The sequence below is a fragment of the Cygnus olor genome, chromosome 9 (assembly GCF_009769625.2).
Source record: "Cygnus olor isolate bCygOlo1 chromosome 9, bCygOlo1.pri.v2, whole genome shotgun sequence".
Lineage (NCBI taxonomy): Eukaryota > Metazoa > Chordata > Aves > Anseriformes > Anatidae > Cygnus > Cygnus olor.
The window spans coordinates 26006006-26146488 of record NC_049177.1 but is presented as its reverse complement, the minus strand read 5'-3'; the positions used below and the strand labels follow the sequence as shown (position 1 = coordinate 26146488).

The 140483-nt window shown below is 52.7% G+C and overlaps 2 protein-coding genes across 25 annotated transcripts; both read left to right on the top strand.

Moving 5' to 3' along the window:
* Positions 1-30169: 30169 nt before the first annotated feature.
* Positions 30170-111481, top strand: MBNL1 (muscleblind like splicing regulator 1). Of its 24 annotated transcripts, XM_040567498.1 has the most exons (10): positions 54506-54848; positions 83400-83570; positions 88047-88247; positions 94229-94486; positions 95375-95428; positions 96449-96602; positions 102180-102215; positions 102912-103006; positions 106415-106489; positions 108106-108130. In XM_040567498.1, exons 1-9 carry the CDS (start codon positions 54675-54677, stop codon positions 106469-106471), a joined length of 1200 nt encoding a protein of 399 aa, XP_040423432.1. In that variant the 5' UTR covers positions 54506-54674; the 3' UTR covers positions 106472-106489; positions 108106-108130. The 24 variants fall into 24 exon arrangements, with proteins under 24 accessions (XP_040423450.1, XP_040423455.1, XP_040423452.1 ...); XM_040567524.1 differs by lacking the exons at positions 54506-54848; positions 108106-108130 and adding an exon at positions 30484-30573 and having other exon boundaries at positions 106415-106484; XM_040567513.1 differs by lacking the exons at positions 54506-54848; positions 108106-108130 and adding an exon at positions 38795-38955 and having other exon boundaries at positions 106415-106484.
* On the top strand, positions 39149-54672 carry LOC121074893 (translation initiation factor IF-2-like). Its single transcript, XM_040567525.1, has 2 exons — positions 39149-39202; positions 54019-54672. Exons 1-2 carry the CDS (start codon positions 39194-39196, stop codon positions 54670-54672), a joined length of 663 nt encoding a protein of 220 aa, XP_040423459.1. The 5' UTR covers positions 39149-39193.
* Positions 111482-140483: the final 29002 nt, after the last annotated feature.

Sequence of the window (140483 nt, the reverse complement as noted above, 5' to 3'; positions counted from 1 at the left end):
CATGTGTGTTAGCAGCAGCAGATTGAAATTATTTATTTTAAATCATTGTCTAATTCAGCTGTGGAGAATTATTTTTTGTAAATGACACATGAATTTTAAAGACATGTGGTACACATGTGCAGCATTCATTCCCACAGCATAATGTGTTAAACTCTAACTGGCCCATAACCCAGGCTTTATAGAGTGCCAGGATTGACTATGGTGGGCTATAATACCTTTGAGGTGACAATATGCAGTATAAGGTTAAAATTCAGCTTCAGAATCCCTAATTCAGGAAGCAAGAGAAGAGCTATGATTGTGTCACGGAGAACTGGGGAACCCTGGGTGGATGATGGCCAGGAAATGCCAGTGGTGTCCCAGTGCAGCTGGGGCGGGTGGCTGAGGGTGAGGGGCAGGCTGGGGAGCGACACTGGTGGGCTTGGTGGGGTGGAAGGGGCGAAGGGGGGGGGTGTGCGTTTGGCTCAGCTCCTGGCTGTGTGGACAGGACTGCCTGCATGTCTCCTGCTGCAGCCACAGGCACGGCTTGGGCTTTGTCAGCATAGCAGAGAGCCGCTCTCCCTAAGGGGTTTCTGTTTGCAAGGTGAGAAGCAGCAGCGGGGTGTCCTAGGAACTGGGGCGATGCTGTGATGGGCACCATGCAGACTGCCTGGGAGCTCAGGCCGTTGTTCCCCTGGGTTTTGGTTGCTTTGAGGCCCCATAGTGGTGTAACACTATCATGCTGTCGATCATAACCGGGAAACACTCGAACTCCATGCTGGAAGGTACGTCTGAGCAGCATCACTGATTTGTTAGGGATTTCCTCTGGTTTCTTCTCCGTCTGATATTTTTTTTCCTCAATAGAATGAATATTAAAATGTAATCGGACTGTATCCAGCTTACAAGATTGCTACATATTCATGCTATGTATGATTAATAGCGATTTGCTGATACATTCAGAGGGATTCTGCAGGAGTGTGTGTTACAGAGCATGTAGCTGCATGCTAAGTATTAGCAAGCTATTAGAGGGTTTTTAGAGAAGTTTAGAACTTCTTGATAGAAAATTATATACTGTGTATCTTGCAGTGGAAAATACTGCTTTAATAAGCATCTCAATATTAAATTTAACATAAAATTAGAAATAGGAGTGCTTTGATATGCTATATTACTTCCTTCTGCTTTTTCAGCAACAGGTCCCTGAAGTATACTTCAGATATTTGTTCAAATCAATAAGCTTTTACAAGGTCTCCCTTTTCTAGTCATATAAATACTTGCAGATGCAGCAAATGTGATATAATGTCCAAAAATACTATACTATAAAGTTGGTTTACAAGCAAAAGTACTCAGAAATGTCCTGTGTAAATGAAAGTATGGAATCAAATGTAACCCAGACTACCAGCCAGGAGCAAGTCTGCAGTAGGCTACAAGAGGGGAATGCACGCGTGGGAGCTTGTGCTGTGTTGCACCTCAATCCTCTGCTTATAAGGCAAATGACTCAAATGTGTGAATCATTAAAATGTGCCATTTCCATGTGCGTTGTGGTAGCTGATGCAAGCTAGCTTTAGAAAAAAATTGACTCTCTTTTTTCCTTTAAGGAAAAAAAAAAAAAAGCCAAGAAAATAAATATGTCTTATTTCCTATAATCAGCTAATGGAAACTTTCAAACTGATGTTACTTTAAATGGGTGAACCTTGGGCTGCCTACATCTAATCTTTTTCTATGGAATAGCTCATACTGCCTTACGAGTTTACCATTCTTATAACCAAATAAAGCTATCGGAATGTGTGATTGTTTTTGTACTGGCAAGTTTACTAGAGGAAATCCTCCTCCTGAACGAGCACAATGGCTCCTGATTTCTGCAGGGCAAGTAGCAGCCAGTAAAAACAAACATTATCCTGTTATAGTACATTGCTACAAAGGCCTGAATTAAAAAGATTATGTATGTAGTTCAGATTACCATAACTTTAAATCTAATAATGTATTTTTTCTCCGCTCAAAAATATTTTATCTTTCTAAAATTTTTTCCTTCTTTATGGTACAGGGAGAAATTCTGGTTTGTGTTGTGTATTTCAAAATGTATTAGAGTGTTTGCTGGGAATAATTCATGAATCTGCTGCCCTAAGAAAGGTTGTTTTGTCTGAGGTTTCATGTATGTGGTTCTGTTGTGGGGAAATAACTTTTTCCTGATATGGGAAAGCAATTTATTTTCAGTGCCTATTGGATTCTCAGGTCGTTTTTTCTTATCTCATTTTCAATTAATTTTTGTGTGTTTTAGGGAGGTCTTCATGACACTACCACCCAATGCATTCGATCACCCTGTGGTAAGTTTCAGTCCCTCCTTAAGAGCTTGGCTGTACCTCCCTGGTGGCGCTGGGGCCGTGGCACTCCACAGCTGCCCTGGTGCCCGTGGGTCCCGGCGTGGGGCCTGGCCGCGGGGAAAGCCTGGGGCAGGCAGGCAGCGCTCCCGGCCCAGTGCTCCCGGCCCAGCGGTCCCTGCCCGAGCAACATGTCCGGGGCGCCTGCTGCCCCCCGGCCATGCGTGGACCCCTAGGTCCTGCGGGGGGAACGAGGGTCAGCTCCTCAAATGCCCATTCCTGTCACAGCGCCCGCAGTTCGTGCTTTGTGTGGCTGGAAGTGTGACTTTGTGCCTGTGATGACCTGAGGGTGCACCTGAGAAGCTGCAATAGCGTGTGTGGCACCATTGGGTGCTTAAGTGTTTAAGGAGTGATGTTGTGAGGTCAAAATGCAGATCTCGCAGGGATGCTTTGTTCATACATCAGCTCACTACTGCATATGATTTCCTTGTCATTGCCAAAGGTATTTTGGGTGGCTTTTCTGAAATTTGCATGAAGCAAGCAATGGTACCCACAGCTACAGGTGGCTTTGCAACAGGAATGTAAACAGGGTAGGAAATAATTCACTGCTAAATTGGGATTGAACGGCATGAAAACAACAACTCTTGATCTTACAAAGGCTCGGACATCAGCTTAGTATCACATTGCATACACACACAGAGGTTTTGGGAGGTGCTTTTCCTTCCCTGCTCAGGTTTGCAGGGTTGTGCAGTCAGCGTGAGGCCACGGCACAACTTGCCCAAGGGCAGGTGCTGCACCAGCCCATGGCACCAGCACGGTGCTGGCGAGTCACGGTGGAGCCTCCCTGCAAAGGAATTTTGGCCTTGGCAAATGCTGCTTGTTCTTGGCATGGATCAGCTGAGAGGGGAAACAAGAAGAGCACTTCTTTAGGGAGTTCTCCTGGAAAACTTCAGCGTCTTCTGTGCACGGAAAACAGAGGTGCATGGAAAGCCTGAAGGACGATTCCTTGCAAAAATACTGGCAGGCAGTGCTGAAACCTGATGCTGCCTTTGAGTGCCAAACACCTTTTTCCTAAGGTGTTTGAAAAATGGGCTGCCTCCTCCTCTGGTAGAGGCTGTGTCTGCTTGATGGGTCCTGTGGCGTGAGTGTCCCCGCCATAACTGGTCGCACACATGCTGAGCAGGGTGATGTGGTGGTCACCAACCTGAGCGTTGTAATGGGGTACTGAAGGCGATATTTTTTCTTTCCTCAGACCACCTGGGAAGTTTTTTCAGCTGAGCTGCTTGCTGGTGCTGTTAGCTTAAAATATGGGCTGTTTCAAGCCCAAGCCGCAGTCTGCATGACCGATCCCCAGCGATGGGTAATGGGGGCTGCTCCGCAGGTACCCCCGTCACGGCACAGCCCTGGCAGTGGGCACAGTTCCCCTGCCCCAGTGGGGCTGGCACTGGGGGGACTCCGCCTGGCCGCTCTCCATTCACATCCCCGGGTAGCGGATCACTGGAGTCATTCATGCTTTTACAAGGTGTCATTCTGACCACAGTGGCAGCACGGAAGCTACATTTGTATTTATCTGTCTGCAGCCGTGCTGTAGTTACTGGGAGGCAGCACGAAGCTGCCGGCACCCCTGACGTAGCTGCCACGATCTGAAGCCCATGGCTTCGCTGTGCGCCGTGGTTTTGTGTTTGTTTGTGTTTTCCCAGGGAGCCATCTGGTGTTTGCAGCTTCCCCCAAAAGCCTGCTCTGCCCGAGTGCCCCAGCAGACACTTCGTTTGTTCGCTTTCTCGCCTGCCACCAGCAACTCTGCAGAGTGAGGACAGGCAGCTGTGGGTCGCGGGGAGCCCGGCTGCTGCTGGTGGGGGCGCCGGCTGTGGCGGCCTGTGTCTGCGGATGGGCCCGGGTTTACTCTGCTCAGCACACGTCACTTGTATATTCCTGAGCCTGTCTGCGTGTTGATAAGGAAGCCTTTTCTTTCATTTCTCACTTAGGCAGAAGTTTGTGATTTTTACAAGTAAATCTGGCAATAAAGGAACCAAAATAGTCATGTTAGACTTCAGTAACTAGTAATACATGTTTTTTTTGGGAAAAAAAAAAAGTTATTCAGAATTCCAGGCTTCTGTTTTTTGCCTGAGCTGCTCAGCTGTCCCTCAGGGAGCAGTGCATTCATTACCTTGCAGAGAATCTGTACCTCTTACAGGTGTCAGATGGGGTTAAATACCTTGGAAAATAAGGAAAATGAGGCGTGTGGGTGTCACTTGGCCAGGGGCAGCAGGAGCACTGCTCTGCGCCAGGAAGCAGAGAGCCATGGTCTGGGCACGGCCTTGTGCCGCACGGGGTCTGTGTGCCTGGAGCAGAGGGGGAGGAAAACGAGGGCTTCCATGGGGGAAATGCCTGCGCAGTGTAGTGGTGCACTAAGGCTAAAAATGAGTGTTTCTGGGCTGGCCAGAGCAATGTGGTTTATCTGTCCCATCTGCTGCAGCGCTGTGGAAAAGGCCTTCCTTTCTCGGAGCAGGCCCTCTAACGTGGGGGAATGAGCGTGCTGTTGCGTTGTGTTCCCCGAGACTCTGCATGTTGGACAATACAGATGTGTAACAGCTCTTAGGGGTGCACAAGAAGCCTTGCTTGATGAAAATTTTTGGTCTTCAGTAAGCTGCATGGCGTACAACGAGCAGTGTGCATGAAGGGAACATGGCTCTCTGCAGGTCCCACGGTAGCAGGTGCCCGAATGAGCCTGCAGATCCCGTCCTGGCTGTACTTCCAGCCTGGGCTGCGGAGATGGCGGTCATCATGCCCGGCCACCAGCTGGGCCGAGCTCGGGCAGCAGTGGACGCGTCTCGCCAGCACCGCTGGTGCTGCCCTGACAGGGACAGGAGGCCGCGGGGCGACCCGGCTCTGGCTGCAGGATCGTCAGCACCCTGCTTCTCACCTTACGTTTTTCTTCACCTACCTGAGAATTGTGAGTCATTTTAGGTGGTTTAAGTTCCGTAAAAACACTTTTAAGTCACAGCTTTTGTTTGTGCACTGTAGGACAAGGGCTGTGTTTTAGGATAAGCTCCCTCACCCAGAACCAGCCACGCATCTTTCATTGTTAGTCCTGGTGTTGTGTGTGGAGCAGTTCTATGAGGCCCTCTCCTTTGTTTTAATTTCTGTTATTTCCCAGTGTGATTTCAGTGGTGTACTCAAAGAAGCCAGAAATTAATTTTCCAGTTACCATCAGAGGTTAATACATCCTTTGTTTTCTTCCTAACTGAGCTACAATACCTTTGGGCATAGTACTTGATACAACTTGGCAAGGGAAGAAATAATATCAGAATTGACCTTGGTACCAAAATAAATAGAGGGGAATTAATGTTTAGGTATAATTATCCTGTTCTCATTAACAGTTCCTCTGATTACTGTAAAATATATGAGGTTCCAAGGAGTTTTGTGTGACTCTTGTTATATTTATGAAAATGGCTTTTCAAGACCTACAGCCTGTGCAAGCAAGAAAGAACAAGCTTGCATGCTTCTTCAGATGGTTTTCAGACTGCCGTGTACACCTCGGTATTGCTGTACACAAGACAAGGATCAAAATAAACAGTCTTAAATGCTTCCTATTAGCCACTTTATTCTTAGTTAGAATAACATCAAAGAGAAATCAGATTTCTATTTATTTATTTATATTTTTTTTTTGCTGAGAGCTGCTGTATATCATTATAATGATTCAACTAGTTATATAATACACTTAAAACTTAAAGTAATCTTTTTCTGAAGCAGAATTTCTTAGCATGTGGTACTTTGATTTGATTCCTTGTGCTGGACTTACATCTTACATCTTATTTTAAAGGAGGTTTCTGGTTTATACAAGCAATCTGTATATCTGTTTTAATGGACTTGCTGTCTGGATGTGTACTTTATCTTTATCTTTCTGTCATTTCATTTTTCATATCTTTTATCTGCTTCTAAAACATACGGCACAAATTTTAAAAATGCCTACGTGCTTTGGTGTATCACATAGTGTATTTTGCATGTGGTTTTTATCTATAGAGAAACAGAGTTCGCCATGGACAAGACAAAACAGCCTAGAACAGCAAAAGGAAACTGGCTGAAAATGCAGAATTTGGAAGCTTGACTTATCTCGTGGGCAAGAAATGTAACGCGTCTGTGACAGACATACTTTTTGTATACTCCTCCATCATCCATCGGCTGTGTGCGGGTGGTTGAGAAGCTGGGCTCCTGCACCACTCTCTGTTCCATTGCAACAGGAGTGCGTGACGGTGATCCCTTAGCATGAGGATTTTGTGCTCATGCAACCAACTTCTGAGGGATTTAGCAGGCCTCGCTTTGTGCTGCTGCTGACCACACACCTCAAAGGCTGGACATTGCCTTACAAGATGTACCTTTGTTTTTCCCAAAATATCAAAATCTTTCAAGACAGAGTATTCAGAGAAAAAACAGAAGCCCAGCTCTGCTGTCCTCCTTCGCACCCTGTTGATGGCATTGGTACTGTTCTCGGTGATAGCCAGCATTTCTGCAGCCTCTGGGTCAGGGACAGACCAAGATGAGAACGTGCTCCAGACTTATATTCCAGATGTGAATTTATTTTCAGTTTGGAGAAGAGTTTTTGAGCCCAGCAAAAAATGCTGACCAATCTACTGGTCAGTTCATTTTCCAGCTTACACTGGTTTCTGGACATGCCTTTCCAGGGCAGAATGAGCCTGACAAATCGTTAGCAATTTCGCTCTCAATGGAATGAAGTAGCTCGATGTTCTTGAAATGGAAATTCACAGTTGGCAACAATAGCTCTGCTTTTAATATTACCTAATAATGTGAGGTTTTTGTGAAGGAAATCTAAAAGGAATTTATTTTTGTTTTTCTTCATTAAGTCGGTGTTTCTACCTTGCTGTCATTTCTGACCTTGGAAGCAGATAGGTAAATGCACTTCACATCCATCGCGGCTGCTGCCATGGGAAACAACCGAGTAGTAGCTTACAGTTAGGTGGAATAAAACCTGTACCGAGCCCAGAGGTCGAGCACGCCATCGTGATGCGGGCTGGAGACTGCAGCACTGCCCGCCCAGAGGGGGGCCGGAGCTGGGGTCGGGCAGTGCCTTTGGACAGGCGCTCACATTGCTGAAGACACTCGTGCCTGCCAGCCATCAGTCAGCCAGGCGGCGTCTTTTAAAGAATCGAATAGTCTGTGTTTATAGTTTCCTACAAATTAAGCTGTTCATAGCAAGTGCCTTTGCAAATCAGACATGGGATTAAAAATTGAATCATTCTCTAATTCATTAAGTAATTCATGGTGAAATGCTGTTTTTCCTTTTCTGGTCCTAAAAGTGATTCCAAATGATTGGTTCCTCTTTTCTGCACTGCTTTATTTCAGAGTCTGCGTGATTAGTGTAGCATTGTGTGCCTAGTGAATATTGACAGAAATCTATCTAAAGCCCATTCACTCAGATCTTGAACAGCTGCTTATTTCATGCTTATTTCTTTTACTTCTTGGGACCATCTTATGGACAGATTTTTTATTGGTTCAGATATTTGCAAGTGCTTGTCCTTCATGGATGAAATCCTGACCTGCTTCTTGCAATCAGTGGGAATTCTGCCACCGGCTAGGATTTCACCCTGTGTAAAAATTGTGTGCTGTCAGAAACCAACGCATGAGAAGCATTTTACACGGTAGCATTTCTTCCAATGTCCCTTGCTCTGTTGTCACATTTAAAACTCAGCTTTCCATGGGCAAAGGCTTCCTGTGGTCATTGCACAGAAATAAGCAAGCAGCAGGCAGTAGATTCTTTTTGAAGCAAAGGCCGTTTTGTTTGCTGAAAGCAGACTGTGTGCTTATGCACTTATAAATTGAATTATTCACTGTCTTCAGTATCAGCAAATCAGTCTTCAAATGAAAGTCTTTCCCCTTCAGGTGGACTGCTGGACTCCAACACATCCTGCACTGCTTTGGAGTAAGCTTGTTGGATGTTACCTCTCTATTTACTGCCCTCGGTGCTTTGCTGGTACAACCAGGCTACTGTGTCAGCCAGTCTTCTGCAAGGATTGCTGAAGAGGTTCTGGATTTTATCGCCATTTCTGTAGTTGTAAGTTCAGTTCATTCTGGAGTGAGTTACAAGCTGTGGGTAACTATAACACACCTGGGGGGCAGCTAGGGAGATGGTGAAAGGACTCTGCTGGAGACGGCTGCGGTGCTGTGCCGCAGGAGATGCAGAGGGGAACCAGCCCTGCTGGGAAGCTCTGACTGCTGCTCTGGAAGTGGTGCTGCCCCTGCTCCTGAGCTCTGAGCTCTCTCCAGGAGCATGGCAGCTGCACCACGAAACCCTGGAGTGGGGTTCTGCTCTTTGCAGCTCCTTTGGAGCTGCAGAAGCCACATTAAGCATCCTTTTGTCATCCTGAGGTTCTGTTTCCACTGTTGATCATCTCAGTTTCATATCAATATCCTGTTTCCCAAACCTTCTGTCACTCAGCTGAACCCAGATGTGGCATTTACCAAGTCCGACTTTTCAGTTAAAGCAATCTTTAAAAGTGCTGTTGAGTTTGACCTTCCTTTTTTTTTTTTACTTCTTCTTTCTTTATCAACGTCTGAAGTTACCTCCTCTGGTGCTGTGGGGCACACTGAGTAATCGCCCAGCTGGGAGCAGCCGGAGCTCGGCCTCAGCCCAGTCCCCAGTGGTGCTGCGTGGGGCCTTAGGTCGTGGGGGTCTGTGTGGGCATCCCCCAGCAGCCAGCTCCTTTTTCACTAGGAAAAAATACAAAAAGTCGTATTAAATTACCTGAAGTCTGATTTTTACGACATGCTTCTGTGCTTACTACGCAAGTATAAAGAGTACATCTTTAAATACTGAGTTAGAAATTCTAGCTTATGTTTAAGGAATAAGATAATCATTAACCCGAGGCTATGGAGATATTGCCCTATGCCCTATTATGTCCTTACTTTGTAATGATTGCATCAACTGAACTTTACTGAGGTGAGTGCTGCTCTTTTTTATTTAAATGGGATGGCATGTGGTGGAAAAGCTTGCGCTGTGAAGCGAGCGTTTCCAGAGTAGGGTCATTAGCCTGCACAATTTACGAACAGGCTGACTCTCTGCAAACAGTTGTGTCATAGGAAAGGATAATGGAATTTTTGGTTTGTGTAAAAAGAACGGTGTATTTTCTGTCTGCTGCGGTCTCTGTTTGTCACTACATTTTGACCAAGCGGCAGGTACGTGAGCCCATTTGAAGATCTCGTGCAATGTGCAGCTGCAAAAAAAAGCCTGGAAATTGTTTTTTTTGATGTGGTCGGAATCAGACCCCAAGCAAGAGGAAGGCAGAAATGACACTCGTGTCACCTCCCATTCTTTTACTTTGATAGCTTTTAATTTGGGCATGAAGGGATGCATCTGTATGTGTGAGCTCGGGCTGCGGGGCAGGAGTTTGCCTCAGGTTCCCCCGGCCGGGGGTGATGCGTGGGGGCACGGCAGCCGCTCGGCTCCCGGGGGCTCGTCCCGCCGGAGCTGCGTGGCCGCGGCAGCTGAGAGCGGCACCCCCTGCGGCGGGGCACGGCGGGTTTTGTGGGGCTCCTTGTCTGCCTCAGGCGTTGGTATTGAAATCAAGGAAGGCGACTATTCCATGGGTAGAGGTCTGCAAGCCGTGCTTTGGGAGGACCGACTGGGAATGCCAACAGGCCGGGGGAGCAGCGCTGAGCACGGGCTGGTGGCAGGAGGTGCACAGGGCCGGTGCAGCTGCTGGCATCGTGCAGGTTAGCGACCTGCCTTCCCCTGCCTCTGCTTCTGCCCATTGCTTCTTCCTCAAACAGTGCTGAACTGATCGTAGCGCAGCAGTGCAGCCTCGTGAGGTTTTGCACACCCAGCTCCAACCCAGAAATACTTGATCTGTGTTGCTTAATTCCTCAGACTGGGAAAACACGCACTCTAAAAATGCTTGTTTGGAGGGCATTTCATAGCAGATGATGTGTTGGAAAGTAGGTCTGAACCAGACCCAGGAGAATTAACAGCATCCTCCAAAGATACCAAGGACTATGGTTTATTTAAGAGACGGTTATTGAGGGACGAGGCAGTAGCGATCTCTGCGGGAAGGGGAGTGTGAGCTGGAATACATTGGGATTGGAATTTGCATTCAGAAATGACCGAGAAGTTTCCTACACGCAGCAGATTCTGATGTCACTTTTCCACTGGGAGCCACAGCTGACTCCTGGCATCCCTGGGAAGAGGAGCGTAGCTCCAGTCATAACACTGCGGAGCTTTTCTTCAAACCCATAATAGTATGCTTAAGTAACATCTAAATATTTGGTTTAAGCCACAATATCCCATTCTGTGCTGCGCGCCACACACCAGAGTGCTGCAGCACTGGGCCGCGGGGCGATGGCGCGGGGCGAGCGGCGGCCAGGCGTGGGTCAGCTGGGTCCTACCCCCGGTGCCGGTTTTTCTCATAGGCAGTTGCATTGTTTTATGGCAGCTGCGCGTTTCAAAAAGCCACTCACAGTCTAGAGGGCTGTCACGTTACCTTGTTACCTCCTTTGTTTAGATCTACCCTTGAATCACATTAGCAGCAAACGAGCTCCCGCTGTGTGCCCGGGGCAGAGTGCTGTCCCCCGGCGGCACCATCATTGGCAGGTGCTCTGCCTGCTCCTTTATGTGGACCAGAGCACCTGCTTGAATCTCCCCTGGGAGATGTCCCTGTGTTGCTGAGGGTATGCTCCTGCATTTCACGTACAGGGGCTTTGCCATGAGTTGCCCTACTAAAGCTGCCAGCGAGAGCCTGCTTTCACCCAGCTCCAGGCTCCCCGGTCCCCCTGGCAGAAAGGCCTCCTTCCCCGGCACCTCCTCGCCCTTCGGCTTCCCCGTCCGCCCTTGGGGCCCTTAAGGTGTGTTTCTGTGGACTCTGAAGTGTGATTTTTTTCTTTAGATGATTGTAAGTGAAAATGATGGAGTGGAGAACGTACTGTTTGCATTAATTTTGTTTATAAGAACATTCTTTTGCTATGGGCCAGAAAAGTATGCTTTTATGTCCATCTGCAGAGCTTCTACCTTACATGTAAATGGCCGGTTTGGACCCGGGCCACGAAGGATTCTTTTGTGAGCTGAGAAATGCACTTGTGAAAAATATCCAGTTCTAAGTCAGGTGGCCTTAGAGCTCACCACCCCAAAATGAAAATATGTACACAGCCTGCTCCAGAGCATGTGTAATCCATTGCTGCACTCTTTAGGTACAGAATTATCCTTTTTTCCTTTTTTCTGCCTTGTTCTCATCTTTTTAATGTGCCATAGCACATTCAGATGAGGGCTGTTGCTATCTACTACTGCTATAACAAAACCTTGGCTTTAGCATAGATTTATGTATGTATGTATGTATTTTAATTTGAAAGGTCCCAAAGGCAGGCTGCTAGTTCTTGCCACTCTTAGCACCTTTTGGGGGGGCAGGCTCTGTGGACAAGCCACCAAGAGCAGCGCCTACCCTGAGTATGTGCTTTGTCAGTGCAGAAGGGAACCTCTGACCTGTGGGAACAGCAACTGCACTGTTCTGAAACTCAGAAATTGGTGTCCAGAATGTATAGAGGTTTGACTGCTTGTCATTTAGGGACTTAATCGCTATGGTAATGTTGTGTAATTTCTAATTACAAATAATTGGAGAGTAATTCTGTTACTGTCTGAAGTAATGCAGTCAGCAAATTCCCCTGTATTCTTGTGCAGCCTTCTGTAGCCTATGCAGAAAATGTTTTTCAACAGGCAGATTTTTCATCGCGTTAGTAAGAATATTTGGTCGGAGGGTCTTATTTGCCACGGTGAATACACCTGCAGAGCGCAGCCCCTGCAGGCCGAGCTCGCGGTGCCGGCTCGGTGCTGCCCAGGGCCCGCGCGGTGCCCGTGGCCGCAGAGCGTGCGGTGGAGCTGCGGGCTGGCAGCAGACGTCCCACCAGTCGCACCCAGTGCCACGGCAGGGCAAAGCCCTCCTCCTCAATACCTTGTGTTCTAGGAGTTTTAATACAGATTTGTGGGTTGAAATGCCGTATGTACGGTGAGGTCAACTTTGTATTGATTGTTTTGTCAGCTGCTAGAAGAAAAAATAGCTTGAGCAAAATGGTCTGTGGTCTAGAGCACTACCCTTAAAACCTTAGCTATGAAAGGTCCTTAGCATTTAAGATAAGATGGTCACTTTTGTCACTTCATTTTGGTATTTGAGACCATTCTTTTTGTCTTAAAATCACAGAATGGCAGAATCATTAAGGTTGGAAAAGATCTCCAAGATCATCTGGTCCAACAGTCCCCCTACCACCAATGTCACCCACTAAACCATGTCCCCAAGCACCACGCCCAACCTTTCCTTGAACATCCCCAGGGACGGTGACTCCACCACCTCCCTGGACAACCCGTCCCAGTGCCTGACTGCTCTTTCTGAGAAGAAATATCTCCTCATTTCCAACCTGAACCTTCCCTGGTGCAACTTGAGGCCATTCCCTCTACTCCTATCACTGGTTCTCTATGAGAAGAGGCTCCCCACAGCTTCCTTTCAGGTAGTTGTAGAGAGCAAGAAGGTCTCCCCTGAGCCGCCTCTTCTCCAGACCAAACACCCCCAGTGCCCTCAGCCGCTCCTCACAGGACTTGTGTTCAGGCCCTGCACCAGCTTCGTAGCCCTTCTCTGGACGTGCTCCAGGGCCTCGATGTCCTTCTTGTGCTGAGGGGCCCAAAACTGAACACACTACTCGAGGTGCAGCCTCACCAGAGCAGAATACAAGGGGACAATCACCTCCCCGGCCCTGCTGGCTGCACTATTCCTGACACAAGCCAGGATGCTGCTGGCCTTCTCGGCCTCCTGGGCACACTGCCGGCTCACGTTCAGGTGAGCATCAATACTCCCAGTACTCCTAGTCAATATTAACAAACAAGAAAAAATGATTAAATGATGACAGAAATGTCTGTTTTCAAGAACTCTTGTTACTGAAGTAATTTTCAAAATGCAAGAAAGTGTCAGGCCTGAAAACTGGGAATGGCAGAATTCTTCTACTTGTTGATCAGCTACTGTGACCTTGCAGTTTGTTGTGTGTTCACGGCGTGCCTCAGGGAGATGCTGCCTCCCCTGTCTGCCAGGGTGGCAAGTCCCATTTAATGCCTTCCGTTTCTTACACTGATTCCCTGCACCCGAGTAGGAGGCCACAAAGAAGGCAGACAGGTATTCTGAAACCAAACGAGGCTGAAATGAAGTACGTAGTTCTGCGAAGATAGCTGAACCAATCTGCAGAGGCGATGTGTCCTTGATGGGTTGCAGTTCTGTTTCATTTTTCATGAAAGCTGCTATAATATTGAATGTATAGAAGCGTTTGGATCCCAGGGGTTCAGAGATGCTGCTGCTCAACCTGATATCATCTGCGGCTTCCTCTGCCTGGTTCTCAGGCTGGAGGGGGAAGTGCAGCGCAGGAGGTCCCCGCCACGTGAAGTACACGCACGGGGAGCAAAGCTGCTCCGCTGCTGCGGGCAGAACGTCCCTGCCGGGAGCTGGTCTCAGTTTTTGCACTGCTCTGGTGGTTGCTGTAGGTAGACTGCGCATTTGTGATTCATTCCACATCAGGGAGAACCATCAGGCTCATCCTTCCACGGTCCCCGTCTCCCCTGCGTGGGTGTGTGAGCCCCATGGTGCCTGGTGTCCTGACGCGTGGGGCCCGCTCGGTGTGCACAGTCCGGTGGGATGGGTGTCAGCCTTGTTCAGATTATTTCCTGTTAATAACATGATTGGAAAATTTAAAAGTTCCAGGGCCCCGAGGAGGTGCTGATGTGTATCTTCGAGGCCATGTTCCTCAGTTTTACTGCACTTATGTTAACAGAAAGGTAGGACTTCCCCCAGATTTTGTCAGCTCTTCATCTTAGTCATTTAGGGATGAGCGAACGTGCTATTGCATTTCCCCTAAACATGCAAAATAATCTTTTTTTTTTTCTGCACTGGATATAGATTGGTCTCATTTATATATAAAACTTTTTTTTGTGTTTTTGAAGCTTACAGTCTCACTGTATCTGAATGCCCATCCATTCAGCGAGCCTCTTCCTTCTCCTACTGCAACGCTGAAAACCGAGGGTTTTAAGAAGTAGGCCAAGTGACTAATAACTAAAATAGACAAACCACCATTAAATAACTGTCACGTACAGAAATAAAAGCAGGAAACAGTGTCTGACGCCATAAAACTGACCTTTCTTTGGCTATTTAAGCAACAAATGAAGTGAAACCGCTACTTGGAGCGGGATGGGCGGGTGGCTCGGGGCGGCGCAGGGCTGGCAGCGGGGAGCAGGGTGAGCGCACCCCGCAGGGGTTCTGCACCAGGAGCCCCGAGCGCCTTGTGCTCCTGTGCCAGGGCCTGAGCAGCCCCGATCAGTCCTTGTGACCATGGTCGTGCTTTTGTGGTGTTCCAGCTCCTGTCACAACCGCAACAACTCTGCATGGCTGGGAAACAATGAAATCTTGTTCTGCCTTTGCAGGAAGTAGTGGGAAAGTCCAATACCTTGTACAGCATCCCCTTCAGCTGCAGGGCCTGCAAGCAGGACGCAGCACTGGAAGCACTGACATCACCGTGCTAACGAAGTGCGTTCACCTGTCCCCAGTGATACTATCCCCAAATTACGGAATTGCTAAAAAGCAGATAGTGCACCTTGTGTGGTCTGTTCCGACACCCACCCATGTGATACTTGAGCTGGTTCTTAATTTTAAAAAATGGCATGTAAAGGAAGAAAAAAAATGGGATGGAGTGTGTGTAGTAGATATATTGATTTGAGTACTTAAATTTGCAGGGTAGGAGGAAAACTTTAAACACCAGTAAAGAACAAAAAGCGATGGGAAATAAAATATGTGCCAAGCCATCAAGAGAAGCAATATGAGATAAAATGAGGTAGTTGCAGCTGAAAATTAACAGATTGCACTGCTGAGGGTAGAGAACCATGCAAGATTAGCAAAATTCAGTTTCTGCCTGTTTATTCTGAAGGAGAGACCGCCAGACATCGCGTTTGTTCCACACAGACCCTCGGCTCCCCTGGCCACGAGGCGGGCGCAGCAACTCGCACCGTGCTGCTCCTTCCTGGGGATGTTTCCCGCCAGGAGCTCATCGGGAGCACCCCTGCCCGTGCGTGTGTCTCGTGGCTCTGCCACTTTGCTCCGGGTGTCTCACTGCGGGCTTCGCCTCGCCCCCTGCCCTGCAGCCCCCCAGCTGCCCTCTCCTCCTGAGGGCTGCCAGAGCTTGCGGCGCGTTTCATCCGGGGCGCTCGGCGGTCCTCCCCTGAAGACAAAGGAAATATGCAGAAGTTGAAATGTGGAAGTAATCTACTTGCCACATTTTTCCTTTCCCTGTAATAAATTGTGTCATTGGTCAAATGCATATCTAAAGACAAATGCCTTTTATGGAACTCGCCCTGCCTCGCACCACTCTTCCCCCATCCATTTCCTCTTTTTTAAAAAAAAAAAAAAAAAAGCAAACCCAGAACACCAATTAACATGCATTTCTTCTGTTTAAATGTGTATGGCTACACTTGGACAGCGGAGTTCCCCAAACTCTCTCATTTTGGCACAGCACAGACTGCATTTTGCTCTTTCGGTGAGCGCGAGCAGAGCAGCGGGGCTGTGCCCGTGCCCGGCTGGGATCAGCTGCGCGCGTGCCCGCGGAGCCCCCCGATCAGCAGATGCGGCGCAGATGGAGGGAGGGCAGGGCGTTTTCTGGCCCAAACTCGGCTATTTGTTGAAAGATTTATGAAATGACATCTACAGTAGCAGACAAAGAGACTTTGAAGTGTTTTTGGGAGCCCTTGTTTGTGCTGCGCCGTTGTTGTGCTGCTCTCTCGCTGCAAAGGCTTCTGTGCGGCACGCGGGTGTTTATGCAGCCCGGCGAAGCATGTGTTGCAGACAGGAGCTTCAGCTATTTCACATTAGCCTGCTGGAGATTCATCACAATCTACCAAAAGCCGCCTGTTCAAGCCAGGACTGAGCAGACAGCCATAAAAGGAAAGGAATATAATTTCCTTGTTGGCTCATAGTGCTGAAATTCTAAAACGGGAGTGAAACAGAATTTGTTTTTGCCAGAGCTGACAGAAGGGGTGTGAAACAAAATACCAGTATACAAAAATGTGTAAGGCACTGTGACGAGGCATCTAGCTGGAACCAGCTCGTTACTGTCACCAGAGTTTTGAACCCTCTTGCTAAAAAATTTAAAAAAACATCACTCTCTCTATTTGGCTAAAAATATGTAGGACACAAATTCATGTATGTTATGCCCATTAAAATGTAATTATTTAAGTGCATGTGTAGGCTAATCTTCAGTAACTTTCCATGTTCACATCAAAGTACAATCTGACTTTCAAACATTATTTTTACTCTCCCTCACTGGCAGGAGAGGAGCCGTGTGTCCTATCTCATCCTTCCTATCATATAGGAGCGTGTAAGTACCGATAGCCCGACTGCACGAAATGCTGTGTATTGTTCTGTAGCCATTCTGCTACTCGCAGTGTAAAAGCGATCCAAAAATATTAATAGGTATCTGTACTTAGGCAGTAAAAATCAGCTGACAGCGCTCCAGCAAGGTACTGTTTGTTAATCGGTTGATGTTTCTGTAACAAATGTTAGGAAAAAATGATGGCTATCCCTTGGATTCAGAGCTGTGATCCTTTTAAAAAACATCTCTGCTCCTGGAACTGCTGTATCCTTTGTGAAGGAATAGTTGCTACATACTTCCACTTGTGCAACTTGACAATTTTGCAACAAAATACTTTTAAAATGTGATTGCTTTGCACCACAGATATATCCATAACCCTCGTGTGAAGCAAAGGAAATACTTTGATAAAATGCCAAAATGCCAGAGCTTTCAAACAGATTAGCGCTTACTGCTTCTGTTAGCACAGCAGCATACGTACTTCTAGTTAAATATTAAAAGCAACTAGTAAGTAGTTGGCTACAGCATCTTTCCATGAAGTATTTGTTAGTTTCTAAATGTGGCTGTTCAAGTATTTAATGCCTCTGCTCTAGGTGCAATTCAAAATGCCATTTAATTGCTGAGGCATGCAGCAGTGTCTTGTTTATTTCGTAAACAGTGATGAGAGTTAGCAAAGGAAGTCAGAAAGTTATCCGCCAGAGGATTCTTGCTTTGCTCCTGGCAGTTGGTGGCCAGGCTCTGGGCTCGGTGCAGGCGGGAGGGCAGCGCGCAGCCCCCCCCGCGCGGCGCGGCACTGAGCGCCCGCTGCAGGCTCTCAGAACTCTCCGTGGCCAGTATTTGAATTTCTGCAAGGTCCCTGCTTAATTCAGCCTCCTTCGTTTCAAGCAAACAAGCTGGAGTCATTTAAAGTGTAATACTTAAGATATAAGAAATTGAAGCTGTCGCATTGTTATAATATTTTGGCGTAAATGGTATTTTTCCTGGAGGGGGCGGGGGGGGGGGGGGGGGGGGGGGAAGACAGGAAAATAACTGTTGCAGCAGGGGCAGCAAAGCACCTTCACCCTGTTCCAACGGGATCCCCTGAGCAAAGAGAAGTTAGCAGAGCACAAAGACAACCCCAGATTGTCTCGTGTGACTGTCACGCTCGTGAGGAGGGGTCTGGTGCAGGCTCTGGAGCGCAGTTAGTGCTGCGTGAGGAAGGCAAATCTCCCTTCACCGTGTCTGCTCTGCCACTTACTGACAGAAGAGTTTCGGAGTTTTGTTACCAGTACTAGTTCCTGAATCTTTTTTTTTTTTTTTTTTAAATAAAGTGGCTATAGGACATGCTTTGTTGTTACAATAAATGCTGTTCCTAATATATGGACTGAGCACTTGAGGTCTTTGGAGGGAGAGAAAGAAGGCTGAAAGGAATATTTCTGTGATAAAATACCATGGTTTTAGTTTAGGTTTAGGTGAAAGGCCTAACTTGTGCAAATCATGTAGGCCTTCAAATGCAAAATAGCATGCATGTTTAGTACTTTGCATTTAGTTAAAAATGAAAAAGAGCACCAGGACTTGGCCCACGAGGGCCAATTTACAGTGGTAGAGTGATGTCTGGCACAAAGTAACGAAGGCTGGTTGTGGGTAAATAGACGTTTGTGGTAGTTTGCTGGGCTTTTTCCTTTTTTAGTAGACACAAAAAAGCTGCTCAGTGGCTGTTGAATATGTTGTTTATATTAAGACTTGGGAATCTACATCTTGTCTGACAAAAGATGGTCATAAAATGTAAAGAGTCAGATTAACGGGCAACCCTATTAAAAAATCGAGAATAAGATTTTTTCTTTCTTTTTGAAGATATTTCTTTCTAAGATAAAGGTATCAGAGTTGTCTCTACTTCTGGTTAGCTTCCAATATCAGATATTCCTAACTCCAGTAATCATTTAAAACTGTTATGTGTTTGAACTGTATGGTCTTTAAGGTCCCCTCCAACCCAAACCATTCTGTTATTCTGTGATTTTGTGATACTCTGATTTTATGATTCTGTGAGTGCCTCTCATAAACACTGTAACTAGGGAGCTAAAATTTGAAGTAGTAGATCTAGTGTCTGAAGTTATGGCTATTCAAGCTCTGATCCGTGATGTGGCCTGTGTGGGCACGTTTAAGGGTCTGGCATACCTTGGTAGAAGAGCTGCATCAGCACTGACTTGGGGGCCATCACCCCAGAGTTCCCCCAGGCCCTGCTCCCTTCTGAGTGGTTTCAGCAGGATGCAGAGGTCCCACACGCCTGAGCAGCACAGCAGCTCCTCGCTGCCACAGTTTCGTCTGCTGTGAAATGCTGGTGTGCACAGGGGTTGGGACGCCTGGGGCCGACGGGGCCTCCCCGGCCTGGAGCATCCGAGGAGGTGCGCGGTGCCTCCGGTTGTGCACAGCGGGAGCAGGGGAGCAGGCAGGGGCGCGGTGGCTGGCTTGGCTTTCCTGAGGGGGCTGACCATGAATTGGCTTCTGTCGATGGTCTGCTTTGTGGCCTCATGGTAATTAAATGAAGTCTCAGGATGGTCTGCGCTGTGGTTTCGTGAAATCCAGAGCTCCCGGATGGCTCCCGAGGAGGAGAGCTGCTAAAATCCCGGTCACTGTATCCACGGCACGGTAGGGCGGTTAGCGGAGCGAGGGCTCTCCGCTTGCTTCAGTCGTAGGGACTGCTGTGAGGTGCTGCTGGTGTGAGGCTGACGTAGCAGGTGTTGACAAACAGGTCTGTAATGAATTAAGAGAATAAGGAAAGCTCTTATACATACAGCACATTGCTGACCCTCTGCTTTAGTCTTGTATTTAGTTGGAAAATCCATCCAGCACACACACAACCCTCCCAAAATAAGCTACCAATACTGAAAAAGCATGAGGGCAGGACGCCTGTGAAACTGAAACCCGTCAGAAAAATGCCAGAAAGGCTGGATGACGTATCTCAGTTTGTTAAGGATTAGTGACTTTTGTAAATGCTATAGCAGTGTTTTTGGTTGTTTTCAAAAGCCTTACTGAGGAATTTGTATACTACCACCTTGGATTAGAAGAATAATCTCCCTTTATAGTAAATTCAGTTCTAGTTCTCCTCCTAAAATCATGGAACAAATAATAGGAGAAAGAAAAAATGAAACTTTTGACAAGTTATAGCCAGCGAGGGTCTATGACGAATTTAGTTTTATACACTGATACAACATTTGACGGGGTGCCTTACAAACTGAATTGAAGACACAGTTGCATGTGGGTTTATAGGAAGGATGAAGGACTGTTAAAGGAGGTCAGTAATAGATATCTCATCATTATGATATCCAAGTAGTGAAGTTAAGTTAAATCTATTTTCGTATAATTAAGGATGTGGAAGGGGAAGATAATTGCATTGTCAGATGACACCAGCTGGGCAGGGATCACAGAACACAATGCCATCCTTGTGTCGGGGAAGAACTGATAGGTACAGGCCAGGAAGCAAGCTAAAAATCTTCTTAAAAAAATCATTTGTGCCCATTGGCAATTAACTGTTAACACAAGCAGTCCACGGAAAAGAGAAACCTGGAAAAAGTAACGTAAGGGTAAACAGCAGGTTAGATATTAATTTGTAATGCCGCACAGCAGCCAAGGCAGCTAAGGTATCTTTGGCTGCGTACACGCGTGTACATAACTCATACATCCGGGGGCAAGAGCCTTCCTCTGCAAAGCTACTGTGTGGCACCGGGAACGTGTTGTCGGCATCATAAACACCGCGATACTGGCAAATTGCAGAGCTTCGGAAGAGCCTTGTCCAAAAGATAAATGGGAGAGAGAAATGAGGAACACTTCCAGGAGTTAATATTTAATTTGGCTGGGTTGGCACAGACAGGAATGTGGTATTGCTCTGGAAGAATATGGAGGCTGTGAAAAGCAAGGAAGGCAAGGAGTTCTGTAGGCTGTTTGCCAGAGAGTGGGACTGATAACAGGTAGAATTGGGAAGAAATAAAAATAAAACAACACAAAAGTACTAGACTTTAAAATCTGCAGAAAGCTTCCTTGCAGTGTATTGTGCTGCAGAAGGATTGCCTGGAGAGATGATAATGAAACCATCGTCAGAGGCATGCTAATGTACAACTAAACGAAGCTCTAGAAAATGTACCAGAAAGCTATAGCTTCCCTTTAGCAAACAGAGACGAACTTTTTTCATTTCTAAAAGGCTGCAGCTCTGTGCTGTATTAGGCATCTGCATTTCTGTGCCGTGTGAGTGGGGCTTAAACCGCTAAATTGTCAAGAAGTCTGTCCTTCAAAAGTTCAGCAATAAGACAATTGTTGCAATAACAAAACCACACTCTCCAGGGAATAACAAACTCTTATGGTTGGTGATCCACTTGAGTAAAGTCCTTGGGATTTAGGAGAAATGAAATTAGCTGTGAATCTTTGGAAAAAGTTGGCATTTTGAAGGGTATATTCAGACTTGAGATCTTCATTTTTCCAGTGGCGTGGAATGAAATGGTGAAAGTAATGTCGAAGAGCATCATAGTGACAATTAATTATGTCATAGGTCTTGTACCAGAAAAGGTTTTTCAGGAAACAGAAGGTCAGGGTGGGGGGATGAGCAGGGACCTCAGCGTTAATGGAGCACCTTATAACTGCTCCTGATACAAACCGAAAATATTCCTGGTTTCAGATTCACAAATCAAGTCAGTCAGAAGGTGAAATAAAGGTATTCTCCTGTGTTACGGAGTGAAATGCACGGGAGCCTGGCTGGCCTGCCTATTTGAAGTGCCATGCTTACGCTGTCAGCTGTTCAAGGAGTGAAGTGAAAGTGAACCAGTTCTGAGTATGAACGGGCTGGAGGAATTAGTGCTTGCAGGACTTTTCAGCCTGCTCTCCAAAGCACTCCCTGGCTCAAAATTCATGTGCTCAAAAGATATTCTAGCCACCTCTGTAAAGTATTATGGTATGACTATGTACATTGATTAAGGGGAAAAAAATCCTCCCCGAAGTGTTTTAATAGCTATCAGCATGGTTTAAGATTTAACTTGTGAAAGGCACAATGGGAAAACACAGAAGCCAAGTAAGTATTGGTCATTTTACCTCGTGTATTTTTCATCTATATAGTTCCCATCTTACATATTCAGGAATTAGATATTTTACTTATTTGAGCAAACCTCCTCCTTCAGCACATGGAGTTCATGTATATTCAGTTGCTGCAGTTGTTGCCAGCCTATACCAAAACATCGGCAGTGTGTCCATAGCAAAACTCACAGCAAGCACAGGTACACGTGTATGAAGACGTGCATTTAAGCTACACAATTTCTAATGGAAAGCAGAAAAATTTCCTAAACAACAAAAGGAGGTACGAGAGAGTCTTTTGCAGCCTGCATTTATTATTGCAAATTACTTTTTTTTAAATATAAATATGTTTTATACTAGTTAGTTCCCGTATCAGGAAAGAGAACTTTGCTTCCAAGTCTGGATCTGTTAGGCATGATATACAGCAGGAAGACAAAGCTGTTATCTCCAAACACTGAGATGAAAATGAACAGAGAGGATACTTTATCTCCTAACTAGGGAGAAAAGAGATTGTCCATATGTTTCCCACATTTCCTCCGATTCAGATAACCATTTCCAAATTAATCAAAGTGTCCTTATTATTTTCAAACAAAACAAAATGCTCCTTGCCCCTGAAAACTTTTAGAATCACTATTTTTTCTGAATAGAACCAAAGACCTAAATAAAACTCAGAAAAATAATGAAAAGAAATAAATGTCAGCTTTGATAAGAAAGTATTAAAGCTATTGATATGTTCAGAACACAAAACCTTCAACACAGAAAGAGAAAATCGCATGGTAGAATCAGTTTTGCTCTGATGGAAGTGGGTTGAGTTTCTGCTTTTTCACTGGGAAAAAAGTCAAATTCAGGAAGTTCCAACTGTTTTCTTGGTTTTATATTTTACTAGATCAGCATATGAACTTGTAGCATCAGCTTAACATATTAACTTCCTTCCCCCCGCCCCCCCCTTGCCATTCATCATCATTCTTATCCCACAGACAAAAAAATCAGACTGAATTGTGAGGCTTTTGCCTGCGGCACAGGGCCGTGTACCCTCTTCTCCTTGTGCACAGTAGCTGGTGTGCCCTGTGATTGTGTGCTTTCCAGATGGCTTCTTATCTAATCAGATACGGCACTGGTGTCTCTCTGATCTGCAGTGGGGGCTAGCAATTTGTTTTCCTTACTTGAGCAAGTCTTGTCTTTCACCAGCATCTGCAGGCCGAGGTGTCGGCTGGCCGCGTGGGATGTCCACCATGTGCCCTGCGTGGGGCTGCCCCAGGCGCCAGGGCTGTGCGTGGCTGCGGGCAGGGGGCTGCGCATCGCCCGCAGCACAGCACCGCGCAGCTCGCCCCCCGCCCGCCGGCAGCGCCCTCTGGGACATGGGAACGGGAGAAATGAAAATGTAAATCGTTCTGCTGCAGCAATCGTATAAAACGGGAAAGAGGCTTGTCTTCAAAGGTCACTAGCAAGAATATAGTTAATATCAGGCGGTTAGGATCATGTAGTATATAAGCATTTTTGTACTGTGCTGTCTTAATTCTTTTAACTATGGATGGAAAATGATGGAAATGTGATGGAAATACCATTTGGTAAGCTGCACGCTGGTGGAGCTGTGTACTGGAATTTAGTTCAGAGAGCACTGTATTTTTTGTTTCTAATCAGACCCATACGTGCCATTATTGAAGTACAAGCGCAGTTTGTGCCTAGCTTGTTTATCAAAGAGCAACGCAGTTTTTGAAGATGTTGGCCAGTTTTATAAAATTCCAGTGTAAGACAGCACTGATATTTTTAGGGGGGTTATATATAGCATAAAGGTCTGCATTCCTTTCTAGCTCTTTTTAGCCAAGCAGTTTTCAGATCTTATACTGAATTTGGAAGCTTTATAAATGAGCTTTGTGACAGAAGTGGCTAGTGCCACTTTGTGAGATCGTAGGAACAAACTGGGTATAGAGAAATATCATCGTATAAGGTGCCTGTCCAGGTTTGCTGTGTATATGCAGCTTTCCACTTTTGGCACTTCTAATTATTTTTGATGCATTTTAGAAAGACGTTTGCTGTTTCAGTTGGCCTTCTGTGCAAACATGCTTGGTATTCCAGTGAACTGGATGAATCCCTATTGACTTTAGCACACAGTTTCCCTAGACAATTATTTAGTTTAAGCTCTTCTACTTCTTGGATATTCCATTCTATTTCTGGTCCTGTTCTGTTGAATATTGAACGTCCTAATTGGGAAATACATTTTTTTTTTCCTGGTTTAGAGAGGCACATATGCCAGTGATAGCCAGTTACATTGTTTGTAACATAGATTCACAGAAAGGTCCCTTCCAACGCAAACCATAAAGATCATCTAGTTATGAGATCATCACCCCCTTGTCATGGGCAGGGACACCTTCCACTGAACCATGTATGCTATGAAGTATATAGATGTACTTCCTAACATTTCTGTTTCTTGCTCAAATGTCTTTTAAGCGCAAAAAGGTATTGAGAGTTTTTACCCCCCAAAAAGCAGAAATTCCATCTAAAAAAAATACTGACAATAAACTTGAAGTCTTTCAGGTTTGTGGAAGATACTTGGTTTCAGAAGAACTCTTTGTTTTGTGAATTTTTTATCTATCCTGAAGCCACTATAAATGGCATAATTATGAAATCTTATTGATTCAAAAAATTAAGTAATGTAGGACTGTATACAAACTAAGTGCAATTGTATACCTTTCTTTTGTATACCTTGCTAATCAAATATATTCTCAGTATTCAAAATGTAAATCTTCAAGTCATAGTTCTCTAATTTTCAAACACCCTGATTCATTTATGAAGTGGCATCCCAAGCAGAATAATTGAAAATACAATGCTGGTCTATTACAGTAAACAATACCAGACCCCCTCTACGTGACACATGTTCAGGCCTGTATTAGCAATGTCGAGTTTATTCATCTCCACAGCCCTCCTGAGTGAAGCAATCCCCACCACGGAAATACTCCCACTGGACTGTCAGAGCTGCAGCTCGTGCATTCGTTGGCCTCCCCCTCCCTGTGCTGGTCGAGCAAAACCTGCATCACCACGTGCTCCTCTAACTCTGAGGCTTTCAAATGACTGTCATGCCGTCTGAGTTGCTCTTTAAGGCTTCATCAAATGAATTGTGAATCGAACATCTCAACGTGTTTACATTTTCAAAGTGGAAAAACCAAGTCACAGCAAATTCCTCGCATTTGTGGCACCGACGGCCGTGCCCGCGGCACAGAGCTCGCTCTGCGTCTGCAGCACTGCGCTGGCCACGTGTGTGCACAGCGTCTGCCTGCCACGCAGCTGCGGTCACGGTCACATGCACATGCACGGCCCTCAGCACGCGGTGCTAGCAAGAGAAAGATTCACAGTTCTCTCTAAAGATCTTTTCTCCCCAGGGTTATTAATTCTTAATGACATTTGTATGGAAAAAAAAAAAGGCATTTTGTTCAGCTTCTGCTTTTGCATATTGTTTTGCTCTCTGGAATCATATTCCTGTGTTGTGGTACAGTTATCTCCACAGCAACAAGTCACAAACAGAGGACTATGACTTCAGCTGAGGAACATGTAGAAAGCATTGATGAGCTGCCAAGCAACAAAGATTTGGTTTCAGTGTGGATGCAAAAGCCAGATAGTGACATTTTTGCTTGGTTTTAGTCTGTCCTCCTTCCGGTGAATTCCCTCTGAAGATAATTTAGGCTTAAGAGAGAAGAAAGCCCTTCCACAGGAACTCGTTATTTTAGTAACAGCTGAATAAGGCCTAAGGAGGTCTTCAAGCTTTGGACTACTCTTTGGAAGTAATAATAATAGAAAAGGAAAGAAGCTAGACAGAAAGTATTGTCATCTGACCTATTACCATAAATCTCTTTAAGCAGTGTGGTGCTGGTGACACTTCAGCTCGATACAAAAGCAACACAGCAAAGCAAACAACAATCTGAGTAAAAATGTGCCAACAAGTTCGTCTTTAGTTAGTAGTTAATGAATTGTTTCACTCGTTCATCAGAGCATGAACACTTCCATAGCTGTATATCTGGCACTGCAGGAAAAGCAGACTGGCCCTATTCTCAATATTTTATAAACCCATATATTAATATCACACCAAAATGAATTACCTGAAGAGATAAGAATGGACGATATTTACTAGCATGTTATGCCAAGCTATGCAAGAACTGTGTGATCAATGAGAAACATCTCTGTCGTTTTTGTCTTGATTTTTTTTCTGACTAGAACATGTCTGCTTTCCTGGGTTGCCTTAATTCTGATCGAGGTCTCAAGGATGTGCTGGGCCTCCTGCACAGACGGCTGGCACCCATGGAAAACTCTGAATGTGGTGTACTCCTGTGTTTGAAATTTCTGGGTATCTTGCACCCTCATCAGAGGTTGCGCTCTGTCCAGGCTGGTGAACACCTGCAAAACCCAGACAGATGGGCAGAGTGCCTGCGTTGTGTCCGAGAAAAGCTTTCCAATGGGAAAATGGAGATCTGTCACACGCGGTATCCACATCTTTGCCAAAATGCCCCAGTTTCCACATTAAGAATAGGTATTTCTTAGAAGACTGTTTCAAAAACCTTAGTATTGTGATATTTTGCAATATTCAAACTTCTCCATTAAAATTATTCTCTTCCGTACTCCATCTGCTAAATTAAGAAAGGCACGTTCTCTGAAGTGCTATTTGCATGTTCATCCTCAGCTACCAGTCCTTTGGCTAGTGAATGCAAGACCACAATTGCTTTTCTCAAGCTGTGCCATATTGCTGGCTTACAGTAAGCCTTTACCATTTAAACGGTGTTTCTCAACATTTAAAATCTGGTGTCCTTGTGGTTCTTCTGTCTCCCCATAGCCCTTCGAGCTCCCAGGTCCTCCTGGGCTGGGAGATCTAAGAGAGTCAGTCACTTCTGGCTGCAGGTATTTCTACTCACTCCTCCAGTCGTGAGGAATGACCCTTCAACAGCTTTGGGGGCTGCTTGAGTGTGTCCAGTAAAAGGCTTCCCGGTCCTGACCTGGCTGGGTGCTCCCCCATGGCCATGAAAGTTATCAGTCTGGGTGCCGAGCACTGGTCGCACCGCAGCTCTGGCTTTGTTATGTGGCTACCTGTGGTAATAATTTTCTCCCAGTCCTCTTGCAAAAGAGAATAATGCTTTAATTGAAGCATCCTTAGCCAGCGTATCTGCCTTGTGGAGGATGGTTTTGCAGTCTTTTAAAAATCAGTCATGAAATAATTGAATTAAGCTTTCATGAAATAGATCTTAATTTTATATTACAGATCTCACAGAACTGAAATTCTAAGATACTGATGACTGATGAACTTTTACATGGATGCTTTTGCTTAGAAATTGGATTATAGTGAAGCTGTTCAATGCTTGCAGTGTAATCCTGCAGCGGTATGGTTTTTGAATAAGAACAAACTGAAAGAGAGAATAAAGGGAATATAAAATGAAATTAACTCTGTCATAAACCCAAATAATAGTAAATCAAATCGCCCTATTTAAATTCTGTGATTTATGCTGATTTTATTATTTATCAGCAATCAAATTTGAGACACAAGATTTGGAATGTTTGCAATGTTCTAGACCTTTCTTTGCATTTGAACTCCCCATCTAGGAAGGATTGCTTGGTACCAAAGAAGAGTAATACTTTTTGCTGGAGAAGGTAACTACGTTTTTTCCTGATACTTTTACTATGCTAATGGCATAAGCAGATTAAAATAATAATGCAAACACTGGAACTGGAAGAGTTCACTTTTTAAAAATGACAGAAATAAATTTTACTGTATACCTCCCAGAACATCTAATAACAAAGAATATACCTTTATATTACATGAACCCGGTAGACTTGGGGTAACTGCAACACTTGCAAACAGAGAAGAGAAACAAGATTTTTGATGGGATCGGTCTTTTATTAAAAAGCCTCATGTTGGTGAAAAAATGCATAAAATCATTCAGGCACCCCAGGCCATTTTCAAATTTCTTGATTGCTTAACTAGTCTGGTGGCTCAAGCGAAGTTACTTAGTAATAATATTTATAAGACTTTTATCTTGTGAGGACTTTGCTGCTAAATGCATGTGCAGAGATGGCACATGCTGCTGTCTTGTGTTAACATCAAGCATCGTGGCATTCGTAGGTGCGTGTCCCAAGTGTGTCTGTACCCAGGCACACAGCATGTCCCCCTCCTCGTGCACCCTTGCACAAAGGTGCGGAGGGAGGTGTGCTCTGCACGGCACCTGTGAGCACCAGGTCGGAAGGTGTTGCATGAATTAAAAACCCTTGCCCTGTGGAGTGGTAATGTGAAGTAGATAACATTGTCTCGCTAAAAGCGGTGTGACAGCTGGCAGCACTCTGAAGGGCAAGAGACGGAGCACTCAGTCACATCTTTTTAATGCTGAGCTGCATGATTAGATGAGATTAGTGGGTCAGAATACAAGAGCTATTTACCTCCATCAGCTACAGGTTGTGGTACAGACAGCATTTCTCTCACCTGCCTCCTCAAGTGGTGCCTCTTCCCCTCAGCCCTGTTCCTGCAGTTGTGTTTAATGTCTTGCATTTTTACACCAGTAATTTTTAAAGGTAAGTTATAACCTATGCAGTGTACATTTCCATAACATTTTCAATCTGAAAACCTAGGAACGTGTGAATTTTGTGGGCCTGCACTGTCCTCCCAAATAAGTGAGCTGTATTAATACATCACCTAACAATTCACAGCTTATTTTACGCAATGTTGGATGTTAGGAGAAATTTCTTTACTGAAAGGATTGTGCAGCATTAGAATAGGCTACCCAGGGAAGTGGTTGAGTCACCATCCCTGGAAGTCTTCAAGAAACACGTGTGTGGATGTAGAACTCAGTAGCACGGTTTAGTGGTGGACTTGTCAGTACTAGGTTAAAGGTTGGACTAGATGATCTTAGAGGTCTTTTCCAAACCTATGAGTCTATGATACTATGACTCTATGTCTGTGGTAGGGATTTTCTTAAATAGTGTAAGTATTTTAATTTAATATATTAAAGTGCAATTAACACTTAAAGATTAAATGTGTCCTACACAGCAGTTGCTGTGGACTAAGAACTAGCCCATGAACAGTTAGTGAACTGTTGCAGCTAACAGCATCTGCATCTCACTCAGTTGTGTACCTCAGCTTAAGTAATCTTAGCACAATTTAATAGCATCCACGCAAAGGTTTTGGCAACTTCATTAAATCACTTTTTAACAGAAGTAGAGCTTGTTGGCCGAGGGGAGTGCCTGATAACACTCAGTGTAGCACAAGAGGGTATGTTTCCTGAAACGTGCCATTAAACTAAAGCTGCCCCACAAAATACCTCCTTGCAAATCACTAGGAAAACAATTCCTAAGATTGTCCACGTGAAGGTATATTTAATTAATAGGTTTTGCTTGTGTTTCTAATGTGGAAATTAGATGTTTTTAAATGTAATGAAATGACAGTATTTTGTAAATCATCCCCTAACTTCCAGGTATGAAGGTGGAACATGTTTGTTGTATACAGTGCTGAAGTATTGAACTTGGAACATCCTGCTCCCTAAAAAATGTTTTGTTTGTTTGTTTTTGTTTGTTTTGTTTTGCGTTTCATCCTGTAGGAATAGTGGTTAGGTCCCTCCACCTGTGAAACGGATGTAGCCACGGTCCAGTAAATGTGTTGTGCTAAGCAGGCTATTTATATCTGCTCTGAAAGCTGCACCTTATTTCCTGACAATGGATGCCTGAGAGATGCTGTCCGTGATGCACACTTTGGCAGAGCCTTCCCCGCTGCCCTCAGCCAGGCAGGCCGCGAGCACGGCCACGGCAGGGACGCAGCCGCCAGGGCAGGCAGTGTGGCGAGCCGAGGCCCTGCTCGCCATACCCCACGAGCACGCAGCCCTCTTGGCCTGCATGCAGAAAATGGCTTAAAAAAGCACAGCGGAAGCCACACAGCGTTTCCGCCACAGCCGTGCCCGCGCTGCTTCCCCTCAGACGCTGCCCCTGGCACCCTGTGCCCTGGCCCGGTGCCACCCTGGTGTGGGCGGCCATTCCTGGCCCCGCGGCCCTGCCCGGCGGTGTGACAGGGGCAGGTGCAGCTGCGAGCCGCGGGTAACGTCTGCCTTGGGGCTGAGCAACGAGCAGGTGCTTCCAGTAGGTTCTGTGGCCCTCGGCACGTTCTCCTTCCGCACCGGCTGCCGGCACAGCAGCCCGGGGCTGAGGTGCCTGCCGCAGAAACAACCGGGGTTCGCCGGCTGTGCTGAGGGCTGTGCAGCAGCAGAGCAGGCCGGTGCCGGCGTGGCAGCCGTTATCTGTGGCTCGCAGGGCCCGGCGCAGGAAGGGAGCGCGGCTGGTGTGGCGGGGCCACCGCCCGCAGCCATCGCCCACCCCCGGGTGCTGCCTTGTCGGTCGGCCAGCGCCTGTCCCCAGCACCAGGTGCCAGCGCCAGATTAGCAGGCCGGGCTGCGGCACTTGCCATTGGGGGTTTTAAAACACGCGGCCGTGCCCAGCAGGCAAGAGCCTTGCCCGTGGCGCGAGCCACGCACGCTGCAGCGGCCTCTGTCATCAGGGACGTGACTGCAATGCAAAAGCACTTCCCCTAACATTTTTTTTTATTAGCTGACAGTAATTTTTGCTTCTTTAAGAAAATATATATGCAAACCGCAGCCCGTCACCATGGTTACTGCTGAATGCTACCGAGAATAGCCTATTTCACGTTCTCAGACCCATAGGGTTCGGAAGGCACGATTATTTTGGCCTTTCACCGTTTCCCCTCTAGCTAGGCCACTGTCCCGCTGTTGCAAAGAGAGCATGTTGTAATTAGCCCAGCGCCGCCGGGCCCGGCGCGGAGGAGGCGGTGGCTGCGCCGCCGCAGCGCTGGAGCCGTGCTCAGACGAAAGCCACGCAGGAGGCAAGGCAGGTAAGAGCTGCGCTTTTTGTCCCGCTCTGTAGCCCTTGCAAACTCACGGCAGAATGATACACGATGGTTTAGGAGGTTATGGTAAGTCATTTAGAAAGCTAAAGAATTTTATTGTGCCTACATCTTATTGCACATACTTTACGAAATAAGTTGGGGAAGATTTAAACAGTGTGCTAAAAAAACCTCTAAACTTAAAAATTTTGCTCCTCAAAGTTTACCTAAAAAACTCTGCAGTTACTAGGATCACTGAAGCAGTGGCAGTCCCCTAGGGTCGGACTCCCAAGCTGCTTACCAAGCAGACCCTTCCTTGCGGGCTCTGCACGAGGCGGGATGTGTGGCGGGGACACGAGTGGCACGCCTGGCCCCACGCACACGGCCACGGCGCAGGGGGAGCCTCGCCATCTTTTCTCGCGTTCTGTTTGTTGATGTTTTGTCAGTTCGTCTCGTCCGAGGTTTGCTTCTCTGGAAAAGTTGAGACTGATTTTCGTGTGCTGTAGGGAGCCCGGTCAGTTTCTTCACAGCGGCTCATTCCGCACGGTTAGCAGAGCCGGGACGTGGTCAGGGGCTTGTGCCTGTAACAGCGCTGCCTCAGCCACGTAGCAGCAGCACCCGGCTGGTCCATGCAAGGTGCTGGCCCCCGGCACCCATCCTCCCCGGGCGGCCAGAACCGAGGACCTGCAGCTGCCGTGGCCTTGGTTGCAGCGGGTGGCTTGTGGAACCTGTTATAAACTAAAATGGCGCTAACCCCCCTCGTGGTATGAAATGCGTTGTTGCCGGCGCATGTCCCGCCAGTTCTCTGTGGTAAAACATTGTTGGATCCAGGCCAGAGCCCACCTGGGCCAAGTGCCTGCGCTTCTCATCTCAGAGGTCGCAGTAAATGGGAGGGGGCCCCTGTCACTGGTTAAAAGGCGTTGAAGAAATTATCTTCACAGAGAATGTGGAGGGCAGAGCATATATCATAATTATTTGCTGTGAAATTAGCAGGGTGGAGTTTGCTCACTTATACACTTGTAGACTTGTAGAGATTTGTCTAAATATTTTATTGCTTTTAATGAAATATTTTATTACTTTTAATAAAATATCACTTAATATTGGCACAAAGCTTGAAAAAAAAAAGTACCGTGCAGTGGAAGTGCCGAGTGTGAAATATGCATATTGTCTTTACTAAAATGTACATGCAGATAATATCACTAAAACAGAAGAAAAAACACAACCCTCTCTTAATACTGTAGTGTGAGATCGATTGCCTCCATGTTGCTGTAAAGCAGAAGCGGAAGTTCTTTACTAAAGAATTTGCACTCTGTTAAAAGAGATGTAAGAATTACGTTCTTTACTGGCAACACTGAAATTTAATGTCAGACCCTTTTGGAGAATGTAAGTTTTATGAGTGCTGAACAAACAACATAAGGAACTGAATAGCTTCTCGAGAGCCACAATCATGTTCAATCTACATTTGAAGTAACTTGTATATCTACCTTTTATAATGGCCAGCAAAGAACTGGAAAATTAGAGCCCGATGTTTATTTTGTAACTATTGTACTCCAGCCATTTGGTGCGATAAAGTGAAACCACAAGGCGTATTTCAAGCTTGATTGATTGGCACTGCGATTTTTGTTTTTGTAACAGAGAGAAGTGAGAGCACGCTGCAGTCCCCCAGGTGCGAGCCTGGCAGTAGCTCTGCAGCGAGCAGCAACCTGGTGCTGCCTGGGTACTGCCTGGACCCTGAGGAAGGCTCCTAAGGTGTTTTAATTTATTTGTCCTTTCAGTGATGCGTTATGATAAATATTAAGGAGAAAAGCCTTGCTTTCAGCTGTACAGCGGGAAGCGTCTGTGAGGTTGAACAAAACTTTCTGTGCTCATTGCTCATCCATTGGTGTTGCTGGCCTTGGTAAATGGACGAGGAGATGGACGTATCATTGCACACCTGCCTGAAATCCTGGGAGCTGTTCAGCTAGTTCTGAATCAAATCATGCTCTTAACTGCTGTTTTCTTTTTTGTAACTTCTTTGGCAAAAGATTCCTGTTGTTTCCCAGTCCTTCTCCGACAGGAGGTAGGGCTCGGTGCTCAGTGTGCTGTGAGCCTGCTGGCCGGCTCCGGCGCCTGGTGGCCGTGAGCTGCAGCTGGAGCGGGCTCGGACCCAGGTCCGGGCGCCCCCAGGGCCCTGCAGGGAGCCACGGGCTAAGATGGCTGCTCCGGCGGTGCAGGGACCAAAAAGCTGCTGCTGCGCGGGCGCTTCAACAGGCGCGCTTCGTGCATCGCTGGCTGCGTCTTCCTGCCTGTACAGGATGTCTTGAGAAACTGCTCTCTGCGGGATGGCTAGAAATGGTCTGTAAGGCTTCCTTCATCTGAGTTACTGTATTCTACGGGCTTAAATAATCCCTCAGAATAAGAAATTTGCAATTACAAAGAGAAAGTCTAAATATATTTTCATCCTATGTCCCTAGTGGCATGGCTGTTACAAGGTAAACTATCGCTCAAAAGTTTTCCCTTTAAACTTTTCCCTTTGGGTCATTCTGAAATAGGTCCTGGAAGTGGAAAGTGCTTATATTCTGCTGTAGGCATAGCTGTGAAGATGCCAATAACCATCCTCATTTATAACACCCAGGAAATGTGGGTGTTGCAATGCTGGACTTATAGTGCTTCTGCCAGTCTGAACTTAATTCTTAGCACTGCAGCCTTTCTTGCTTGGACAGCAGCAGCGCGGTTTCCAGAGGGAAGGGCAGGCAACCGTTTCGCAACTTTCAGAGGTCAGAATCTTACTTCGCTGCTGAGAGGTCTGTGTCAGCTCAGCCAGTAAGGGGTTCCTCTTTTTTGCTCCAGTTGTAATAACACATAGTGACTCTACAGCATAAAATGTTTTTCAGAATACTTTCTGTGTACACAATATACTTCTTTTTTTCCCTCGTCTCCTAATTTATAGTTTTTTCTTTGAATGACACATGAAGCTGGAGCATACAATGAAATATTTCTTTATCTCTGCTGGGAAGATAATTAGTCCATTGTTCTGTGTGGTATCCCAGATGATAATCTGGGAGACTGCTGAATCTGAGATTTCCTTATGATTTCCTCTTGACCGTGCCCTGCCTGGACATCTTGTTACTGCAGAGCTTGTGCTTGATATCTCAAGGTAGTACTCCACAGTTTAATCTGCTGAAACCTATGAAACCTATATAAAATAGAATACACGAGTTGTAGGATATAGCAAGAAACCACATCACACATGAATTAGGCACCAAACCAATGGTAAAGCAAACTAGACCTCTGTCTTGTTGAAGGAGGAGTGTTTTGAGGCTCAGCACAAGCCAGCACAGGGACACATCCAGCAGTGGCAGGTCCCCAGCGGGGCAGGACTGGCTCGGGTGGCTGCAGGTCATGGGCAGCCAGGTCAGCGCGTGCTTATGGGAAAATGGGAAAATGACAGGAAAATGAAATTAAGTAAATCTGAAGTGCCAATGCAACCAAATAACAGCTTTGGAGCAAGGACCTTTAAAGCTGCGGGGAGGAGGGGGCACTGGGTAGGGAAAGTGGGGGCTCTGCAGCAGCCGTGCCAGCTGCCGGGGCTGCGAGCATCTCGGTGGCCACGCACCCACTTTGCTACTGCTACTGGTCCTGCGCGAGGAGGCACGTTTTAGTCACTGGTCAATTTTTAAAGCTAGCTCTGTGTGCGGAAAAGATCATTCGTACAGATGCTGGTCTACTGCAGTTATTTGGGGGACATCTGGGCAACAAAGAGTTTGTGCAGAAAACTCTGTGACCGGAACAACTGCTTTGTAAATGCCGAGTGTACTGATGTAAGCATGTGAAGAGGAAACAGACTCACGTACTCCTTTGTGATAGAACAGAAACAGGAAGAGCAACAAATGATCCATTATAATATTCATTCCCAGACACTGCCAAGGCGTGTGCAGTCAATGCTGCAGTTATCTGGGCGGTGCATCTGTGCCCTTGCTTTTAAAATGTGAAAATAAGATGGGATACCAATTATCACAACATTTTTACCGATCTAGATTAAGGTTCTTTGAAACACAAATGTGAGTTCATGGCATACTTTCCTAAAAGGAAAAAGATATTTCTTTACGTGTTTTCAGTTTTTATAAGAAAAAGTAAAAGGTAAATAACAGAGATAGCAAAAAACTCTCCCTTCCAACAAAGTGCCTTTGCTTCCCTGTACATTCAGTACTCCGGGATGCTTCCCCAAAGCTGCTCTGTCCGGGCAGCTTCGAAGGAGGGACGTTGGAGTCATCCCATTTTTCACAGAGGGTTTAGTAGTGCTGCATGGTCTGTTGTGGGGTGTGATTAGAGCACACAAAATGAAAAGTTAATTATATTAATACCAGAGTATACAATAGAAGAGAAAGCTTTAAGGAAACAGCTGAGTTCAGATCTCTTGAGAAGTTACCGTTTCTCTCCCAAAGCGAAGGAATTATTCATTAAAGCTGAAAAGCACACTATCAGCTCATTTCACAAAACAACTTTGCTTAGTTCAGCCCTGAGTACCAATGGGGGGAAAAGGCAAATTCAGGTTCCTGTAGTCCCCAAGCCTGATAAATTTCGAAGCAAAGAGCAAAGTGATTTGGTTTATTCTGTTTAAGATTAAAGGATATGAAAGATGTAATTCTGAGCAATCACTTGAAATTTCAGAAGCCAACAGAAACTCAGCATCAATAAATGACCAAAAATAGCATTCAGTTGCAATAGATATGTTACTTTAGTACTTTTTTTTCATTCATAAGGTAAAAATAAACATATACTGGAACAACTGAGTATGGATAGCAAGTGACGCTCAGAATTATAAACACAAAGTGCACAATTTAGGGGGAAAAAGACAAGGATGAGAGGGAGAGCATAGAAAGACGAAGCTCTAGCAGACCTACAAACCCCGGTGTGTTTGGTAGGAAAAAAAAGTTGAAACAAGGTGTCTGCTGATGGAGATATTTGACAGGAGAAACCTCCATGCCTGACACCTGAGATACACCCTTTGTCTTTTTCACTGTTTTCTCTAATGTTGATTTCCCTTGTAGTTTCCGTGTAGTTTGCTATTCGTTTTGACTGCGAATGAACACCAGTCTCACGGCTTATAAGAAAGTAAGTTGGTCGGGAATCCCGGTCTGGGGAAACAAGGACAGGCTGAAGTTCAACCAGGTCTGAAAATGGGAGGCTGTCGGGGGGGGGGAGCGAGCACTCGTGCTTATTTTTTTGCAGCAGGCACCGCTGCAGCGTCGCTACTTGTGGCAGCACCCAGCCGCAGCGTGTTGCTCTGGCAACCGTTTGCTTCAAGTCAAAAGCATCCGGCATGGTGTAGTAACATTTAAAACAGTAGTAGAAGGGATCAGAATTCAGAATAAAGTCACCTAGGAGCACCTGGCATTCACTCTAACCGTTTTTTCCACGCCAAAAGAAGGCAGGCAGGAAGAGATGTGCGAACATGCAATCCCAACCCGCGCGTGCACGGCGGTGTCAGCACGGCCCCGCCGGGAAGCGCCCGCACTGGGATGGAGCAGCGACCGGAGGTGGTGGGGGGGTAGCAGCAGTTTCAGACCAAACCCAAAAACTTCGTGACACGAGGCCCTTCTATAGCTTTTGTGTTTTAGTTCCTGTAGCACGTGGAACCGAGCTCCTCGCGTGGCCCGTGGACGTGGCCAACTCCATCGCTGAGCACCTGCGGCGCCGCACTCCCCGTGGGCGAGGGACCGGTGTGTAGCAGTTAGGGCCGTGAGAAAGGCGTGCCTCCCCGTGGACATCGCCGTGGTTCTTGGCGTGGTCTGAATCACGCTGGCAGCAGAACGGGACTTCTTTACCACAAGTGTCCGTTTCTTTGATGAATTAATTTTCAGAAGAGAAAGCTCCATGGAAGCGGAGCGGTGACTATCTGCGACGCTTTCTAAATCTAAAGGCAGTCGCAGCCTCTGTGGAAACTTCCTGCTGTAACCCTGGTTTCTGCCGGGAGGCTGGGGCTGCGCTCGAAGCGGCCTGCGGCTACATCACCAGGGGCCTGGGAGGTACAGGAACTGCTGCAGCACTAGCCGTAAGGTGACACGGTCTGAATTCTTCGCCGTGGAAGAAACCAGAAAGTCTGAGGGAGGAAACAATAACTGAAAGCGAGGTTTTTGAGAATGCGTGTTTGTATCCATTCAAATATACTCGGTCTCATCAATGTTCCAGTGTTTCACAGAGTACAGTATTTTAAAACACGAAGCTAAGCAAACCGTCTGCTGGAATCAGTGCAAACGCTCATAGGGTTTTGGCATAAGTTCGGCTCAGACGTGATTGGTGCTTTGATATCAAAAGACAAAGAGAATTCTGCCATTGATTTGATTAATATAGCAAACTATACAGTAGAGAACTTAAAAAAACATGTTTTTCAAAGGCATGGGAATATTTAATGGAAACCGTCAAAAAAAAAAAAGTGAAATAAAAACATAAAAGGTAAACAGTAAGCCTTGGGGATGGAACAGACTGCACGTTGTAGGAGAAGTGGGGATCCAAAGGAGGAAGCCTCAGTGAGGTTACAGGCAGAAAGGGCTGGGAGAGGGACCACAAAAGGTCACTTAATCCACTCCCTTGCCCCAAGGCAGGATGCAGGTACCCAAGTCACTCATCCAGATGAGCGTCTAGCCTTGATTTAGTATCCTTGGCAATCGTCTTTTTTATCCAGGTCCAGCCTGAATCTCTCTCCCTGCAGTTTAGGCCCATCTTCTTGTCCTCCCCGCCATAAATGCACAGACAAGATTACGCCCTGCTCTTTATACCCTCCTTAAATCTTGGAAGATCGTTGCCATGTTTCCTTTCAGTCCTGGCTCTGCCAGAACATTTCCGGTTCTTCCCACCGTCCTGCTCTCTGCGTGCCCACGGGCTGTAGTTGGAGGGGCCGGCCCCGCGCGTCCCCCCAGCTCAGTGCGACCTGCTGCCGTTGAGCTCCCTCTGTGCACGGGCATCTGCACCCTGGGAAGGGGCCCATTTATGCCTGACTAATCTAATCTACGTTATTGCAGCTCACCTTTCTGTTAAATAGCGCTGCCATGCCTCTGCTGCAGAAACATGACGAGCTTTTAGAGATGAGGCGCAGCTGCTGCGTCCTCTGCGGGCGGGCGGGCGCCAGGGCGCAGGCCAGCGGGGTTGTGGCTCCGGCCGAAGGACCCCGGGCGAGGCCGGTGGCCTGCAGGCCCTGGTGTCAGGCCGGGCGCATCAGCTGAATAGTGCTGCTGCAGCGGCTCCTGTCAGAGCACAACCACGCTGCTGACAGCGTCCTCCTGCCCCTCCGTCCGACGTGTGCCCGGGCAGGACGGGCTCCTGGCCGAGCTCCTGGAGGGAAGGGGGCTGCTCGGTGTGGAGGCTCAGCGCGGGACCCTGCGGGTGCTGGCCACCTGCTCTCGGCACAGCACGAGCCGGGCCACCAGCTCGTCCTGGTGGGTGCCGGGGTTCCTCTAGTGAACGCTCTGTGCAATTTCAGGCAATGTTTTAATTAGAGCTGTAAATGAGCCGACCGGATCGCCTGCTCCTTGCTGAGCTGCAGCCCCTGTGCGGGGTGCTGGATATAGGGTGCTGGATACAGGGCGCTGGATATAGGGTGCTGGCTGTAGGGTGCTGGCTGTAGGGCGCTGTCCGGGGGGGTGCTGGCTGTAGGGCGCTGGCTGTAGGGTGCTGTCCGTGGGGGTGCTGGCTGGGGGGTGCTGTCTGGGGGGTGCTGGCTGTAGGGTGCTGTCCGGGGGGGTGCTGTCTGGGGGGTGCTGGCTGTAGGGTGCTGGCTGTAGGGTGCTGTCCGTGGGGGTGCTGTCTGTGGGGGTGCTGTCCGTGGGGGTGCTGTCTGGGGGGTGCTGTCCGGGGGGTGCTGGCTGTAGGGTGCTGGCTGTAGGGCGCTGTCCGGGGGGTGCTGGCTGTAGGGTGCTGGCTGTAGGGTGCTGTCCGGGGGGTGCTGGCTGTAGGGCGCTGGCTGTAGGGCGCTGTCCGGGGGCTGCGCTCGGCCCCGCAGCGGCTGCCCCGTGCAGGCCGCGGCCCCCGGGCCGGCGGGGCAGGGCCCGGCCGCGTGCCGGGCGCGGTACTGGCGCGGAGGGGGCCGAGGGGAGGCGGGTGAGCGCGGGGGGAGCCCCGAGAGGCCGGGCGGCGGTGCCGCAGCGGCCCGGAGGAGCGCGGAGGCCTCGCGGCGGGGCCGTTTCCCGGCCCCCCCCCCCCGCTTCCTCCCCTCCCGAAGCCGGGGGCGGCCGCGCGGGGCCGCGCACGTGTGCTCGGCGGCTCCGCACCGTGACTCATGAGCCGCCGGGGCGCTCCGGCGCGGGGAGGATGAGGCAGGCCGCTCCCCGCACAGGGGGGGCCCGCGCCGCCGCCGCCGGTTACCTCGTCCGCGCCGTCGCCTCGCCCGGCTCCCGGGGGCCGCGGGCGGCTTAGGTGAGGGGCCGGGGCCGGGGCGGGCTGCGGAGGGGCCCGGGGACCCCGCGGGGCCGGGGCCGGGGCCGGGGCCGCGCTTCCGGGCGGGCGGGGGGGCGGCGGCGGAAGCCGGGCGCTGGGGCCGGGGCCGGGGCCGGCGCGGGGAGCCCGGGCCGCCGCCGCCGCCGCCGCCGCCACCATGCTGCCGTGACTCGGCCGCGCCGCCGCCCAACGCGCCGCGCCGCGCCGGGCCGCCGGCATGACAGAGGTGAGCGCGGCGCGGGGCGGGCACGGGCACGGCCACGGCTCGGCTCGGCTCGGCTCGGCTCGGCCAGGCCCGCAGCGGCGGCCCGCCAGGGGAGGCGGCGGCCCGGGACGGGCCCGCGCTGCTGGGCGGGGGCGCGGGGCCGGGGCAGGAGCCCCCGGGGGCCGGGGGGGGCTGAAGGCGGCCCCGGGGTGCGGGTGGCGGCGGGCTGGGGCTGGGGCTGGGGCTGGGGCTGGGGCTGGGCGGGCCGGGGCAGCGGGGCGCCGCGGCCGCCCTTCCCTGGCGGCCTCCTCCTCCTCGTCGGCCTGTGGTTGTTATTATTACCGTTATTCCTTTGGGGCGGAAAGTTCAGGAATGCCGAACTTCACGCAGCGCCCGGTGGCCGCCCGCGGCTCAGCCTGTCACGGTGCCCGCCTGGTGCGGGAGGGGAGCGCGGGGACGTGGTCGGTGTGAAACGCTGGGTCAGGAGAGCTGCGAGCCCTGCCCGCCTTCCCTCGGGGGGGTGTTTTTAGTGTGCCACAGGACGCAGGGCAGCGGCAGAAGGGCACGGGTGGCAAACAGAGCAGTGCGGAAAGCGAAGCTGCGGGAGCAGGCGGAGAGAGGAGAGGTGACAGGAGAGAGGCACGGAAACGAGGAGCAGCGACACGGTGAGGAACTGGGCTCTGTCTTCTCTAGTGCTACGGGGAAGAGCAGCCCAGTGAAATTACAGTGCCTTCCAGAGCGACAAGGAGCTGAGTTGCATAACGCGTAATTACCCGCGGAGGGGTTAACGAGAGGAGCAGGCAGAGGCGGGAGCGCTGGGCCTCCCCAGCCCGGCCCCGCGGCCATGCGGGCAGCGCCCGGCAGATAGGAGAGGAGCTGCGCTCCTGGCGTCGCCAAGATCGGCGTCGAACCCCCGGCGCTTGGAGGTTGGAACGCGGTGCTGAACCCGGCGGCACCGAGCTGCCCTCCTGGCAGGGAGGCGCGGGTCCAGCTGCAGGCGCTGCCGCCAGCCTGCTGCAGGCTGGGACCGCTGGTCCGGGGGGTGCTGAGCGCCGAGCTGAGCGCCCCGCCTGGAGCGCGTGCTCCTGCAGCTTGCGCTTCCTGAGGCCTCTGTCGCAGCTTTCCTCAGCTCGTGTCAGGTCAGGTGTCGGCTAGACGCTGTAAAACGAAGTGGGGCTTTCCTGGGCTTGAAGGGCAGGCTTTGGAGCTGCAGAACTGCCTCGTTAGGCTGAGTGTGAATAAAAGGTGTTTAAATAAAAAACGCGATGGCGATTGAGCAGTCAAGCTTTATAGGCAGTTAGTCTCTAGACTCGATGTTGAAAACATACTATCCTGTTATGTTGTATGTATGAATTTATGGTAGTTGTGGAGTCTGCCTAGCTTACATGACAACCGAAAGCACAGGATCGTGCAATTGTTATTTACTTGGGTACTGAGAGAAGATGCACAGGCAACAGATTTCTTAGTCCGATACGTGAGAGAAAGTCACAGGGCTTATTTGTTGTCTCATTCGCTTTGTTTTGATTGGCAGGAGAGGATCTGAGTCCAAGGATGCTTAGTTGTACTATGAGGCAGATGAATGAATGGGTAAAACTGAGTAATTTGTAATTCACTCGAGTCGCAAAACAGTGCAGAAGCCGTCCTGTAAAAGCTCCCGTCAGCTGCCACCGAGGATACCGCTTCCATACATCCACTTCACAACGCTGGCGTTTCCCTGCGGTGCTTAGTAATTTCTTTTCATTTACCCAGCAAATCCTCCTTTAAGTTCATTTTCTTAGAAGAGGTGTGAAGTGCAGCTGAGCCACGTGCTGGATAGGCACAAGCTTTGTGTTTCTTTTTCCCGGTTTGAAATCTCTATTGCGAACATGAGAAAAGGGGAGTTCAGGTGCGCCTGCTGACACGCTGCGCTTCGTAGCCTGCTAGGCAGATCGACCACCCTGCTTCACCCTCGTGGCAGAAAGAGTCTGGTTGTTCAGTCTGGTAAATTAACGGAGGTACTAACAGGTAGTATCTCCCTTAAGGAGTATCAGCAAGTCAGCTCGGTTGGTGGAAGCAGGGACTTTTACCTTTACGTTTCCCTGGCATGTGATTGCCTGGCTGCGGAACAGGCCGCGTGCTCCGCTTCTCCTGCGGGCAGACGTGGCCAAGGGGCGCCCTCCTCCCGAGTCGCGGTGTGCGGTGCCGGGATGGGGGCCTTCAGCCCAGCGCCTGGCGGTCAGACGCAGGAGGTCCCAAAAACCTAGTTCTGAGCACGGTGCTGGAACGGGAAGGCGGCAGGGCGCCGTGGCCGGGCGGTCGTGCCAAGGCACCTCTACGGGCTGGCCCGGGGCGAGGAGCAGCGCCGGGTCACGCCGCCTCTTTGGGGCTGCGCGGGGGTGGCGTGTCCATGCCTGCGGGCTTGGGACTCCATGGAAAAATCTCAGGGGGATTTGCTGACTTTCTTTAAACTGGAGCTGATGTTGATTCATCCCGCTTTGGAGAGTTTAAACAAATAGTCAAGAGTAAGCGTGAAAGGAGCCGCTTCAACCCGAGGTGTGGGCTTTCGTTTTCAGTTTTGGAGAAAGGTTAGCTTCCCTCGCGTTGTTCCGCCTCGTGGATTCTAGTCCTCGGTCACTTCATGAAGTCGGAGATGCTGTTTATCATTTACTAGTAATACTTAGTAATAATTACTGAGTTTAACTTTATTCTGCTTCCTGTGGTGAGCCAAGGACTGAATAAGCCAACGTTTTTTAGCCCCTCCGTGACAAATGTCCCACGTTGACTCACGTTTGAAAGCAGCCTGTACCCTTGTTGCTTTCTTATAAAACCCGTCTTGTATGGAGGGTTCTGGGGCCTGGCCCGTTGGCGTGTGAGAGGAGCGCTGGAAGTGCTGCCTGCCTGATTTCACAAGCAGGGGGCTGCTGTTGAAGAGTCGGTAACGCGGTTCACTGCAGCCCGTCCTGCGAGGAATGTTAGAGGGCCGATAGCCGTACCGCCCTGTGGCCTTTGTATAGCGGCCAAGCTGCGCCGCGCTACCTCACTGCATCCTCTCTATTTTTATTTCCTTCGAGGACTTGTTTCATTCTGCTTCCTCAGAGCGAGTGCAGAGGTGGCAGCAGCACAGGGATGCCTGTAATTAGGAGGGTGAGCCTTAGCACCTCCTGATGCCCAGAACGGTGGGTGGTTGCTGCTTGGGAACTGTGCGTATAAACTGTGGCCGTCGTTTTTCTACCAGAGCCCACACCGAGGAAGTGGCACACGTCGGGTTATGTCAGACACCTTCAAGTAACAATTCGTTACCTTCAAAGGCATAATAGGTGTTTTCCTTTGCGTTATGCACATTTTAAATGCAAATGCCATGAAAAGGTAATTTTGCTGTTAACAAAGATCAGCTCATTAAGATAAAGCTGCATACAAAGTTGTTCCCTTTTGTTGTCAGGTTTGTTTATTTTTTTTTACCCACGCTGAGGATGACTTCTGTAATTATGAGCATTTATCAACAAAATCTTGCCACTGCTGTCAAGAAGAAGTTTTACTGTGGCTGTGTTTTGTATATTTTTATGAGGGTTTTCCAGTGTGAGCGTGGAAGGACGCTCATGTCGGTGGCCAGCTGTTGGCGATGGTGTGGGTCTGGAGCACCTCGCGGCACAGCCACGCCGCGCACAGGCACCGCACGAGGGCCCGGATCCCTGCAGCGTGTGGGTCCGGGGCTTCGATGAGTGGGTTTGTACGCCAGCGGCCGCAGGGGAGAGGTCTGGCAGGGACGCCTGCCCCAGGTTTGGTGGCTCCTCGCTGCGCAGCGTCCCCCGTCGGCTCCGCGGCTGTTCCCTGCCGGCGGACACGGCAGCCTCCACTGCTTGTGCTTCTTGGGGCTCAGAGCAGTTGCCCCAGATTTTTTATGAACAATTACATGTTGTAAACTCAGTTTCCCAAGTAACGCAGCAAAGTAAACAACATTTCCTTCCTATGAGCCCGTAATTATTTACCAAAAGGATAAACATGTGAGTGCTTTTTTGTTGCTGTCCTCGGTGACATTTGGAGCCTGCTCTGCCGCGAGTGTGTGCGATTGCAATTCCCATCCTGTCAGCGAAAGTTTGGAGCGATTTGCAAGGAAAGAGAAAAGGACCATTAAAACTGTACCACAGTTGTGGTGAAACTTGAGTACATCCCAAGACAACGAAATGCACCTTCAATACAAAAAGTTGGAAGGAGACGGGTGTGCATATGGTGGTTCGTGATGGGGCTTAGTTCCTGGCCGGGCGTTGAAGTGAGTGAGCAGCGTTGCCCCATCCCATCCCATCCCATCCCATCCTACCTGCGGCGGTCGGTGCCGTGTGCTCGCCTCTGTCCCGGCTTCCCCTGGAGAGCAAAGCCAGCGGCAGCTCCCGTTACCCAGGAGTAACTCCTGTTGCACGTTGCCGTGCTCCGCTCGGAGGCAGCAGTAACTGCTCTGCCTCGGAGGCTGACCTGAAACTTCTTCCTCAGCCCCCGGTGGCCACCGCCGGAGCTGGTACAGGTCAGCGAACGTGAGGTTGGCCGTGCCCGTCGGGCTGTTCGATGACTGCGTGGGGCTTGGTGTGTGCTGACCTCAGAGTGAAGTCCAGCTCTGGATCAGGAGAATCGCTTTTCCTCGGGTATCAATTATTTTTGAAAATGTCTGCGTGCCGTCAGCTCTACCCAGCGAAGCTGCCCATGTTTCAAATGAAGTGTGTATGTTACTGAAGTCTATTATCTCCTGAAATGCCTGTTTTTAGGTATCTGGGAGAGCTCTCTTCTTAACGTAGTCTAAAGGAGAAAAAGGCTGCGGTAGATCTAACCCCTTAGCTCTTGCTAAGGCCTAACCGTGTATTCACTAAATGCAGCTTGGGTTTTCAATGGGACGATTGCTGTCTGCTATTAATTAGAAGCAACGGCAGCAGCTTATGAGCTAAAGACATACTTACGTCACTAGGACGCGAAGGAGTGCGCTCCGAGTTAATTTGCGTTTGAATCTACAGATTACACAGAAAGTCTGAGGAAGCCAGGACAGAGTAAACCAGACCCACGTGAGCTTTCCGCAGCCGTGCTCTCCTTTCGGTGGGCCAGGTGTACGCCAGCGCCAGGCGTGGCGCGGCGCGGTGCGGGGCCAGCCGGAGCCGCTGCTGCCGCGGGGAAGAGCCGGAGGCGGACGGGCGCCAGCCGGCCCCGGGCAGCCCGCGGGCACCGCGGAAAGCGCGCCGCTGCACCCAGCGTGGCGCCGTGGCGTGTACGCCAAGCGCTGTTGTCACTTCGGGGCGTAAACGTGCACGCTGTACGCATTGGTGGCTGCGTCAGAGCGAACTTGAGGACAGCAAAAAGAAATAAGCACTGGACGGCTTAAAGTCTGAATTGCGTGTCACTTGGCGTTTTGAGAAGTGAGATTTCACGCAGCCAGCCCAGCTGGGTTTGCCTCGCTTTATCGGCTCTTTGAATTTACAGGTGGCAGATGAAATTTCAGAATATAGTCTGGGTTTTTCTGCTGGAAGCACACCTTACTGCCTGCCTCCGAGAGAGGCTTTTGTTGTAAAAGGAAGTTTTTTTTCAGTTACATACTTGTCATAAAAGGAATTTTTTTTTCCACTTAAACAGTTGTCATTAATATTACATTCGGGGCTGGTTCTTACAGAAAGTGCCTCCGTCTTGCTTGCAGTTGCGTAAAAAAAAGAAGAGCGCACACTGAATTTTCCCTTATCTCACTGTGCCACATTTTATGTATCTCGTAGTAAGATGTTTTGTTTCTACGGTTTCAGACTTGGTGTTTTAGAAGATTAACAGACTTAGCAGCGCTGTTTATTAAGCTTAGTGATGATAACAATGTAATAAGTCATGAGACAGTCACGGATCATCTGGCAAAGCAAAACAGGCCTTGAGGTTGAACTTAGAGCAGGTATTTTTTGGAAGGAGAAATAAAATGTTGCAGGCACTGTAAATAACACTTCCTGACTTGGGTGGAAGCTCACGCTTGCCTGAGGAGCGCGATGGCACGTGCGTTCGCTCTGCATCCACCGCACGCTGAGGCACAGCGGCGTTCGAGCAGCGCGTGCCCGCTGTTGGGCGCCGCACGTGTGAAGCACGGCGCCGCTCCCTGCGCAGCCCCCGTCAGCGTGCCGTGCCGTGCCGTGCCATGCCGGCAGGGCCAGCGGCAGCGGCAGGAGCGGGGCCGGGGCCGCTGCAGCCCCGTCCGCCCGTCTGGTGGCTGGGGCTGCGCTGTGCCTCCGCGCCGCGCTGTGCTGCTGCTGCCTGCCGCCAGAGCCGGCCTGGCTCGGGAGGCTGAGTAAGGGCTTGGGAACCCGGTCCAGCTTTGGGCTCCGGGCCCAGTCCTCCTTCCAGAGAAGTTAATGGGAATCGTTCCTTCTAAAAAAGGCAGGGCGGCCGCAGCTCGCCCGCGCGGCCCGGCGAGGTCTCGCGCTCGCACCCTGGAAGCCCGCAGCCCAGACCCGCGGTGGGCACGGGGCAGTGCCTGGGAGCAGGGCTCCTCGCCCGAGGTGGGCTTCCCCCGCCGGGGGCAGTTGCTGGCGGGGAAAACGGAGCTTGCTGCGGTAAGTGGGTGTAGGTATATCCGAGGTCTCGAGCCCGTAAATCCCTCTTTACCCGTGCGTACCGAGGAGTCTGTCAGGCTGTGGAAGCTCGACGGACCGGGCGCATTTGTCAGGTTTTCCAAGCAGGTTGCCAAGCTGAAGGCAGCCGTAGTTAGGCCTGGATTCACCGGAGAAAAAGAAAACAAACCAAAACCAAAGAAACCCAACCAAACAAGCAGCGTACCCCCCAAATGCACCGCGCGTCTGTGCGTGTGAGCGCACGTGCCCGAGAGCTGGGATTCAGGCGTTTGCCCGGTTTCGCCCGCACAGAGGCGGCCCCCAGAAGCGCGTGCCCTTCCTTCCGTGCTGCGCCCCGACGAGACGCGCTCGCTGCTGCGGCGGTGCTGTGCCGTCTGCCTTCCGTGGAGGGGAGGTCCTGCCAGCCCCACGGGCCGATAAACACGGCCTGGCTTGCTTAGGAGAAATAAACCGGTAGGTTTTTTTCTGTGACTCTCAGAAACTGGACAAAAAAAATCCAAACAAAAAAATGCTTCTTCCCGTGTTTGGAAGCTTCGTTAGTGCCTGAACGGCGTTTTTGTCTTGGGTATTTGCCTTTGTTTTTAAGTGCAATCCTTTCTATATGCGGTTTTATGTGGGAACCCTTCGGTACTCGGTACGTAGGCAGAACTTAAAATGACTTTGAGACTTGTTCCCAAGCAGTGAAAAAGAAAAGGTAGTGAATCAGTGACATTAATAATGCAATTATGTGCTCCTCAGCTTGTGATGTGTAGCAGTTAAAAATGTTCTTCTGGGGGTGCAGACACCTGCTTTTATGGCTTAGCTGTGCCAACTGCTTGGAAGAACGACCCTGGAAAAATATCTTGCTGCTTATCAGCATTTTATTGAGCCCCTGTATTTATTTGTGCCGATATATTCCATAAATTAATCTTTATGATGTGGTTTTTTGTGGAAAGTAGGCACAGCTCTGCTCCTTTCTTCTAATTAAATGCAGCTAATGGTGGCATCTCAAGTGCCACAATTTGAACTTTTTTCACTCATTTTTCTGCATGACTGACAGAATTATTGCTTTGGGTTTTTTTGTTTTGTTTTCTACAACTTGTAAGCGTTCTGTCTTTTGTCACAGTGAGTGTAGAAATTACTTTGTTTTCCTCAAATCTTTTCAGAAGCTCTCTTCAAATATTCTGTCTTTTTTACGGCTAGGATTTTAACTTTCGTACTCACTATTTTTAAATGAGTTTTTAGAGGTAAGAGTGAGAATTAGAGGAAAACAGTAATCTTTTTGAGCTTTTTTAAAGGTGCCTCACCGCGTCGTTCGATTTCGGTAGCTTGCACAGGTGTTACTGAAAGAGGAGGTAAACTGAGATGTTGAGCAGAGGGCAGAGAGGAATCTTCCACGTGGGAAATACGAGGGGAAGGCTGATAAAAATAGTGGAGGCAGACGGTTACGACGGATGTTCGGGGTATTACGCAGGCCTCTAAAATCGCCACGCAGCGCGAAGAACATCAATTGGAACGTGGCCGGAGGGATCACCGGGTGTTTTCTCCCCCGCAGGCCGAGGGCTCGCTCAGCGCCGTGCCAGCCGCGGGGGCAGCGGGCCCTGCGCCACGCCGCGTGCCCCTGGCCGCAGCGACCCCTGCGGGGAGGGGACGGGCCGAGCTCCGGGGGCGGTGAGCGCTCGGCACAGGACTTGGCCGTCTTAAAACAGGTGGCCTTAGAGGCATTGCACTTCTTTCCCAGAACGAAGCGTAGTCACACAGTTCTTATTATTCCTTTTTGCTACCGTTGACTAATTCGGAGCTTTAACTTGATATCTGAAGGCGCACGTTTATTTAGCTTGCCTGAGATTGCTCACGTGTTGAAATGGATCGCATCAACGAGCGTTCTGTGCTCCTGGGCGCGGTGTTCGTAGGGATCTTTTGCTCGGTCAGGGAAAGTTTCTGCCAAACTTGGTTTTGCTGTGTGCACAAGTCCATTTTGCTCTCGCATTAATACACGAGAATTATCACAGATACCCCGGGTGGTGGCGAAGCGTAGCATTGAGATGTTTATGTAAGTCACACACGTACGTTATTTGAGTTTCACTGTATTTTCTGGTAAGTTGTGGAAGTTTTTGCTGTGCTAGAAGAGTATGCCCGCTACGAAGTAAATGTAAGGCCAGACCGTACTCGAAATAGAGCGCTTTCTGCTTTTTGGTCAGGGTTTCTTCGGGACAGGGACAGCTGTGAGCTGCAGCGCTGCCGGCGCCCCCTCTGACCTCGCAGCGGGCGCGGGAGCAGCCCCAGCACCGCCGCCACCCTGCGACCCGCGCTCGCACCGCGCGGGCTGCCGCGGGCTGCCCTGCCTCCGGGTGCTGCGGCTGGGGCCGCGTCCCCTGGGGTGCTGGGGCCTCCCGGAGGGCGCCCCCGCGCAGGCTGCGCGCCGCCCTGGCCAGCGCTGCCCGCGTTCGGCCTGCGCCAGAGCAGCGGCCGGGCCATCGCGGCCCCCCTGTCGTCATCCCGAGTTGCGGCGGAGGCACGCGGCTGTCACAGCCTCGCGGCCGCTCCCCGGTGCTCGGTAAAAGCGCCCAGGCTGTCGGGATCGGGGCGTAAGTCGCTGCCGAAAGCAGAACCGCCTGTGGCGCGTTCCTCGTTATCTGTACGCGCGTCCCGCTCTGTTTGCCCTCGAGCCGGACGCACGGCGAGGCCGGGCACGGCGCTGGGGCCCCTGGATGCCCTGGGGGGGCGCACGGACGGGCATGTGGCAGGCACTCGGCTGGCGGGACGGGCGTGCGGAGCTCTCGGCCGTGCCCCGTCCTCCGCAGGGAGCAGGCGGAGCCGCGGTGTGACCTGGAGCGGGGAGCAGCGGCACGGCGCTGCGGGGAGGTGGCACGAGCGGCATTCTCCATGCCTGGTAATTGAGTTCAGATTTGATCTCGCTAATTAATCTGGCGTGTGCAAGGGTTTGAAGGTTGCATCCAGGCTCCTAATTCGTCGCTAGTCCCGTGACAAAGCGATGACTGTGCACAGGGGCAGGGCGTGTGACGCCTGGCGTCGGTGTCCGGCAGGCACCACGAGGGAAGGGTGGGCAGGGGAGCAGAGCTGAGCAGGGAGGCTCGCCGGCTGAAGGCAAGGCTCCTGGCGGTAAAACGGCCACGGCAGCACTCAGCCCGTGCGCCGTGTCCCCCGGGCGCTCACCGGGCCGGCGGCCCCGCCGTGCCCGGTGCTGGCAGGCAGCCGTCCTGCGGCGGGAGGAAGCTGCCCCGCGCAGCCGTGGGAAGGGCGGTGACGAACGGTGCGTGTTTGGTGCTGGGACTGGGAGCCTTCCCGGGGTAACGTGCAGCTTTGGTTTAGAACCGTGGCCGCAGTGAGGTGCCAACACGTTCTCCCTCGCACTGAAGTAGCTAGAGAGGCCTCGAGGCCGGGTGCCTGCCGCATCTCGCAGCGAGAACGCCTCCAGGTCGCTTGTCCTCCCTGAAAGCACCGGCACCGGCTGAGTTGGGTGTTAGAGGCAGCGGCTGCTTCCCCTGCTGAGTCACGGACACGGCTTTATTTCTGCGGGAGTTACTGGGGATGACGTTGGTAACCACGTCCCGTACTTACGCGTGTCTCGCACGAAACGCGTGTGTGTACCCCTGTGTTGTTGCAGGTCACTGCCGGTGTGGAAGGGTTTCTCAGCGGTGTGTAATTACGCTTTTCACCACTGCTACAAATACCTCCCGGTTCTGAGCCTCAGCTGCGGGAGTTCTGTCCCGAGGCTTGTCACACGGCCGTGCTCTTGAGGAAAACGCCCCAAAATGCTGCTTGCTGCACCTTCTTGTTAACATCGGTTGTGTAACCGGCAGGCACCTCCGTCCCCGTCCCACTGAAGCAAGCGGGAGGAATAACAAGTGTCTAAAAAATCAAGCACTTGCGTGAGCTAGGGGAGAGAGAAGAAACCTTTTTTCACTTAAAACGGGGCAGCCGTGCCCGTCACCCTTCTGCCCCAGGGCAGCCCCCAGGCGTGCAGGAGCCCCCGCTCCGTCCGCGTAGGGCATCCCGCTGGTCCCCACAGCCCTTGGCGTGTGGCCGTTTGCAGCTAATCAAACAGAACGTCTTCAGTGTGCAAGAGGCTGATTAATAAGTAACTTTTTTACTTCTGGAAAGTGCATCGGGTTTTTGTTGTTGTGGCAACGGAAAGAGCTTTTGGTTCTTACAACTTTTGGTTGTTCCGTTTCTGGTTAATAAAAGAGCTTTTAGTTATTTCAATTGAAAAATACTTCTCAGAGCTTTAAGGTGAATCACTGGATTACTTTTGCTTTTAAAGATACAAGCTTCCTTTTAGACTTGCTTGGGAAATGGCCCTTATTCCGTGGTTTAACTTCCCCTGTAATTCCCAGGAAAATACGTGACTGCCTATTTGTACCATACATTATGTAAATGTTATGGTAAAAGAATTATAATATGGGTATGGTTTCACTACCAGGAACAATAGTTGCAATTTTAATGCTGTGGATGGGTACGTGAATGCGCAGTAGTACATAAATCAATAGCAAAATGGATTAATGCGGAGTAGTCCTTCCTGCCATTGTGTGTCTCTGGCTGGCAAGTTGAGAGAGCAGGGCAGTAGCTAATGTGCACATCTTGCTGGTCTAGAGACAGACACTGACCTTTGCCTATTCTCAGTTATTAATACCCGTCCATTTAATGCTCTCAGATGATGTGAAGTACTGCCAGTTTTGAGGAGGAGATTGATACGTACAATAGATCACAAAAACAACAGGAGAAACAGAAAAAATTCAATAGGCATGTTTCTTTATTTTGAAGTCTTTTAGTTGTAGTAATAGCGGCTAATTCGTAACCATATTTTCCTTAAGGAAAAGGGAGTTTACGGAATTTGCGGTATAACTTTCTGACTCGAAAATAGCATTACTCTAATCTAAAGTAGGAAAGGATGGGGCTATGGGATTTGTACGTCAGTGCTGGAATGACCCGACTGTTGCTGGGAGTCGCTTCGGTTTGGTTAGGGACGTAAAGCTCGGAGAACCGATTTCAAGAAAGTGTCTTGTTTCTGCCCAAGGTGGTAGTGCACGTGCACTTAGGGCACACACTTTATGATGTTGCCATTTCCTTATTATTTATCTAAACTTTATGGACCGAGTGTGCTTGGATGCCTTCAGTTCAAATGTAACGTCACACTTAGGTGTTTCTGCTAAAATGGTTTCAGAAACCGTGCAGCGTGCTTGAGACAGACACGCGCCTGACGAGGAGCTGCCTGAGAAGCCCACTGAAGTCAGTGGGAGGTGGCACTGCCTTCCCCAGCTACTCCGTCAGAGCCGAAACAGTACAGAAATAGCCTTTAAACGCTGCTGGTACTACTACTACTAAAACTATGTGTATTATGCAAAATATCTGGGTCATAGAAGTAATGTTGGCAGATTTTTCACAAATCTGGTGTGGGGCTTGCTTTGTAGTTTAATGCTAACGCGTGCTTGTAGGCTTACTAAGCTCTGTCACAACGTGCTGGGCAGGGAGGGAGCTGGGAAGTACCTCGGGGTAGCCCCGGACCAGGGCACTGCGCTCAGTGGCCGCTCCGCGCCCGCTCCGTGCCGCCGCCCTCGCACGCCGCTTTGCCCGGGGGTGTACAGCGAGGACCGAGGGAGGGTCTTCCTGCTTCCCTCACGCGGAACGGCCAGCGCAGCTCCTACAGATGAGAGCGCCAGGCAGATCCGGTTTGCTCAGCAGCAGAGTTTACGAGAGACTATTTCTCTTTAACCTTTCCTTCGCTGTTACGGGCCAAGATGTTAATTAGCTCATCGTTTCAGCTTAATTTTGTGACAGCGCCATAATTACGTCTCTCAGTTCTGCCGTGGAGTAATTGCTGTATCTTTTCCAAATTTTATGTTGAGATATGTTATTGGTAAACTTTACATTTGGCAGAGGTGTTTTGAAAATACTCTAAGGCAGTCGGTAATTTCTGTATTTCTTTATTTAAAAGACAGCTATTTGGCAATTTCAAGCTTTGAGATTGTACCGTCAGTGTAAATAGAATATTGATTTTATTCCATTTCCTATCTCATTAGAGTCATTGTCATGAGGGTGGATTCATGTTGTGTAATTATCTGTTCTTGCTGACAGTTCCCATGTCATTGAGACTGGCGTTCGCAGCTTCCACTTTCTGTGAGCATAAAAATAGCGTTCTTCACTGCCGTGTTCTTCTTTATTGTTGTGCTCTCTGATTGTCCAGCTTTATACATCTTGCTTTAGGAGACGTGTGTGAATTGAGATAGAGAAGACAGGAACGTCCAGCAAACCCAGTTGCAGGAAGAGTAAAAACAATGGCTCTTCTGGAGCAATTTCCAGTGCAGCGCTCAGATGCCTTGTTTCTGTGTCAAGGACTGTAATGAGGAGGAAGAACACACCATTAACCTAGCTGCACAACATTTCTTTGTGGCGATAGCGGGAAGTAATAAAAACTGAGCATATTTAACCAGAACTCGGACACCACAATCATGTGGTCCTTGTCCTGTTAGTTTCACTTTCTCAGGTGTTTTCAAGTAACATTTTCATTAATTTGTGAAGCTGTTTCTTCATCATTTTCAGTGACCCTGCTCAGCAGACAGCTAGGTCACCTCTGTTACCCTCTTAAGGAATGACTGCTCAGTGCTATTTCTTTCTACATCTGCTTTGTCTTTTCTGAGAATCATTCTTTAATTCACTTTCAGTGTTTCTAACCTTGTTTTCCTCACCTGTATTTATTTCTGCGTCCTTTTGCATTCCCAACAATCAGTGAATACAAAGTTACGCTGTGGCCAAATATACCTTGCAGCATTTAGTTGCAACCTTTAGTATGGAATGGAATGGCTTGGTAGGTAGACTCTGGAAACTGCCAGCCCCCAAATAAACTGCAAATAAATTAAAAAACAAACCAAAAACTATTCAGCCGCTTTCACAGACAGTTCCTCCCTCTGGATTTGTTGCGGTGTCTCCTAGCCGCTCGGAGATACCCCAGGAAAGACATCAGCTGTACCTGCTGGTTTTATGCAGACCGTGGTATCCTGATAGCACTTGAGGCTCACTGGGGACTCCTTTATTGGCTTGGAAAAAAGTTTATGCGGATCAGAAGTTATGATCCTGTACTAATGTTGTCCTCTAGTTTGTTCAGTGGAGACATCGATCACCTCTGGCCTAACGTGGGTCTTTGTTTCTGCTAGAAGACTATTTTTAAAGCTGACATTCCTGGGTATGTTTTCAGGGAGATAAATTCCAACAAAACAGCTTTTCTTCAAGAAGCTTTACTGACAAACTATACACCTGGCATTCCTTCACGTTGGGAAGAGTTGCCTCTGAGGCATCGCAGCTCCTTGGAGTAATGCTTTTCAGTGCGTAGCCGGCAGCCTGAGGAAGGGAGGGTGAGATTCAGCCGTGTCCGTGCGGTTACAGAGGTGTCGCTGACCTCGACGGGATCGGGATTTCTGCACCTGCAGTAGTGCCTGTCCAGCTCCGGACAGAAAGCTCGCCCAAGCCTGGGAATAAGGTGTGCTGTTCCCTGAGCTCTAGCAGGTTGGGCTCTGTTCGCAAGACGTAGCTTTCACCCATTTTCGCTTTCCGTAAGCTGTTCCTTCTCCTCGTGCGTATCTTTCTCCTTCCTCAGGGGTGACTGCTCCTGGTGCCGAGGCTGAAGTTACCTCACGTGCCCGGCGGCGCCTCGGGGGCGGCTCTCGGCACGTCCCGGGGCTGCTCTGGCTCTGTCGGCGCGGCGCGGTGCGGTGCGGTGCGGGCCGCCTGCCGCCGTGCCGGGGGTGGGGGTGAGGGGGGGGCGCTCCCAGCCGGTTCGCGGCCGCCTCGGGCGGCACGGCCCGGCCGGGGGCAGCTCCTCGGCGGAGCCCCGGGACGGGAGCCCCGGGCGGGGCGGGGCGGGACACAGGGGGCGGGCGCGGTGCCGGGGCCGTGACGGGCAGCCCCAGGTGGCGGCGCGGGGCGGCGCGGGGCGGGGGGGGCCGCGGGCACGGCCGGGCCCCGGCCGCACCGGGAGGCTGGGGGGGCGCGGCCCGGGGCCGGGCGGGGCCTGCTGGCGGCCCGGGGCCGCTCCGGGGGCGGCTGCGGGCGGGGCGGTGCCCCCCGGCCTGCCCCGGGCCGTGCCCCCCCCCCCCCCCGGGCCGGGCCGGGCCGGGCCGCCTCAGGCAGCGCCGTGCGGCGGCGAGCGTCTGACAGGCGCGACCTTGCATAAGACGGCCCGCGCCATTGGCTCGCCGCCCGGCGTCCCGCTGCAACGCCGCCGGCGATTGGCCGGGCGGGGCGGCGCGCTCGGCGGGGCGCTGTGTAACGTGTCTCTTCTCTCCGCAGGTCGGTACCGGGCTGCCCCCGACGGCTCTGCCGCTGCTTGGGACCGCCGCTAGAGCAGCCGCCGCTGCCGCTTTTTGCCTTGCTTGCTGCCAGCTACACCGCGACGACAGCACGGCCGCCCGCCGCCTCTCGCCCCGGCACCCCCGTCCTCCTCGTAGCCGGGCCGCGGGCGCGGTGCCGAGAGCCCCCCGCCGCCGCCCGGCCCCGGCGGGGGACAGAGAGAGAGCCCCGAGCCGCTGCGTCCGCCCGCGCCCGGCCGCCGGCACCGGCCTGGAGGCTGCCCCGCGCACGTCCGCCCCGCACACAGCGCCTCGGCACGCGGGTGCCCCGGGCCTGCCGCCCGCCCGCGCCCATGGGCGACTGAGAGCCCCGGGCCGGCCCCAGGCACGCAGCTCGGCCTGCGCCCCGCCGGCACCCGGCGCCCCGCCGAGCGGGGGCCGCTGTCCGCGACCGGCTCCGTGCTGCGAACCGCTGGCGGAGCGCGTCCCGGAGCGCGTCCCGGAGCCCGTCGGACCGCGCAGCTCCCGCACGTACTTTCAAATAGGGAGCGGGGAAGCGGCGCTCCGGAGGTGGCGCTGTCATCGCTCCCGGTCCCTCGGTTCAGCCGCTTGTCTGTGCGGTGTGTCGGCAAGTTTAACTACCTGTAGAACCTAAAGATGGCTGTGAGCGTCACGCCGATTCGGGACACAAAATGGCTAACGCTGGAAGTGTGTAGGGAGTTCCAAAGAGGGACTTGCTCACGGCCAGACACGGAATGTAAATTTGCACACCCATCGAAAAGCTGCCAAGTTGAGAACGGACGCGTAATCGCCTGCTTTGATTCGTTGAAAGTGAGTAACTATTACATTATTTCCGAGGACGTACGGTTAACGAGAGAGGCAGTTGCAGCCAGAGAAACCCTGGAGCCCGAAAGGGAGACGCTGCTGTCTGCCGGCAGCCAGGTCTGCTGCTGCTGTTATTTTTATTGATGCTTGCTGGTTTGTTTTGCTCTTTTCCTCAGGGGAAGGGGAAGGAATAACGGGGAATAACGAGAAAATAAGCCTCGCAGGGTTGGAATCGTCCGGCGTGGCTACGGCTACCGGTCCTTTGGCTCCAAATTATTCCCTGTGTGTAGATAGAATAAAGGGCATTTCACGTAGAAACAGCTAAGTCACTGTGAGGATTCTTTGTTTTTAATAGCACAGACCACGTAAGCAATATGATGATTAGTTTCCACCCTGTAACTGCAAGTGGGTTGGTGGTGTCCCCGCACAGGGGGAGTGAACCTTAGAGAAGTGTTTTCCATCTCGCGTTATTTGGGTGCCCCTGAACGCTGTGGTTGTGTTTCTGTGCTGAGGACTCTGTGGTTATCCTTTCCTTTTTGCAAACGCGCGGCTTTCAGGGAGGGAGAGCGCCCCGCAGGAGGCAAGGTGCCTCTGGACAGGCGAGCAGGATGGGCACGGGGAGCTGGCAGCCTTGCTGTGCTTTTTGGAGCTGCGTCCGAGCTGGGCCCTCTCCCTGTGGGGCTGTTGTTTCGCTGTAGCTACGGTTTCAGTGATAGGTGCTGAACGTGTGGGTTTCCAGCTCCTTCTCTTCGGCTTTTACAACTTAAATTACGCTAGCGTTTAAAATACCCATCCCACACAGTACCTTAATTCAGCAGGATCACTGAAATGAAAAGTTGGGAAACAAGAACGTGTCTGTGTCGTCCTGCAGCACGGTTTTCTCTTCTTGGGACCGAGTCCTGGGAAGCGGAGCCAGCCGCAGAGCGGGGGATTGCTGAGCGCGCTGAGGGGGAGCTGCGCGCTGTAGCGAGCTCTGCAGGTTGCTGGTGCAGGCAGGAAGTGGGCTGTAGGGGTTTTGTAGAGATCCTGCAGCGCTCTGCCTTCGGAAATGCGTGCTACCCAGATCTGGATGGAAGGCGAACCCTCAGAGCGTCCTCAGGTCCCAGGTACCCAGCCCCACCGCCTGCGCGTGGCAGGTGAAATGCTTTCGTTAATGTACTTTTTTTTTAATTATTTTTAAAATGACAGCCATTGTAATGCGCAGGAGGAAAAAAAAAGCATTTTAAAGCCTGGAGATGCGGTGTTGGTGTGCGCTAGGAGTTAGCGGAGGGCACGGCGCGGGCGCTGCCTGTGGCAGAGCTGGCGGCATCGCGCCGGCCGCTGGTGGTGCTGGGCGCGGGCGCAGCGTGGGGGGCACGAGAGCAGCCGGCAGCTGCGGGCACGGGGCGCAGCCCGGCCCTGCCGTGCTGCTGCTCTGCACAAGGGAGATTCAGCCGAAACCGAGGCACCAGCGTTATGGCCGCGGGCATCCCGCCGGCAGCAGGACACCGCCTGGCTTCACCGAAAGGCAGCGTCCCGGAGTTACCGAGGCAGTCAGAAACCAGCGCCTAGGGTGTGGAGGAGCCCTTCCCATCAGCGTGGTTCTTCCGTTTCCATCCTATTAACGAAGGAGGTAATTATCACCTCTGTAAGGAGCTGCGAGGCCTGTGGCTAACAGCGGTAGGAAATAGTCAGCGTTGTTGCACGGCTTCAGAACGCCCTGTGGGAGAGGGCTCTGTCACCACGAGAAGTCAGCGCAGCTAACGGAGCCGGGAGCGAGTCCCGGCCAGGTCCACGCTTAACAAATACAGCGCTCAGCAGGTACGTGTGCCTGTGGTAACGCCGCGGCGTGCGCTGGGCTCGGGGGCTTCCTCCCGTGCCCTGAGCCGCGGGTCCCTGCGGGGGAGCGGGCGGGAGCCGGGAGGAGCGCGGCCGGGGCAGGGTGCTGAGCGCCTGCCCCCCTCCTTCCTTCCTGCCTGCTGCTACCCTTTTAGTTAAGGAGCTTGTCTGGTGTGCGAGAGCGCCTTTGACAAGGACAAAACGGAACGTGTCTCAGCGCAGGCTCCCTGTCCCGGCCAGGCGGTCGTTGTTTTGTTTATGTTTCAGGTTTTTGCAGGTTTTTGTGTGCGCTAAGCTAAACGAGCGGGGAAAGCATAACAAAGTAACTAGCGCTATCGCAAACATTAGATGTTATGCAAAAACAACTTAGGGAAGCGTTGTACCAGATTTATCTCCACTCTGAAAGGTCAATGAGTCGTTTACCAAAAGCTAGAAGGTTTCTGGTGAGGACACGTGAAGGCAGTTCGTTCTGTTCGTGCTTCCGCGTAGGGGCAAACCTTTGCTAAGGCAGCCGTGCGCCCACAAGCTGACATCACACTGAACTGATTTCCTGTAGATGTGCCCAATATCAGTGTTGGCACTGAGTGGCTGCTCCTGCGTGGTGCCTGGGCACAGGACAGGGAATTCAGTCGCTGCGATTTTCCTCACAAGCCCTTGGCCCGCCGGGCCCCCGCAGCGGCGCCCGGGGAGCGCAGTGCCCGCAGCTGCTGTCACGTCGCTGCCGCCCGGGAGCTGCGCCCGAGCGCGAGCCCCTGCTCGTGAGCTGGAGGTGGTGCCCCGCTATATTTAGGTGGCAGCAGGCACAGCAGGGCCCGGCCCGCGGCACCCCGGGGAACGGCCTGGTGCGCCCGCGGAGCGCTCAGCCTGGGGACGTTCTGTTTCCATGTCGCGGGGAAGAAAGAAAAGAGAAAAGTAAGCCAGGGTTGCAAATGCCAGCCTAGGCCGTGAACGAGGGGGGCACCTCGTCCGCAGCCGCTAGGGCTGCGGTGCCCGCGCGGGAGGGCCGCTGGTCTCTGCAGCGCGCCGCTTGTTAGCACCCACGGCGCCTGCGTGCGCTGCGGGCTCGCTGTGACGGACGGGCAGCTAAACGCTGACGGGAGGGCACAGGCCTGGCCGCGGCACCGGCGAGCGGGTACAAGGCGGAGGTCGGGGCCGCCTCGGTCCGAGCAGCCTCCGTCCCTCCTGCGGTGAGTCCTCGCCTCGGGTCAGGCCTGGGGACACCGCGGGGCTCCTCGGGGCGCTGCGCTAACCAGCGTCAGCGTGTGTGCGATAACCTCACCTGCAGATAATTTTAGGGGGATTTGAAGACGAAAATGATTATGCAGTATGTTCAAATTGTCAGCTAAGGCTGGGTCAGCCGTAGCTCTGGCTCTGCATTGTTTAAATTCCATCAGATTTTCTTCCTAAATTTGGATGCCTAGAGGCCTGTCAAACTGTCTACAGCAAAAGCAGGCTGTTGAGTTCCTAAGTCAGGAAACCGGTTTGCAACAGAAGTTGTTTTAAGCATAATACTGAAACATTGGTCTTTTTTTTTTTTCTTGGAAAAAAGTGCCTAAGTAGGATTCATTTCTGAAACTGCGTTAACTTCATCAGATGTTCCGACAGCTGAGTCACCTGTCGCTTCCTGAGCACCGAGGGGCAGATGCCTCGACAAAGGGGAGCTGGACGGCAAAGGCAGAGCTTGTGGGAGGCTGCGGGTGCGCCGAGGACGCCCAGGCGAGCAGAATGCAGTTGCTCTGCATGCCACATCCTTTGGTTGCCACGCTGCCTTCTCTAGCCGTACGTTTTTGAAATCACAAAAGCACTGGGGAAAGAGGAGGGAGAAGGAGGGATCTGGGTTCAGACTGTTTTGTCGCTGCCGCGTCCAGCGCCGCTGCTGGCGGGCGCTTCCCCCGTGCACGCAGCGGGCTTCCTGCGGGGCGCGCGCTGCCAGGACGCGGAGCACGGCGGGTCGTGCTGACGGACCTCCGCGCGGTTCCGGTGGCCCCGGTGAGCTCCGCCGGGCCTGGCCCGAGCCACCCCTCTCCGCCTCGGAGCTGGCGTGTGCTCTGCGCGCTGACGCCTGGGTACCTTTTCGTTCCCTCGGGCTCGCGCTGCCGCTAGGGCTGCTGCTTCGTGTTAGGTTGGATGTGCCATTGGAGTGCGAAAGCCTGTTCCTCCTCTTCCTTCGGCAGAGGAGAAGTCCTGAACGCCCACGTTTCTCTGAGCGTTTGAAACTCAGAAAAAGCCCCAGCCAAGTTCGGGTCCGCTTACTGAGCAGGGCAGCGCGAAGCTCTGGTGCCTCGTACCTATTCCGCTGGTACGTGTTAGTGCGTTGGTGTTTTATTGTCTGTTGTAGGAGGAGTTATTTTTCGAAAATGAAACTCTTCAACTCTTTAGTAGTGACACTTCGCTTCTTATCGAGAAGCCTTAAACATATATAAACGTGTTATTACTACAGCTGAACCTGGTGAGTGCCTTACTGCTGACGCCTCAGGGATGTTGTTATTAATTGATTAAATCTCTCTCCTTTGTCACTGCTTCAGAAAACAAGAATGATTTTTTCACCTGCCATTGACTGTTTTGTTATAGTTGCGTAAGGATAAAGGACCCTACTTATTTATTTCAATGCAAAGAAAAGAAAATCACGGAACGTATTTCTCTAATAATATTAGAATTGTTGGTAACGTCAGATCGTTGGCTCTACTTCACCTTTAATTAAGCAAGCAAAAAAACCCAGAAAATTAGTAAGAGAACGTTCTAGCAGGGGACTGTAGTAACGTTATCTGGCTTTGTGGCGTGCTGCATCACTCGAGCGGGTTTCTGTTGTGTATGGCCGGGAATTCTGCTATGTGCACTCAAAATGAGGAGTAAATTTCTGAACTAATTTGCAGGGAAAACTTACAGTGGCATAAAATAAGAAACCTCACGTCAAAAATATTCGGTCATTTGTCCTAAGTCTTCAACTGAGCAATCAGAAGCCATCTGCGAGGCCTCTGTCCTTTTTGGGATGACCCCAAGTCTCTGTTTCTCGGTTTTTCTAAATACAGATGCCTTGTTGCCAAGGCTCGCTCTTAAATTTGTTGGAAGCAACAAATTACATTCAGGACTGAATGATCGCATCTGGGTTTTGACTTTGGAGAAGCTAATGTTTGTTCGCTGGGACTGCGTGGTGTTATTAGCCCAACTGGATGCCGTTTAGGAAATAGTACCCGCGTGTTTCTTAGAAATCTGTGCGTCGCTTCAGGGCGAGGAGCAGCGTCTGCAGCCTGAGGCTTCTGCTCTGCAGGACGGGCCAGAAGCAAGGCGGCTCACCCGCTGCCCTCCTGCCCAGTCTTGCCAGTGCCAAAAACCCCGTTCAGAGAAAAAGACGGCGTTGTTCTGGGGACGGTTAGTAAGACACCTCTGTAATCCCCTCCTGGTTTTCTCGTGCGCCGTGCTGTGCCAGGCATCGTGCCGCGCTGCTTGGAGCAAAGCAGAGGGAGGCCTTCCGAGCTGCCAGAGGACGTGGAGCACCGGGCCGTGTCTCCGCGGTGCCAGCGGGGCTACCTGGCGTGCGTGCTGGCAGCCTTGGGAGCGAGAGGCCAGACGTGCAGGTGAATCTGCCCGTGGGGGGCACGGCGGCAGCCGGTGCCAGCTCTCGCAGCCGTGCAAGCCACGTGCAAGGCAGGTAGGGGCACGCCTGGGTGTACCGGGCACAGCGGTGCGATGAACGGAGTCTCTCAGCTGGCATTTGTCGTGTCGCAGTCGCTGCACAAACTTCCGGACTGATAGCGGGGCCGAGGTAAGCAGCCTGCTGTACGCTCCTACGCTCGACTGCTCTCGGCACTGGAGATCTGAGGAGCTCTCTCACCGTTCAGAGCGGGGATGCTGGGCACACTGGCCCCGGCGATGGGAAGGAAGCCTGCCCGAGGGCTGCTGAGGAGCGCGGCTGCCGTAGCAGTGGGGCCGGCGCCTCGGGAGCGCCTCCGGCCCGTGGGGTGCCGTGAAGAGGCTGAGGGAAGAGGGCGCCGCGTGGAACGGGGCGGTTCTCGGGGGAGCGGAGCCATTTGCCTCTTGTCGGCGTGACTCCACCGAGGCGGAGGGGACCGTGCCCGGACTGCCCTGCGCGTACCCGTAAGGCGGCTGCGGGACGGGGCGCGGGGCGGCACCTCCGCGGGGCAGGGGCTGGCGGGAGGCCCCGGTGCCCGCCTTCCCAGAGGAAATTTTGAAGGTTTCCCGGAGGAAATTTTTGAAGGTTAAACGGGGAGGTTTCCGCGTCGCAGGAGCCTGGCGGGTTTCCAGCCACGTGTAGTATCCGGTGCCTCGGGTGGGGAGCTGGAGCGCCCTCATCTTGCACAGCCGGCTGCCTGTGTGGCCGTACAACGCCCCTGAGTTCGCTCCTTCCGTCGGTGAAGTGGCGGCAGGGCAGGGCAGGGCAGCCCGGGGGGCTCGGGGGACCTCTGGCTTGGCTGGGAGCTCCTTGCGCGGCGGGAGCGCGCGGAGCCGAGGCAAAGGGCGAGCGTGGCGGCAGCAGGGCTGCGTGCCTGCGTCCGCTGTGCTGGCTGCGCTGAGCAGGGGGGAAAGGGGCTTCGGAGCAGCTGCACCACGTGGCCGTGGCCGTGGCGGTGCTTGCACCGGCAGGAGGAAAGTGGGTGAAGAGGTGCTTAAATCTCCAACTGGAAAAAAGGGCAAAGCAAAAAAAGGAATTAAAGGGAGGCGAGGGAGGCGTTATAAAGAGTAAAGGCACGAGCTCGGAGGAAACCCGATGCTGCTGCACAGCCTGGCAGACACTGGAGGAGAAGCGGCTGAACAGGGTGAGCAGGCAGACGGGGAGGGAAAGGAAGAGTAAACCGAGACCGAGAAGGGAATGTTCAGGGAGTTCGCCGGTCCGATGCAGCACGGAAGGGCTCTTAAACGGCGTGAGGACGTGCGTTTGTTCTCGGCTCCTGCCAGCTCTTTGCGAGACCGCGTTTGTAGCTGGGGGCAAGCAGGGTTACTGCTGTGGCCTCACCTGTGTGAGGAGAGAGCTAACACACACCGATGGATTGTTGAGTACTGGCGTGGAGGAAAGTGCAACTGGTTTTGCCTTGCTGGACGCTTCCCATTTGGCTTAGCTAAGTACGGCACTGAAAATCCAAGGGGAGGCAGGGACTGCCTTTCAATGTTTCAGGCCGTTGCCTGAAGATTCTCGTAATGCCTTTTACAGTTATCACACACGTATCCCTTACGTGTTTCTGATGGTTTTAGGTGGTGTTGCCTAAGTGATGAGGCAATGAAAAAACGACTGCAGTGTATGCCGAAGTTGTTTGCTATAAAGCTCTAGCCTAAGTGTTTTACCCTGCGCTAGACGTGTAAATGTGTGATACGCACTGTATCCTATTCCTGTTATACGCACGCTATGTCCATACAGGTGCACAGCATACACTCTGAATATTTTATACATGCGTATGGAAGCAACGCGGACCGATGGCGTTGGTTGCCACTGACTTGAAAGGATGACGACGTGAGCAGAGCGGTTATCAGACTGTTCTGAGGTGCGTTCGTGTACGTGCTGGTGTCCAAGGGGAGCGGGGGGAAAACACCCCTGCAAGTAATTTAGTTTTGATTTTTTTTGTGTTCCTCTCCCTTATTAAGTGCAGCGGTTTGAAAAATAGCTAACTTGCCATTAATCTAATTTATTTCACGTGACAGTTTTTAAAAATTAATCTTTATAATGTAAATTATGCTGTCAAAATGACTTTCTCAATTTTCTACTTTATCCACCACTGATTCCAGAAACTTTCTAGAACCGAAACGTTCCTTTCCTGGCTTTTTTTGCTGCCTGCGTGCGGATGTGTTCCAGCGGAGCCGTTGTTTGCGGCGGCTTTCCTTGGGTTGTACGTACGGGCAGGTACTGCTGCTGCAGGTGTTTTGGCAGGGTGTCGATGGTTTGCTTTTAAAATTAAAAAACATAAAGAACGTTTTCATCATTTTGGTGCTGCCACTGCCTCCCGTGAGGTCCCCGCGGCCGGCAGGGTGCGCGGTGAGCCTGCCTGCAGCCCCCAGGCGCGGCCGCCCCCAGCCGCTGGGAGCGTCTCCCGCCGGGCAGCAGCAGCGCTCGTAGAGTCACTGGGGTTGGAGGAGACCTCCAGGATCGTCCGCTCCAGCCGTACCCCTGCCGCCAGTATCACCCATCAAACCGAGGATTTTGTCCCCTGCCTTTTGAGTCCTTGCCTCACTGTGGATGATTCCAGCAATTGCAGCCACTGCTGCCGGTGGCTTCTGCAGGTCTGGTCAGAGCGCCGTGTTCCTTGTCGTGCCCTTGGGCCTGTGTGTAAAAAGGAGCCTGCAGGGTCATTCCAGCGGCTGGAAGGGCCTTTTGTGAATTGAGAAACTCTGCTTTGTGCTTATACAAATCGAGAAAGTATCAGTTGCTAAAAATACCCCCGCGTTTAATCTGTAAGCCTTGGTAAGCGCTGCTGGATGTCCCTGGTGCCTGGAGCACAGCTAAAGGGCAGCCGTCCAGCGCCGTCCTGCTGCTGCTGAGCTGCTGGTTGTTCAGACTCTCCTCTCTGCTCCATTTAAGTGACCGTTAATTAAATGTTACCAAGTGACTACCGGCGTTTTGTTTGGATCGTCTGAGGAATTATTCCGTTCACCTTGCCCTTAACTTGCTGAAAAGCGTTCTTAGCCCCCAGGAGCCGGGAAGTGCCGGGCAGAAATCGGGGCAGGCAGCGGCGCGGGGTGCTGAGCCCCGGGCAGGGCCGGGAGGTCTCTGGGGCCTGCTGCAGGGCCAGGGCTGCTGACAGTGCCCAGGAGCACGGCAGGAGCACGGCAGGGCGCCTGCGGTCACCGCCTCGCTCCCTGGTCTCACTCGCGTCCCTGGAGGGACGGGGGGGAGGAGGAGGAGGAGGAGGCCGACGCTTTCACCTCCGTGACTGTGCTATGGCCTCGCTCGTGCTGCACTTGGGGAAAATCGGCTCCTCAAAGGAGACGATGCGCTGGCCGTCCTTCTGAATGTTCTGTTTGTTTCTTTACTTCAGAAGGCTCCCACACATGGAAAAATTTTAATTTCCCCACCAGCTATGTGGCTCTCGCTTCAAGTGAGAGCAGCTCGAGCCTCCAGGTCGGAGACGTGTGTTTGTGCTCTGCAGATGTTATCTGCTCAGCTTGTTTGCTCTCTCGTGCATAAGGGAGAGGTAATGGAACCGCTGAAATGTCTTAATAACGAACTTAAACTGCCATTAGCAAATGCCACTTCCTCCGGAGAGATTGCCAGCGTGAAACGCGCGCAGCCGAGCCGGAGCAGCGGGGTGCTGGGAGCGGAGCTGCTGGCAGCGCCCGGTCCTTCACACCGCCCTGCCGGGGGCCGGGGGCTCGGGGCTGCACGGAGCCGCCGCAGCGGCACCCGGACGCCTCCTCGCGCCGTGCCCGTGGGGCGGGCTGGCTCCTCTGCCGCCGGCTCTGCCTTTCGGAGTTGCCTGCTCGTGTTGGGGATCTCCGAGTGCCTGGTGAGCGTCGCCGGCTGCTTGTTGCAGAGCGCAGAGCCAGGTTGTGTTTCCTTGCAGGTGTCTGGAACCCCCCTTCGGTCTGCAGCAGTTATTTTGAAGGGCACCTGGGCCGGCTGTGCTCCTTAAGGCCGTGTCCCTCCTGTCCGGCCGCTGCCCCTCGCTCTGCCGGCCAGGCTCGGCGCCCTGCCAGCCGCGGCACGCTGGGGGCGCCCGGGCTGGAACCTCGGCTGTGCCGCTGCGGGACCGGGACGGTTCGACTGTCAGCGCCCCTGTTAAAGTAAGCGGTTAGAGGGACTTCTGACCGCACAGCACTATTTTGGCAGATTTTGTGACTCTCTAACTTTAGAAAAATAAATCTTGCCGTCTGCATTTTCCACCAATTCGTAGCCATTGACGGTGGCTGTTCAACAGCCCGCGCAGAGCAGCGAGGACACGTTCAGCCTCACGTCTGTGTTCTTTCAAAGCCCAGATAGGCTGTAAGACCTTACACGTACCGAAAAGCACCTTTTGCTGTTTACGTCTCTCTTCTGCTCCTCTCACATAATTGTCGTGTATTTCATAAGCTTTTTTGAGCTCTCAGTGCCTTTTCCCCCCGGTACGTCCCTTGGAAGAGTTCCGTTTTAAAGACTTTCCTGCCAGCCGTCTGGTAAGACTTTTCGTACCTGCCCGGAGCCCGGCGCTGCACCCGCTGCTTGGCTTTGCCACAGCCTGGTTCGCTGCAGGGACCGGAAGGTCCCCGATTGCGTAGAAGCTTTCGGACACGTTTGCTGGTTAAAATAATCCCGACGTGTCAGCCTGTATTTGCCCACCACACTGCTCGTTTGCTACCCTTGCTTGCGCAAAGGGTTTCTTTTCTTAAGGACTTGTAACTCCCCCGTTCCTCGCGTTATCGGTATAGCACTGTCACTGGTTCTCTTGGCCTGCCACTGAAATCTGAATCACAGGCAGGCAGATCGGTGCGGTAATTTTTAAACTGTGAGCTTGGTTAGGTCTTCTCTCTGCTGTTTAACCGTGTGCTCGTTATGTCTTTTTCTTCCCTTATTTGCCTATGCCATAAAAAACTATTCATATAGCTTGTCTTCCTTCTGCCTTGGTCTGGCTGCTTTCTTTATCTGTTGTCTAATTATTTTAAACCTTCCGCTGTGCGTGCAGGCCCCTCTACGTTCTGTAGCAGAATACCGAATGTGCATTTCTCTAGCGTTGTCCCTCGCTAACGCCTGGTGCTGTTGCCCCCTCGTCGCGGAGCCCTGCAGACCGTACTTTCAGTGTCGTAACGAGTACTTTTGGTGTGGGAGATCATCGGCAGGGTAACCTACTCCTCTCTTCAGTCTTTTCCCCCTCTTCTGGAGCTTCTGCAAGGTACCCTTCCAGCGTGACTCGCGTGCTGCTCGGAGCCCTCGGAAGTGTGTTACTAGTACAGCAGCAGGACGGTCTGCAGCCTGGGTGAAGTCCCACGGTTACGCTCGGGCGCGAGGGCCCGCCGCCTGCCTGCCCCGAGCCGCTCCTTGCCTGCGGTTCGCTCTGTCCCGGAGCACCGCGGGGTACCCGTGGCACAGCGGGAGGCGCTCAGGGCTCTGCCCGCTCGCGGCTCCGCCTCGGCCGCCAAGGCCGGCGCTGCGCTGCCCCGCGGGGCTCGGCCGGCTCCTGCGGGCCCCGGCGCGGGCTGGCTCTGGGCGCCCAGAAGTGACTAAGCTTCCTGTTATTCCGCGCTGTCAGGGTTTCCCCAATACCCGTCTCTTGTTGAGCGACGTTCACTGGCCAGCAGCTTCCTCGGCCGTTGCCCCACCGCCTCCCTCCTGCCCTCGCCGCTAGCAGGCTGCGCGGGCGTTCCTGTGCGCTCTGCTGAGCTCAGACCCACCAAAACCCACGCTTACAGAGACCAGTCAAGCTCGGGAGAGCGTTACCAGTTACTTCATGAGTGCACTGTGAACTGCGAGAGTGCCTAGGAAGAAATCGCCTTTCGGCCTGCGGGAACTGCGGGAGGGGGGGTCGGGCTGTAGCTCCCCGTCTGAGGCGGCGGCGTTGGGTGCGCCTGCAGCCGGCGCCGGTGCCATCGTCCCGGTGCCGCTGCAGGGCTGGCCGGGCGGGCCGTTCTCTGCTGGGTATTGCTCACGTAGCCCCGTCCTGTGGGAGCGAGGGGCTTTGCCCTGCATGTGGGACTCCGGCAGTGTCCCTGCTGGTCAGGAGGTGGTGTGCCGGTGCCTTCTCGCCCGTCCCTGTGGTACTGATGGTCGGCGCTTTTCACACGACGCCAGCTCTGCTCTTTAGAGAACCCCTTTACAGTCGTTACAAAATCCAGAAGCAGCTCTGACTCGCAGGTGCCTCCCCGGAGATCCACGGGGCGGCTCGGGCGCTGCGTGCATGTTCAGAGCGAGGCGGGTCGGGGCGGGTGTGGGGAGCGGGGCCGGGGGCTCTGCAGGGAGCCACCGCGAGCAGGGCGGCGGCACCGAGCCACCGCGGGCACCCGGCGCTGCCCGCGCGTAAAAATAACACGGAGGAGCCGTAAACAAGCTATTTTTGTCTGGGGGGGTGACCACACGTCGGTGACTCGGGGCCTCGCTGTGCTCGGCCACTTGGGGCTCGCCCCGTGCCCCCGGTGTGCACAACGATGGGGGCCCGGCGGGGCCACAGGCCTCGGGTACCGAGGTGCGGAGCCGGCTGCCTCCTGCCGCACGGCCTGGTTAGCAAACGTGAGTTTGGGCGCTGCTCGCGGTGCCGCCGGCCCCGTCACACGGCAGGGCAGGAGCCTGCCCCGGCGGGCAGCGCGCTGCGGGGTGCGTGCTGCTGGGGCAGGGCGGCGCTGCGCCTCTCTGCGGGGAGACCTCTCCCGAAAGTGAGCGGGGGAGAGCGGGCAGGTAGCGAGCAGTGCCCAGCAGGAACCGGGCACGGAAATAACAGAACGTAAAATAGTTCCTCTCACCCAGGATTAAAAAGTGTGACCTGCAGAGTCCAGGAGGCCTGACCGAGCACGGGCAAGGTTTTATTTGGGTGTGCTGAATTCTGTATATTATTACCACGTTAATTCGGGATGCGTTCCTTCCCTTGTAAGTTCCGGAGTTTTTGTGGCGATGAGCAATGCCACAAACCAAGGCACTCCTCGCTTTCTGTAGACTTTCTCCCTGTCCCGTTCCAGAGATTCTCGTTTACAAGAGATGGCAAGGCTTCCAGGGAGCCACAGCTGCCTGTACCAGGCCCGTATTTTAGCTTCACTTTACCCCGTTTCACGTGCACAGATAAACCATTTGCGCTGCACGTGAGGTTGCCGTGGCTGGAGAAGGGCCCCTCCGCGCCACGTCCGTTGCCGAGCGCTCGGGTTCCTGCGGGTGCACGCAGCTACCGCGGCTGGTGGGGCCGAGCGGGGGGCTGAGCAGCTGCGGGTCCGGAGGGAAGCGCTGCTTCGTGCCGGGGGGGTGTCCGTGCGAGCCCCCTCGTCGCCCGCGGCCACGCCGGGAGCTGCCCCGGGCAGCTGGCAGCGCTGCTTTGGCTGGCGCTGGAGGGGCTGCCGCCCGCCTGGCCCGGCTCGTGCGGGCGCTGCGGCCCCCTTTGCAGCTCCCGCGTGGCAAACGGGCGGACCCGAACCGTGCCTGTCTCCTGCGTCTGTGCCGGAGCAAGAGGAAGGCGTCTGCTCTCTGCCGGAGGTAAGGACCGGGGTGCGAACGGGTGCCGGAGGCGAGGATTTGACGAGCGCTGCTGGGGGCCGGTTGCGGGGGAGGAGGGGCAGCGTGAGCCCTGCGCAGCTCCCTGGGGGCGGCCGGCCCTGAGAGCGGCGCTGGGCAGGCCGCGGGCGTTGCTGGGCGCCTGCTGTAAAGCTCCTGGTTCCCGCCAGCCGTGCCCTGTTCTCCTTCCCGCTTGCGGTGCGCTCTCGGGGCTGGCACGGGAGCTGCTGCTGCACCTCTCCTGCATCCCTTCCCAGCAGCTCTTGTCCCGCTGCCCTCCAGAGCATCCCGGCATCGCTTTCCGCGCGTAAACGCCCCGTTTCCACGTCCCGCTCCCACCGCTTACGATCCGCATCCGCGGGGCGTCGCCGTGCGGGTTGCAGGGAACGAGAGGCGGGGAGCTGCCGGGGCCGTGCTTGGCTGTGTGCGCCTCGCCGCCTGCGGGGGCGGTCAGGGCTTCGGGCGCCTTTCGGTGGCGGTGAGCCGTGCGGGGGGAAGACGGGGCCCAGCTCCCTTCTGTGTAGGTGCTGGGCGGGGGGAGGGAGGAGGGAGAAGACCTGGCAGAGGTTCCCTGGCGCCTCTCCGGGGTGTGGCGCCGGGGCAGGACGGGGCTGGCCCAGGGAGTCCGGCGGGGCCGTGGCCGTGGCCGTGGCAGGGCACGCGGAGTGATCCCCGTTAACCACCGCTGCCGTCTGGGTTCCTGCCCACGTTGGAGGGCTGCAGGAGCGGAGTTGGTGGCCCTGCCACTGCGGGGGCAGAGCCTGAGCCCCACGCGCCCTCCTGTCCTCGCCTTCGTCTTCAAAGCCTTCTGTCTTCCTCATGAGTCCCTCTCCCTTCCTTCTCATGCGCGTTCCTCGTGGTGTGCTCCCTGCGGTGCTTTTTCTCCTTGCCGTCTTGTCCTACCTATCTAAATCAGCCGTTTCTGTTTCCTTTTTTATTCCTTGCCCCCTTTCCGTAATGCCGGGGGGTTTGACCGGAGCTCTGCCGTCGGTTCGCGGTCGCTCTCCCCGTTCCTGTCGCGAGGGCGCCTCTTTCTCCGGGCGCGTTCCCGGGGCGTTTCGTAGGGCTGGGCTCCAGGTCTCCCAACAGCACGACTTAACGCACGTCCCGTGTGTTTCAAATTTCACGTGGAATCTCTTTTTTCCAGCAAGCCCTCCGGTGTCCAAACACCTCCCTCCCTTTCATGCACAATAGCCCAGCAAGGAGAGCGGGCGAGAAACTCCGGCTGGCTTTGTGCTGCGGCTGGCTGGTGGCCCTGCGCGCGCCTTAGCTCCCCGAGCACGATGAAGGACGTTGGCCCCTGCGTGCGGTCTGCGGCGCCGCCTGCGCTCGCCCTGCGCGCCAGAGCCGGGCCCGGAGCGCCTTCCGCAGGTACGTGCTGCTGGCGGCACAGGAGCTCGTGGCACTCCAGCGATGCAGCAGGCGGAGAGGCTTGCACAGGTGTATTTAAATGTCTGTTCCGTGAAGAGCAACGGAAGGTTGCCTTACACCACCTGCCTTACGCTGCGGTAGGCGGTAACTTCATTTATTTTCAATCTGAGAAGCTTCTGTGAGAGGTGTGTGTCTCGCAGCCCTCACAGCCGGGCCTTCCTTGCTTTTTCTTGAAGTGCGCTCACTGCTGCTTTACCTAGAACTCGTTCGTGTGTGTGATCTCTAGTGAGCAGTGGAGCTCTGGGAGGAAGGTTTCGCTGTTAGGCGGAGGCGAGGCGCGCTGGCGGCGCCGGGGCTGAGGGGCTGCGGGCGCTGGCCAGCTCCGGGACGCTGCAGCGAGCAGCGACCGCGGCGCCGGGCGGCTGAAGGGGACAGGAGGCGGCTCTTGGTGCCGTAATCCAAAGCTATCGGAGGGCTCGCAGCAGTGAGCCTGCCTCCGCCAGTCCCAGTGCCTGTCTTGCCTGGGAGATGTAGGCGGGATTTCCGCAGACCAGGGACCCCACCCCGTGCCTGGCTACCCGCGCTGTGAGGACAGAGGAAGGCGGCTTGGATTGCACCGGCGGCGATTTTTTTCGTTTCGGGCGTTTTATGAGGATTTTAGCGTGTGAGTGATTTTGTGGCCAAAGCAGTCTGACAGAAACAGTAACTGCCCACTTTTCCAGTTGCTTCCTGCGGTGCCACCAACCCGCTCTCGGTTGCTTGTACGAGGTCCAGCAGAGCCCCTGCCTTGCCTTTGCTGGGTGCGGGTTCCCGTTCTGCTTTTCACATCCAAACGGAAGCAGCGTCTCAAAGCACGGCTCAGTGGGAGACATTTAAAATAACTTCCCTGGGCTTTGGTATCGATTCGCAGAACAGCTCACATTTGAGTGACTGACCTTGAGTTCAGGGAAATGTTTTATGTACCTGAAAATAATTTTCGTATTGATGCCGAGTAGCTCAGGCCCCGGCAGGTTTCACATTGTGTCCTTCCCCAGAAACCCGTCCTCTCGCCCCGCATCGACCAGGGCAGAGGCGAGGCAGCGTGCTGGTGGCTGCCTGGGAAGACCCGACCGGGACAGGGCTTCGGGGAGGTCTGGTGGTTCTGCATTTTTCGTCAGCGATGAATTTAGATAAGTCACATTTTTTCCTAACAAGGGATTTCATGAGGTTGAGAAGAGCTAGCGCCGAAGGAGCTCGGCCATCACCAAACGGGCTGCGGCGGCCAGGCGCGTCCCAGGCCCTCACGGAAATTGGGGTTGTGTCCCGCCCGCGGTGGAGGTGGTGACGGAGCTGCCTCTGACCTCAGAGGGACGAGGACGTGGCGAGCAGGGTTAGGAAGAGCAAGCCGTGGCGCGCTGCCGTACAGCGAGAGCTAACGTAAGGCTGGTCCGCCTCGCAGCGCCGGCACCGCAGTGCTGCAGCCAGAGCCCTGCTGTAACGCGCAGGTTAACGTGCCCGCCAGCTCCTCTGGCGGTGCGTGCTAAACCATCTCCTGCGCACAAGGAGAACGGTTGGTCCTCCCAGCAGGGACGTCATCTGCCTTTTTAGCGGTGGAAATGGCCGTTTGAGTGGGAGAGGTCTTCAGATCCCGAGTACAGGTTTTCAATATTTGACCGGAACATCAGACAGTTTTTCAGCGGAGCTGCCAGGTGCCAAAATCAGCTGGAAGCAGCCTGTACCCAGTGGGATCCTTTCCAAATGAGGGAGTCCAGCAGGACTGATGCAGATAAGTCTCGCCAAGCATTGAGTATCTCCTACAAGGCTCTGAAGGCCTGCATCTTCCCCAGTCCCTGGCCTGATCTGGGGCCGGTTGCACCCACAGAACTCAGCTCTCCTTTGATCGGTCCAAGGTCAGTGGCCTCCCTTGTCTGAAAGTGGTGTGAGAGCAGGTCCTGTGCCCAAATGCAGCGAGAGCTCAGGAGGCACGGGTCGGGCACGTCCAGCCTCCAGCCGAGCCCTGGCACAGCCGCCCGCCTCCAACTTGGCCAGCTCGGAGCAGGGGCGCGCAGCGACGGGGCGGCCGGCGCTGATGCGGACGTGGAGCTGGCCCGGCACCTTCTACACCTGAATTTGCTTGAAAGAGATTTTGCTGGGAGCAGCAACTGAAGGTCCAGGGGCGCAGGAGCGGGGCTGCGACACAGGTGGTGCTGGGGACGGAGTGGTGGGGTGGCACCGCAGCGGCACCGCCACCGCCCGTGGCTGGGGCATGGGGCAGGTCGCAGGGGAAAGCCGTGACTGGGCTCTTCACTTCGTGCCCAAAATGCGAACCTGGGAATTTTCGTCTCACTTGTGCAGAGCTGAATTGCAAAGGTAACTGATATCTTGAAATTAGTCATTTTCCATATTTCAGTTGGCATTTGCCATTCAATTTTAGTTCAGTGAAACGCTCTGTTGACAGCTGTTTCCCTCACCGATACTGGTAGGTAATTTTGAATATGACTTAGGAATGGTTTCAGTCAACCCAAATTCATTATTTTTCAATCAGTAAACTACTTGCTTGACAAACTTATTCCATTTGTATTTAAAACAATCTGTCTGGATACTGTGCTGATAAGAGAAAGGAAAAACACTACAAACGGGATAGCGAGGCTTAAAATACTCGATCTGCGGGGCAAAAGAAGAGGATCGTACGATTGTCGTGCAGACCACGTCCGTAAGGCCCTGTGGGTGCGGTGGCGTCCTCAGGCCGTGCTTCCAGCAGCGATTTCCAGCGCTGCCGCGACGTGGGGCACGCGGCCGCAGGTCTCACCCTGCGCTGACATCAGCCTCTGCAGTACAAACCGGGCAGAACTCCTGCCGGTCCCTGACCTCCGGGCGTAACGCGGGGCTGCCGGAGCGCTGTTTGAGCACGGAGCCCGGTTTTTTGACGTGACGTTAATTCTGTCGTTACGCAGCAGTGACCTTACCCGTAAATGACAGAGGGTGCCGTGCGGCGCTGGCAGGCTGCTCTGCCCTGACTGCCCGCCAGGCAGAGCGGAGCACTGCAGTCCGCGGCCTCCCTTCTCCGGGCCTTCGGCAGCCGGCGGCTGGGGGCTCGGGGGCTGCCGGCTGCCCCCGGCATGCTCCAGGCTCGCCCCGCCAGGGCCCAGCGTGTGCGGGAGAGACGAAACGCTGCCGCTGCCAACGCCTAACGCGCCGCGCGTTGTAGCGGTAGCGCTGCGTCAGGGTTCCCAGGGGTCGCTTTTCCCAGGGGGAGCAGATGCAGAACGAGCCTCACGGCGATGGAGGGGACGAGCCCTGGCGGATCTCAGGCACACACAGCACAATGCTGCGGGGAATGCCTGCAGGGGGGGAGAGCAGGGAAAGCCCTTCTCTCTCACTGCCGTGTTGCTCAGATGTACGTCACAAACGTCAACCACGCCGTGTGGAGGCCAAACGAGAGCCTGCTCCTTCCAGCTCCCCTTCCAGCATCTTCCTGCCTGGTCCGCAGGCACCCGCGTTCACGCGTCCCTTCCCAGACGCAGCTCCACGCCGCGTCTCGTTTGGGTGTTGTAACAGCCTGCTCCCAGCTCGTGGGGTCTGTCTTTGCTTTGTAAATCAGCCTCTCAGCTCCACAGTGCTCTGCAGGTTTGTGCCTTGAAAAACGAGTACGTGTTTCAGCAGTCGTGGCAAGGCATAACGCAGGGTAGCTCCGGATACTGTTCTGTTACTGACAATTCAACGGCTTCTGCCCAGTTTCCCGCATTAATTTTGCCCGTTGAAAAATGCTTTTACAAACTTAACTCTTCCGCTGCTTCAAGTGTTTGCATCCCGACCTGTAACAGCTGCTTTCCACTCCTCTTCCCCGCCGCGGACAGCAGCAGAGCACCGGAGTCGCAGCAGGGACGACTCGGGCGGCGAGGTGGGAGGAGAGGAGGTGCTGGTCCCTGCGGGTGCCTCAGTACCACGCAGCTGGGGGGAGCCCCACGGTCAGGCCAGCAGCCTCGCGGCAGCCGGGTGTTGCTGAGGGCACGGGCAGGTGTCGGTCAGGGCTCGCGGCGTTTGCTCTGAGACCGCAGCTCCTGGGGCCGGCTGGCGAAGCTGCGCCGCGGCACGGGGCCGCTCTCGACGTCTTCCAGCGCCAGGAAGTTAGGATGTGGACAATCGCACAGAATTATCTGAAGAACCGCCTTCGAATTGCTACGATTAAAAGCCAGGCGCTTTGCAGAAGTGGGAGTGCAGGCGGCACAGCTGCGAGCGCAGCTACCGCGTGGCGGAGAGCCGCTGGAGCGACGTGCTGCGAATGAGATGCAGAGCTCGAAGGGGGAAATCGAGCGCTTGCGTAATTAAAGTGAAGCGTTCCGAAAATATTTTAGATGTTTGTAAAGCATGTTTTTGGTTTTGCAGTGGATGTATTGTGAGCTGGTCACCAAGTCGCTCCCGTTTAGGAAGAAGCCTGGCGGGTTGCAGCTGCACCCCGTTGGTGTTAGTGGCGCCTCAGGCGTGATGCCACGTGACGGCGTGTCGCTGCCACGCAGCCTCGGCAGAGCTCGAAGGAGGGCGAGCTGGCAATGTGAGCGGTTTGGCTTGAGGACCGCGCCGTGCAGCTGGACCGGCACCAGCGAGGGCGCCGTGCTGCCACACGTGTTCCAGGTCCGCATCGTGATGGTGCAGCTTGGCCCCAAGGGCGAGCACCGTGAGCAGCGGGGCGGGCTCCTGCCGCGGGGCCGCGGGCTGCTCTCTGCACAGGAGACCTCCCCTGGCTGCCGCTGCGCGCTCTTAAAATCACGAAAGCAAGGCTTTATTTTTAAACAACAACAATTCGGCTTTAAATATAGCATCTGTAACGGAGATTGCTCCTGCGTGTTTCCTCGGGGGTGAGGACGCTAATTATCCCGTTTAGATCACCATCCAGCCACCTCCTGGCTTTCACCGGGTAGAGGAGCCTTTTAAAATATCAGAGTACTGCAAAAACAAATGGAAACAGTTGCATCTGTTTTTTTTTTAAGTCCTACATATTCAAGTGTTACTTTAATTAATTACCTTAAAGGCTTCGGTTGCTTTCTGATATGGAACATACCCACAAGTCCGAGGGAACGCGAGGCGCACGGGCAGCAGCGCCGATCCCGCTGGAGCTGTCGGGGCAGGACCTGCCCTGCACAGACCATGCAGTGAGCTGGGACGTAGTTGCTCATCACCTGCTGAGGGCTTCACGCCCTCCTCTCCCAAGGCAGAAGGCAATTTTTAAGTATACCACCTCTTCAAAGAGTGTGTGATAACGTTCGTTGTGTCGTCCCTCTTGTGGCATTCCCTTCTCGAGGCCAGCTGAGATAACCTGAGCCGTTTCCGAAGCTGTGCTGAGCAAGGGCTGCGTCCTCTCCGTTGGGATGTGGGGCTTGACAGCTCGCCTGCTTCCTGTCGTGTAACACCAGAACAGATTGGAATATCGCTAAATACTGATTGTGCTGCAGTACATCCCTGAGCCGTGTCAGTGGAACCTGCCAGGCCTCCAGCTTACTGCTGATTTTAGTCGCTTACCTGGGAACTACCCGGCTCTTGCGGAGAGCGGCTGGGTGGCCGCGAGGCTGCTTTTTGGGCTGAGGCATTGGCAGGGCAACGAGAAGCTGTGAACAGAGGTGCTGACGGACGTACTCCTGCGTACCTGCAGCTGCCGAGGCTGCAGCTCCGTGTTGTGCGCGGCCGCTTGGCGCTGCGTGCAGCTGCGGCGCTGGGCAGATTACACCTCCTGTCTGTTTCGCTTGCTCCTGGCATAAAGTCACTCCTTTTACTCCTAAAGCGTCGGCCATTACATGCTTGAGTAAGGATCATGCGGATTACCAGAGATTGCTGGAAAAGGATTTGATGGCTTTAGGAGTTTAGAGGGAGGGTTTCCGAATCCTGCCCAGCAGCGTTCGGTGCCCCCCGTGCCCTAACGCGCTCGCTGCGCGGGGCCGGGCGCCCGGGGTGCGGCAAGGCCGGGGGACGTGGGGGCCGGGGCCGCCCCGCGCTGCGCGGGGACACTGCAGGCGGCCCTCTCCCGGGGCTGGGGCGAGCTCACTCCTCGGCTTTTTTAAAGCTGCTGAGTTTCAGGGCAATAAGACCGATCCTTGGCCTGTCTTCCCGTACAGAAGCGATTAGCACGGTTGATAAGTTAGGAGGATTTCAGATTTTTATCCATGAGGTGCGCACACGAGGCTGTCATTGCGTGCCCGCCTCAGTGTGTTTTATGGCTGTGCTGGGTATGAGAAGATGCGCAGAGGTCATTGAAAGATATAAAACTTGTAGCTGAATCCATTTAATTATTGTAACCGAGATCACATCCTGCCAAAACAAGGCGAGACAGAACGTCGTAACGAATGAGTCACCAAACGGGTAATGCCGTCGGTTGGGGCTCTTCCTGCAGCACCCGAGAGCAGAGACGGCGTTTATGGGGTCGGGTGGCATCGCCATGAAGCACGCCGCATGGGGACCCGCGGGTTTTGGTTTGCTGCCGCGGGTGCTCAGCGGGGGCACTGCAGAGCGCGGTTCTGTGACGGAGTCGCAGCGCGCTTGGTGCCCTGTGGCGCCGGGTTTGGAGAGACTCGTGTTGTTCCTGGTCCTGTAGCGCTGATTTTGGCACAGACCTCCCAGAGTGACCAGGAGCAACACAAAAAGGCCTCTTCCTCCTCCTTTTCCTTTCTGCAATAGCAGCCGTAAAGCTGCAGAAGGAAATACGCGGCACAGAAATAAATCGGCGAGAGGTGCTTGGCAATAGCCCTGCTGGCCACCGGCGACTGGACTCAGCCGAGTGCCTCCGCCGAGCTCGCCGCGGTTCCTTTCCCCGCAGCACGGCACGCGCACCACTGCCGGCTGTGCCGCGGGGAGGAAGGCGCCCGCCCTGCGCCCGCTGCCCCCAGAACCGCCGGCTCCTGCCGGTCCCGCGGGTCTGCTGGGCCGGGGCGTCCCACGGGAGGGGCTGAGGGAGCAGCCGCGGTGTCCTGGGATGGACGGAGGGGTGCAGAAAGCGGCCGTGCGGCTTCCTCCCCCGGTCCGTCCTGGCCGGGCAGCCTGCGCGCGGTGGGCTCGGGAGCAGGATGGTCGCACGCAGGAGCGGCTGCTGTGTTGTCGTGCTTTTTGGCAGTTTGGACATCGAAATCGCTTGCAGAAACAGAGCTGTGCAGACGAGTTTCATCTTTGTTAGCAGGGCACGAGGCACTGACCGTCCCATCTTGGCGTTTGCCGTCTGCTAAGGCTCTGGAGCTGCTCGGTGTCCCTGGCGTGTGCCCGCGCCCCCGAGGAGCAGGCAGGGTAACAAACGCCCTGTTCGAGTGACTGCAGGGCCAGCCGAGGGCAGTAACGTCCCCGAAAGCACCGCTGTGCACAGGGGTGGAGCAGCGGGGCTGGGCACGGGCCCGGTTTGGGGTGCTGAGTCAGGCTTCGGGGTGCTGAGTCAGGCTTCGGGCTGCAGGCCCCACACGTCCCCCGTCCACCTCGGGCTGGCAGAGCAGCGCAGGCCCCGTGCTGCTGGCGAGTGCCGGCTCGCGTCGAGGTCCCCGGGCGGTGGCTGGGCTGCCCGGCTGGGGAGCTGCCGTTTCAGAGCGTGCTCGTGCTTTTACGGAGGGATCCTCGGGACGGTTTGTGCCGTGTGGAATCAGAAGCGTCCGTCACCAGCACGTCCCGGTTGTGCCCGGCAGTTGTGTGGGAACACCCGAGGCCGTGCCGTCTCCTCGTCAGCTGCGAGCCTGGGTCTGGCTGCGGCGTGGGACGGGACGGATCTGCGAGGGCTGACGTCCCTCGGCACGTCGCTGGTGGCTCTGGCACTGACCCGGCGTTTGGCCACAGCACGGGACGCTGTGGGGAGAGCGCGCGCTGCGCCGGGCAGGGGTGTAAATGGTTTGGAAGGCTTCGGCTAGAGAGGTGTGGCCGTCGGGTAGCCGCCTGGTTCAGGGCAGGCACAGCCATTGGCTCACCGGGGCTGGAATTTGTATCCGTCGGGTCAAGTGGGTAAAGCCCTCCCGTAACTCCTTGTTTAGTACTTCAGAGACTTCTCTGAATGTGTGCTCGGTGGGCCAGAGCACAGCTACTGCCACAAAGCAAGCGTGAGCAGTGTAGTTTAAAAGGCAAACCCTAGCCTATGTCCGAGCGTTTTCCTGCGTGACGCGTGTGCATCAGTGCAAGCAGTTTCATCACTTACAGGCAGGGGCTGGGCTTTTCGTAACGACCGCCCTTCTGCTTGGGGGTTAGTGGGTGAGCTCTGCTGGCAGGAGGAACTGATGCTCCCTAAAAGAGAGACGCGCTTGTTTCGAGTCGCAAACCCTTAACCTGCGACAGCTCTGCGGCAGGATTGCTGCTGCTCGCTGGGTTCGGGCGTTAAAAGCCTGAGCAGCGCTGCAGCCCTGGCTGGGTGCGGGGGCTGTTGGGGTGCGGAGCCCGCGCTCGGCTCCTGCCGGGGCTCCGGGGCAGCGCGGAGCCGTCCCGGCTCGGCCGGGCACCGCCAGCGTGGGGACGGGGACGGGGACAGGGACCCGCCGCTGCGGGGAGGGGGCTACAGCATGGCACGGGCTTTGCTCGCCCGTGCTGGCCCACGCGTCACGTAGTTGTGCCCTCACACGTGTCCCCACGCTGCTCCTGCAAACGCCGAGCGCTTCGGTGCAGGGCCGCGGGGAGCAGTGCAGGTGCTGGCTGCAGCCGGGGTGGTCCTGCGGGAATTCAGGTGTCGTTACCACCAAAATCCAGGAAAATCTCGGCGGAACACCCGCATTTGTTGCCGTTTAGTATCGCGGCGTGGCTGGGTGCGCCGAGGTGACCGGTGTAATGACAGCCCCCATTCACCACTGCTCGGTGCCAGCAAGGGCTGGCGTGGCGCAGCCGAGCGGCGCAGCGCTCCCAGCGGGGTCTGGCGGCCGCAGGAAGCCCTCCCAGCGTTTTGGGAGGTGGCCGGCCTCTTGGGTGCGGCTGGGCTCCAGGGCTGCTGGCGCTGCTTCGGCGTGGGGAGGGAGCGGGGCCGGGGCTCCCCCGGGGCACGGGGGCTCCTTGCACCGGCGCTGCCCGCTGGCCGTCGCGGCATCCTGCGCGGTGCTGCTAAGCGACGGTCCTTAATCGGAGAATTAATTTGGCTCCGGGCCCCGGCTGAGCAGCAGCGCGTGGTACAAGTCCCCACGGCGAGAGCACGTGGAGGCCCCGTGGAGCTCCCGGTGCGGGCGTCCCCGTGCCCGCAGCCCCGCCGTGGCGTCGGCGCCGCCAGCAGCGGCAGGGCGGGAGCAGGAGCCGGCTCCGGCGCATGGCGAGCTGCGGGGCCACGCTCCTGCACGTCTGCAGGGGGGCTTTCACGGTACGGGGCCAGCGGACTCCTGACGAGCAAGCAGCCTTCCAGTCTGCTTTGCGTGAGCGGTAGTCCTTGTATAAACAGCGGCAGAGCGGCACGGCAAGTGCTCTGTAACCCGGGCCGTGCTGCTGCAGCGCTATAAAAATAGCATAAACAAACAGACCCAGCGGGCTGCCGCGGCGTCGCTCCACGACCTTCTCGGAGCAGCTGCGTTTCTGGAGCTTGTCCGTGCAGATGTAGGTCCCTCGGGTATGCGGAGGGCCATCGGCGTTACCCGGCTCTGGCAGAACAGGGGGACACTCCTGTGGCATCGCAGCGCTCGGCGCGGCCCAAGCGAGCGGTTGGTACCACACGGGGTGCGCAGGGCCGAGAGCGCACGCTGCCTGGCTGAAATCCTTTCTGCCCTGCGCTGCGGGAGGAAGACGCCTGTTGTCCCTCCGGCGGGCGGCAGCAGCGCGGGGCACGAAGGCTCCTCTGCCCCCGGCTGCCCGCGGGGCGGCGTGCGGCTGGGGGCTGCGTTCCTGCCCCCGGGGAAGGAGGGAGCTCAGTGGGAACGGGTGTTCTCTTTCAACAGATGAATAAGCAAAGCAACTACGTTATTTTCCCGTAGATACGTTTTTATTAATACACGTTATTAATTCCTGTTTCCAACTAAGAACTCCTCAGCACAGTAATGCGACTAGTGGTTTTTGAGAAAGGGCAGAGGTCTGTATGAAACTAGCTAGACCTCGGGGTTTGGAGCACAGTTCGTAGCAAAAACTTGAAACTAGCGGTAAGCAGTTTGTGAGGCCTTCTGCTCTTGCATCTCTTGGGCTGTATTGTTCAGGGAGCTGTGCAGGGGCCGGGCCCACCCGCACGCTCGCAGGGGGGAGCTGCAGGTGTCGGGGGCAAGTCAGGGCCCGGGAGGTCGTGCTGGGACCCACCTGTGGCCCCTGCCACCGCCCCCCGCTGTCCCCACCACAGCCAAGGCTAGGCGGCTTGAAGTACCGCAGGCATCACGCCGCCCTGATTTAATGACGGCCGGGCTGCTCGTTCCGTTCTTCCTGGGCTTCCTGCCCGAGGCTTGTTGATACGATAGCCAGAGACAAACAGCATGTGATGGCAGCCTGCGCGCCCCGCCCCGCGCTCGCCTTCCTGCAGCCCCAGGGCTGGTGCTGCCCTGTGTGCCCCCTGCCCTGTGTGCCCCTGCCCTGCCACCCCCTGCCCTGCCGCCCCCTGCCCTGCCACCCCCTGCCCTGTGTGCCCCCTGCCCTGCCGCCCCCTGCCCTGCCACCCCCTGCCCTGCCGCCCCCTGCCCTGTGTGCCCCTGCCCTGCCACCCCCTGCCCTGCCGCCCCCTGCCCTGCCACCCCCTGCCCTGCCGCCCCCTGCCCTGCCGCCCCCTGCCCTGTGTGCCCCTGCCCTGCCACCCCCTGCCCTGCCGCCCCCTGCCCTGCCGCCCCCTGCCCTGTGTGCCCCTGCCCTGCCACCCCCTGCGCTGTGTGCCCCCTGCCCTGTGTGCCCCCTGCCCTGTGTGCCCCCTGCCCTGCGTGCCCCTGCCCTGCCACCCCCTGCCCTGCCGCCCCCTGCCCTGCCACCCCCTGCCCTGCCGCCCCCTGCCCTGTGTGCCCCCTGCCCTGTGTGCCCCTGCCCTGTGTGCCCCCTGCCCTGCCACCCCCTGCCCTGTGTGCCCCCTGCCCTGTGTGCCCCCTGCCCTGTGTGCCCCTGCCCTGCCGCCCCCTGCCCTGCCGCCCCCTGCCCTGCGTGCCCCTGCCCTGTGTGCCCCCTGCCCTGTGTGCCCCTGCCCTGTGTGCCCCCTGCCCTGTGTGCCCCTGCCCTGCCGCCCCCTGCCCTGTGTGCCCCCTGCCCTGTGTGCCCCTGCCCTGTGTGCCCCTGCCCTGTGTGCCCCTGCCCTGCCGCCCCCTGCCCTGCCACCCCCTGCCCTGCCGCCCCCTGCCCTGTGTGCCCCCTGCCCTGTGTGCCCCTGCCCTGTGTGCCCCCTGCCCTGTGTGCCCCCTGCCCTGCCACCCCCTGCCCTGCCGCCCCCTGCCCTGCCACCCCCTGCCCTGTGTGCCCCCTGCCCTGCCACCCCCTGCCCTGCCGCCCCCTGCCCTGCCACCCCCTGCCCTGTGTGCCCCCTGCCCTGCCACCCCCTGCCCTGCCGCCCCCTGCCCTGTGTGCCCCCTGCCCTGTGTGCCCCTGCCCTGTGTGCCCCCTGCCCTGCCACCCCCTGCCCTGTGTGCCCCCTGCCCTGCCACCTCCTGCCCTGCCGCCCCCTGCCCTGTGTGCCCCCTGCCCTGCCACCTCCTGCCCTGCCACCCCCTGCCCTGTGTGCCCCCTGCCCTGCCACCCCCTGCCCTGCCGCCCCCTGCCCTGCCACCCCCTGCCCTGCCGCCCCCTGCCCTTAACGCGGTGTCAGAGGGCAGCAGCGTGGGGAGCAGCCCGGCCGCTCGCTGCTGGCCCCTGGCTGCTGTTGAGGCTGTGCCGTGAGGGACGCCGCCCTCCTCGCCGTGCCACGCGCACTCGCTACTTCTGTCGCTCGCCTGTTGCCCGGAGGATCCAGACCTTTCCCGTGCCCCGCAGGATCGCTACCGCAGCTGCAGTGCGATAGCGTTGGGGCCCAGTAAAAGCAGCGTGCCGGGAGCGGGCGGCAGCGGCCTGGTCCTGCCGGGCGCACCTCCGCCCGCCCGCCTGCCCGGGTGCCGCCCGCGCGCCGCTGGAGCTACGAGCACCCGCCCGCTGCGCTTGTGAGGAAGTCTCCAGGGCAGACGTAAAAGCAAAATTATGACAACGAAGTTTTGCCCCGGGTGGCAAAACCGGGTTCTGGTGTTCCTTCCACCCTTGCCGTCGTGCTGTGCGCCCAGTGCCTTCCTACTGCCGCTTTATACGAGGGAGGCGGGCACGGGCGCGTTTGTCTCGCGTGGCTGCTGGTTTACCAGGTGGGGTCTCCGATAAAGAGCGTTGCACGTATCGGGAGCGTACGTATTTCTAATAGAATCTGTTGTAATCCTGTAGGGTTCAGTTAAAATGCTGCCAGAGTGCTGGCACGGTGTTACAAATGCTGTGCCACTGTGCCCAACTTCTGCTCCTCAGAATTTGTTTGCTTGCAGTATTGATGCTTTTATGCTTGAAAGAGCAGAAAAGGGTTCAGAAAAGGTCCGCAAAAAAGATTCAAGGGGTGAGAGGGTGAAAATCTGCTTTAAACTTTGTTGTCTGAAGTTAACTGGGTTTAACGAGAAGGTAATTAAGAAATGACTTGCTCGCGGTACAGAAGAGATTAATGCAGTCCTTGTTCTGGGGCAGGGTTTTTGACAGTGGCTTTCAGCCTGCGGGTCCTGACTCCTGGGCACTCTGTGGACCGTTTCTGAAGGTCCGTGGAATGCAAACAAGAAAAGAAAGCCTGTTCCCAAGCAGAGAGGCCTGCACTTCTTCTGGAAAGCTTGTTCGGACCTGAAAATGCAGAATGGCTGGAGGCAGACAGCTGCACCAGGTTCCAAAGCAGCAGGGAAAAGGATGCAGGCTTTTCGGCGGCAGCTAATGAGAGCTGGGCGTGAGCACGGCTTACCCAGGGCTGTGGCGTATGCTCGTAGCTTTTGCCTTGAAGTAAATGGTCCTCCTTAAGACCAGCTGCTGAGCAAAGAGCGGTGGGTTTGACCAGGAAACGGCAGAGGGAGGCTCCTGGTCTGCCGGGAGCCAGCGGACATCGCATTAGATCCCGGCAGTGGTCCCTTCTGGCCTGACAGCGTTGAGCTTACGAAGTCCATGAGAAGGCCCTGGTGTACAAAACACGGTGCCAGGCTCCAGGATGAGCCTGGGGCGGCGTGGAGCAGCCTAAAGCCCACCGCTAAAGTAAGAAAACTGAATTTAATTGCATTTCTGAGTCAGGCCGGGGAACTGCTCCTCTGGTTCAAGGAGCACATGTTGTAGCTCCTTGTGGCTCACTTAGCAGTAATTAAACCTGATTTCTGCGCTATGCTAATGTAAGCTAATCATCTTCCAGGCAACCAGTAAATTACAGTTTGGCCCCACGTTCGTTAGCGGTACCAATAATTAGCACAGGTTTTAGTATCAGAGGAAGAATTGACATGAACAAAGCAGCGCTCTGCTCTGCCTGTACGGCGGCGCTCTCCGTACGCCAGGGCTTTGTCGCCTGGCTGCCTGGCCTGAAAATACCGGCAGAGCTGTGCGTGTTTGTCTTCAACCGGCTTTGTCTCCCTGTGCAAGGATCGCTCCGATGTCAGCTGGCTGACTGTGGAGGTGAGCTCTCAGAAACTTGGGCTGCCAACGAAGAGACGAGTGGGGAGGCGGGCAGCGCGGAGCCGTCTGTCCTGCCCACCAGGGGAGACAGAGACGGGCGTACAAGTCAGATTGCTGGGGACCTTGTAACGAGAATACATTTCAACTTCCTGAGCAGAGCTGCAGTATAAGGTCAAACTGTATTGAATTAATTTGTTTCCCGATAAAGATGGTCTCTTACTGAAAGTAAAGCAGTCTTTCGCGCTGTCATTGCTCCTGGTCGGATTTATTTCAGAGATGAATGAATAAAGGGAAAGGATTGTAATTTAAGGGACCTGTTTTTTCCAGAAAAGGATTCTATTCTCCTTTTTATTTTTATATTTTTATGGTTACCGTCCCTTTGGTGAGGGTTGGGGCTCCAGCGCTACACTTCTGAAGACCAGTTAGTGCACAAAGCTTCCCCAGGAAGGAGCGGGGTGCTCCCAGCCCACGACTCGTTGGGTCGTGCCCCTGCCCCGCCGGTGCTCCTGGTGGGGGCACTTCTGGCTCCGTGGCCTCCTTGTTTTTTTAGGGTTGTATTGCAGAAATGCGTAGGTTGGAAATGTAAAGCAAGGAGCCGATACCAGAGTTGTGAAGTTGCTCCCGTCGGTACGTGATCATTTCAGGAGGCGGCTGGCGCCTCTCCCTGGCCCTGCAGTGTTTGCTGGGTTCGGTTGAGCCAGAGACGTAAGGAAAAAGATTTGCCTTTAACTGCCTAAGCCAATTATGTTCATTCTCTTCCTCAGGGTCGATGTTCAAGGGAAAACTGCAAATACCTTCACCCACCACCACACTTAAAAACGCAGCTGGAGATAAATGGACGCAATAACCTGATTCAGCAGAAGAACATGGCCATGCTGGCCCAGCAGATGCAGCTTGCCAACGCCATGATGCCTGGTGCCCCCTTGCAGCCTGTGGTACGTGCGCTTTTGGGCTTGGATCGGTGCCGACGATCTGTTGTAGGCTGAGGGGAGTTGGCGGGTGTGGACGGCTGTAAGAGCCCACGAAAGTTGGTAACTGGTGGAGGAGAAATCGAACAGCAAATGGCTGGTCTGTCTTTGTACTGCTTCGTTCTTCCTTGCCTGAATCAACATCGCTTCATGTTTTGCTGAATTAATTCATCTTTGTAACATCTTTCTAAATTTTGAGAAAGTGAGCGATCTGTGTGGGCTTTTAGTAAATAGACGTTTCCTTTGCAATTTCGTGTGCTCGAGGAAATTCCTGGGTTTGAGAAGATTCCCACTGGATGTTTTCCATTCATTCAGGGGAACCTTCTCAGTGTTACTTGCTGGACTGGACTTGGGTTTTCACCGCCCATTGTAAGCAGCGTGCAAAGCTTGCCCCGAGAGCTGCGGGGCGTGTGCCGGGCTGCTGTGCGCCACCGGCAGGTCAGGCTGGGCGGGAGGAGCAGCGCGTGCCGATAGCCACGCTGCCTAGAAGAGACAAAGGAGGGGAAAAGGGGACTACCAGAAATCTCTCGTCTGGCCACAGTGAAATGTAATCACATACTGCACGACGTGTGCTTCTCTTCAGTACGTGTGCGCAGTGCAGGGTTTCACGCCAGCCCAGGGATGGGTTTCGCTCTGCGGTGACCCGTGGTGTCAGCACGCAGGAACGTGGTGGGCACCCGCCAGCCAGACACGCGCTGCGGAGCGGAACGCCCTGTGCTAGTTCTCTCTAACGCAGTCCAGAGAGGTCGATGGAGCTAACCTATGGATAAAGGCGGCCCAGGAAGCTTTGGGTACAAACTTGTAGCTCAGACATTACGGGGTACCGAATAACGCACGAGGGAGGCTGGCGTGTTCTACGTAAAAGGGCAAACAGTGCTTCCCCGGCTGAAGCTCTGGCTTCTGACGGGTAAAATGGCAGCACGGGAAAAATGAGTTGGGAAGTATGTGTTCTGTATATATATCTGCGTTAGCACTTCCCTGACAGTTCTTTGGTTCCTTTCTTACTGGAGAAGTTAGAACTTAGCGAGTTGCATCTACCTGCAGATACCTTCCAGGAGGAAACATGCTGTTAGGTGAGGTCTTCAGCACTGCTTTCATTTGTGACAGGTTGTACTCCTCAGAATAAACGCTTAGGAAAAGTCAGCAGAGCAGAAAGGGCTCTCGTACTTGTGCTAAGTAGTGATTTTGGCCCCATGTTTTGGGGGTCTACAAAATTCCGGTGAACACCCTGTAGCCTGTCTGATTTGGTTAACGCACGCTGTTACTCTTCCGCAGGGCTTTATGCCTCGTCTGTTTCAAGAAAAAGTGTACGTGGGGGAGAAAAGCAGAAATGTTTTGGAGGGATCTTCACAGTGAATTGCTGGCATCAGATACCACAGCGTGAGAAGACAGGGCGTGCTATTTTCTCATTTTGGCCATCTTTTTGTTAAACAAAATTGCATGCATCACCGAAGGAAGGAAGCGAGCTAAGGCGGCGTCAGCGCGTGAGCACCGAGTGCGGTGGCACCGCGCTGCTGCAGGGGCCCGAAACGCTGGGGCGCAGCCTCGGCCGTCCTCCCATCGCCGGAGGGCTGGGGCTGCCGGGGCTGGGGCTCCCTGGGGCTGCCGGGGCTGGGGCCCGCTGCTCGCTGCTTTCTGATCAGAAACCGAGTGCAGTGTGTGTGCAGCCAGGCAGCTTGAACGCAGGCTATACTTTACGTGCCTTAACTTCAGAGCGACCTCAGAATTTTTCAATTTCTAAGCAGACGTGTACACACGCTGTGATTTTATTTTATTTCCTGGTTTGAGTACAGCGACACGGCGCTGGTGCCGGCAAACTCATATCTGGGGCCGTGAAAAAGCTTAACAGTCAAGATGCTGCAGACAGTAAAAGTCACTACTTCAAGTATTCTTCCCCATTAACCTGTTCTTTTCTATTAACTTTTTGGTCTGCTTGTTTCATAAATGATAACCTGGTACATCTCCCTTGGTTTTATACAAAGCAGTGTGTAGATAGACACCAATATTTAGGTAAACATGGAAAAATACTTAGTGCAGTGCTTCGGAGCAGCATTCCTTTTTACTATAAAGAGAGGCTGGCGTGAGGATAATGGTTAAATCGAGGTTCTGCTTCATGTTGCGCTCACCCTGACTGTACAAGGAGCAACCTGAGTCAGCGCGGTTTGAAGCACAGCACAAACCTCCAAACAGTCACCTGGGCTCAAGCGCTGCAGAACCTGTGGGTTCCGAATTCAGCCTCCTTCAGCACGAGGACGGATGGTGAGGCCCTTCGGCTGTCCCAACAAGCTTGCTTCCAGGTGGATGTCATCCTGATAATTCAGCTTTACGTTTTAGCATCGTTGTGTCGGGGTGTAACAGGCGGTGGCTTACACCATCCCACCTGGCGCTGCGCCAGTCACTTTGTGCTTCGTGTTACGAAAACCGAAGCCGGTTATGCTCTCGTGACTGTGAAGTGACCTGCCGCAATGAGGGGCTCCGACTCAGTGAGAGGGGCGGGAGGATCCTCTCCTGTTTCTGCCCGACGAATGCTCTCACGAGCTTAGCCGCGAGCAGTGTCTGCGGGGTGCTCCTGGCTTTCCTCACCCGGCTCCGGGGGCACCGCCTGTCCCCTGGGCAGGCACTGGGGCGGCAGGAGCGCTGCCGGCCACCCGCGAGGCAGCAGGGGCCCGGCCTCTCCCGCTCCTTTGCTGCGCTCCCCCTGCCCCGCGCGGCACCGGGGGGCGTGGGGCGGCCGCTCGCTGCCCCCGGCTCTCCAGAAACGTTCCCGGGGCAGCGGTGCCCGCGTGGCCCTGAGCCTCGGAGGGTGCTCCGCTGCTCGAAGCGCTCCGCGCTGCCCGAGGTTGGTGTCCTCGCGTCCTGGTGCTGCCAGCAGCCAGCCTCGAAGGCGGGGCGTGCGGCCCTAGGACCTTTTTTTTATCTCCTGCCTTAGGAGCGTACAGCTGGCTGCAAGACACCTGCGAGCTTCGGCACAGTACGAATCGCTGTGATAAAACCGGTGTTGCTTTGTAGTGGTCTAAAGGCTGTAGGGTATTTATATAAGCGTAAAGTGATCTTGGTAGCAAACAAGCAGGATGGTCTTTTGGGTGCTGTATTGGCTGGGTTCATTGGGCTGAAGTCAAATGGAAATCAAATCTCAGGTTACACACTAACAGTCTCATAGTTTTATTTTGAATGTTCGTTATTGCACAGATGATAACACAATAATGAAAAGTATGGTTAACTGATAGTGTAGCTAATAATACTATTTTATTTCCTGTAAAATTTCCCTTTTTTGTTGTTCGCATGGATGAAAAGGCAGACGTGTTAAAGAAACTACTCCCATTTACACACATTTCAGGCTTTTTTTCCTCCAGTAACCTTTGCATGTGTTTTTGTCCAGTGTTTCAAATGGACTTGCTCCCTGCTTCCAAACAATTCGGTCATTTCCTCAGAAACACAAAAACATGTGGTGCTGTGTGCTGTCTGGCTGAAAGAGATAGGAAACAGAGCAAGAGATCTGCATTAACTTCGTTGTTGTTTTTCACTCTAAAAATTACTTTGGAAGAAAAATCTAAATGCCTTGAGTAACTACTTTATTTAGATACTAAAGATAAACACTCCAGACGAAGTTTTATTTGGCAATTATACTGCTAGCACAGCGCCTCTGGATTCAGCGGGGCAGAAGCGTTATTTAATCGTTACCGCAGTGAACCAGCCCTGCACTTGGGCTTACAGCATTATTTGGTCTTCTCCATCTAGTTATCTTCACAACATGTGACAGCCTGCAAGGGCATCTGGCTGTTTCTTTTTTTAAAACAAACAAACAAACAAACAAAAAAACCCGCAGTATTTGCATGGCCTCTCTTTGGCTCAGTGATTTAGCCTAAGTAAAGCATACCCCCGACGTTTCTTTCTGAGCGTCTGCCTAATTTTAGAAAAACAAGTGGTTACAACCTTCTGGTCTTGGTCCTGTGTGGAACCTCTGCAGTCTGCGAACCAGTGCAGGTTGGCGTCAGGGTGGGAAGCGCCCTTACCTGTGCCCGCGGGGGCGAGCGTGGCTCGGCGGTGTGCGTTGGAGCTCTCGTGCAGGTCGCTTGTGCACTGAGTGGCCGCCTGCGCGTGTCGGACGTGCTCCTCCGAGACCCTCAGGCTCCCTCCTGTGCCCCGGTGCCGCACTGGCTCACGGCACCGCTAAGGCGCGGGCCAGACGGGTGTGCTCCAAGAGCCGTAGTTGCGCGGGACGAGGCGTGAGCAGCACCTGGCGGTGGTCTCTCCTCGTGGGCTGGCTCGGGTGGGGGGTTCCCGCGGGGGCTCCTCGCGGCCCACAAGCACCGCAGGTGCTCCTTTTCCTTTACTAACGCACATAGTGGCCGTTGTGCTTAGGATGATAGCCAAAAGGCTACGATGCTGACGGCACGGCGGGTATCGATGTTTAAGTGTCTTTCTCCTTTTCTCTGATTGCAGCCGATGTTCTCAGTCGCGCCCAGCTTAGCCACCAACGCCTCGGCCGCCTTTAACCCCTACCTGGGGCCCGTGTCCCCGGGGCTGGTCCCAGCGGAGATCCTGCCCACCGCCCCCATGCTGGTGGCGGGCAACCCCGGCGTCCCGGTTCCTGCCGCTGCTGCCGCTGCCGCCCAGAAGCTAATGAGGACAGACAGGCTGGAGGTAGGAGCCGACAGGCACAACTTACCCTCGCAAGTTATCTCCTTTATTGTGTCTCCTGGACAGACAATATTTTTCTTGTGAAAGAAAACTGCGAGTTTCACTGGAGCCGGTAACGTCCTACCTTGGTAGTGGCTAAGGCCGAGGAGGGGGTGTGCCATCACGGCTCATGCTTGCAGCTCTGCTCCTGGCCCTGCGTCTCAGAAGGGGGCGGGAATACTGAGGGATGGCCGTGGTAGCAGCGAGAGCGCCCCGAGACCGCATTACTGCGTGTCCAGCAGCTGCTAACGAGCGGGGCGAGCGGGCGTGGGTAACGAGCGCCGGGAGCTGGTGCAAGGGCCGTGCTGCAGCCGCCCGGGGGGGAGCTCGCTTCCAGCCTCTGGCATGTTTTTGCTCTGGACACATGCTGCTGGCACTCCCCCCGCGGCCTCCCGCGCCTTGTTTATCATCCTTCGCTACAGCCCTGACAAACGCTAGTCCTTGCTAGCTGTTACTCTCCCTTGCCCTGAATCTTTCTTATCTGAAGGCCTGACCGTGTTTTCGGCACCGTATCAGCGCTGCGGCAGCGTGGGCTCGGAGCCAGCGCGGTGCCACGCGCTTGGGAGCGCCGCGAGCCGGGCGCTGGGCAGCCCGGGCGACGCCGTCCCTGCTCTGTGCGCGCTGTGCCGTCGGTCCCGGCGTGGGGTCAGGGCCCGGCCGCTCTCACGGACCTCGGCCCCGCGAGCTCTCGTCCGTGCTGGGAGCACCGGAGCCTGGGGGTGCGGCGTGAGGTCGGGCTTTTGCGGATGGTCCCTGAGCACGCAGGGAGCACGGTGGGAGGAGCGACAGGGATCTGCTTTAAAATGCAGCCAGTCGTAATTGCAGTGCTCTCCTGCTTGCCTAGGCATCTGCAGTAATAGGGTATGTGTCTGCTTACAAGGAAAATTAATTCCTTTTTCTCAGTGGTTTCATCCCTGGCTGACAAGCTGCGGCAACAGGCTGCAGGCAAGGAGGAGCGTGGGGCAGGGCCAGCACCGCTGCCACTATTCTCGGAGCTTACATCAGCGCAGGTTCCCCTTCCGCGGGATCACATCACTTCCCCTTTTAGAGTTGTTTTCTCCGAGGAGAGAGTTCCCCGAAGCGTGTTCAGGTTACAGGAGGCACAGCCTCCCCGAGCAGGCGGCCTCGCTGGGCTCACCGAGGGGTGCTTTACCTCCTGTGGCTTTTTATTTCACAGTGGAGACTTGGCAGAGAGGGATTGAAACCAAAATACAACTAGATAAATTTATAAATAAATCACGCTGCGTTCAGAAGCGAGGCCTGGAGAGGAGGATGCTGGCGGTGGGAGCCCGGCGGGTGGACGCACCGAGGTCGGCCGCAGTGTTCGGCTGTGCTTCCAGCCGCAGAGGCACGGCGCGGGTCGGCGGTGCTCGGGCTGTGTGGGCTCGAACCCTTCTGTTCCTCGCCAGGCGCGGGGCAGGCCCCGAGGCCCCCAGCGCCGGCTCTGCCCAGGGCGGGGAAGCGTGGCGGCAGCGTGCCGCCTGCGGAGCCGAGGCTGTGCTGGCCGGCAGGCCGCGACCGCGGCGCGCAGGGAGCTAACGAAAGTTGGACTGCAGCAGGGGAACCTTCACGCGCAGGATTTGGTCCTCCAGAGGCTTTGTGCTGTCCCTGTGTAGCTGCTCGGAGAAATGCTCAACTGCTGAGCCAGGCTCCTCTGCGCACGGGGGAGCTGTGAGTGTTTCTCTCACAGAACACTGAGGCAAAGTCTGCAGTGAAAAGCGTTTCTAACGATTGGAACAAGCCCGCAAAACCATCTGAAATCGGTGTGATCGAAAAGAAAGGCCAAGTGCTTTTCCTTTGAACTCGAACGGAAGGAGGGATGGTGGCCGAGGTGCAGCCCCGCAAACGAGCTCTGAGGCTTGGAGGAAGGCCCCGTGGGTTGCGGCCCTCCCCACTGCACTCGCATTTATCTCCGTGGGCCCTGCTCTTCGGAGATGGCCGTGTCCCCGAAGGAGGGCTGTCCCAGCCCGCTCCGTCTTCAGCCCTGCCGTTCTGACAGGGCCTTCCCTTGACTCTGCCCGAGCTACGCAGATCACTTTAAAACATCCAGCTTCTTCCCCCCTTTCGGCTGTTCAGTTTTGCTGTTTATTTTGGCTGGGATCGAGAGCATATTGCAGTTTACCCAGCAGCTCTGCGATTCCACACTGAACCGCTCGTACGAAAATAGTGCCTGTTGCGGGCAGGGGGTGTCTCCTCCGCCTCCTGTTTTCCCCTCAGCAAATGCAGTTTAAATAGTTCAATATGTAGGTGAGAAGATAGTTGGCCAGTGCTCCCCAGTGTATGGTCATTAAATCAGAGATACCTAGATTTAGCATACAAATATCTAATGAGGACATCGTTCTTACGAACAGCAAATCCTTTGTATATTTTTTTGATTACAAAAATGCAAAACTGATTTGAAAGATTTTACGTGGACTGTTCCGTACCTCTCAGAGAAGGTGGCATGTTCTGACTGCCACGTATCTACCTGCTCTTTAAGAGCGCTCGCTGCCGTTGCCGTTGCTGTTTGTTATTACATGATTGCAGAGCTTTATATGGCTTAGCTCTCCCTCCCTTGGAATGAACTGTCCCCTGAAAAAAAATAACTGCTGTGATGTTAGTATCTAATCTTGGAATATGATTTGTTCTGTTTAGAATTTTAAATGCTTATTTTCAAGAATAATGTACCCGGTCGTTAATTAAATTAGCACGCGTGTTCTGGGCTCCTGAGGCAGACCGGCACACAGCTAACATCTCGCCGTGCATGTACCAGGGCTTTAAGGAAGGCAGGCGGGCAGCACAGACCCGCCAGGCGCTGAGCCCGGTCTCCTGAACAACTCCGAATATTCGCAGGACGGCTGGTCGCTGTTCCGAGCATCAGGATGGATTTCAGAAGTACTTGGACCGTGCCGTCTGTGCAGATAGCGCGCCGGTGCGTGGGTGTTCGGTGCGTTCAGACGCTCCCCTACGGAATCTGGGTCTCAGGGTGGAAATGTTGAGGGTTCAGACTTTTCCTGCAGCTTTCTTCACGTTCCTCTCCTGCCAGAAACACCGTGAACAAAAATACGGCTCTTCTAGTGAACTAGAGGAGAACCCGCAAAGGACGAGGAAGTGAGAGAGAAAGGAGTTGCCGGTTCAGTTTTTTTAAAAGCACGTGTTTCCCTTTGAATGCCATCGGTTTCTGTTACAAGTGTTCGAGAATCAAGACTGCTGCAATCAAGCTGCTGTTTCCTGCGTGTTTCGTATGTGCCATGTTTTTGCCAGAAGGCAAAATGTACTGGATAACAATATACTCGTTTTGATAAATTCAATGCAAAGAAGGAGGCAAAAGGTGTAACTCGCTCGGGAAGGGCCAGGGATGTCCCGCGGCCAAGCCTCGTCCAGCTCTGGGCGAGCAGCTCAGCCACGGCTGAGGTTTCGGGGCAGTTGTCTCTCCGCCAGGGTGGGCAGCTGGAATCCCAGCAGGGCGATCGAAATAAACTCGGCCCCAAATTAGAACAAGTGAAGTTCACGGTGATGACTGGCTGATATTGCAGTACTGGTTCCATTCCCTACCTCAGCAGTTTTGCCGACAGCCTGGAATCATGCGGGTCGGGTCATTCCAGCTTCTTAAGTTCAGGGTATGCTTCTTAGCTTCTGTTATGCTTCTTCGCTTACCAAGTGGAAAATTGTGATGCTAATTACAGGGCTACTAATAAACAAACAAACAAACACACTCCAGATCTGAAAGGCTAGACCACATATCGTGCTTCTGTGCCTCTCTTTGCTCAAGCAGATGAATGATATATTGCTGCGTGCCTGTGGCAAGAAGTAACACCGTTTTCAGCGCTTGCTTGTAAGTAAACAAGAATTGGAAACGCTCTTGGCTAGCATCACAGTGCTTCAAAAGCCGTCGCAGGTCATGCTGATTAAAAGGACTAGCGGTTTTATGGTTTGTGTCTGACTGCTGCGAACCATCACTCAGAGATCTGCTCAGGACCTCTATGAGAGAGCCATTCATTGCCTTACTCAGCGCCGCATGACAGCTCTGTGAAAATGTGCTCGATGTGTGCCAAAGTTTATCTGCCGAACTATTTCAGTTCTCTGGTCAGTTTCCTTGGCTTTTAACTGGGATAAAATTACCTTACCTCTGCATGCATTTTCTTTCTCCGTCTCTCTTTGTGTGTGTGTATATCTGTAGATACTAATTTATTTATATCATCTTTGGTTTATTAATTGAGGAGTTCTTGCTTACATGTAGAGTTGTTCTGAGGCCTCAATTTTGCGGATCACCAGTGAGAGGCAACGAGCAAAGACAGTCAGCTCGTGCTAGTTGCATCCTTTTCTTAGTCTTCAGAGCAAAAGGCTTCAGTTTGCTGAAAACAAATAATCAAATGAAATTATCCATTCTTAGCTATTCAGGAGGTCTGTGTTTGGGTAGGAGACAATGATCTATTGCCCAGAGAGTACTTGTAGCAATAAAAGAGAACAAGTTGTAGTGTAGGGGTGACCAGGCCATCCCCGCTCACGTTTGGAGAAGCAGTGACATGCCAGCTCCGTTTGGCGTATGCCTGGGAGTAAGGAGGCAGGGAGACCAGGGGCCAGGAGTGAGCAGGGATGATGCTAGCACGCGGCTGGTACAAGGAGCAAACTTGTGTTTGGTGGTGGCTCAAACAGAGGCCACGTCCTGGCCCAGCCCCTGCCTGCGTCGTGGCAGAGCGGCGCGTGTCACTGCGCAGGGACTGGGCCGGGAACTGGTCTGCCTGAAAAGTTCCCAGCAAGAAGATGGTTCTTTGAGCAATCTGCTTCGTGTGTGCTGTGAGAACAGCTCCGCAAGCACCAAGCCGTGAGCAGCAGGGCCGTGGGGATAAAAAGAGGAAGGGAGGTGCCTCAACTGGCTTATTTGGCCACTATGTTTGCTGCCAAATATACATCCAGTCTTTGTCACCGCATGGAAAAAGACTATAAATAGGGCCGTGCTGGAAAGGCCACGAAGAAAGGAGTGCTTCCTGCAGGCAGGTTCACAAACGGCATTGCTCATGTCCTTCAGGGGTGTCTTTCACAAGCCGTGGACAACGGGCAGCTGGCACTTAGAGTGGCACAGGGGTTAAAAAGCAGCTAAAGCGCTAGCACAGATGGAAACCAAATGACAACCGAGTTTGGTTTGTTGTAGGGATCAGAGCCAAGGTTCTTGAGGAAGTACTGATGAGCCAGGCTCATGGGCACCCACCTTTAAAAGGAAATTCCATCCGCTGAAGCGGCTTTATTTTTGTACAGACTTGCTTGGTTTCGGCCCTTTCTGTTTCCTATAGCCTGTTGAAATCTAAAGTGACAAACGCGTTTTGTTCGTGGTTTGTGCCCGAGAAAAGAACGTGCGTCATTTTCTCAAACGGCGCTTTTTCAAGGCGTGCGGAGGGACCTGGCGCTGTGCCGCCGGGCTGGAGCCCGCGCGGTGGCAGCGGCGATGCCGCAGGTAGCGCCCCGAGGCCACGCAGGTTCCTCCCGCGCAGCGTCCGTGTCCCGCAGCGTGGCCGTGCCAGGGGTGGCAGGCCTGCCTGCGCCCTCCGCCCTTCTCCCGCGGCGTTTCGGGTTGCCCTCTCGCGGCAGCCGCCTGGATCGCGGGCCTCAGGGCACCGCGCGGCTGGGCAGCGCTACGGGACCTCGGGCTCCAGGGCTCGGGGACGGCCGGGCCACGGCGGCGGGCGAGCGCTGCCGAGCACTGCCTGCCCTGCCTTGGGCGGTCTCTGGGAATCAGTCGCGAGCACGTTTCTTCAGGAAGCGGCCAGCAGCCCTGCGGGCGGCCGAGCTGCGGCCACAACGAAGCCTCCCGCGTGCGCGGTTCTTTGTGCCGGAGCTGCTGGCGTCCCTCGGCATCAAAGCGCCCTCGCGGGCAGGCAGCGAGCCCGCCGCCCCCACGGCCGCGCTCCGTGAGGAGGCCCCGCGGCGCAGGGCCCGCACTGAGCGGCTGTCTTCTCCCGGTGTTGCAGGTGTGTCGGGAGTACCAGCGTGGGAACTGCAACCGGGGGGAGAACGACTGCCGGTTCGCCCACCCCGCCGACAGCGCCATGATCGATACCAACGATAACACCGTTACGGTCTGCATGGATTACATCAAAGGGAGATGCTCACGGGAAAAGTGCAAATATTTCCACCCTCCGGCACATCTGCAAGCCAAGATCAAGGCCGCCCAGTACCAGGTTAACCAGGCTGCAGCTGCCCAGGCAGCAGCGACGGCAGCTGCCATGGTGAGTTTGGGAAACGCATCCGAGGGTACGAGTACGTCAGCGAGAGAGTAAGCGATGTGTTAGCTGGTGTCGCTGACAGCGTGTGTGCGGGGGCCCGGTCGGTACGCGGCGCAGCGAGCTTTCCCAGCATGTGGTGCCAGGTCCGCTCTGAAGTAGTTTCAGGCCGTGACGGTGTTTCACTAATCTTGCCTGTTAGTGTACGGAGTACCCATATGTACATATATGTGTGCATACGTGTGCGTGTGTGTGTGCGTGCACATATGTATGTACAGTGTGTCGTGTGTTCGTGTGTGGGTAGATGCGGCTCTGTCTAGTTGCACAGAGAGATGAGCCCGTACTTACGAGCCACCGCGAGCCCGTGTGCGTAGAGCCGTAGTTTGTGACCGACCTCGGCGCGCGCGCGGCAGCCACAGCCGACGGCCGCCCGCCTTCCACGTGCCCGCTGCCTGCGGCGCCGGCGGTGCTCGGGGCAGCGCCCGCACGCCCGCGGGGCGGCGGGGCCGGTTCTGGCGAGCCGTTCAGGAGGTGCCAGCCGCGCTCCGTCCCGCGCGCGGCGAGGCTGCGAGGGTGCGGTGAGCGCGGCCGGGAGCTGGGGCGCGGCGCGGGGGGCGCGGGCCACCCCGAGGCCCCGGGGAGGCGCGGGGAGGCTGGCCCGGGGGGCCGCCCCGTCCCGCCTGCGTCCCGCCGCGGCCCTGCGCCGCGGGCCGTACTGTGCATGCCTAGTCTTGTTACCGTTGTACACGGCATCCGGTGATTTGTTTTTATTTGTTTTTTCTCACCTACCCAAATGCACTGCTGCCCCCATGATGCACCTCTGCTTGCTGTTTATGTTAATGCGCTTGACCCCACTGGCCATTGCCATCATGTGCTCGCTGCCTGCTAATTAAGACTCAGTCGGCTGTCAAATCACTGAAGCGACCCCTCGAGGCAACCTTTGACCTGGTACTATGACCTTTCACCTTTTAGCTTGGCATGTAGCTGTATCGTAGAGTCGAGTTGGGGGTTAATGTGCAGAACTGGAACACTCCCGGTGTCCCTCCCTCCCTCCCTGCCCGGCGGGCGCGGGGGTGGCAGGGCCGGGCCCCAAAGCAGCCCCTGGCTGGCACAGGCCCTGCCGCCCCCTGCCCTGCCCTGCCCTCCCATCCCGTCCCATCCCGTCCCATCCACTCCTCTCCTCTCCCATCCCGTCCCATCCCATCCCGTCCCATCCCATCCTGTCCCGTCCACTCCTCTCCCATCCCGTCCCATCCCCATCCCGTCCCGTCCCGTCCCGTCCCGTCCTGTTCCGTCCCATCCACTCCTTCCCCCCCCCTCCCCTCCCCTCCCAACCCCTCTCCTCCCGTCCCTTCCCTCCCTTCCCATCCCCGTCCCCGGGAGCCGCGAGGGCCCCGTTGCGCACGGCGGGCGCAGGGCGCGTTGGCATGGCTTGGCGGCGCTGCGGCGCGGAGGCGGCCGGGGGAGCCGGCATGCGGCGCGCTCTGCATGCCAGGCAGGCGCTGGGGCTGGGGGAGCGGGGCGGCGCCTCGCCCGCGCCGGACGATGACTATTAACATCGCTTCTACGTGTTGATCCTCATGGAGCTAGCAGTGCTGCTTCCCCTCCCCGATAGCCTTGCTCCTTACCCAAACCCCAAAGCTTTACCGTAGCGTAATAGTTACGCCAGTGCCTATAACGTGCGGCTCCGGCACGTCTACCTGTATCGCTGTAATGGTAGGCTAAAGTAGTGCTCCCTCGTAAAGCTTTTACCTCGCCTTTTATTTGGTAGTTAAGTCTGCTATGCTGCTTGCTTGCTCATGGTTAAACATGGTGCTGCCTGTATTTTTTTAACCTTCTACTGATTTTTCTTTTCTCTTTTCTCTCTTTCCTTTTTGTCTCCCTCCCATCCTTCTCCACACCCCACACCCCCACCCTTTTTTTTTTTTTTTTTACTGGACTTTATTTTTTTGCCCATCCACCATTCAGGGAATTCCTCAAGCTGTACTTCCCCCATTACCAAAGAGGCCTGCGCTTGAAAAAACCAATGGTGCCACCGCAGTGTTTAATACTGGTATTTTCCAATACCAGCAAGCTCTTGCCAACATGCAGTTGCAGCAGCATACAGCCTTTCTCCCACCAGGTAAGTGCTGCTTGTTCGCCTCTCGGGGCGGGAGGAGGGGTGTCCTGGAACCAGCACACAGGACAGCAGCCGCGTGTCCGTCCCGGCCGCAGCTCCATGCCGGGCGGAGGCAGGCGGTGCCGGGCGGAGGAGGCGCTGGTGCAGGGAGGCTGGCTTCTCTGTGCTTGTCTCGGAGGCTGGGCGGGTGTTTTCCACTCTAACATAAAAATCAGCATCGTGCTCTGTCATCCCAAATCAGAACTGGAAATCTCTTCTCTCCTTCCTCTTTCCCTTGATTAACTTTTCTCCGTTACACATCTCTTAAGCTCTCGTATCTGTTTCTGTTTGCTGTAAGACCCCTCTGCCTTCGTGTGCTTAGAGGCAGTTGTGAGCCAGGTACTTGAAGGCTTTGATTTTAGTTATGGTGCAGTGATCATAAAAGGCACAGACAGGCAGTCTCACAGGTAACTAACCATGAACCTACACAAGAAATCAAGATTCAGGCTTCTACCACTAAAGCCCCAGAGCTGATTTCAGACTAAGAGGAACTGAGGTGTGCTTAATTTTGTTCCAGAATGACCAAATTTACACTTGTCCTAATGTAGTTGCTGAAGAACTGATGCCTGCGCTATGCACATAAGCAGAATTCCCTTCGGAGTAAGTGGGACTTAAAGTTTAAATACGCACTTTGGTTCTGCAAAGAGCACTTCATGCGAAAGGATAGTTTAAATGTGAGATGAATTTATGCCTGTATTAACACAGGTGAGCTAGTTTCTTACATATGAACCCCACGTTAAAACAGCACTGTCATTCTAGGAGGTAAATGATGAAAAGCAGAGGACATACGCAGATCCGTACCCAAAGAATTTGAAGGAGTCTATGAGGACAGCCCTTTGTAATGCAGACTAGCTGAGGGGAGGATAGAAAACTTTACCAATAAAATGTAAATGTTTTATCCTAAACATTTTTAGCATGTGCATTTGCAGGAAATTGGTGTAATGCTTTTTACCAACCTGGTCTAGTGGAAGGTCTGCCTGCCCATGGCAGAGGGGTTGGAATTAGAGGGGCTTTAAGGCCCCTTCCAACCCAAACCATTCGGTGAGTCTGTGATTCTTTCTTAACAGTACAGTCCAGCATAGAATAATTTAAATGGCACAAAAATCAGTTGCTTTGCTTGATGTAGTAGGTGGTAATAACTTTTTAGGTTCCAAAAATTCATTGCAGCCACTGAAGTATATTAGTAAAAGCTGTTTGCAAAGCTTGTTGGAGTCGATAGAAGGGCTGAGGAGGTTTAGGTCAGGTCCGTATACTAGCCCGTATACCAGAATACGTACTGAAATGCATATGCGATCAAGGTACATTCTGTTGGTATTAAGCAGTTTCACAGGTTTGTTGGCAATGCTTAACTGATGTAGTTAGTAAGCGACAGAGTTTTCCAGCTTCCATTAAATCAGTGAGGGTTGGATCATTTCTGGAAGTAATCGAACTGCTTTGAATTATGTCCTTCAAACTTAGAAGCTCGGGTGGTAGTTCGTGTACATCAGACCTCACCTGTACAACCTGCCTCAGTTCTGACTCTAGCAAATCTGTTCTGAAACCTACAGGAACTTGCTTCGTAGTTCTTGATGCCTGACTTGAACTTTCTTGACCACTGAAGTTTAGTGTATGTACAACAAGAAGGGTGAGGGTCAGAGCAGTAAGGAATTGTCCGTGCCATTGCACCCCTTGAGGGGACCTGTTCTCTAGGTGCCAGGAGGTGTTTTCCCTGGGGCATGAGGACCTGTGTGGGAAAGGCTAGCTGCAGCTGTGTAGGAAACGATGCTACGGGGTGCTGCTTCGCTCACATTCTTAGTTAAGGAGAAATTTGAAAAATGGAGCTGAGATTCTATTCCCATTTCTGAACCCAGCAGGGCTCTTGAGGAAGGTTTAATTTGAATGCTTTGATGAAAAAAGTAGTTTCAGGTTGGCCAAAACATGGTCAATTTACATCAGTCTTAAGTAGCTAGAACAAATAACGCAAAGTTTTATGTTGATATAGATGAAGATGAGCATCCAATATTGTTAATTTAAAAATAGAATTGAATAAACACTTTTTTGGCCTTTTGACTGACCAAACATGACAGAATTTTGCCCTAAATAACTCTGAAGATTTTCCCTAAAAATCATTTGCTTTTTTTTTTTTTTCCTGGAACTACCAGTAAATTAAAAAAAATAGTAATAATTGGTTCTGTGCGTTCTGCTACTGGTGCACTTTTAGAATGTACCGCATTACACTTTCAAATGCTCCAAGAAACTGCGTGTATGCCACAGTGCTGAACCAAGTAGTGTTTAGACTGTAGTTACCAAGTGCATTTGAAACTCTGAATTAACCTGACCAACATCCCTCTAGTGCTACAAACTCCAGTGATGCAATGCGCTCAGACGCTCATCCCGCTGCCTCAAGCATGCTCCCTCTTCGCCCCTCTGAAGTCTCCCAGGAGCCCTGGCTGCTGGAAGCTTCCCCAGGCCCAGCAATGTCTGAGAGGCATTGCGAGAAAGACCTGGGAGTGCCGAGAGCGCTGGCTAATGGAAACAAGCCGAGTTAGCCTGCTGGAAGTGCAGGCCCCGCACAGCTTAACAGCTGTTCACAGCTCGCTTCGTACTTCGCTCCTGGCTGCCGACTCCTGGTGCCCCGGCAGCCACGCAGGTGGACGTTTGGCCCTGCGGCCGTGAGCACCGGTTGCGTTGTGTTCCCTGCTTCTGTACGTGCTCTGTCCCGCGGTCACGGTGAGCTGGCCGAGGCATAGACCTCGTATGCGCAGCTGGATGAAATCCCGCCCCGGTGCTCGTTCCCAGCCAGTGCCGCAGGCGGCTGTCTCCTCAGTTGTGCCGATACAGCCGGTCCTGGCTTCTGCGAGCCACCGGGTGCCTGAAGGGCCGTGGAGAAGAGCAGCCCTCCCGCAGAGAGGCACCTGCTTTACGGGATGCTCCCAGGAGCCCTGGGCTCCAGGTGCACCGGGTACTTCCCCAGAGAGATGTCTGCTCAGGCACTTCCCTCCTCGGGGCTTTGGGTGGGCGGCAGAGGCAGAGACCCCAGAATGCTAGGGAGGGAAGGAGCGGGCACCGTCTCCGATTGTTCTCCCAGCCAGGAGTGCTTGTGCTCTGCTGTGATACTTTTCACTAGGGTATTGTGGACTGAACAGAACAGACTGAAAGAAACGGTATGAGAGGGAGAAGAGGAGAAACTGCTTAAAACACCAGTAAACTTAGAGTATTTATCAAACCAGCTTTATTCCACTGCTGAAATAATCTGTAAGTGAGGCTATCATGAGTTAACTGAGCGCATCCCTGAATTAAAATTCTGCCCTGTGCTGAAAAACTAGGGAATCTTTGAAACTGGGCATTTATTATTCATGCTTTCCTATTAGTCAGTCAAAGCTTTTGAAGTCAAGATGAATATTAAGGTCATAGCAAAAAGCTTGTTATGGCTGGTAAGAGGGCCATACCGCAGTATGTCTTCGTATTTGCAAGTTATTGCACCCTAGCTAGGATCTTCACTTCTGGCTTATGTTCATTTGCTGCAGTTCCTGTTAATGACTTTGGGCACTGGTTATAATGCTAATGATGATAACTCAGGCTACAGATTTGAGCTGAAAAGCTTTACAGGGGTATTTCAAAGAATCATTACAAAAATCTAACTTGTTTTTACTGTGTAGACCTAATTATGCATGGAATGACACAATATTCCAGATACAATGAAGTTTGTGCTACCTTATAAATAGGGCACTTCTGTGGAGAGGCAGAACTCAAAGGTTCTTCTGTATGACCTCGTTAGCACCCTAAGTGTCATAAGCAGGACTGAATTTTACTCACTGTAATTCATAGCCGAATTTTGCTCCAGTCTTTAATCTTCGAAGTGGTCAGTTGACTTCAGCAATGATTCACATAGTGGGAAGTCAGGAGAGCTACCCGTCTTTTAACCTTTCTTTGTGAATATCCCCAGTCTTCCCTATGACACAGAAATAGAACAGTAATTAGAAATAGAATTATTCCCTTTTCTTTGTAGCCTTACAGACACAGTGATGGCAGAGAATAACCTTGTCCCCAGCGATAGTTCTATTGACTGACTCTTTCCCTCCTTAGTTACATGCTCCTGAGATTGTTGCTCATGCCACTACAGTACCTGGCTCCAGCTAAACCAGCTCCCCGGCCCCCGTGGTACTGTCACGGAACGGCAGGGAAGCGGCGCTGCAGCAGCTCGCGCGGGCAGTCTGCTAGGCTCCGTTCCCACGTCCAGTTCACTCTTCGCTCCAGATTTCAGGGCTTATTTTAGTTTCTGCTGCATCGGGCACAGCATTGTTAATAAATGATATTTATTAAATAGAAAGTATATCTTTTATTAAAAAGGGTTGTTCTGAAACATCACTATTCAAACCGAAATAGAATCAAAAATAGAAAAATCTGAGTTTGGCCTGGCGGAAGGCATTTTGCTATGTAAGGTGAACAAACACCAGCTTATTGACATTTTAAAACGGGTACCTTGATGTCTATAAAACACCGTACTTCTGTTGGCTCTGTAGTTGAAGGGAAGAATTCCCAAGATGCTGTGCCTTCAGTACTTTTGTATAGCATAAGGAGGGTTGCAGGTTACGAGCACAAACTCTGGCAGCTTGAATGAAATCTGTCCCATAATGTAGAAAAAAAGCCGAACGAGTACTCCTGGGCATTGCCATGCGCTGCAGGGGCGATTTAGCTTTCCAGTCACTCCTCTGACGTGCATGTTAAGCTAACAGACAGGGAGACAGGCAGAATCATTCCTACTCCGCTGACAGCTCACAGGGGTCACCCAGATAAGACAAAAATACTGTATGCCGAAGTCACTTCTTTTCCTTTTCCTTTCCTTTTTTTCCCCTATCTATTACCTGAACGTTGGGCCGCCAGATGGCAAGTAACGGATCAGTACAATCGTGTCACTGCTCGGGGGCAGACCAGCTCGGCGCGGCCTTCCCTTGCCGTGCGGCACGGCGGCCGCAGCCGGGGCGGTGCGCGGGGCAGGGCGGCTCCCTGGGCAGAGCTGTCGCTGTCCTCGGCAGCGCAGGGGGCATATCCCGGCCCCTCGTCGCTCTGCGGCCGCCAGCAGCCTCGTGCTGCCTCTCGGGGCACCTTTGGGCAGCGATGGCCAAAGCGGCGCTCGGGCCCCGCTCCGGCTGCTCGGCGTCGGGGCCCTGCAGGCGGCTGCACTTCTGAGTCTGCCATGTCCGAGGGACCCCTTCTAACAACCGTTACAAAGCTTGTGCCAAAAGGCAAAGACATACAAGACACAAAGGGTTGTGAAGTAAAGCCACAGGAGCTCTCCTGGCCACGCTCAGATTTCAGTCCCAGAGGCAAACAATGCACCAGCACCCAGCTCGGCCCGCTTTCCCTTCACTGGAGACTAGTTCTGACGGATCACTGTGCTATTGTATGGTTTGATTGTGCTGACGGTTACGTGCCACTGTTCCCATAATAACAATTTTTCTTCTTTGTTCAAATGAAATTTTCTAATGACACGTGTGATGGGTTGTTTTAATTCTTTTCCCTTTCCAAATCCACCTTCCTGTTGCAATGCATGATGGGCAGGCTCAATATTGTGCATGACACCCGCTACAAGTGTTGGTAGGTGCCAGCTTTGTTTCTTGATTATCTTAAACCTGTGGTGCAGCTCACGGACCCTCAAAATCCACTGCTAGATTTAACTTACAGCTCTCGTGCCAATCCATCTCCCTTAGCCTCCTGCACTAACACCTGTCAATTAAATGCAATTGTTTTATTTAATTGACATGGATACATAGATGTTAATTTTGTACAGCAGTTGTTTGAATTGCACATTGTTCCTTGGTGGATTTTGATTGGACTATGAGTTCCAGTGTTTAGAAACTATCTCGTGTTAAGTAAAGACTGTATCTTGCTATAGCGACGTAGAAGTATACTGTCCTTCAACAAGATTAATTTTTGTTTGCAGTAAATATCTGGGTTGAATTTTTTAAAGACAAAGAACTGTAAATATAAGGGCATTTTAAAATTCTTCTGTTGATTTTGGTATTGAAATGATTAAGCTTGTTTGTGTCGATTTTCTTGATTTGATGGTAACAAGCATTTTCCCCTTTTTTTTTCTCTTTCATATCCCTCCCCTCTTTCTCCCTGGAATGTTGTCCTGCTTTGCACTGTGATTGCATGTCACGCGCTGGCAATGATGTCTCGGGCTTTTTGCTGTGATAAATACCATGCTCAATTATCCTACCACATGTCGCTCTGGTTCCCATACTGCTACACTCTTCTGTATGTTTGCTTATATGATTTTCCTTCCGAAAGTTCCCATGGTGCACGGTGCTACGCCAGCCACTGTGTCTGCAGCAACAACATCTGCCACAAGTGTTCCCTTCGCTGCAACAGCCACAGCCAACCAGGTTTGCTAATTTACAGCTTTGTTCCTTACAGACAACTTGAAATTGGTGCTTTTAATGAGCATGGGGGTTTTGATTTTACCTCTTGTTGGCCTACACATTCTCTCTAAGATCTGCAGCACAGCTTAATAAGCCTCTATCCATGCTCAAAAGGTGCTGCAGTTCCATTTCTGATGCTAAAAATAATTGATAATAGAGTTTCTGACTCAGTCTTAACATTTATGGGCTGTGCTGCTTATTTCTGCTCTCAGAGATGTAAAGAGAAAAGGGATAATACGCGGAACCCATTATTTATTTCTATTTCTGTCCATAAGCCTATGGTTCCTTTTCATGCAGAAGTCCAATCAAAACCAGTAAAACTTTTGTGCGGAGGGATGGCAGGATCAGAATTTTAACAGTCTGAATTTAGCAGTCTGAACATGTTCTGACTCTCCTCAGCTCTTCCAAAAGCAAAACAAAAACATTTGAGCGTGGGCCACACAGAAGCATGTTTTAAGCCTTTGTTTCCACTTGTGATTCTACTAGGAGAGAGCTCGGTGCTTTTTGCAGTAGACAAACCACAGTTAACAAAATGCCCGTTAAAATCTGCTTTTATTTCTAACTAGCTACCCCGATTATTTCCATGTTTGGACGTATTTTAGGGGGGAAAAAAATAGTGCTTTACTAAATAAGTATTCAGAAGTCCTCCCAGAGAAGCAACAAACTCTGCTCTAAAGATAAGCACCGCGGCCAGAGCAGCCGCAGTTCCCACACCTGCCAGCTGAAGCTGCTCCTGAGAACGGGAAGCAGCCTCGTGTTTTTATCTAGCTAGGTTGTCAAATGTGCAGATTCCTGTAGTACATCTGGCTAAAAGGGCAACAACAAAAACTTGTAAGACCATCTTGTTTCTTTTAGAAAAACAAATGATTTTGTGAGTTTTACTAGAAATTGAGAAGTGCCTTCTATCATTAATGCATCAGTTCTGGTCTGAGATGCAGGTTTTACTCCCAGCTCAGTAGGAACCACACGTGCCTTTTAGAAGAGGGAACTAAACACTACCTTTAGCATTTTGCAAGTGTGGCTCTGTATTTGTAATTAATTCTGGCGATAAAGGTCCGATTTCAAGGTAGGCTCGCCTGAGATAAACACAGCTCCGACTGAAGCCGTGAGGGCTGCCCCCTCGAGCAGTTTTGAGCTCCCATGGTGCAGCCGTCAGGGCTGCACCCGAGGTTAAGCAGTGAGTGCGTGCCTGTGTCCTGCTGCACCGTGCCTCTGTGCCTGGGGGTGCTCGCAGCCCCGAGAGCGGCCGAGGCTGCTCCTGCGGCGTGCCGCTGGGGTTCCTCGTGCCGCAGGCTCCCGCTGGGCTGACTCCAGAGCCGTTGAGTTCGAGCCTTTCCACCCTCGCCTGTAGGGCACGACCATTTTGTGCTACGCCCAGCTGTACGTTCTCCGTTAACCTGTCTGCTTACTGATCTCTCAAAAATATTACTCCAAAAATTCCGTTACTGCAGTGATACATGGGTGTGCACATCCCAAGTCTCAAAAGTGGCCTGGATATTTTACAGTTCCAAACACACCTCAGTTCAATCTGCTTACCACGTAGCGCTTTCTGCTTGTGGGAAATGTTTGCCGACTGGCCCCATCACTCCTGGATGTAAACCAGTGTAAGAATTACTTCGTGTTTTGGAAAGGTAGCTTATAGGTATGACTACCTCTGCATACGCGTCACCTTAGCAAACGAGCACTTGTATGCCCAAAGTATCGTAGCACTGTAATTTGCTGCACTGCACAGTTAATTTAAGTATTTATCGTTACATTCTCCATAAGTCCACAGAGTAGCAAGAACGAGCCAAGCCACAGAAAACCATCATTATTTTTTTCAAATCTTCTTTGTCCAAATTACCATGCACTTTCCCAAATAGATCACAGGGAAACTTTCTGTTGTAGAATCAGATCATTTCACGCATATCCTTCCTGGAGCCTCATAACACACGTAGTGAAGTACTGCAGCCAAACCTCAATATATACATATATAGCTAATATATGTATATACCATGTGAGCAATGCTGAAGTTACTTAATGCCACACGACGCAATGTGCATGCATGCCGAAAGTCTTAAGATCTGGCCCTTCATCTTCATTGACTGGTGTTGAAGGTCCTTGGTATGTCTCGACAGCACTACCCCTGATGCTTCTACACAGTTGGGTGCAACAGCCTGTCCTGCAGCAGTAGACAAAAATGGTATGAGAAGCTTCATTCCACTTGAAGCACATTTCTGTACAAGTTGGCAATGTGGCAGGGTTGTGTGAAGTTGGCAGGGGAGGAGAGGGCACAAAGGGTGGAGGAAACAAGACCAAGACCTGCAGGTGGTGTAGTTGAGAGTAGGCCTCTTCACGCCTCTTCCTGTGTGGATTAAGAGATCAACTAGTACCCATTAGGAAAAAAAGGCTGTTCAAGTGCAGCAGCTGTTTGTGATCATACAAAGCAGTTCTGTGTCATATGCCCGAGCATGTCTTCCTGTACATGAACGCATCTACTTGCTCCCTCCAGCTGGACTTCCTTGTCCTGTTTGCATTGCAAGATCATACACAGCTCTCCTGGTATTTGTGTGCATTGTTGTTTTCCCTTGTTAAGGGCCTGACCTGCAAGGTCTGCTTAGGCTCCCTCGCACTGACATTAGTCTGTGTACCACACACCAGAGGGGTGCAAGACTGGGACCCAGAAATGAGGTGCAGAATATATGTTCTGTTATTTGTACTGCTTGTAATCTACTGTGATTTACATCAAAAGAAAAAAAAAAAAGGAAAATGAGTTGATGAGACACTTCCAGAGAGCCATGTAGTGAATTCTGTTTATGCAGACTAAGATTTTGAGAAGTGTTCCACTGCTTCGGGCAGTCCTAGCTTCTCAGCTGATGAGCCGCGATGCCCCAGGCGGCTGTGCAGTGAGCACACAGCCCTTCCCTGCGGTGGATTTTCACCAGCCATGAACATCCAGCTCAGGGCATCTTAGGGTTGGCACTCAAAAAACCAGACAAGGAAAGCGGTGAACACTTCACAAAATCAGACTGAAACCAGGCTGTTGTAGAATTTATCATTTTAAATGATACGCTGAAAGCACAGAATTTTGTGTAGGCCAACAAAAAGGGCTATTTTCAATTACTGCACTGCATGACTTTTATAGATTTTAACTTCTCTTATTTCCTGAACAACCAATAATATTTGTATTTGTCAGTAGTATTTAACACAATGTCTTCCAGTTTTAAGTTGCTATTGTAGCACTTCAGTTGACTTTTAACTTATAGTTACAATATAAAATCCACCAACTCACAGCTGAACCTCACTTTTCCAAACTGTTATGTTCTGTAGCAAACTGCTGTGTCTGGGTTGGCTCATTGCACGTTATTCATTGTTTAAATTTTTTGCCTATAGATACCCATAATATCTGCCGAACATCTGACTAGCCACAAGTATGTTACACAGATGTAGACATTTTGTCATCAAACAGTAAGTTTCCGACATGTCGTTGCTTGCAGTTTTCATACTTACTATGTGTGCATAATTTGTCTTTTTCAGGGAGAGCGTGTTTTTATTTTCTTTCAAAGAAGGCTGATGAGATATGGGTGGGGAAAGAGGCTGAGCTCCCACTGGCACAAATTTCTCTGAAAGGAGATCCCGTAGTTAGCAGCGACCACGTTAGCTAGCCTTTTGGACCAGGTGTCGGTATTTGTTTGTATGTGCAGAAAGAACATGTTACACGTACGGATCTACTTCTGAATACCGAGGCTCTCTAATTAGAGCCTTACTTCTTGTTTACAAAGGGTGATGGCTCCAGCCACTAAAGTGAGCCAAGGGCTGGCAGGTCTAGGTGAGAGGTGGTTATGCTAAGCTCACTCTAGAAAGAACTAATTTTAAATCTCCAAATTTGGGAAGCCAGCATCTGTGAAACTACAGGGTTAGTCAGCAAGCTGAAGCCTGATTTCTTTTGAACACAGATTGTCAGAAAATGATGCGTTATGTATAGTGTGTTTCTGGCGTTGGTTACATGGCAAAGGAAGGTCACAGAACGCTCAGGTTGTGCTTGCATTGACGTGGGCTGAGCTGTGACTGCAGGCAGGGCACGTCAGCGTTGGTACTGTAGCCTTTCTTCCTGCAAAGCTTGAAGGTCAGTGTGCCTAAGCTTGAGAGATTTTTTTCCCCTGTGTCTTCTTGTGAGTAAATTGTAGTTCCCAAACTCTCACTAATTTGCATGTTGTAATTAAGACCATCAGCAACACATCTCCTCCTCTAGGATACCCTGTGATTTGTATTATCCTTCTCTCTCCTGTACTCCATTTCTGCTGTGTTTTTCATTGAATGGCTTGACCGTAATGGAATTGTTACTTAAGGTGAATATTAACCGATTTGCCACAGTGGGTTTATGATGATCATTATTCGTTTCAGCCAAGCATAAACATTTTTTAACTGCTTAAGTGATCAGGTGGGATGCCTCTCCTCTGCAGTGTATGCTTGTTATCAAACTTCCCTCTGCAGACAGCTGGGAATAAAAGAGCTCCTACTTTAGAGCCCATCCTGCAGTGCAGGAGGAATTCCTCTCTAGAGGTGTCTCCCATGCAGTAGTCAACAGAGACCAGAGAAACAGCTACCCCAGATGGGCAGTTAAGTAAGGAGGGCCCAGATTTCCGAAGAAGTTTAGGTGCCTCTCAAGTAGAGGTTGGGCTCCCATATTTTACAGGGGCAGAGGCAACAGGACCTGGGGAGAGAAAGGAGCACCTGGCTGCATGGGCAGTGCTCACGCAGCATTTTTTGTGGGGATCTCTGCTTTCCAGGATCTGGGCTTTGGAGTCTACGAAACTCCCCCCAAATTCTGATCCAGTGGCTGTAGGCTCGGGAACACCAGGAGGCCAGTTTATTGTGTGCTTTTATCACTGCATATTTTGTGTGTAAAGTGAACTTTTGCAACAAGAGCATATTGAAGGCAAATCCTGAAGGTTTTTGGATGCAAACTTCCCCAGTATCGAGTGGCAGATTTCCCTTTCATTGCAAATACAAAGTTTGGGCTCATGTGGTGCTAAAAAAAATTCTGAAAGTGTTGAAAATGATTTATCTTTTTTCCTTTCCAGATCATAACTAAGGAGAAAAGGACAGTGTGTTTGGGTTGAGAAAAGGACAAGTTCATTAGCCATAATGTATATACCGTCAAGCAACACTCGGAAACTCCCTCAGCAGTAAGACATCCACACATTGCATGTTAACGAGATGAAACAAGAACTTGGAAATCCACTGCACACTGTTGCCTATATACTTTGTACATTTAATTGATATTTGTGCTGAGGTGATCTTATTGTCTAAAAACTACAACATCGTCTATCTTTTCTAGCACAGAAGTATGCATATGTATTTGAATATGCATATGTAGTCTATTTCCTACATAATCATGTATGTCACCTTGAAAAGACAGACTATGGTGTAACCATAAATCTATTATGTATTGGTACGTCTGTAGACCAAGATATAATTTTTTAAAGTAAGTTTATTTCTTTCAAGGTTTACAAATAACAAAGGTGCACCTTGTATTTAAAATTGCCATTATAGATGAGAGCGTGCATGCACAGTAATTTTTGTTTAAGAGTAATATTTTTAATGTAATAGATTGTAAGAAGTGGTAAGAGAGGTATCTGACAGAGATGAATGTGCCAAGCAAAACCACAACTGTGTATATTTTAAAGCACATCAATGGCTTTAAGTACCATGTTGTTAAGGATTCTCATGAAGTGCCATAGACTGTACATCAGATTAGAGTATTATTTCTGCAGTGTTATTTTCAGAACCACATTTTCACTTACTTTACTACTACTAATCAGTCAAAGGGCACCATTCTGTTTCAAAACCAAAGCTGTCTCAGAAATGGCCAATTACTCCTTACAGTAACGTTAGACAGCACAAGAGAGATATTCTAGCCGTACAAATTAACCCATACTGGACATATATATAAACTATTTTAAGGCATTATAGTGTAATATTTATGCGTATTTTACTGTATAACATGATATATGAAAGGGAAAAGCCATTTCTGAGACACAGTAACACATGTTTGAGGAACTTATTTTGCTTCTATTTATAGCCTCTGTCGAAAGTCAAAAGGACTATAAATGCTTTGCAGAGATGGGTTTCACTTTTACTTCATCAAAGTCACGCATTAAATAGTGACTCTAAACAAAGACGAAAGAAGCACTGACATCAGATGCATGACAAACCAAAACATGAAAAAGTGGAGATGTTAATTAGCATAGAAATTGGGTGGGTTAAATACTCGGGTGAGTTTTATATGTGACTTTTTTTGTTCAGATTAACTGCTTATAGCCTTAGAAAGCCTTTACAAAATAAAAACAAAAAATAGATGTGCATTCAAGTTCTAAGAATGGATTCATCCAAAGGAATTCCTTTTTGTGGTTTGGATGTTGCAGCTAGTAAAGGATATTTTTGCTCTGTTCAGCAAAGTGCTGAAGTGGGGGCCAGGTCACTGGTAGCATAGCGTGGAGTGGAAGAAGCGCGAGTTCGGTTGTAGAACTCTCCATACTTCCAAGTTTACTGCAAGTTTTTATGCTTGAGAGAGATGCTTTATAGTATAAGAATGATGTGTTGATTTTACTGATTGTACTGTACATCTATTAAAGCCTTAGATTATTACATTACGGGTTAAAACCCATACCAATGTAATTTCAATCGTGTTAAGAAAGTATAGGTGACTTCACATGTTATTGTAGTTACTTAACATTATAGAATATTACTTATTTTTTTCTTGTTAAAAGTGTAGTTTTTATTTCTTACATTTATTAGATTGTTTTCATTTTCTATTACCAGTTGAATACCATTTCAGTTTATAGAATTTTGTTTTATTAGAGTTTACTGATGAATTTTTCAAAATACAAAAAAAAAAAGTAGTTTTCTTCATAACATACTCAGTTTTGAATTTACATGTAGTGTCATATGAATATTCGTATTATTGTTGACTAAATGATTTATATTTTACTGATTTAATATTACAATGTAAGAATGTCAGTCATTGTTAGTTCTTGTCTAGTTTTCATTAAAAGAACAAAGATCTTTTATATGGATATCTTATAATTATATAATCATTGCTAAGTAAGAAGTTAAGTTGTTGCTATCGCAACAATCCTGGCAGACAATTGAGTAATATTTTGATGATTTATTTTGTTTGTAATTAGTTATTATGAGAAAATCTAGTTCCTAGATATTAGAATAAAATTTATTTTCTACTGTATCCATTTCAAATGTTAAAATATTGTTTAAATATTTTTTGAAATCCCTGAATATCAGGCCTTGTTATAAATAAGCTGCATAATCAATAGATCAAGGGACGTTTTGTGGATAATCCAAATATTCAAAGTTTACGTAACAAGAATTATAGTGTGTGTGTGCAAACTCTTGAGGGTTGATTATGCTGCAGTTTAGCATGTGGGAACGTATAGAGAGAAGGTTGACTTTTTGCACTTCTGTATATAGTCAAAAAAGAGAGAAACCTGTATAATAGTAAGATCTTATTTTGAATAAAAATGTCTATAATTACAAGGAGTTTTGTTAAGGCTAATAAAATGACAGGCTGAACAAAATTGCTTGCAAAAGTGGCACAGAGTTAGCACTCCATACCCCTTCAAAAAAGTTGCTTTGCTTTATGTGGACAGCTTGTAGTTTGCCAGGATTTTTTCAGCTGGAAAGATATGCCATCCTTCCAAGATCTCATGACTGACAAAAGCTCCACTGGTTCAAATCTGCCTGAAAATCATTAATAAAAAAAAAAAAAAGAAAAAAAAAGAAAAAAAAAGCAAAAAAAAGCAGGTACTTCAAACCATCAAGGTGAAATCATGGATCAAATATTCCGTACATTATTCAAAAACTACTGCATGTTTAAAGTATCAAAAATATATTAAAGGTATATACTATTCAAACCAGTTTCTGACAATTTCAGTGGTTTATTGTTCACAAAAAAGATTCTTCAAAACAAATACTGACTTTCACAAAAAAGTTAAATCATGAACAGGCAAACCAAACAGCACACCGTAGCTGTAGTTGTTATGTGATTATTTTTTATTGCTGTAGTGGTCCTGTTCTTTTAGCAGGTGAAAAAAAAACAACTATGAAATTTTACAGTTTTAATGGAAAGCATTCAAGAAGCCTTGTCATTATTTATGCCAAAGCTGGAAAGAAAAAGTGATCGGGCCATTCCTTTATCTGATCTCTCCAGTACTCATACTGAATAATGAATAAGTTGCACTTATTTGCAACCCCGCAACTTTCATCTGCTGAAAGGACAGATGTGCTTGGTTTTACTATTATGTAATCACAGACTTACTTTTTGCTTGTAGTTGCTCCAAATTATGTACTCTGTCCTGGGCTGCAATTTGTTTTTATGCTTATTTTATTATTACTGCTATAGTTGACCTTGCTGTATGGAAAAATAAAGTGAAATTGCCCTAATAAAAGTTCTCTTTCTTAATTATGTTTTTCTATATCAAGTTAAAAACCCCATCAGCTCCTTTTGTACACCTTTCAACTTTATCTGTGTATTTGTGTGACTGCAGGGACATTATTTGTGGGGAAAAAAGCCTACGTGCTGGTATTGGGTTTTTTTCTTTTGCAACACACACTGTGTTAAATACACAGAGTGCATATTGAGAATGGTAAGTATAGAGGGCGTTATTATGTTAAATATAGAGGATAAATGTAGAGAAAGGGGATGGCGTAGATCAGACCAACCTCCGGGCTGCACGTCCCAGGCGGGGAGCAGCACACGGTGCCCTCGCCACACGCCCGGCCCTGGCGCAGCGGGCGGCAGCGGAGCCGCGCAGCCGGGCCCGACGTTAGAGGGAGCCCCATTACTCCGCTTCCTTGCGCTCGTTCTGATAAATAACTCCTCTCATCGGAGTTGCGACTGAAAAAATCACAGGCTTAATTCAAAAAACTAACCTTGGGTGCGTGTCTTGACCTCTGGCACACCAGAAGAGCTGTTTCTCACAAAGGCTGCCCCGTCTCCGGTGTTCGGTGTTTGCAGAGCCAGGGAGCAGCTCGCGGAAAAGGCATTCGGAGATCTGCTGCCGACCTCGTTCGCTCCTCGGCTCAACGCCCAGACCACTCGGTCTTAGGGCCGAGCACCCCGCTCAGCCCGGGGCTGCGGGGGGCCAGGTGTGAGGTCTGCTAAAGCCAGAGGAGGAAACCAAGCACAGTGACGTTTCGGGAACGCACCGAAGATAAAGGTACAGCCATCCCTAAGAGCCCCGGGGCACGGGGAAGCATTCCTCGCTGTGCTCTCAGTCCCATGGAGCAGCCCCCCCCCGGGAGGCGTTCACCCGTCGCGGGGGCTTAGCAGGCTGCTTGTAGCACGAATGGGAAATTGTCTGCCGCTGACAGGGAACGGCTGCTTTCAGATAGATAAGGGGAAGCGTGACAATTATGGGGTGGGAAAAGACAGGTGAAGCTCTTCTGGGAGCACACGGCTCGTGGCAGAGCGCTGCATGTTCGATGCCCCTTGGGGTGACGGGGGGGGGGGGGGCTCTCCCTTGCAGGGCCCCGCGAGGGCTTGGATGGGGGTGCCGTGGGCAAGGAGCAGACTGTCCGTCAGGTTCGGGGACGGAGAGATCAAAACCACTTTGACTGCTTCCACATGCATTCAAGTACAAGTTGGGGCAGCGCTGGGAGGCACCTGTGGCACTTCCCAAAGGAGCTGAGTGCTCAGGAGGGCGCCCCTGGGGCTGGGGGCAGGGGAACGCAAGGGCCGGATGCGGGGCGTTTGGGAGATGGCCAGGGGTGCTGGGCCAGGAGGGAGGTGGGATGCTGGTGCTGGAGAGCAGCATCTGCACGAGAAAAAGCATCTCGTTAGAACAGAACGACTTTCCCTTTGCTCCCCCCTCGGTGCAGCTATCGGCCCTAGGCCGCAGTGCCCCGGCGGCGCTGGCTGCCCAGCCCGGGCGCGTCCTGGCCGCGGGGCTGTGGGGCTGCTCCTCCTGCAGGCGCGTAGCCCCGCGAGCAGCCCGGCCTGCCTCGTGGCCTTGGCACTCTGCACGGGGGGATTGCAAAACTCAGCTTAAGAAAAACAAAACAAAACCAAGCCAACCCTTCTGTAGAGCAGCGTTGCTAATTGCCCTGTCCGCCCACTTCTCATTTTTCTCTTCTAAATGCATACCTCTAGTCCAGGAAAAGGAAGTTAGCATTTTCTACCTTCCTCTCAGGTATTGCTGGCTTTTAAAAGCTTTATACTAAATGAGCTGTGTACCTTATTGTTAGTACTAATAGCGTGCAGAGCCAGGGGGAACTCATGCTGCAACCAGCTGACCTGTGCTGAGGGGTGGGTCCCAGCCGAGCTGGTCGGCTTGGTAAGGTCACAGATAGGCCTCTGTGTCCTGCCAGCTTGGTGCCATCCCTGTGCAGAAGAAAGACAAGCACCAGGAGGAGATTTTCTTCTGCACAGGGTGTGCAGAGGGCCACCAGCGCCTCAGTGCCATGCAGCAGCGCCGAGAGGCGCTGGCAGCATGCAAAGAGCGCGCTGAGCCCGGGCGGGCCGGAGCTGTGCCGGGCTCCTGGGCCTGCAAGCTTCCAGCTTGCTCCCGCCTTCCGTGGCTGCTGAATTCACCTCAGTGCAAGTGCGAGAAGTGTTGAAATCGTTAAAGGGAGCGTGAGGAGAGGCCTGGCTCAGTACCCAGCTCCCTCAGTCAGTGCGCTCTCGTTAGCGGAGGATAAAAACCGGAGTCAGCCACTGAGAGCCGCTGCGCTCCCGACCTGCAGGGCTGGCCGCGCGGGGCACGATGCCGCGAGCCGGCATGGGCAGCACCATCCAGCCCCGTGCAGGCAGCGGTGCCGAGCACCTGGGAACTGGCCAGGGTCTCTCCTGGGTTAGGAAAGCATCTCTCTCCCAGGGCTTCCCTTGGTTCTCTCCCAGGTTTGTTGCCCTGAAGCCAGCTCCTCGGTAACTTCCCCAGCTGCAGGCTGCTCCCGGCCCCGAGGCCCAGGCCCCATCCTGCAGTGCTATCGCAGGCTGTCGCGTGTGATCCTGACCACCCACACCTCGCTTGTTTCTTAGCAAGGCTGCAAAATGGATGGTAGTGCAAAAAAGGGAGTGTTCTTGGGAGCACAGCGATACATTCTCACTTCTGCACTCGGGCAGCTCCTTGAACCTGCAGAGGGGTCTCTGCAAGCTGCCACCGATGCATTTTCTGCGCCGTGCACACACACGAGCCCAGTGCTCGCTCCTGGGGCCGCAGCAGAGCGGGTCGGGGCGGAGTGGTGCCTGCAGGTGTGGTGTGTGCACCCGCCATCGGTGCGTAGTGCTACCTCGGGCTGCTCCTTGAAGCACTTGGGCGAGGATGGGGCAGCACCGCGGGGTTGGGTGTCCCTGCGCCCCCAGCCCAGCACCCGCTCACTGCCGCAGAAGTGGATGGAGAAGGGACTCGCTGCTGGGCCGGGGGGGCACCGGGCGCTGCCGGAGCCCAGCCCAGTGTGTCTGGTGGTGGCCTCCTTGTGTCACACCGCTCCAAAGGTGGTCTGGTTGAAGAGGGATGCAGGAGGTGCTTGTGAAGGTGGCTCTGAGTGTATCATGGGCCTGCCGGCACCCGCAGCACTCATCCAAGGGGGAAAATGTATTCGGTGTGTCATTCCAGCCACTGACAGCCAGTTCTGACTGCAGCTCTTCCTGCATTAGTAATCTGGAGTGCAAAAAGCAGAATGATGTGAAAAGATTGTTGCTGCATGAAACCCGGTTCTGAACATCTGTGCTGGGTTGAAACTTTCCTCCGAAAATAGAGCTGCAGATACAGAACAGAAAGGAGCATGGAGGGGAGTTTGGGGGAACTAATCTGAATCTACCCTGCCTGATAAAGCTGGCTATGGCAGCTGCTTTGCTTCTCTCAGCATCCCCTCCTCAGGTCAGTTAGACAATTAATTGCTCCATTAATTTCTCCTAAAACCAGGTATATTAATCTCTTTAGCTGTATCCATGTGATAAAACAACCTTGTGCTGTTTGGTGAACATGCATCATTAAAGCGTGGGGCAAGCCCTGGGGCTGTGTTTCACTTCTACCTGTGCTGTCCTGAACTCCGAATGGCTTTGCCAAGCGATCGCTGCGAGCCCCGCAGCCAGCAGCACCGCGGGCACCGGCTGCCTGCGGTGAGAGTGGAGCGACCCCGACTGCCACCGCCCTGCACACCGGTGAGCCGTGGCTCGCTCACAAGATCCCGTTCAGACAAGCCCTGTGCAGCGGCTCTGCGGATGCTGCCAGGACCGCGTGGGCCGTGGCCGGGTGGAACCGAAGCGCCGTGCGCGTGGGACGCCCGCCGGCAGGAGCCCCGCGCCTCGCCAGATGCCGCGGGGGCTGCAGCAGCTCGCCCGGTGCGGGTGCGTGCACGCACGCTGCTGAGGCAGGACGGCCCCTTGCTTTCCAGCAGGACTGGCACACTAAAAACCAAGAGGCCTACAGGCTACAAGGAAATTACAGAGGATGTAACGTGCCAGGACGGTAACGTGCCTGGCCATAGCGCTCCTCTTCAGTTGGTGCTGGTTTTCTAGTAGCTGCTGCAGTGGAATTTCCATTTAGTCTTCAATGAAATTATTTCTACTCATCTTTTGGTTGCAGCTTGGAGCGGCCTGTTTCAAGAGCTCCGTGCTTTCCCTGCAGCCTGTGCCTTAATGACATTTTATAGGGCCGACTCAGAAGCCGTCTGTTTGGGTTTAGTCTCGAGACTGGACAGTGAGCAGAGGAGGAAGCACAAATGTGCTGGAGCAGCGGGTGGCAGGCACTGCACGCAGGTGCAACGGTGGTATGAAGCTCGTGTGGTGACAAAGCTCATGTGGGTGCCAGCCTGGTGGTGCCAGCGAGGTGCCCGGGGCCACCAGGCTGCCTGCACACGGGGGAGGGCTCCTGAGTTGCGCTGTTCGGGGAGCAGAGGCAGGAGCTGCCAAACCGCGGCTGCCGGCACTTCGGCAGCCCTCGCCGGGTGCCCGCACCCCGCAGGCAGCCACGTGCTGGGGCTGGCAGCTCTTGGCTCTTTGGCAGTGCTGTCCTCGGGCGCTTCCACCCCAAATCCTGCTTGTGCCAAAGAGGCTCCTTTAGCAGCCGTGCTTCCCACGAACCCACAGATTGCCCACAGGCAGAGAAGCAGCTGCACGGTGCGGCTGCGTGGGGAAGGTGACCCCCTCCTGGGGACGCGGGGCCACTCGTGCAGCACCGGGGCTGGGAGCACACAGCCCAGGGGAGCTCTGTGCTGCTGCAGGCAGAACTTGCTCCTGGTGGGCTGCGATAGCTGCCTGGGGGCCTTCGGGGCTGCGGGGTGCCCCTGCCCCAGCAGCACTCGGAGGGGCAGCAGCACCTCGAGGCGGCACCGCGAGCGCAGGGACCCGGCAGCTGAGTGCCATGGGCTGGTGAGTCAGGCGGCGATGGTGCCGATGAGTCAGTCATTAGCGAGCGCCGGGGCTTGAGCCAACTGCAGGCTCTCCGATGGCACCGCGGTGGGTGTGCAGATGGAGATGAACCAGCTGGAGGTGGGCAGCGCACCGGGACACTGCAGCGGCAGCAGTGATGCTGTCTGTCCTGACACTCTCACTTTACTGACAAAATGTCTAGATGCAAGTGACAAGAGAAATATTTACACGTATTCCTTAATGAGCAACCCTCTCTGGTGGCTGGAAGACCCCACTGAGGCAAGGTGAGGAGTTTGTATGGGGATGCAATGCACCCGGTGACGCTGGTGCTCCTGGAGCCACGCCTGCCCTGCCTGGGGCACCAGGGGCTCTGCAGGGGCTGCCACCATCCTGCCACCATCCTGCCACTGTCCTGCCGCCATCCCGCTGCTTTTTTTGTTTTGTTTTGTTTTGTTTTGTTGTATTTTTTTGTTTTGATTTTCAGTGCATATTATCCATAAAGTCTGTAACTTACAGCATTACCCTGTTCTCATTTTCCATAAGTTGAAACTGGGAGGCGTGCTGCCACAGGGAGGCTCTTCAGCATTCCCGCTCAGCCAACGCATGGAAAACCTCCTGGAGATGCAGCTAACACTCGGCGCATGTTGTAGAGAATTGCTTTGGTCTTTACTATTTATAAAGAAAATTCTGGAGCTCGACTTAAACATGCCAGCTTAAACTGCTTGGAGAAAAGCCAGAATTAGGAATTTATCACTTAAGTAGATAGGCGAGAGCAAGTGCATACATTAGGGAATTTGCCAAAACCAATTGAGAAAATGTTTGTTGTCGTTTACCTATTATATTCTTGCTAAGGGCACGCGCTTCCTAGGATTTCTGAACACAGAAAATCTAATACAGCCTAAAACTGAACAGCTTGTAATTGCACCTACAGCTCTGTCCTTGAGTTAAATAACTGAGCGGGGGACTTGCAGATCAAGCAGCTTCATCATTTTTCTGAAGTATCCCAGAAACAGGGCACGGCTTCCCTGGCCTTGGCAGAGGTGGCAGGGGCTGGAGCACAAGGAGCACGGATCCGCCTGCAGCTGCAGGTGGGCACGGCCCGGGCTGCCGGCGTGTGATGTGGTGCTGTGCGGTGCGGTGCGGTGCTGTGCGGTGCGGCGCAAGGGGCTCGGGTGGCTCTGGGCACCTCTGCGCCCTCCCCTCCCCAGCTCTGGGGTTAAGCCCGCGCTGTGCCTGGCTGCCTGGCCCCGTCCCTGTCCGCAGGGCTGCTCACGCGGCCGGCAGGCCTTGCAGAGCTCAGCCATCCCCTCCCTACCCAGCGCAGCTTCCTGCGCTCCAGCCGGCGACGTGCCCCCGTCTGCTTATCTGCGGGCGCCCAGCAGCCTCCCCAGCGCCCGGCAGCCCGCAGCACCCCGGCTTTGGACTGGCCCCAGCGCTGGTGGCGGCGCTGAGAGGCCTCCGGGCACTGCCTGCCCCCGTCCTGCTCTTCAGCACTGCCTGTTGGCCTCCACTTTTTCTTTCGGCCTCCAGCTGTTTTCTTCATCCCCCACTTTTTTCCAGTGTCCCACTCTTTTTCAGCCTCCCAGTCTTTTTTGGCCTTGCTTTTTTTTTTTTTTTCATCCTTCCATTTTCTTGGTCTTCACTTCTTTTGGCCTCCCCCCTCAATGAGCCCCCTCCTCCCCTTCATTACCCACCACCTTTCTGGCCTCCCTCTCCCCTTTGGCCTTCCCCGGCTCAGGCTCCCCACTGTCTTTCAGCCTTCTCCCGCTCTTCGCTGGCCTCCCACACTTTATTGGCCTTTTTTCCAGAGAAGAAGCATGAAGCATTTTGAGCTGTAAACGAAAACCACTCATTCTTGCCTTTATTATTATTATTATTATTTTTATTTTTCTGGAGCCTTAAATCATTCCCTTTCCCTTTCCATGGCTAACACTGAGCACTCCGGTTTGGCTGCAGGTCCATCCCCATGCCCTGTGGGCACAGAGCTGCAGCAGCACCCAAGCACACTCCCGTTGTTGTCTGTGGCCGGCATCTGCTCCCCTTCCACACCCAACGGCCCCTGCCACCAGCCACCGGGCACCCGGCAGGCTCCAGGAAATGGCTCTCAGCTGCCGAATGCCTTGGCAGTCAGAAACAGAAAAAAAAAAAAAAAGTATTTGCAGAGTGGGTGTAAGAAGTGCCGCTTTGTTTATCATGGGGAGAAACTGGGGCACAAGCCCTCCGTGCCAAGCCGCTGCTCGTTTCCCCGGGGCTTGGCACTGCCGGTGTGCGGCGGGGAAGCCACGGGGCCTCGCATCCTCCTGCCCAGGAGCAGCCACGGGGCCCTGCCGCCCGACCTGCCTGCCCTTCCCTCCGAGAGCCGGTGCCAGGCACCTCCCGCAGGGCCGCCCAGAGGGGCTGCGCGGGGTGCTGGCTGCTGAGCACCCTTCAGCACGCCCGAGCTGTGCACGGGTGCTGGCCCACGTGCTGCCTCGGCTCCGTGGCTGCCCGGGGCTCTGCAGCCTGCGCTTCCCTTGTGGCTCGTGCCACGGCGCAGGCTCCGTGCGTTTGTGCTCAGAGCTACCTCGGCGGCTGACCTTTAACACCCAGCACGCTCAGATTGACCCGGGTTGTTTTCCTTTGGAGGGACCTCGGGTAGGTGAAAGGACCGGCTGTTGGCAAACGTGGATATTGGCCAGCTGTGTGAGGGAGCCTTCTGCGCGCTGACACTCGGCAATAAACGCCTTAATGACAGTAACGAAGTGACCGCCCTGAGTCTCTGGTTGGTTAGTGTAAGTGCTGGAGCAGCCCGGGCAAACACGGCACCCATGCACCCACTCACCTCCCTCGCTGTCACCCTGCCTCCTGCCGTGTCCCAGGGCCACTGCGCGGGGCCAGAGGCACAGCTCGGTGTGCAAGGGGCCTGGTGTGCCTGTGCCCACCGGCAAAGCCGTGGCTCGGCTTTGTCCCGGTCACTACCCAGGCAGCAACCAGCCCCCCTCGCATGCACGAGTCGAACAAAACACTTGCTGCTGGCGAGCCCTGTGACTCACCGGTGGGTATATTGGGCAATCTCCTATTTCCCAATCTGTTTTCCTTCTCAGGAATTCAGTCTTTGCTCTGCTTTCAGGGAAGCCAAACCTAACCCAGCTGCCAGTCCGCACACGCACACATCTCCCTGCCCAACAGATGCGGGCAGCACTTGGTCACCAGCAGCCGATGGCTTGCCATTGACAGACCGGCAGGAGACCTGCTCCCCACGGCCCTTCGGCAGCCGGGGCGGCCTCGTGACCCCCACCAGCCCCCAGGGCTCAGAGCGAGCTCAGTGGGGGCTGCTGGGCGCTGCCGCGGGGCCAGCGCTGCCTCTTCCCCCGGCGGGCCGGGGCAGGACAGGGCTGGTGCCGTGCCTGGAGATGCCCCAACACGCGGGCGACGTCCCATGGGCAGCACTGAACATCAGAGAACGACAGAGCCTCACTCTGCTTTTCACATGCCTCTTATGCATAATTTCGTATTCAGCGCTAGGATGCAGGCCTGGCTAGTTCCCGATTTATTTTCTGGCACTTTGCATTTCGCCCTGTTTCAGCAGCTGCCTGAGCTGCCCCTCTGGGTGCCCTGCTCCTGGTGCCAGCTCCTGTCCCCCGGCCCCGGCACTGCCCGTGCCCCCTGCCCACAGACCCCACTCCCCGGCTGCCACCACCGGACACATCCCCCACCCACCTTTCTCTTTTCTCCTCTTTTTATTTCCAGCCCCGACAATGATGTGTAGTGCTGCAGTTTGAAGGTATCCACCAAGGGTGGATGGTTGTGCTTTCTTGTTTTTCATTTGTAAATTCATCCCCCGTAGCTTAGATACCAATAATGGCACAAACCGAGGTGATACTTAAGCCTCTTGCTTTTCAAGTGGCATCAATTCAGGCCACTAAAGGGCAGGAATCAGTGAAGAATTTGGCACCTTGTATCAAGCGTGCTGTGACAGTCCTCCCAGCAAAACAGAATATTTATTAATTTTTAGTCCCTGATGTCTTACCCTTCTGAGATGAGTACTCATTCTGGAAAGAAATCTGTTAAACAAGGCACATGATTTTCTAGCAGCACCACTTGCAGTTCAGTTTTGAATGGGAACAGGAAGAAATGTGTCAACAATTTCGTGTCTCTTCATGTCTGAAAAGCAACGTACCTTGCCAAATTGGTAATGTATTTCTGCGAGGCGCAGCGCCTGCCAAGCACGTCTCCGCGCAGCACGCAGGAACATCTCGCGCCCTGTGCTCAGCACACCCCGTGCCCGCTGCCCTCACCCACGGGCCCACAGGACCAAAAGAGCCCCCGGAGCCACCGCCGGGGTCCCTGTGCCGTGTGTCCCCTGCGCCGTGGTCAGCACTGCGGGCGCTTGGTCACGCGCCCGCTCCCAGCGCCGAGGCGGGGCCCAGCTGTCTCCCCGCGAGGCACGGGGCCTCTGCGCAGCCTCCACGCGTGACAGCTTCTCACTTCGTAATTAATCGCATTGTTCCTGAGAGAACGGCGCGTACCAGGAGCGCGCCCAGCGTCTCACAGGTCACTTGGTGGCAGTGCATATGTTGGGATGGGTTTAATCAGGGCTAAAGTTTGGCCGTGTTCACACCTCTCTCCAGAAGGAGAGGGGAAGATGAGCATTAGAACCACGCTGGACGTCCCACCGGTGGCCCTGCGACCCCCCACGCTGCTCAAACACCTCTCACCGGGAAGCTGCTGGTGTTCGCTGTCCACGTGTAACCAGCAGCAAGAGGAGCGTGGAGGTGGCCCCACCATGGGCATGGAGCCGGCTCGGCTGTGGCGGTGCCGTGCTCCCGCAGTGCAGGGCCGGATCCTGCGGGCACCGCAGGCCCTGCGGCGCCTGAGCCCCCGCAGGCATCGCCACTGTGTGCAGGTGCTCAATTGTCCTGACGGGCTTGGTCTGGGAATGTGTCTGCAAGGTTAGAAGGATTTGTGGCAACTATGGTGGGCTCCCGAGGGTCCCTGGCCAGTGGGGAACGGCCCCGGTGTCGTACAATCCTTTAAACACACTACTCTGGTGGGCGACTCTGTAATTAAAAAAAAAAAAAAAAAAAAAAAGATTGTTTGCAAATCATGTGGGGATTTGCTTTAATTAATTGTTGCTTTGTCAGATGTGTGCCGGGTCACAGAGGCTGCAGGAGCCGAGTTTATGTTTTAATTAGCCTGTGAGCTTCCCCCGCTGGAGGAGGACAGGCAGCACCTGCCGATGGGGTGGCTGTGGGGTGCTGGGCCTGGGCAGAGCTGGGGTGGCGCGGGGTGCAGGGGCACACGAGCTTCGTTCACTGTGGGTGTCAGGAATGTAACACACAGCACGAGCAGCCCCAGGCTGCCCAAGCACGGGGCAGCCCCCCTGAGGTGACGGCCAGGTCCCCAGCTCTTCTCAGCACCCTCCGGACCCCGGGGTGCCATAAGTGCCATCCTGCAGCAGCAGCAAGAACGTGCTTTGCTCTTCTTCGTTGTGCAGAACTGCACAGTAAATGCCAGATCTCAGTCAGAGCTACACTCCTGCAACATGTTGGACGTTAAATGCATGCAGAATCAATGTGATAAAATACAAAATAAAAATAAAAATAAAAATAAAAAACGTGATGCATTTTTCAGGGAAGAAGAGACCACCCTACTCGCTCTGCCCAAGAGGCTGGTGCTCTCCTAGCTGTTTGAAGGACATCTTAACTTCGGCATGGGAATGGCCAAACCGCCTGGGCCAGTAGTATTAAACCTAGCCTGGGAAGGAGCTGCTCCGATTATGTTGTGTTGTTTTGTTTTTTTTTTTTTTCCCAGCTAGGCTGAATCCCAGGCTTGCCATCTCTTGTCAGGGACCACAGCTAGCATGGGAGTAAACACCATTTGATAGGAAAAATACTTGTAGATCACTCTGCAAAACTGTACAGATCTTTTTTTTGAAAAAGAAAAAGTCTTAACCATTTTCAGTCTTTTAAAAGAGGGTTAAATAAGAAAAATTTCGGAGATAAGACTTGCAGTGTAGAATGAAGTGGTGGATGGGAGGGCTTTATTTCCTGTTGGTTTTGATGATGATCCTAGGTTACTTTTATGGAGTAATATGGCATACTTTGTCTAGTCTTCCCTATTTACAGGAACATTTTGGCATGAAATGCTGTCAACATCTTGAAATGCTGCCATGTTCTAGCTTTTTTTGTTTTAACACCATTCAATGTGAAAAAATTAATATTTTGACTCAACCTACTGAATAGCAAATATGAATGCTGGAAATTCACAGCTCATTTCAAAATATGTCACAATTTCCCAGGGAACAGAAATACCGAGTTTTTGACCAGCTCTGATTTTAATCATCAAATGTAACAGGTCTCTGAGGCGGAGCTGCCACGGGCCTGCAGCAGGCGGTCGGGATTTTCCCCACGCCTCCCTGCAGGTCCCCGGGGAGCAGCGGCACCGAGGGCAGGGCTGAAGGGAGCAGTGGCAGCGAGGGCAGGGCTGCAGCCCCGGCATGACTGCACCTGAGCAAGGAGCAGCAGCGCTGCGAGGGCCCCGTCCAACCCTGGGCGGCTGCAGAGAAAGCACCAGTGAGCAGCACAGAGGAGTGCTTCCTGCTGGACCTCGCCCTCGCGCTCCCTCTGGTTTCCTTATCTATCAGCTCCAATTAAAATTCAGAGCGCCGGCCGCTTTCCTGCCTTCAGTGCACCGGAGGAATCTGAGCAGCATTCCAGGAGGAGAAAGAGTCATCAATTATTGAGCAGACATGTGTCCGGGGTCAGGGAGATAACTTAGCCGAGCAGATATGGCACTGTTTGCAAAGCTATTTGTGCAGAGCATCTGTTTCTCCAGAGCGGCAAACTGTGGAGGAAAGAGCATTTATAAATAAAAAGGTTATTAAATGTAAACAAAGGCTCTGGTGTGAATGGCCAAAAGTTCAGATAAAACAGGAACTTTTATGGACTGCTTTTCTCAGCCTCTGAGAACCAACTTAGATTTTTTTCTAGAGTAAAACCAGCTTTGTCTGCCCGTGAAACCTCAGGGGTCACCGTGCATGCGCAGCTCAGCTCCCTGCTCCTGGTGCCTCCCACCCAGCACAACGCGGGAGGTGTGCACAGCGGCAGCGCCTGCAGCTCCCAGCCTGGGGCCTGGGGCCCTGCCAAGCCCTCAGCGGAGCAAAAACCAAGGGGTTGTGGCAGGGAGGGAAATGACTCCGAAATGTGGTTTTGGACTGTTGGAACCACAAGCGTACAGCCCAAACGGCATTTCTTACATCACTGCGAGGATGGGCACATGCAGGTGTGGTTGCCAGCCATGCAGAGAGTAAAGCCTTTGGTTATTGTTTAAATAACAAAAATGATCTGCTATAAAATAAATAAAAAGCCCTATATGGATGTAAGCAAATTCCTTCACCTGGATTGCAGGGAGATCAAAGAGCAGCAAAGGACAAAGGCCCTCTTTCCTGCCAGGTTGCTTTGCCTTGCTGCTCGGCTCGCCCTGTGACTTCACGTTACAGGAGGGAGTTGTCTCTCCTGCAGCGAGAGCCGGCTGTTTTTCCACCGGCTGTAATCACAGGTCAGATTGGTTTCAGGCGCGTAGCACAAAGCAGTTTCCGGCATTAATAATGCATTGTCAGGACTGGTAGGCTCAGCAGATGAATGCTGCAGGTCCTGGAGGTGCTGAGGAGGGTGATGAGAGCAGAGATGCAAAAGGCTCCTCAGACACACAAAATAATGCCTATTTGCCTCACCAGTTAAACACTGTGTTTGTCTCTGAAACTGACCTCATTAATCAGGTTCAGAAACCCCATGGTGCTGCCGTCCTGACCAGGCTGGCTGCCCTGGATGTCAGGCTCTTCCGTGTAAGTGAGGAGAAAATAGCTGTAAGCCAGTTGTGGTCGGGCCACAGCAGTCACAGAGGCCTCCACACGCGGTGTAAAGCTGCTTCCTGCCTGCTACGGCCCTGCCCCGCGTGGCAGCTCGAGTGCTCCGGGTGCTGCAGGGAGGAAGGGGGTTCTCTTGCTCTCCAGAACGACTCGTGGGAGAGCCGCACCGCAGCCTGTGCTGCTGGCCGGGCCCTCCGGCCCTCTCCGGAGCTGGCAGCAGAGGCGCCTGATGTCCAAGCACAGTTTCCAGAGAAAAAAAATAACAAAGAATTTGGCTACACGTAACTTGAAGGACAGCCAAGGATGATTTGAATGAGCTCTAACACTGCTCGCGTGCCCTCAGAGTGGCCTCCCAGGTTCTCCTCCTCCTCCTCCTCGAGTCGCTGCCCCGCTGAGGGGCTGGGAGCTGGGAGCGCTGCGCCCTGCTTGAGCCCCCGGCGCGTGGTGCTGCGGCTTTCCTCGGTGCACCCCGCTGACGGACCTTGTTCTTTGTTTGCAGCTCTTAATTCTTGTGTAATAGAACAAATATTGAATGTTGAAGTGGCCCTCTACAAGAGGTCTAGCTCTTTTACAGCCTTTCTCATTTCTACATCTCTGTGTTCTGCAAGGACAGCTAATTCTGATTGTCCCCGTTTACCGAAGCGGGGCAAGTGACGTTCCTTGTGCCATGTCAAAGCGGGTCATGGCCAGAGGAGAGCGCTGGCCTGCCCTTCAACTGCCTCCTGCCCTCCCTCCAGCTACCCTGCCTCCATGTTTCTATTAGAAAAGCCCTGCATGGCCAACCACACTGGAATAGTTCTCCTTTTAAATGAACCATTCTAAAAAATTCATGAATCAAGATTGGAAGGCTTATTTTTCAGAAGAAGCCTCCCCTGCAGGAGGCGCAGGCCCTGATGCAAAAGAAACCTCGATCCTCTCAGCATCCTGCAGCTGGCAAACTGCACAAATAACGAATAACAAAAACCCACCCGGGCCCGGGGTGAGCAGCCCCAGTGCTGTGCTGGCCCCTGCCCCGCACAGTCCCGCAGCGAGTGAGTGTGCAGAGCCGAGCGGTGCAGCACTCACCACACTGGCTGCAGAGGACTAGCAGGCTTTTTCGCCACAATCAATAGCTGACTCGCGACTGTAATGCATGCACGAAAGTCTATCAAGTTTCTTCCTTTATGTAATGCTTAGCATTTTCTCTGCACCTTGGTATCGAGAAAAACTATTAGATACCTAATGCACCTCGCTACAGCAAACGCCAATGCACCAGGGAATTCACGGAGGAACTCTGACATCATTATCTTGGTAATCATGCTGCCATGTTTCTTTGCTGTTCTGCAAAAACTAGGGCAGATAAGAGGCAGCCTTTCTAAGTTTTGGCTGGCTTTTCTGACGTTATAGCCCTTTTACAACACGTTGCCAATGGAGAATGTTTGACTTAAATACAACTTTTTCCAGATTGCCCTAGAAAATATCATAGGCTCCTAATCTGTTTCTCTTTTGTTTTGAGTCTTAAAATGCTTTTTCTGATAAAGGATGGTATCATAAGAAAAAAAAAATCCTCCAGAATTCATCTTGCCTAAGGGGTGAAGAAAAGCATGTAGTGGTTTGTTTTCATAGGAAAATCAGTCTTTGTTCAGAGAACGAATCAAACATGCAGAGACTTTGGCTTGGATGAGTTAATGGCGCATTTAGCAATAGTTTTATAACATGTGCATGATTTCTAATGAGCTACATTGCAAGAGGTGTCCAAAACTGTGATTTGCAAAAGTGGAACTGTATTTGGTGAGGAAGGTCTGCTTCGGTATTGGTACTGCCTACAGCCAGAAACTCGCTCACCGGTCACAAGGGCTTGCACACGACTTCCAAGCACGTATATACAGTACATAGCATTGGCTGCTCTGGAAAAACTCCTGCATTTGCCTCAGGAGTGCTTTCCCCCAGTATTTGCCAGTTGCTGTGTGGCTACGTATGGGCTGGGTCAGCACATGAGCTGGCTTGGAGGGGCTCAGCTGGCTCCGTGATGCCACGTGAGATGTGTTCCCAACTGGAAAACATCCTTTCTGCCCTCCTCTGTTGAAAACAGTCCTACTGTGAATGTAATACTTTTTCCACAGCTCTAGTAAATACAATAATAGGTTGCACATCCAAACCAGCTGCTCATTTATTTTTTTCAACTGCCTCTGAAAAATGCTTGTAATTAGGAGAAATCTATAACAATAAGCACAAACAAATCGAAGTCTGTCATTAGCCAGAATGAGTCTGCTCTCTGCCTTAGCTATGGTTTTATTAAATTAGAATAATGAAGCAGAAGCTATACAAAGAAAAGCTAGCACTTTGGAAAGGTCTGAAAATATCTAGCCATCAGTTTAGAAAACACACTTTCAAAATTAAACTTGAAGTTGTAAGCGTTTTAGCTTGTGCCGTTCTGAAACCTCCCTCCATAAGGCCACGGCAACCATGAAGTCCATATGAAGAAACACCACGTGAAAGGCAAACAGAAGTACATCTTCTGGCACAGTCTGGGTTTAAACCAGGGATGTCGAAGCTGCAGGGGAGGAAGGCAAGAGCGGCCTCCCAAGAAGCCACCCCTGGACAGAGGAAAGGGGCGAGCAGCCCCTGGAGTCTCAGTGCGTGAGGGGCGCCGTGACCCGCTTCCCTACCGCGGTTTCTGTGTATTTCACTGTTCCAACGATCGTTTTCTCACATCCCTTTCTTTTAATAACTACCATATGGTATTTTCTCACTTTCAAAACCAAAACAAAAATGACCTTGCTGTTATGAGCTTCCCGAGCTGGCTGTGCCCCCAGCAAACCACTCCTTTCCCTGTCCCGCCACGTTCAGCTGCCGGTTTTCGCGCCCTGCATTTCGGCTGGGGCAGCCTCGCTCCTGGCCACGGGGCTGGGGCTCTGCAGAGAAATCCTGGGCTGTATGAATGCGTTGAAAAATGTCCCTGCTGGAAAACCTCGTTTGGTACAGGAGCACCTGGCACCCAGCGCCTGGGACAGCCGTGCTCACAGGAGGAAGCTCCCGAAAGGAACAGCTGCTTGTTGCTTCAGCCCCAGCCACAAGAAAAACCCCAAACCAGGATAATTGAATATTCATCTTCTGTGAACTCTATTAATTCTAGGCCTCATGTTCTGAAGAGCAAAATAGCTGCCATAATTTCATTTCAAAATCTAAAGTAAATAACCACGAGCCTGTCATTTTTTCTGTGCTTTATTTTCACTGAAAGGAAGTTCATCTGCCTGCCTGGTTTCATTATGAAATGATCGGTGCAACCGCTAGAAGAACTTTTATTTATTTTTACATTTCTGACAAAAGCCTATTAACCCTAAGTGCCACAGCGAACACTGCCAACAATTCTTTGTCCCAATTTTAAACATCCTTTTAAAACCCAGCATTAATTTAAACAAGATAATATAAATTAAATTGTGTGATTTGGTGCACTTTAGTGGTCGCCTCTTCAAAGGCTCTGCCATTTTTTAAACAAGCCCCTAGGAGATGCACTTTAATATTAATCACTGCTTTAAAAAAAAAATCATTTTAAAAAAATAATTTTTTATGCACTGGAGGAGAGCACACCAGTGAAATTAATTTCAAACAAGTAAATTTGGGAAGTGGCATGCAGGATGCCCGCAGTAGTGGGGCAGGTCGGCAGGGGCCCAGGAAAACAGGGGGGGCACCGAGGGCCGAGGTCCTGGCAGCGGCTGGGTGGCCCCTCGGCAGCCCCGTGGTGCTCGGGTGCTGGGGCGGCCGCACCGACCGCCTCCCCCTCGTGCGTGCCGTCACCCCCAGACCGCGCTCGTCCCCTGTGCGCTCAGCGGGGTTCGGCAGCTGGGAGCTGCCACTCGCAGCTGGGAGTTGTCAGGAGTAGTCGTGGTGCTTTCTAATTGCCTTGCTGGAGTCAGGAAGTCTTGGCATCCGGCTTTTTTCTCCCCACCCCTTGCCTTCTCAGCAATGTTTACTACAGCCAACATTGAAGAAAACTCGTCAAAGAAAAGTGGCCAGGTTTCAAATCCTTTTGGGGGCCTTCTGGGGATCTGCGTCACCTGAACACGAATCCCTTTGGCTTCAGCCCTGAAGATGCTGCTCGTGCAAGACACGGAGGGATGCAGGGAACACAGCCGCCCGTTCTCTGCTGTGGCACCGGGGCTGGAGGCCAGCAGCCGGAGGGGCCATGTGGTGCTGCTGTGCCCAGCCCCTCCGGCAGGCAGCCCCGCAGCCCCGGGACACCCCCAGGACCACAGCACCGTGCTTACCAGTCATCGGTTACCACATCAGGCCTTCACACCTCGTATTTGGCCAAGGACTGAGGTTTAAACTGTCTCGGCCTCCAGGAGCACCAACGTCTTCGTGCTATGCTGTAATTTTCTTCCTGTTGAGCAAAGTGCAGCAGGTGCTGCGGCACCGACCACCCATCGGGTATCCCACCACACACAGACCGTGTCAGATGGCCGTCCTCACATAGGCGCTGCAAGATCAGCTTCTGCCACAGCGCAGTGTAAACTTCCCTGACAAATCCTTCAATCTGCTAGCAAGCAGGAGCTGCTGCGTTACTGAGCAAATACATTTGCAGCTCTAATTCCCGGCTCCGTCCAGCTGATCACGCCGGTGCGCTCTGGCTCGTCAGCACGCTCCGGCTGCTCGCCCGCCCAGCCACGCCAACAGCCGAGCTGTGCAGGGGGAATCCATTAAATGCCGGGCCTGGAAATAGCTGACCCAGATAACTCACACAGTAAGCTAGCCACCCCAGCACAGACGTGTCACCTCGCCTTTCGAGAGAGGCTGCAAATCGATGGGTTTCCTCCCGCCCTGCCCTTCTGGTTGCCTCCCAAGGTCTGCCTGCAGAGCAGAGCAGCGGGCCCATGGAGGAACGCTCCTGACCCCCGTCCTGCTGCGCGGCGTCTTGGCGGCAGGGAACAGTGACACTAGCGAGCATTTTGGGCTGCCAACCCCAGTCTCTGTGCTCATGATCTGGGGCAGAATGCTATTGCTGGGGAAGCCCTGCCCATGCGGTGCCAGGCTGTGCTCCTGGCGAGGGGACGGGCACATGGCACTCACCGCTGGCCCAGCCTGGGGAGGGGCAGGGGGTCTCGGCCACCCCATGCAGGCTGCTGCAGAGCAAGGCAGCGATGGATTCACCCCCGGCCCACGGGGCCCTAGGGCTGGCGGGGAGGAGGGAGCTGGCAGGGATGTGGCCGGGGGAGCGCCCTGCTCCTTCCACAGCACCTGGGCTTCCCGGGCCCTGTTCCACCCCGGGTGAGGCTTATCTCTCTCGTCACCTCTATCTCGTCACCCCTACCTCATCACCTCTATCTCATCACTCTTTTCTCCTCACCCCTATCTCCTCACCTCTATCTCCTCTATCTCGTCACTCTCAGCAGGGCTGCTGAGTGTCCTGGCAGCACGGCTCACCAGCACGGTGTCGGAGGCAGAGGAGCCACCGCTCCCCAGCCTGCCCTGCTCGTCAGACGGCCTGCCCCGTCTAACACACCGTGCTGCTGCACGGCTCTCTGCACGGCTCTCTGCATTGCTCCAGGCAGCAGCAATGAAGCGCTGCCAGCAGGGCTGCAAGCACAGAGGCTCCCGCAGGGCAGCAGAAGGCAACAGCCCCACGCCGTGCCTGAGAAGGCTTCCCCACACCCAGGGCATCCTCACCGCAGCCCCCGAGGGACCGGGAACCCCGGGGCAATGGGGCCGGGGGCTCCTGTTGCTGCGGGACTTTGCAAGTTGTGAGATTTCTGGGACAGGCTGCCAGCCACGTGTTCGCAGGCTTTTCTAGAACTGTGGCCAGTAATTAGACCAGTCAGTTTACATAGAATTAGTCCTGTTCAGTTAACCACAAAATTATGACTTCAGAGATTCGATCTCATTATTTGGCCAGTCAGCTTGGCAAGATGATCGCTATTCTCTCATTACACCACAGAAGCACTAAGACTTTGCCCTGGCTGCTATTTTCTCTGCTGCAACCAGGAGCAGGGGGATTTGGCACGGATCCTGCAGCAGGTTCTTTAGCCAAACACATGAAGCCTCATTAGCACCTGTAACAGGCAGGTATTTATTTCCATTAAGGCAGCTGGGGGTGCCTTCCTGCCAGGCACAGCACAAGCACACTGGGAGACAGCGTCCTGCTCGGCTGCCCAGAGAGCTCCTCTTGTCGCCTGGCATCTACTTGACTCCGTCTGCCGAAAGCCACGAGCAAGGCTGGCCCCAGGGCTCGGGACACCCGGTGTACTGGGGACGGGGCTGGGACAGGGCTGCCGTGGAAGGGCAGAAGGCCTCCCCGGTGCTGGAAGGGGCTGCAGAAGGCCCGCTGTGCAGGGCCCTGACCCCGACCCCCAGCACCGTTAGGCTGTAGGAAAATGGCATCATTTTTCCTCCCCCATATACTGGTGAAAGGGCTCAGGTGTGGGGCAGCTCCGTGTGCTGAAGCCATGCTGACCCCCCCCCGGTTTAACCCCACATGTGTGCTGTGCCCGGCCAGCAGCGCCCCCAGCCCCAAGCCGGGGACCCCAGCACCACCCATCGGGCACTGCAGAGTTTTCCTCTGCCTCCCATCCCTGTCACAAGCCCGTCCTTCAGCATTCACATCTCCACAGCTTCCAGCACCCCCAAAAGCCCTACATGCCCCAAACCCCACTGAACTGAACTCACTTTATTTTTGCTAAATAAGAACCAGCTCAGTGCCTGTACCACTTGCCCAGCGGTGTCCGGACTCAGTGTCCTGCATGCAGGCAGGCTGCCAGCGTGGAGGATGCAGCCCACGAGGGGAAATTGGGCACGCGGGGTGTGATGGTGGGGGCAGAGCCTTGCCCGGCTGCGGCCAGGGCACGGGGCACGCCTGCAGCGTGAACACCGACTGGTGTCAGCCTGTGCACCGGGACCTTGCCGACCTACTGCCACTGTCGTTGGTTCATATAGACCTCTCTCTGTCTCCCACTGCCATTTTTTCTTCCTTTTCAGTGAATCAGGCTGCAGGAATTGTTTTCCCCGTCTTTGTCACCGTGACTCTCCTTGCTTGGAGATAAGGGGAAAAGCAGCCGGCAGCAACGCCCAGGCTGTCTCAGCAAAGGAGCGATCACCAGGAATAGTTCGCTGTTCTTCCCTCTTCTAGACACTGGTGATTCAGTCCATCACTTGAAACCCGCGGCAGCACGGCAGTGGCAGGGCTGCACACCAAAGTGCCCTACAAGGCTGAAGCAGTTCGCATTTACTGCTCAGTCACATCCCGATCGCTTCCTGTAAAACCACGCAGTTGTGGGGAGCAGACCTCTCATTTTCTCAATGTTTACCACTGTGTCACACCAAGATTTGGCAAAAATTATGACGCTGTGTGCTGATACAGTTTCTTAAGGGTCACGGGTACAGGAAGAAAGAGGCGAGCAGGTGGGTGCAGACTGGGGGCAGAGTCCAAGTCCCCCCAGCTCCAGAAGCAGCCGAGCCCTCGCTGCCCCGTCCCTAGCACAGGCACGAGGGCAGGAGTGTCCTGGGAGCAGCAGGACAGGGACAGGGCGTGCTGGGGGCAGCCCAGGGCCCCGCAGGCTGGGGGTGCTGCTGCTGCCGGCCCCCAGCCCTCTCCTGAGGCCCCGGCAGCAAACGGCGCCGTGAGCCTGCCCCGGTGCGGCACAGACCCCGCTGCGGCTCTGGGAGGGTGGGTTGTCTGCCCGCACCCATCCGTCTTTGTTCTTGGCTTTATCATGTTAGGAATCAAAGTGGCAGATAGAAACGCTCACAGAGAGTTTTTTGCCTTTCTACGTACAGGCTCATTATGTTTTTAAGTCAGGGCTGATCTTCCCCCCATTAGATACAAGACATTAAAATCAATCATTAATAACTCTAAAAGGTTTGAGCAACAACAAACATACTTGTGTTTGAACATTAACAGAGGTATTTTTCCTTGATGACAGATTCTTTAGATAAATTCTAGAGATTATAAAACAGATTCTGTATTTCCAATTATTTTTCTACAGTATATTTTTAGAATAGGCTCCTGAAATAAGCTTCTGAAGCTCCAATTTTGAAAGCCAAAGGTTAATCCCTTAAGAGCTCAATAAACACTCATTACGGGGATGGAAAGCATTAGCGGGTGCAGGCAGGCAGGAGGGGATGAGCCTGCACCAGGCAGTGGCTGCTGGCACTGCTGGCCATCGGCGGGCTGCAGCACGGCCAGGGGGAGCTGACCTGCTCTTCGGGGGGAGAAAAGAGCCCCAAACTCACCAGGGGGGAAGGGGAGTCTCTTTGGTTTGCCTGAACCATCTCAGGTGAGCAGCTCATGGTTTGGACAACTCAGAGCCTCATTTATCTCCATCTCCTGGGCTCTCCATGGCCAACACCAGTTTCCTCTCCCCGGGCATCTCCCGAGCAAGGGGAAGGCTCCTGCAATAAAGGCGCAGCAGGAAGGAGGAGCGTGGAGCAAGACGCTGCAGCTGTGTGAGGAGGGCAGAGGGGCACGCTGCCTGCTGGGCGGGCAGGGGGAGGGACGTGCCCCGGGAACCGGCCCGCGAAGCACGGGGAAGGGGATGCTCTGATGGGAGCTCAGATAAACCAGATGCCATGAGACAGACCTGCTCGCAGGGTGCTGAGCGGGGCAAGGCTCCGCGCAGGGACCGCGCTCACGGCCTCTGCTCTGACACCGGCTCTTTGTTCACTGATGGAGACGGGAAACCTGTCTGTTCTCACCCAGAACACCTCAGAATAGCTTGTTATTCGTGATTCTTATGTTTTTTCTACAGTCAAAGTGCCTATCATTTTTTAGTGACTCAGGTGGAAGCCAGGTGAGTGTATTTGTAGGCAGGATTTAAATAAGGGAGCTGGGGACTTGGTGACAGAAAAGCCCCCGCAGCCACCACTTCCTACCACAACTGCAGTGCTCCAGCTTTTGTAGCTTAATCCGAAGCTGTGGCTTCAGTGACTGTACATTAAATTGGAAATGGCCTTAGTAATGATTGCCAGGGAATTCATTACCAGCAAGACCTGAGTTTCTGTGATTCTGTGGTTCTGAGTAGGCATTTCTTTTTCCTTTTTCTTACACTTTTTTTTTTTCCTCCCCCAGGTACTGGTATATCTCTTTTTGATTCCTTAGCATCACCTCATTCCTAATTGTCAGTGGGAATTGCCTGATTTTACCTCGAGTTGTCAAATGTGTGTTGGAGCTCTGCAGGACTGCTGGGCCCACGGCCGTCCGGGTGCTCGGGGCTATCCGGTGCGCGGTCTCCTCGCGGTGCGCAGGAGGGGCAGGGTGAGCCCTTCCAGGACATTAGAGGCGACTGTGACACACAGCTGGGGACAAAGGAGCCGGGTGGCCGTGTCGGAGGAGCAGCGCTCGGAGAAGGAGACTGGAGTGGCTGCCAGAGGTGGAGAATGGCAGGATAATGAGAACGGCAACAATAGCTGGAGGAGAGATGAAAGAGGGCTTGCCAGCCGAGGCATCGGAGCAGATTTACTGCTCAGGGTGCTCTGGTCCTGATCAGCTTCAAACCTGTCACGAGAGAGTCCAAAAAGAGAGACTTCTAACACTTAGTTTGAACTCCTGACACTTCTTTGTCATTACCCTGTTTTCACATATTCCCAAAATAAAATGAAATAACATTTCATTTTAATGGCATCAAGAAGGCTAAAAATGCCCGAATTTCATGATGCAGCAGCACTAAGCCGAATAATTTAGTTTCCATTTCCATTACTGCTATTTTTGAGGCCCTTCCTTCCCCAGGTTAAGCCCTTTGGACAACAGCATGAGGGGTACAGGAAGGAGCCTGCAGGGGGCCCCGCTCTCAGGGGAGCCTCCCTCTATCTAGATCAACTAATTTAGACCTGATCAGGAAAGAAAACGTGGGCACAAAATAAAAAAAAACTGGTGGATGAAAGCTCAGAAGGGCTTTGTTGCGTAATTTTCACACCAGCAGCAAGAGTTCACCTGCGCTTCTTTTAAATTGCTGTTGTTGCTCCCTCCAATCTATAGACAATGCACTAGATTTTCACCAATCATATTATTATTAGTCTCTGATTTTTTAGTCTTAGCTTTTACAAAATTCTTCCAGATCAGTTTTAAAATCTTCTTTCTAGTGTTTCATACACAGTGGGAAAGTTTGGCATCTGAAAATTTCTTCTGATTTTAGTACTCCTATAATTTTACTGTTGATAAAATTTATTTTAATCAAATAAATGACCTGATCCAAATACCATAGAGAAATGTCAAGAAACAATTTTGCCTACATTTAAATGGGTTTATAAAGAAATACTAAAAGGGAAACTTGACTGAAAATCCAATATTATCATATTTTCTAACATCTGCTAAACATTAGCAGATGATGTTTACCATTGCCTTGATTTGCCAGCGACGCAATTACAGGTATTTGCTAAATAATGTTTGCCTCCCTCTGTTCCAGAGCTGGTACCGGTGCCTTGTCGTACCCTTAAGACACGTGCACCTCCGGCAGGCAGAGCAGAGGTGAAACTTGCCCACGGGTAAGAGGTGAGGACGTGCAAAAGCTAGCTCCGGCAAAACCAGAGCCAGTTCTCGCAGCAGAGCCAGGGTGGGAGGTGCAGGGGCTCGGCTGCACGGGGAAATTTGGTCCCGCTGCAGCAGCAGCATGGATGCGGGGGCGCACAGCGCTCTGGGTGAGCCAGCGGAGCCGAGCAGGGCTGGAAGGAGGCAGCAGGCACCCAAGGGGACCCTGCTGCCCCCCCGGGCTGCCCCTGCAGCGGGGACACCCGCCTCGTGCCCCACCGAGACACGCTCGCAGGGCGCTTCGCTGCAGCACCTCAGAGCGAGTGCCACATTCATTCCCCTCGGCACATGAGGTAGCAAGTACTTAATTCAAATACTTAATTTTGTGATCTTCACTGTTTCCTGCCTGTTTGTCTTACGGCCATTTGAGAAAACTGCATAATGCGAGTGTTAACGCACTATTAAACCTCAGTAGAATTGTCTCTCTTGGCTGGTAGCTGAACAAAAGATCTTTTCTATTGAGAATAGTAATTTCAATTTAAAATGGCAATATAGGAAGCAGACAAGATGCTCCCTGCTGTAATTAGAACACGTTCTCCAGCACACTTTGTTATCTTTAGACTCCGGAAGTGTAGCAGTTCAACTAGGACTAATAAGTCACTTCCACTAACTCTATTTATTGCTGGGCTGGTATCGCAGGAGTATCGCAGCAGCAGTGCTGATCGGAAACTATTTGCATTTTCTGAAATACAGAAGGCACTCCAGCGCGGCAGTTCAGTTGTTTTTTTGTTTATAATATTAAGAAGGTTTAGTTGGCTTATAACGTTACTACAGGCAAAGAGGGAGAAGAAAAGACATATAATTCATCTGTGTGGGAATATATGAAAGTCGTATTGGGTGTCTGTTGGGCCTTATGATAAAGCACTCTGATCTCTCTTGCTTTCCTTTCATGATGTACCCATTATTGATTATAAAATTCTGATCTATAGATTATAGGATTATAATCTATCTATAATCTAATCATAAATATGAAATTATAATCCTTCATGCTCAACACTGTGTCATTCTGTCTTCCAAAGTTCACCCACTGTTGGGACTCTACAGCTCCTTGGGGCTTACGTTCTGCTGTGTGCATCTCTTGCTAATTAGCCCGTGAACAGCTTTTGTTTTCAAGACAGCAAAATGTCAGTTCAGATATTAAAAATGCACACAGGCGCACACTCCTCTCGCTGGGGCGGGGGAGAGGAGCTTCCGAGCCTGAGCAGCACGCACTGGAGTGCATCTCCTCCAGGACCCTGCGACCGCGGGATTTTGTCACCCCCTCGGTAGGGGACCGAGCCCCCAAGAGCAGCAGTAAGGACCGCGACTTCTGATCCACAGGGACAGCAAGCACGGAGGGCAGAGCAGCAGCGAAGCAGAGATGTTGTTGGCAAAAGCACCAGCTGAGCTTCGGGAACGGCTTCTGCTGGCAGTTTCTGTGAGCAGGGCGGCAGCTCAGCTAAGGCTCGCTTTCAGCCAGCAATGCATGTCATATCTGCAACAGACATGCCTGAAAATCCTTATCAGCTCTTGAACTGCCATTTCCCAGGTTTCCTTTCCAAGGAAGGGCACACAAAGGCAGCCGAGGCTTGCAGGGGTGAGCAGGGCCCGTGGCCGTGCCAGGGCTCGGCTGGGGCTGCAGCAGTGCGGGGTCAGGGTCTGTGCCGCCCGCTGCCCCTGCCCCAGCTTCTCAGGGCACCTCGCTCGCGTGCTGCATCCAGCTGGCTGCTGCCCTGCTCTGCTCAGGCGGAGCTGGGGCTGGAACCACACCGGAGCACAGAAACCCACCGTGTCAGCCCTTCAGGGGTGGGAAAAGGAGCGCTAGGCACCTCTTGTGGGAGATTTTACAAACCTTCCCCGCTATGAAGTGAACCTGCAAAATTCATGACTCCAAAAGTAATTAGGGTTTGAAGTACTTCGGAGATGCACACACATGGGGTTTTCAGACAGGCGCCTGGCCCACGTTGCCCAGTGTGAAGGAGCGTGCTGTGGTGGGCCAGGAGAGGCGCCGGGCTGCCCACAGCACGCGGGTCCCGCTGGCGGTGCTGTGCCAGGGCACAGAGGGACAGCCGCCACCCGCAGCGCGCACAGCCTGCTTCACCGTGCTCCTGCTGCGCCGCGCTCACCCTGCGCTCGCCGCACCCAGTGTGCACGGGCAGGGCTCCACTTCAGGGCCTGCTGCCATGGTCAGAACTGCTTTTGTCTTCAGTGCTAAAGGCATTTCTGTCCTGTACACCACTTCCTTGTCAGCCTCCAGCCTTCTGCCTCAGTTGCTAATGGCCACAAGTTCCTGTAGGAGGGCAGCAGGAATTGCTCACACTCAGCACAAAAGCAACTTTCCCCATACCTTTACGCTCACCCCTAAATTTTCCAAATACTTTCACTCACAAGTTCAGGCCACACCTGGGCATTTTCAGCATGCGAAGGTAGAGCTGGCAGGAAAAAAGAGATGGTGTAAATAGCCATTGCTAACAGTCTGTTTTCTATGTATTTTAAAGTATTTTTAGATAGACAAGGATGAGCTTCCCTTTTTTTGTACGAAGACGCATTTGCCTGAATCCTTTAAGCCAAAATTTCCCAAGCTCTCAGCTGTGTGCGGGCGGCCGCTCAGAAGTACAGCAGGTAAGGGGAGCCATTAACACAGAGACAAAAAATATCAACTGGCAAGCACATCACGCACCCAGGCGGTATGTAGGGCTAGGGACGGCTCAGCCCTTGGGCAGCGCCTGCCGTGGCTGCGGGGAACACACCGTGTGTGGGGCTGCCCCCAGGCAAAGCCACCCCTGGTGGCTGCCCCCTCAGGACTGCATTTGGCACCCGCAGCCCAGGCACCACTCAGCCCCTGCCGAGGCAGCAAGGGGGGGCTGCATCCCCAGAGGGTCTCAGGGATGGTGGGGGCTTCCTCCTCGGGCAGGGTGAGTGGGCGCTGGCAGCCCCCCAGTGCCTGCCCTCACCCGCCCCACACAGGGGGATGTACCTGTGTGTATCCACACGCACGTTTATCTCTGCCACAAGAAGGCATTGCAGTGATCTTTTATGGATCTCAGTCTGAGGCTGGTTTGGGTCCATTTTTCTTACTGGCACACTGAAATATTGAAATCTGTGCCTAGGTTTTGCTAACCAAAACCAACAGGTAGCAACAGCTGGATTTATGTCCAGCCCGTTCCCTTCGCACACCCACACACTGCTATAGTTCAGCATTAATTGGGCTGACTGGGAATTTCCATTTGCTTGCTAGCGTGCTTTCTTCTCTCGTTAGGGATACATCATCCCTTTGAGTTAAATCAGCTGTTAAAAGAACAAAACATTCAGTTTAATGGAAATCAGTGGTATAAAATCCTAAATTTTGCAGAAAGTGCGTTAAGAGGCAAAGCTGGAATGAATTCAGCTTCAGCTATACCAGCTAGAAACCTATTCAGCTACAAAAGCATATGCTGGAGTTATGGAGGAAAAGGTGCTAATGTAACATGTTTTATGGTTGTGCTCCAAAATAAGAACAGATTAGTGATACAAGCAGGAAGACGCTAATTTGCTGGCTGCAGATGAAGTCATGTAACAGTATGGCTGCTGAAAAATATGCCTTTTTCTTTACTCATTTAAGAGCTTGGACCTTTAACTGTTGAAGCCCTGCAGTCAGGATGTGCACACTTACACCAGTACGTGAGATTTCCACTCCCAGCACTGCCGGGCTCTGAAGGGAGGTGCTGAGACATGGGCTGGGGATGAAGTAGGAGGGACAGCGGCTGCCCAGGGCAGCGGCAGTGTCCTCGGCAGGTCCGTGGTGCCGAGGGAGCAGCGGAGGAGGGAAAGTCACCGCCCCGTGCTTGCCTCCCTCTGCCCCCCATCAAGAGTGGGACTGGCCCCCGGCTGGCAGAAGAGGGGAAAAGTGATGAAGGCAGAGCTACCAGGTGAGGTGGGCAACACTCAGCAAAAAGCCAGATATTGAGCCGCTGCATTAACTGGGGTGTATACAAGGAAAAGGGAAGCCTGGATGAAGCAGGAGCAATAAAGGAGAAAAGAATGCCAGGGATTTAAAAAACGTGCAGAGAAGAGAAACATCTCTTCCCATTGTTCTGAGGAAGGACAAGTGTTGTTCTGGAAAGATGCTGCTGCTGGTGGCACGTGGCAGCACCTGGCCAGCTGCTGGTGGAGGTTCCTCCCTGGGAGAAGCCGGAGCCATGCGCAAGCACCCTGAGGGCGCCGCCAAAAGCTGCAGGGCAGGCGGCAGCCTGATGCTCGTACGCATGTGAGCAGCACCCTTGCATCGCTGCAGTGCCCGCCCTCCAGACAAGCAACTGAAAAATGAGGGGGCACTCAAGAAAATGTTAGAGGGATGAGGCCAGTATCTTGGAAAATCCTGCCCTGGCATAGAAAAGACACTGCAGATTCTCAGACCAGATTGTAAATGTGAGCTTGGAGTCTTCAGTAATGGATGAACTGAGCTGTAGCCGAGTGGTGTGAAGCATCACGACTAGTGGAGATTCCCTTTGACCTTCAGGTTATTTATATTTTATATTCTTCCTTAACATGCCTACCAGTCCTACAAGAACATCACACCAGCGGAGGTGCCACCTCTCTGCACAGCTGTGACTTCGTGCTGGAGCTGGAAACCTGGCGTTGGTGTAACCGCTGCCCTGGGTGCCCGGGCAGACCGGGACACGTGAGCACACGCTACTGCCTGCTCCTGATCACCCCCACGCTGGTTCTTCGTGGTTCTCAGGGTCTCGTGTGAATGAACCACGGCCCTTTTCACAGCTCTGTTCACAAGCGTTATCCAAGAGAAGGCTGAGAAGTGCTTGGATCATGTCTCTAAGTACCCCACAAGAACAAATGCTGGGCTCCTTGGGGCACACCAGCACGGACACAGGGGCTGGGGGTGCAGCGGGCAGGCACCAGCAGCTGCCCCCACCCCGGTTAGCATCGGGCAGCGCTCCGGCACTGACCTTTCAGCTCCGCCGCTTGGCTTTCCGGCGCTGCTCAGCTCACAGCAGCAAGCAGGCTGCAGATCGTGGTGCATGTTTACTGATGCTATCAGTGCTGCTTCAGCATGACTCAAAATGTTCTCAAGACAGAATTCGAGAGCTGCCAAAAGAAGTGAGGCGTTAGCAATGGGCCTAACAAAATCGCTAATGAAATAACAATTGCAAAGCGAAAGATAAACTGAAGGACCTCTTGTGCGCTAATAGCATTGCTTTGTTTGTTCCATTCTATTTTTTTTACACGATGATCCAGGTCCTTTATTCAAATAAACTCTGGTTTTGGCCATGCAGCTGATTCTCCGGGGAGCAAGATGATGTTTTTATAAATGAGCACTGTGGGCTTGATACTGTTATACTGTGCTCCTCGCATGTCTGCTCTGTGGGCTGGGCGCTTTCTCTTGCGGCAATGCTGTGGCTGCGGAGTAATTTTTGTTAGCACTTTAAAATCCTAGAGGGCACCACTGAACAGTTTAGCAAACTGGACTTTTTTTTTTTTTTTTTTTTTTTACAATCCATGCTTTACAGGTGTTGCTGTCCTTGCCTCAGTCCCTCACTAGCTTTCCTTTCTCTTCATATTCAATTGTATTAAAACTAAAACGAATCTTCATAGTAAATGTGCAGCTAGTGGATGAGTACAAAAAGGAAAAAATGAATATATAGGAAGAAAAGGTCTTACTATTACAAAATCTAAGAAGTTGCTTCAAAGCCGTAGTCTGCGTAACTTGGCCCCGAGTAAATGCCAAGTTGGCGACTCCATCTGCAGCCACTTG

Coding starts and splice junctions, on each gene's coding strand:
- MBNL1 (XM_040567498.1), top strand. CDS start 54,675: ATGGCTGTGAGCGTCACGCCGATTCGGGACACAAAATGGCTAACGCTG. Junction 94,487..95,374: donor CAGCGACGGCAGCTGCCATG/GTGAGTTTGGGA, acceptor CTGCTAATTAAG/ACTCAGTCGGCTGTCAAATC. Junction 95,429..96,448: donor TCGAGGCAACCTTTGACCTG/GTACTATGACCT, acceptor TCCACCATTCAG/GGAATTCCTCAAGCTGTACT.